General features: G+C 46.7%; 6 protein-coding genes and 1 non-coding gene across 8 annotated transcripts; 3 read left to right on the top strand and 4 right to left on the bottom strand.

The window, feature by feature from the left end:
• The first annotated feature begins 3,420 nt into the window (after positions 1 to 3,420).
• Positions 3,421 to 19,832, top strand: TMBIM1 (transmembrane BAX inhibitor motif containing 1). The gene is made up of 12 exons (XM_059928670.1): positions 3,421 to 3,527; positions 12,222 to 12,454; positions 13,674 to 13,774; positions 14,567 to 14,631; positions 14,826 to 14,879; positions 15,334 to 15,384; positions 15,913 to 15,952; positions 16,201 to 16,238; positions 16,416 to 16,503; positions 16,808 to 16,903; positions 17,940 to 17,993; positions 18,385 to 19,832. The coding sequence occupies exons 2-12, from the start codon at positions 12,262 to 12,264 to the stop codon at positions 18,529 to 18,531; spliced, it is 927 nt and encodes a 308-aa protein (XP_059784653.1). The 5' UTR covers positions 3,421 to 3,527; positions 12,222 to 12,261; the 3' UTR covers positions 18,532 to 19,832.
• Positions 19,833 to 20,555: 723 nt separating this feature from the next.
• LOC132369212 (probable hydrolase PNKD) lies at positions 20,556 to 23,035 on the bottom strand. The gene is made up of 3 exons (XM_059928673.1): positions 22,944 to 23,035; positions 22,015 to 22,183; positions 20,556 to 20,927 (listed from the first exon to the last, which is right to left on the bottom strand). The coding sequence occupies exons 1-3, from the start codon at positions 23,008 to 23,010 to the stop codon at positions 20,735 to 20,737; spliced, it is 429 nt and encodes a 142-aa protein (XP_059784656.1). The 5' UTR covers positions 23,011 to 23,035; the 3' UTR covers positions 20,556 to 20,734.
• A 349-nt stretch (positions 23,036 to 23,384) lies between these two features.
• On the top strand, positions 23,385 to 28,455 carry AAMP (angio associated migratory cell protein). 2 transcript variants are annotated; one of them, XM_059928669.1, is made up of 11 exons: positions 23,385 to 23,580; positions 24,064 to 24,216; positions 24,936 to 25,055; positions 25,565 to 25,704; positions 25,960 to 26,104; positions 26,385 to 26,468; positions 26,568 to 26,683; positions 26,845 to 26,948; positions 27,088 to 27,178; positions 27,372 to 27,526; positions 27,962 to 28,455. In XM_059928669.1, the coding sequence occupies exons 1-11, from the start codon at positions 23,460 to 23,462 to the stop codon at positions 28,035 to 28,037; spliced, it is 1,305 nt and encodes a 434-aa protein (XP_059784652.1). In that variant the 5' UTR covers positions 23,385 to 23,459; the 3' UTR covers positions 28,038 to 28,455. The 2 variants fall into 2 exon arrangements, with proteins under 2 accessions (XP_059784652.1, XP_059784651.1); XM_059928668.1 differs by having other exon boundaries at positions 24,061 to 24,216.
• A 247-nt stretch (positions 28,456 to 28,702) lies between these two features.
• On the bottom strand, positions 28,703 to 31,736 carry GPBAR1 (G protein-coupled bile acid receptor 1). The gene is made up of 2 exons (XM_059928667.1): positions 31,553 to 31,736; positions 28,703 to 29,881 (listed from the first exon to the last, which is right to left on the bottom strand). The coding sequence occupies exon 2, from the start codon at positions 29,834 to 29,836 to the stop codon at positions 28,847 to 28,849; it is 990 nt and encodes a 329-aa protein (XP_059784650.1). The 5' UTR covers positions 29,837 to 29,881; positions 31,553 to 31,736; the 3' UTR covers positions 28,703 to 28,846.
• Positions 31,737 to 36,890: 5,154 nt separating this feature from the next.
• Positions 36,891 to 67,207, bottom strand: ARPC2 (actin related protein 2/3 complex subunit 2). The gene is made up of 11 exons (XM_059928666.1): positions 67,102 to 67,207; positions 66,802 to 66,883; positions 58,636 to 58,670; positions 56,473 to 56,585; positions 52,779 to 52,824; positions 49,334 to 49,520; positions 48,591 to 48,684; positions 42,182 to 42,308; positions 40,539 to 40,639; positions 40,108 to 40,208; positions 36,891 to 37,351 (listed from the first exon to the last, which is right to left on the bottom strand). The coding sequence occupies exons 2-11, from the start codon at positions 66,873 to 66,875 to the stop codon at positions 37,327 to 37,329; spliced, it is 903 nt and encodes a 300-aa protein (XP_059784649.1). The 5' UTR covers positions 66,876 to 66,883; positions 67,102 to 67,207; the 3' UTR covers positions 36,891 to 37,326.
• Positions 63,840 to 63,976, bottom strand: LOC132369392 (small nucleolar RNA SNORA42/SNORA80 family). Its single transcript, XR_009504372.1, has one exon. It is a non-coding gene; the product is annotated as a small nucleolar RNA SNORA42/SNORA80 family (small nucleolar RNA).
• A 29,755-nt stretch (positions 67,208 to 96,962) lies between the features above and the next one.
• Positions 96,963 to 100,116, top strand: LOC132368693 (C-X-C chemokine receptor type 2). The gene is made up of 2 exons (XM_059927410.1): positions 96,963 to 96,978; positions 98,938 to 100,116. The coding sequence occupies exons 1-2, from the start codon at positions 96,963 to 96,965 to the stop codon at positions 100,026 to 100,028; spliced, it is 1,107 nt and encodes a 368-aa protein (XP_059783393.1). The 3' UTR covers positions 100,029 to 100,116.
• The last annotated feature ends 16,335 nt before the right edge of the window (positions 100,117 to 116,451 follow it).

Here is a 116,451-nt window from a genome sequence, read left to right as displayed (position 1 = left end):
CACTCCAGTCAAGTTTTCACACCCACTCCCTGGGGTCCATCTGGGCTCCAGGGAACCACTCCACCTTCTGTCATCAATCACTAAACTTAGGCTACTCCATCCCTAAAATAAACATCAGCCTGATGCCTTTCATCCCCCAGCCTTCCTGCGGCCACTGACTTGACTCTCCTCCCAGAGCAGGGTCACCAGAAAAATACATGACACCCACTTAAATCTGAACTTCAGATAAGAAACAAATAAATAGTGTAAGTATTTCCCAACATTGTATGGGGCAATGGGACATACTTATGCTAAAAGTGATTTGTTGTTTGTCTGAAGTTCAATTTAACTGATCGTCCTGCATCTTTCTTTGCTGAAGCTGGCAACTTTACCCCAGGGGTACCACCAAGCTTCCCCCGTCTTCCCAACCTCCCTCTAGATGGCTGTTGACAGTCTCTTGGCCCCCCGTTGCCCTAGGGTAAAATTTCAATTCCTGGACCCCTGCCTCTTTGCCCAGCCCTATTTCTTACCACTCTCGCCCCACTCCACCGGCCCCATCCAAAATTGCTGGGACAAGGGGCCCTAAGCTCCTTGCTTCAGATGCTGTTCTGTCTACCTGGAGAACCTGCTTCCCTGCCCCTGCACCAGCTAGGCTGATTCTTAAACATCCACCAACATGGAATCAGGTGTTACTGCCTCTCAAGAGTCTTTCTTTCTTTCTTTTTTTTTTTCCCCAGCCATTTGGTGCGGCTTGTGGGATCCTAGTTCCCCGACCAGGGATCGATCTGGGCCCCCTGCAGTGGAAGCCTGGAGTCCTAACCACTGGACCGCCAGGGAATTCCCCCTCAAGAGTCTTTCTTGAAACATCCCTCACTCCCACACCATGCTTCTTTTTCTGGGATCCCACAGAACCAAGTGAACACTCCTCTATCCCAGCACTGGTAAAATTGACAAAATTGTAATTATCTGGTCTTTTACTATCTCCCTTAGATTGTGAGTTTCTTGAGGTCAAGGGCTGTGTCCTTCAGTTTTGTCATCTCTAGAACCGGAAATTCCTGTCTGCTTGGCAGACAGTAGGGCCTTAATTAATAATCTGCTAAGGGTCCTGCAGATAAGGCCCTATCCCTTTTATCCAGGCATACAATGGGGTCCAGAGAAGGAGACATCACTATTGACTACCTATTGTGAATGGTCACCCTGGGCCTGGGGCTTCTGATGTTCTTTTAGGATTATAATTGTCAAGAGAAAAACATTGCTTGCCATTCCAGTTCTACAGGATCAAGCCATTGGTCACTGCAGTCACCCACCAACAGTGCACCCTGAGGGGAATTCCGGGTGGGGGAAAAAAAAAAAACAACAGGAGGCATTCTGTGCTTTGGATATAAGGGTCCTTAGATAGTTAAGATGCATATCTAAGAAAAAATTTTAATGACCCCAGATTCTTGCATCTTCCCATACATAGAACACTAAAATCATCAACTTGAGATATCTGTTCTTTGTGATCAGCAGTAACCTTTTTATGCTTGAATACATGTTTTTCCCAGCAAAAAAGATCCTGTATATTCCGGCTCCTCCTTAATCTCTTTGGAGCAGTTTCTCAGAGCTATCTGAGAGGCTATGGTCCTTAGTAAGGTCCCCGAATAAAACTTAACTCACAAGTTTTACGTTGTGTGTTTTTCTTTCATTCAACACAATCTTGATTCCATGATCAGAAAATGGGCTCAGGAGAAAGAACATGGAGCAAGGCTTGTGTTGGGCTTGTCTGTGTGCATCCCCACGGCCCACTTTCCCAGGGGGTGGATGTGATTGCTGGCTGGAAAATGAATCCGCTTGAAATCACTGTAGCAATTCTAGAAAGTGGAGCGTACTTTCTGGAGAAGGGGCCCAAGTGCAGGCAGCATGAAGGGATGTCAGGAGACGCGGCCAGATGCGGCAGGGCTTTGCAGTTCATGAGGGCTCTGTCCTGTGATCCAGGGGTAAACTGATATTGAGCAGAACTGTACTTGCCCCGGTGCGTTCTTGCTCCCTTTGGGAGGGGACTTCCTAAAGTGAGGTCTTTGACCCCAAACTGAACTTACACTGAAGGGTTGGGGTGGCTGGGGGAGTTAGCCCACCATAATGTCCACCAGTGCCCCTGAGTAACTCCTACTTAAGTTATATACAAACAAACATACACAGTGTGTGTGGAGGGGGCAATTTACACAACACCTTTATTTTAATTGGTCTCAATACAATCCAAGTGGTAACCTTGCTTACTATGCTTTCTAGTAGTAAACACACTGCTTTCACTTATGTTTAGTATGCAAATGAGCTTCCAGATGAGTCCACAGGTTCCTCCTTCCTAAGCCTTGCTCTGTGAAAGAGCAGGACTGGCCGCTGGAGATAATAATGTAAAGAAAAGTGCTTAGTGATGGGTTTGGAATCCCGAGGTTGTCCTGGTTGTCCAACCGCATTCATTTCAAGCTGTGTTTTGTCAAGTCACACCCCTCCCCATTCAAAAAGGAAAAGTGTCAACAGGCTGTGAACAACATTCAGTGCAGTGCAGATCTGCAGCTACTAGCACGAGATAAACACCTTAAACAAAGCTGTTCATCTACCGGTAGCCTTGGCGTAATGGAAAAAAACCATGGACTTTGGAACTATGTAAACTCCGGCAACGTTTCAAAACTTCCCAGAACCTATTTCCTTGCCTGTAAAACGGAATGACTAGTACATTCTACCGTTAGTGGCTGTGAGGGTTGAGACTACAGGTGCAAAGCCCCCAACACAATGTTGTGCACTGATTGTAGTGATCTACACCCCAGGATCTCTGACTCTAAAACACCTGCTTTCCTGGTTGAAGTAACTTCAGGCAGGCAATGTCTTAGTTCCCAGGGGCAGAGGTTCTAAGTTCCATCTATCTCTGCATTTGGACGTTTGAAGTTTAAAACTTGAAAAATACATTTGGCTTAAAAGCATAGAATTGTCAAGGATGTTCATCACTGATTTATGTTTCATAATGAGAAAAATGGGAAACAATTTAAATGTCCTTAAAAGTAGGAAACCGATTTAATAAATCAGCAATAGCTGTGTGATAGAATACTTTGTGGCTTTAAAATTATGCTTTTGAAGAATATTTAGTGACAAGAAAAATGTTCATGCAAAAATGTGAAGTAAAAATAAAAGCGACAAGCAAAACATCGTATAAAACAAGTAAAATACGTAGATATATATAGGCAAAGAAGCATCAAAAGCAAGCGCTTGCCGCTGGGAGTCGGGAGGAGTGGGAAGAAGTGATCTTTTCCTGTAGTTTTGAGTTTCCAACAATGATCACGTAATGCCTTAAAATCCGAAGACACTAGGAAGTCCTCAGGGACTTGGGAGGAGCGCGAACAGGGCAGACGCGGGCGGGACCGGGGAGGATGCGGGCGGGACCGGGGCGGACCCCAGCGCCCGGCTGGGGCCTGCGCGACGGGGCGGGGCGTGGAACACCAGTCCAGTCCAGGCCGGCGAGGGGGTACTCAACTTGCGACACCGGGAGGCCGGGGACGCACCGTCGGGAGCGGCAGGCAAGCCAGGGGCCCGGGGCCGGCGGGAGTGGGGGGCCGCGGGCCGGCGGGGACCCGGCCAGGGCTGGGGCGGCGCTGGGATGGGGTCGCAAACTTTCTTGGAGTGCGCAGCGGGCCAGAATGGGGCTCTGGCTCCCTCACCTTTGGAGTTTCTCTTTCCCTGTGCGCCCCGGGCGGGCGAGTGGCGCCTGTTTAGCCTTGGGAGCCGAGCCGCGAGTTGTGGGCACGATCGGGCCAGAGTCTGAGGGTGTCCTGTCCCCCGCTTCCTGGCGCGTATCTGTCGCTGGGCGTGTCCACAGTGCCAGCCCTAGGGTGGCCAGCTGTGCGTGGGATAAAGGCTGTCACGGCCTTAAGCTGGTGGGAGGGGGAGGGGAGGCGGCCCAGGGCCTGGCCTGGCCTCGGCTTGGCTCTGCACGCCCTGGTGGCAGCTTTGGTGTAGACAGGTGACTGAGTATTTGAGTGAGTTGGGGACCGGGTGGAAGCCATGAGCAGCCCCCATTCTTCGCGTGGGGAACCTGCCACCTCTGTCACCACGACTTTGCCTCAGTTCACCCCCTTCTAGCCACTGCCCTCAGACTGGATTCAGAAAGCTACCCGAAAGTATCAATACTATCCTCCACATGGCCCCTTCGGGTCGGAGTTAAAACCAAACAGGAAAATGGGAAAGGGGAAAACCGTGGAGACAGAGGACAGCGGGAGGGGCAGTGGAGGAAGGCTGCTGGGAGGCTCGGCCCTGATCTTGCGGGTTCTGCACCAGCTCTTGTCCGCTGGGGGTCACTATCCCTTCTGACCCCACGGTGGCCTCTGTGTGGTATCCAGGGGTTGGGGTTCCCCCTGAGGAACCTGGACATGGGATGAGGGGGGTAGGCCTGGGAACCAGGGTCAGAGGCAGATGTCATGGAAGGTCCCTCGGGTGTCCAGTTCTCTGGGGCTCTGAAATATTCATCTCACTGGTGAGCTTTGGTTTCAAAGCTGGCGCCTTTGGCTTGGCCGGTGGTGGCAGGAGGAGCCAAGTGCTTCCTTGGGGCTGCTTTGTCAGGGGCAAGGGGGCAGCCATACTTCCTCCTCACCTGCCTGCTCTCCCCACCTCTCCAGCCATGAGGACCCAGAGACCCAGCCATGAGGACCCCGAGACCCAGTTTCAAACTTAGAAAGTAGTGGTGGGACCACACAGGGTCAAGTGCCCTGACTTCCTGTCATCTTGTGCCGTGACCTCAGGGCCTCACCTGTAAAAACAGGCACCTCAGAGAGGTAATGACAGGGTACCCCTCAGGTGTGGGGAGAACCTCACTTCATGAGCTGGGGTAATAGCCACCTCAGCTCAGCCTCCTCCCAGGGGAATGGCTCAGCTGGAAGAGCACTTCCATCCCCCAAACTTGTCACCCTGTACCCTTCAGAAAGAGCAGAAGCCCCAGGCAAGGGACACACACTGGAAGGGCCAGAGTGGAAGCTCATACAGCAACTTGGGGAGAAGGTCTCTGCTAACAGTACGGTTAACCCTGATGTGGGCTTTCTGGAGTGTTCTGTTGGGAATGCTGTGGAGGAGATGGCCTTGACAGAATCTTCCAACCCTGATTCTGGGGATCTAGGCCAAAACCTGGGCCTTGTTTTAAAGTAGAAATGATGCCCAGAAGTCCACAGGCCACAGTGCCAGGTACCTAGAGGGTCAGGGAGGAGGATGAGAATGAGTCCTTATTCTCATATGTAACGATTGGTATTTTTTCCTATTACATGAAGGCGATGTTAGGGGATCGCAGCCTCCTGGCTCTGTGCTGGTTGGAGATGTCCCCCAGCCCTTGGCAGTGAGTCCCGTTTTGGAGATTATAGCGGCTCTGGGGACAGGGGAGAGGAAGGCCCCTCGCAGAGGATCCGGGCATTGAGCTGGCTCTGAGAGTGAGGGGGCATGCCTGGTACTGAATGTGACTATTCTGAGGGGCTGGGGGTGAGGACAGGGGTTTTATGATATGAGGAGTTAGGACATGAATCATTCTGAGGTCAATCTGTAAAACAAAGGTGGCCTGGCCAGCACGCCACAGGATGGTAAGTAGGTGTGCCCTGATAACAATGTTCCAGGCTTAAGGATGTTTGAAGGAACAAAGGTGAACACGTTTGCTCAGTGCAGAACTTCTCAGAGGCTTCCTATGCCATTGTGCCTTGTGAATTTCCAAAAGGGGATATGGGTTGTTTTTCAGACTTATCTGTTTCTGAGCTCATCCATTAACATCTCTTGGGGCAGTGCTCTTCAGAGCAGTCTGGGAAATGCCTGGCTGGATGAGTCTAGCTTTCCACTCTCTGGTTCGGGTAACTAATCCCTCTTCCTTTCCCCGATGTGGGCTGATTTGGGGGAAAAGGAGGCCAAAGGAGGTCATTTGCCTGGATCCCCACAACTAGTTAGTGACAGAGTTAGAACTTGAACCCAGATCTCTTGACTTCCTGCCTCGTACTCTTTCTCTTCTGCAGCGTGTCGCTGCTTCTCTGCAGGCTCTGTGGTGAGTGAGACCCAGGAGATGCTGGCCGCAGGGTCCAGAGGGCAGTCTGGGAGGAGAGGGAGTTATGGCTACCCCCAGGCCCAGGTCATGCCCTGTGCCTCTGCCTCTGTAGCCGTCGTCCAGACCAGTTTCACATCCGGCGGAGATTCTTTAGGAAGCAAGTCATTCCGCCCTGAAGCCTTCTGCTCTGGTCTGTTAGGCTGTTCGTTCAAAAGCAGAGACTCTTAGAGTCCGAATGGACTTTGATCTTTTGGTTCAGTGCACTTGCTTTACGGATGAGAAAACTTGAGCCCAGAGATGTGCGGTGGCCAGCCCTGACTCACACAGTGGAGTCAGGACCAGAGCCAGGACAAGAACTCAGCTCCCTGCCTCCTAACCCGGGGCTCTGGCAAAGATCGACTTTCTACGAGGGAAAAGGAATTGGTGTCAATGAGAAAGGTCTTCACTACCTCAGCTGGCCCCACGTGTTGGTATTGGCCTATTCACACAGGTGACTGGTGGGGGCTTCAGGGGCTTTTGCTCCAGGCAGGTGTAAAAGCAAAGGGCACTCTAAGTCAGACGTCAGATCCGGGTTCAGACCTATCTCTGCTGTTCGCCTGCTGTGGGACCTTGGGTCGGGTTTTCTCTGAATTTCAGTTTTCTCATTTGTAGGGTAGGGATAAGGATATGCCCCTCATAGGGCCCTTGTGAGGAGCAGACATCCTTGGTACCCAGTAGTAAATACACAGTACTTGCTGCTCTAAGTGGTTCTCTTCCTTCCCTGCCCACCGCAGGGAGGGGTTTGTCTCCCTTCTCTGCTGTGGGTTGTTAATTATCTGTCTGACTTTCCCCCTCCTCATCTTGAAGTTCAACTGAAAAGGTAGGAGAAGATGAAACACAAAGGAGATGGATGGGGCTGTGCTTCTGAAGCTGCATCCAGCCCTGGTTATTGCTGTCTGCTTTCCTTATCTGCACTCCCCAGCTGTTCTGACCACTGGCTTGGCTGGGGTCTCCGAGTTCACCTGCACTGATGACACTGCTTTGCTCCCCTGGAGAAGGGTGATGGGGGGACTCTAGTGCTTGGGTCTTCCCATGCCCTCCAGGGTGGCTTCCCCTTCCTGGGAGGCTGGAGCCACCTTCTCAGTTCCTGGTTGGAGAGAGGCTACCCTGGTTAGAGACCGGGGTGGGAGGGAAGTCATGGGTTGGCAGCCTTATCTGTTTCTGAGCAGGAGGGCACGGAGAACTGGGGGGATGGGGACTTGTTCTGGCTCTGTCTCAGCAATGCGTGCGCTGGCATCTGTTACTCTGAGTTCTCAGACAGTGGGCAGGGCTGGGAATGAAAGTTCCAAACCCATGACCAAGAGGGCCTGTCACGGGCTGGGCAGGAACTTTCTTGGCTCTGGGGTTTCCTGGTCTGTCAAATGACCAGATGATTTGTAAAGTTCATTCCAGCTCTGACGTTTCAGTTTTTAGATCCTCTCGGCGTCATCCTGTTGACCACAGAGGCCAGGCGGATGGAAGGATAAGTTGATTCTGGGCCTCTTGGTCTGTGTGCGTCAGGCCTGGTGGCGTGCCCAGCCAGTCCTGGTGGATCTTTTTACTCCTCTGCCCTCCTGGCTACGTGCTGGGTTAGGAGGGCGAAGTGTTGTCTTGGAGGGGAGTGAAGAGCTGGGGGAGTTGGGGTAGGTAGAGGAAAGGGGAGGGAAGGAGGCTGTCACAAGAGGCCAGGTCACAAGAGGCCAGGGCCTGCGCTGCTGTGCCGGCTGGGTGGGGTTTCCGGCTGGGTGGGGTTTCCTGAGATGCGCACTCTGAGCTATTCTTTCCATTCTGGCTCCGGGCACCCGTTCCTGGCAGGGAGGAGGGCAGGCTGCCTGGACCAGTCAGCTGCTCCTTTCCGCCCCTCCCTCCGACACACATACACATACACACGCACCCTCTTGCTGTAACCCCAGTAGCTCCAGCTTCCTCTCAGCAGATTCCAGAGCCTTAACCCTTCAGATGCCCCCCAGGGAGCCTGAACCTGGGCCCCAGCTGGCTGGGAGCATGCTGGCCACACTGAGATGGCGCCAGGGGAAGGAGATGGCTTCCCCGAGGTTGCCTCTGAAAACCTTGACAGCCAACAAGTCCTGTGTTTGAGCCCACCCACTTCCGATGGCTGGGCCTGCGGGTCATGTAGGAGAAAGGAGAGGTTCTGGCTCCTTCCTGATGAGACATGAGAATGGGGTCATGAGAATGGGGAGCGAGCTTAGATCTAACTTGACAAGGATGGGGTGGAGTCTGAATGTCTCCATGTCTTGATAATGTCTGAATGTCTTGATAAGCTGCATTGTGAGCAAGAATGTTGTAATGATTCAAGCTGCCAGCAATGGAACAGCCTTGCTTCCTGTTGTTGGAGCGTGTATGCCAACAACAGAAGCCGAATGCCTACTGTATTTTAGGAAAATTCAGGCTTCCGATGGGGAACCTTAAAGGTCCTTTTTGGCCCCTGGAGACTGTGAGCCCCTCCGGTAGCTACCAGCGGAACTCAGATGACCTGATTCCTGGTTTCCAGTCTCTGGGTATCGGTCATACTCACTTTGTATCTTCTCCCGCCTCTTTCCCCTCCTACCCTTTGGACTCCACGTTCTCCTGCGGTTCCCACCTTTAGTCACAGTCATGAAAGTAAATACTGACCACTCCTCCCTTTCCCTACTACCTAGTCACATGCCAGGCCCAAACCTCATCCCTAGCTGAGGCCTTAATGACGTGGAAGTGGCCAGCGCTCCATGTAGGTCGGGCCGTGGCCAGGGAGAGGGCTCAGAAGCTGCCCATGCTGGCAGCCCTGGGCCCGAGGTTCCTGCCCCTCTGCTCGGAGGGGAGTGTGACTGAGCTTAGTTACTCCCCTGACTGGCCTGAACACTCTCTCCATCTCCGGCGCACAGGTCTCTACACCAGAGAGCTGGGATGTAGTCCTGGCCCCGGGCCCCACTTTGTGGCCAGGGACAGGTCACTCTACCTCCTCCTGCACTGTGGCTGGCTGGCTGGTAAAGGGAGGGATCAGCTTGCCTTAGATGAGTGAGTTTCCTTTCAGTGCTGACCTTTAAGAATCTCCATCTCTGACCACTCTCTCTCCTCCTGGTGGTTGCACAGGGTTTGGGGACCATGGGGATGATGGAAGGGGCTGAATGGTTCAGTGTCCACTTGCTGTGTGAGCCTTCTTTTGTCAGTAGAGGGTCTGAGATGGGAAGCTTTGAGAAGTGATGTGAAGTTCGGATAGGCAGGGTGTCCAAATGAGGATGAGCGCAGAGACATTAAGAGCCCTGGAGTCGGTCTGGAGCTGACCGACTTCATCACACCCTAGCTAAGTAACCTTGGGCAAGTGACTTAATTCTTCTAAGCCTCTATTTCTTTATTGTAAAAAGGGATAACAACATATCCACCCTGTTGGGCTATCATAAGGATTTAATGAAATAATAACTAGAGATAGGCACTATTTTAAGTGCTCTACACTTAAAATATTTTCTCATTTAATTTTTATAACAACTCTGGTATAGTGTTAAACCCACTTTCCAGATGGAGAAACTGACGCAGAGTGAGGTAAATGGTCAGTGCCGGTCTCTGGTGAGCATGGGCTGGTGGCTAAGCCCCCAGAGAACCGGACTGTGAGCTTCTGTGTTCCCTGCAGAGAGGTCGGCTGGTGAATTCCTCTGAAACGAGAAGCGTCACAGGGAGGAGCGAGGGAGGGCAGAGGGCGTCTTCAAGAGTCAGCGGCCCACTGTGCTGGACCGGAACCCCAGAGTCCTGGTGGTCTATCCAAGCCCGGCCTCGTGCTCCCTGATTCACCCTCTGGTTTGGGGAGGGACCTGTTTGCCCAACTTGGCTTGGTGGGTGGTGCATCTGGCTGGCCAGGCAAAGGGCAGGCCTCGCGCGCGCGTAACTGGGTTTGTCAGATAAGTCCCAGTCCATTAGAGCTGGAAATGAGCTCAGAGATCATCTGGGTCACTCACCTCATTTCACAGAGGTGCACCCTGAGGAGCCAACAGGACCAGGTCATGGTGACATCACTGTCAAGTGGCCCAGCTGGGGCCTCCGACCACAGGGTCTTTCCTGCCAGTGTCTCGTGGGCCGTGTTTAGCCTGTTGTCGGCTGGGCCCAGGGCAGTAACGACAGATAACCCTACTCCACAGGTGGCCCACCCGTACTGCTTCCCGAAGACAGGACGCCTTCCTCCGGGTGGAGTTAAGGGGGGGTGGTATTTGGAGGGGGAGGGGGGAGGGTGCTATAGGGAGAAGGAGTCTCTTGCCTCAGGGCAGGAGAGTCCAGTTTCTCTCCCTTCCTTTTTAAAAAAAGTCTATTAAGGAGATGCAGGTATTATAACTGCTTATGAATGTTATCCTACCCTGACAAACCCAAAATATTTTCAAAAACACTTACTATCCCTGTTTCTTAAACTCACACCACTCAGTGTTGGGTCTCCCTGTTCTCCGCTCCCTGTTTCCTCAGGGCGCTCTACCCCACCATGCGGGGCCTTTGCCATGGCCTGCTTTCGAGGGTTTGCTGTGTCACACCCTCACTGTCAGGAAGGTTTTCTTATTTCTGACCTGACACATTCTTGCTGTTCTGGTCCATTCACTCTGGGAAGATGGAGAACAGCTTTCCTCAGAATAACTCATTGACTTGGCCTGTTATTCGAGCCCTCCTCCCCGCCCTTCCCTGCTACCTTCCCCTCTCTGTTTTAGAGAGAGAGAAGAGTTAAGACAGTCCTTTATCTGCTCCCTGCACTCTGCAGGGTGCCCTCAAAAGAGAAGCCAGTTCTCCCGCCCTTCTGGCAGAGCCTCTGGGATGTCTGCTGACCTTGATCTGGGCGTGCTTCCTCCCTGTGAGGTCCTGGAGTTCTTCCCTTGGGAGATGCTCTAGGGGCTGGTGGTGGCCCTGTGAAGGGGCCCAGATTCTGTCAGGGCTTAGGGCCGTTCCAGGGACCTCCTGCTTAGCTCTTCCCAAGCCTTCATCTCTGCCACCTCAGAGGAGAACACCACGCCCCAAGGCCATTTATTTGGCATAAGAGGGCCTAAAGAACACAGCATAATATAGAGGACACCTACCCAGGACCTTCAGCCTACCTGGGTTCTGGTTGTGCCATTAACTTGCTAGTTCTGTGATCTTGGGAGTCACTTCACTGTTCTGGGCCTGGATTCCCTTAGCGGAGCTGAGCATCTGGGGCTGTACAACTTTGGGGTCCCTTTGGGCTCTCTTTCTGGGGTTCCCTTCTCCTCACTCCTCAGCCCTCCCCTGGCTGTGGGGAAGGCAGGCTCAGAGAAGGCGCTGGCTGGATCTGGCGTGACGCCTCAGCGCTCTCTCCTATCCTGGCCACCAACCCGGGGGGCAAACAGGCAGGAATCACAGGGACACCAGGGACTTGGCCTTTGAAACGTGTGTCTCCCCCTCCCAGGGGGCTTCGGGGCCCTGCACTCCCTGGCACTCCACTCCCTGGCAAGGCCACGAAGAGAGTGGTGGCAGCCACAGGCTGTCGCATGCCTGACGCTCCTTGGCTGTTATCTGAAGGAACCAGAAAGTCCTGTCTCTGGCCTGCTCCTCTGTGCAGCCTCCCAACCCCCAGTGGCCATCCCCGTGCACCCACTTGCTCAGGCCTCTCAGGTGGCCCCTGACTCAGCCTGCCACCGTTGGCTCTCCGCCTCCAGGCCTGGCAGCTCCAGCCCTGGGGCTAGCTTGTTGTCTTCCACGTCGGGCCTTGGCTCCTCCCCGGCGCTGCCTTTCAGGCCTGGGGCTCCTGCCAGCTGCTGTGGGTGCTGGGCTGACCCCTTCAGTGGGTCCCAGCTGGCCCTGTGACTCACCCGTGGCTTTGCTGGGGCCATCGGGCTTCTTCCCTGGTCACTGGAAGGCCTTCTTAAGTGAGCACACGGGTGGGGGCGGGGTGGTTCTCAGGCCTGCTGCTCTCATACCACTGATGCCCAGTGACTGCTTCGGGCTCCTGCACTAAATCCCCATCTCCTGCTTTCCTATGGCAGGAAGCTACACAGAAAGGGCTGGTGTGAAGGCAGAGGGGCAGGGGCTGAGCTGGCGGGGTGGATGGTACTGGGGGATGGGGACAGTGGCCTGTGGGCAGGGAATGATGCGCTGTGATGGGGAGAGAAAGTATGAGGCTTTCCTCTCCACAGAGGCAGGCTGGATTGGGGCTGAGTGAGCGGGGCCCGGGCACTCATGACTGCTTTTCTCGTCTTTCTTTCAGGTCCCAGCAGCTGGGGTCTCCCCTCAGCCCCTGAGCCACCATGTCCCACCCCAGTGCCCCCCCTCCATATGAGGACCGCAACCCCCTGTACCCTGACCCTCTGCCCCCGGGGGGCTACGGGCAGCCATCTGTCCTGCCTGGCGGGTACCCTGCTTACCCACAGCCTGGCTACGGTCACCCTGCTGGCTACCCACAGCCTATGCCCCCCATCCACCCGACGCCCATGAACTATGGTGAGTCCCTGAAGGGCAGTGGGGGTGGGTGGGAGGAGGCAATACTCATGGCACGTGAGGCTACTTCCTTTCCTTCCTTCTCAACTTCCTTTATCCCTTTTTTCATCTTCTCTTTAGCTCTCTCCTTCCGTTTCCCCATCTTTGTTACCTCCCTGCTTTTTCCTTCAGCTCCTAGCCCCCTAGACCACCTACCAGCCCCTTTATTCAGAAGGGAGACTGGGTCCATAAGACACACACCAGAACTTACACATCAGATAAGAAAGTGGCTGGTGAAGTAATTAATTCCTTCAGAGCCGTGACCTGAGGAGGCCATTTCCGTTGCCCAGCGAGGCAGCTGCCACCCCACCCACACTCCTCACTTCCTTGGAAACTGCCTTTGCAACCCGAAGCAACTTTTGTTTTTGTTTTTGTTTTTTTAAATATTCTTGGTGCTGACAAATCCTTATCTCTTAAGGTAACATCTGATTTTTGCAAACATCCAGAAGTCGTTTGGATGTTTGATAAACATCATGGCTGGTAAATTTGGTCAGAAATGAGATGAGATTAGAATGTGGTGAGATCTTCCTGTGTGGCTCACATGCGGATTTTGAAAGCAGCTCCCAAGGAGGCATTCAAAGAATGTGTTGAGCCCCTGCAGCATCTCTGGAATCCTGGAGCGCAGCCAACTGTCATGTGGCCGTACTGTTCTGGTGTGAATATTGGTACATCAGTCACGTTTATGGTCATGCCTCGTCCTGTGCACATATACCCCTGATATTTCTGTTTTCCCCGAGTCCTAATGTTTGCCTGATGTAGATCAGTCTGCACACTCTGTTCTCCGTCCTCCACACACATGCGCTGTTTCTATCTTCCTTTTCCTCCTTCCACGCCGGAGCCCCTGCTCTGACTCCGCCAGCCCCTCTGCCCCACGCTTGCGTGGATTCCTCACGAGATCGTGCCCCCTTGATGGCAGTGACCACAGGTGTTCACACCCTTCAGTAAATGCATGCTGACAGAGTGATCACACCTAAGCCCCCTTTGGCCAGGGGTATGCTGCTCCCTGTGGTACCAGCTCTGGTCACGTGGAGGGTATCTAGAGGACCTGGCTGGGGAGTTCCTGAGTTGTAACACATGCCTTTTGGCTGGAGATACCTGAGACTGTGAGATAGTGCCATGGAGGCTTGGGGATTGAGGCCACACGTCCCAGGTCCCCAGTTGGTCATATGTGATCTGTCCCCAGGCCCAGGCCAGGGCTATGATGTGGAGGAGAGAGCCGTGAGTGACAACTTCGGATCTGGAGAGTGGAGTGACAGGAAAGTCCGACACGCCTTCATCCGAAAGGTGAGATATGGGTTGGGAGGCCGGTGAATCTGGGCCCCTGGGGCTGGGGGAACAGAGCGGGGGGACACTCCGTTTCCACACACATATGCTGCTGCCTTCCGGGTCTTCTGTAGCCCTGCACTCTCCTCAAAGGGGACCCCAGTTCCTCTAAACTGTGTTCGCCCGCCTTTTGTTCCTCTGTTCCTTGACCTTGTTTTGGGGGGCAGATTCAATCTGGGAAAATCTGGGCAGCCTCTGCTGAAGTGTTCTGCCCCCTGCAAGCTTCCTTCTCCTGTTAGACGGGAGCAACTTGAAGCCAGAACTGATTGCACTCGCTCGCAGCCCCTGCCCCCCCATCTTACGTGTGCCCAGCACCTGCTCAGGGTGGACAGATACCTGACCAATGTCAGGCTGAACTGCAGGTGCGGATGCTGTACCTGGGAGTGCGGTGAGGCAGGGGGCGGAGGCAGGGCAGTGAGTGCCAGTGGAGGCCAGGTGCTGGGCAGGGAGGGGGAGATGACAGGGAGCAGCGGGGGCTGGGGGTCAGCCCTGGGGGGTGCGTGTACAGTATCTGAGCCCTTACTGGGGGCAGCCTCTCTGCCAAGCTGCAGCTGGGGCAGGCTCCCAAGTGGAAGGGGAGTAAGTAGATCCTTCAGAATGAGGCAGGAGCCTCCTCCCTACCTCTGAAAGAGGGGCCAGGGCTAGGGTGGTAAGGTCTTTTGGGCTCCTTGGTCTCAGGGGCCGGCTGCTTCCTGGGGAGAGGCCGGGAGTGCAGTGTGGTGACCGTGCTCCCCATCACTGCCTGTGTTCCAGGTTTACTCCATCATCTCCATCCAGCTGCTCATCACGGTGGCCATCATCGCTATCTTCACCTTTGTGTGAGTCTCTAGGCCTCTCCGCACCGCTGGGAAGTAGCTCTGGGGTCCTGGGCTCTGGGTCACCTGCTGAGAGCGTGGCTTGGGGTGGGCCTTCAACTCTGGGATGTGGGCGATGAGAGAAGAGGGGGAAGGGCCTCGGCAGGGAGGCAGAAAAGCCGCGCTGTGACTCCTCTCTTGTCCCCCCTGCTCCACAGGAAGCCAGTCAGCGAGTTCGTGAAGGCAAACCTGGCCGTCTACTACGCGTCCTAGTGAGTCTGTGCTCCTCTCTGCACGGGGGCAAGTAGAGGAGGGGTGACAGTTGACCAGCTTTTCGGGGCAGGGATCAGATCCTTTTGGAGAGGGGCCCTCCCAGCTGTGCTGGGAAGTGTGGGTGTGTGCCACCAAGTGTAAGTGTCACGGAACTCCTGAGAGCCAGGGGTGGGGGACTGGTGGCAACGTGCATCCTGCAGAACAGTCCCCGTGTTCTGGCAGCCTCTCTGCGGTGGCTCCTGCAGCCTCCTCCCTGGCCAAACCCCCTGTTACAGATGTCCTCAGTGCCCCTGGCTGGGGTGATCTTCTCCTGCTGGGTAGCTTCCCCTCAGACTTCTAGATAGCTCTCTGGACCTCCAGCCTGCCGGCGTGCTGAGTGCCGCCAGGCTGGGCCGGGATGGGGCCAAGGGGCAGAGTGGGTCTGGAGACTACTTCCCTGTCTCTTCTCCCCAGTGCTGTGTTCCTGGTCACGTACCTGACCCTTGCCTGCTGCCAGGGACCCAGGTGAGTCCCAGAGACTTAGACAGTGGGAAGGGATGGGGGTGTGGGGCTGTTTTGCACAGAAAGGGGACTTCTTAGAGCAGCTAAGTGGAGACGTACCGGCAGTGATGATGATGATGACGGCGGCTATCGTTCGGCCGTGTGCAGAGTGCCTCGCGTGTGCGGGATCTATTTAGCTATCTAGCTCTTATTCTTACAGCTACCCTGCAAGATGTGTAGCACTTAAACTATTTAACAGATAGGAAGAACCCAAGGCTCAGAGAGGCTGAGGAACTTTCTCACAGTCACACAGGTAGTCAGAGAGCTGCAAACGAATCCAGGTCTTTGTGGCTCCACAGCCCAGGTCTGTCCTATTGTCCCTCTTGTCCCTGCATAGACACCTGAGCAGGTATCAAGGGCCGTGCCAGCCTCGCCTCCCCCAAGTCCAGGCCTAATTCTCCAGGCACATAAGCCAAGAATTTCCTTCTGCTAACAGAGCCTCTAAGACCTGGCCGGCCCCACACCACTTAACTATGGTTTCTTTCCCTTCAGACGCCGTTTCCCATGGAACATTATCCTGCTGACCCTCTTCGTGAGTCTAGAAAGGTCCAGGTTGTGGAGATGGTGAGGGAGGGCTGGTCCCAGGGAAGGGATGGAACGCCATGGTGGAAGATGTCCCTAGCTGTCTCCCCGACCTTACCCTGACCCCTGCCCTTGGTCTCCCCGGGCTTTCCTACTCAGTCACACGTATCGCCAGCTCTGGCAAACCCTCCTGGCCGTGCCTCCAGGGCCCCGGCTCTCTTCTTAAGTGTCTCACTCTGGTCTCTGTCCTTCCCTCAGACTCTTGCCATGGGCTACATGACCGGCACCATTTCCAGGTACGTTCAAGGACAGTTACTACACGGTGGTGTGTTTTACAGGGGAGCGTGGGGCATCTCTGGGCTGGCAGCCACCTGTATGGGTGGATTCTGGGCACGATGCTTCCAGAAGTAGTAGTTTTGGAGTCATTCGTGTGTGGCATGTGCCTCTGGCCTCTCTCAACTCCTTCCCTGCAGTGTGTATGACACCAAAGCCGTCATCATTGCAATGATCATCACTGCTGTGGTGTCCATTTCAGTCACCATCTTCTGCTTCCAGACCAAGGTGAGGGCACTGGAGGGCCCTTCCCTGGCCACCCCATCCCCCTGTTTTATACAGACCTGGCCTTCCGGGCTTGGCACTTGAGCGGGCCTGGAAGGGCCCACACCCCTATGCCAGGCATTTCCCTCAGAGACCTTAATCCCCTTCCCTTCACAACTACTGCTTCCTGTGTCTGTCCTTAGAATGTCACGGTCACTCCCATGGCCCCCAGGAGGCAGCACTGGGACTCCCTGGAGGAAGAGGGAGGGCCTGGCTGGCTGGGCCAGGTGGCCCGTCTGACACGTGCCTCCCCCTCTCTTCCTGGCAGGTGGACTTCACCTCATGCACAGGCCTCTTCTGTGTCCTGGGAATTGTGATGATGGTGACTGGCATTGTCACTGCCATCGTGCTGTCCTTCAAATATGTGAGTGTCCCAGGAGAGCTGGAGTCACTGAACCCAGTGCCCAGGGCAGACTTTCTGTATATCATGGTGTAGCAGGCCCCACAGAACCTCTCGACTGGCTAGCAAAGGCACCCACGCTGAAGTGCCATCCTCTGGATTGGGGTATCTTTGGAAATGGCAGTTCCTGGGAGCCATAGCACCTGAGGCCCTGGATAGCATCATGGGATTCCTATGGGAAGCAGTGGTTAAATCTGTCTGACAGCTGAGACCAGGTTCTCGGAGGCAGGTTGCCTGAGGAACCCAGAGGACCGAGAAGATGGGCTTGGGTGGAAGGGACCTTAGGGATCACTGTATCTAACTCTTCTTTTATTCCAGTCAGCGGGAGGGGCAGCGTGTGAGGCCCCTAGGCTGAGGGGAGCTTCATGGTGGGAAGGGGAGAACAGTGCTGGAAGGGGAAGCATGTGAATGGGAGGGCCGCCTGCCCACTTGACCATGGCTGGCCCTGCCCTTCTGTGGATAGGCCCCTGGAGGGCTGTTGAGAAGGGCTGCCCTGGGGGTGCTCCCTGACTCTGCTGTTTATCAGGGTGGCTGGGGGGCTTCCCTCCCAGCCCTCTCCTTTAGTCTGTTCCTCCCAGGCTGGGCTGCAGGAACACGGTCTACTGAAGGCTGACCATGACTAGGGTAAAGGCGATGGGGCTCTTCAAGCAGTGCATGCCTGGGTCTGCCCCTCCCAGAGCTAGAACTCAACCACTTTCTTTCTTCCAGAAGCATAGTGGACACCTCTGTGCCTTGACTAACTTTGGAGACTGGTTAGGCTAAAGGATGCTGTGATTGGTTTTATATGGCCATTGGACGATGGCCTCTGTTTTCTCTACCATATATGTTACTATTCTTAATTTCTCCCAGGATCTGGAAGGTAGAAGTAGTCCTTTCACATAGCTAGCTTCCTGGATCTTCGCACTTGGCCAGACATCCAGGGGGGAAGATGGTCCTGAGGGCCTGCCTCAGTCCAAGCTATGCTAAGATTTCTAATGCCATCCCTGTCCCTTCTCCCCAGATTTACTGGCTGCACATGGTCTATGCTGCTTTGGGGGCCATTTGTTTCACTTTGGTGAGTAAAGCCCTGCCCCCTCTAGGAAGGGGAGCTGAGGGGACGGAGGGGAGGAACCGGGAGGATGGTGAATGTAGGCTGCTTGGGAGGCAGGGAGTGGGGCCACAGCCGCCCTTCCCTTTCCCTACTGTCCAGAGGGTCCACTGATTTTCTGGGCATTCCCGCCATCTCTTGTTCACACCGCCTGCTATGAGAACAGTCAGTGGGCCGTATTATGGAGACGGTGTGTCTGTCTCCCTTTCTGGACTGTGAACTGCTTAATGGCAGAGACCACGTGTTCTGCTGTTCATTAACGTGTTCCCTAAGCACATCTAATGGCCCAGAGGCTCCCAGGACAGGTCTGCTGACCACTGAGCCCCTGGGTCCTCATGTGTGGCTTCCTGTCCTGCAGTTCCTGGCTTACGACACACAGCTGGTCCTGGGGAACCGGAGGTACACCATCAGCCCGGAGGACTACATCACTGGCGCCCTGCAGATCTACACAGACATTGTCTACATCTTCACCTTTGTGCTGCAGCTCCTGGGGGATCGCAATTAAGGAGCACCTCCCGTTCCGCCCTACCTTGGACTTTCCTTTCCCTAGAGGGCTGGGCCCTGTGACCTGGGTCTGGGCCTAGACCCCTTTCCTTCCCCTCAAGTAATATGCCCATTTTCCTTTCTGTCCGGGGATGGGTAGCCTCTCTGGCTGTGGATGTGTAGGTACTTGGTGGGGTTGGAGGAACTAGGGACTAACTCCTGCCCTTAGTGGACTTGGCAGGAACTGGGCCAAAGATGTGCATTCTCCCTCCGCCCACTATGGGGCACCAAATCCTTAACAGTTGGGGTTGGAGTGGGGAGGGATGAAAAGAGCCTATTTGATAGCTAAAATGGAATATGAGAGGTAGGAGGGACTTTCTGGTGATGGGGTTTCCTCTCCCACTTCTGCCACAGGCTTCTGGACTTGATAGCTGGAGCTGTTTCCTCTCTTAGCCCCCAGCAAAGCCAGAGAGCTTTGCCCCCTGCCTCCTGGACTCATAGGCATTATCCTGTACTTCTTCGGCAACCCTTGGCGCCTTCTGACTCAGGAAGGTAGAGGGGGTTTGTGCCCGTGGGTCTCCCCTGCTTCAACCTCTTCTTTCGATAGCACATATATACTGATCTTTTGGGTTAAGGGTGGGGAGGAAGAGGAGAGCGAGCAAAGTCAAGCGCAGAGGCCAATACAGAGCAGCATCTATCCGGGGCTTCCTCATGGCTTGTGGTGGTAGAGCACGCCCCTCTGCGGCCACCTGGTCCCCATTCTCCAAAGCTGCCTGGGGCCTCCCTGGTGCTTCTGAGATCTCTAGTCAGAGGGACCTCTTGCTTCCTGTGCTCAGGCTGCTCAGAGCAGAAAGTGAGGGACAAAGGTCAGGAGATGGGGTGGTGTGTAGGATCACCACTTCCTGGCCGTGTGGCCAGGAAGTAACCAGGCTGAAGAGAGACTGAGGTGTGGGCAGGGGAAATGCCTTGGGGTCCCCCACCCTGAGAGATACGAAAGCTTATTGTGTTACCCATGGTTCTTCCCTTCTGCTGACTCGGGGAGGGCTGAGAGGAAGGAGACGCCCCTCTTAATTTGTTAACTCACGCTTGGGGGATTTAAGACTTGGGCCCCGTCTCTCCAGCCAACTACCGCTTTCTTCATGACACCAAGTGCCTCAAGCTGGAATGGGGAAGGGGGACAAGGGTCACTCTATGGGCTGGGGTGGAGACCCAATCAGCCCAAGGGTATAATTAGGGCTTCTCTATTAAGTATTTGGCCCTAAATATATCCCACAAAAGGACATAACCAGAAATGTAATAAAGTTTAATGTTTAGAAGGTAAAACCCTGTTTGGCTCTGGTTTTCTTCACTTTAAGGTGTCGTCAGCTCTGGGAGAATCTGTCTGGCTCTGCCCAATGCATCCACATCCTAGCTTTGCATTCTGGCTTGGTATCTTCTACCTTTTCTACGATAACCAAATATACTTTGTCCCAGTGCTTCCTGGTGATGGATGGCTCAACCCTCAACCCCAGGTCTGGCAGGGGCTGCTCAGAGCCATCGCACATGACCTTTTCTGCATCATGGACCCTTTACAAAAGTGCACGAGGGCTGTGAATTCTCTTCCCCTCAAAACTGTATGTGTACACACGATTTCACATATGGGGCGTGGGGGTGGGGATGGACCACAATGTTCAGGTGTAGAACTCCTGCCTTAGAAATCACTAGTTCAATCCCTCTTAACGAACAAGGAAACTGAGGCCCAGAGAGGCTGAGTCATTTGGACTCAGCCAAGAGGATTAAGTGCTTTTTTAAACTCCACACCCTGAACGACTTCTTTGAGTCTCTTTATTATTTGTTTAGGCTGAGTGGAACCCCACCCTCCTGGCCAGCAGCTCTGAGGGCTTGGTCTCCAGGGCCTGAGCCTAGGCTTGTACTTAAGTCTCTGTGGTTTCCCCAACCATTCAGCCTGGAACACTGAGGCTTCTGTGAGAGGGAGCACACATGAGTAACCAACCCCACACTCTGCCCCTCCCATCCCAAGGGACTCACAAACCCAGTCCTGGTTCCTTTCCACTCAAACACTCAGTAACTTTATTTGCCTTTGGCTGGTTTCTCGGAAGGGGATGGGGCTGGCAGCAGCCTGGGCTTCATGCGCCCTCTGGTGGGCCTCAGAGGCAAAGACCAGAAAGGACTTGACAGTCTGGAGGCCACAATCAATACAGTCTAGGGGAGGGTTGCAGTGTTCCTCACCACTGCACCCTGGACCCAGCTTCAGGAGTTGGGGCATGATGGGAGGAGGCCCTGAACCTCTGGCTCTCATACTCGCCCGTGTTGGATGCCCGCATGTTCTGCCGAGCCTTCATCTGCTTCAAACGGTCCTTGTCCACTTCCCGCTTGGTGAGGATGAAGAGGAGGATACCACAGGGGAAGCCGATGGCCCTATGGGTGGGGAGATGTGCACGGGGTTTGGGGAGGGGCCAAGCCTGAGCCAGAGGAGCTGGGGAGAAGTTCATTCCAGCCTCATTAATTGCACGAACACTGCAATACCACTCGCATCTATTCAGCCTCTGTGCTGGCTGCTGGAGGGTCCCACTCGAATCAGATTCTGTCGCTGCCCTGCTCAAAACCCCGTAATAGCTCTCTACCACTTCTTGGCCAAGTTCAAACTCCTAGGCACGGCACAAAAGGGCCAGTGTGGTTGGGTCTCTGCCCACCTCGTCATTCCTTTCCCCTTTAGCCTGACACTCCTCAGCATGAGCCCTGCCATCTCCTGCTGTAGCAACTGTGCAAGATTTTCCAGACAGCCCATCCTCTTTCCCTCTCCAAGTGTTGGCAAAGATTCCCTCTGCCTAAACCACCCCATAACCCCTCCCCGACTCCCCTTCTTAATCTGAGTAACTGCTACGTGGGCGGCACTTCAGTGTGGGGAAAGGTCATGGAGTCACAAGACCTAGTGAGAATCCAGCTCTGAGCCTCAGTTCCCTCCTCTGTAAAATGGGGATGTCCTATTTATCTCAGAAAGACTAAAACATTACACGGTAAAGTACTGGCACACCTTAGGTGCTGGAAAAAATGTTAATTTTTCCCCTCTTTTTCTTTTAATATTGATCAATAATACGTATTAAGATCAGAGTTAGATTCAAATAACAATGCACTGAACACCTTGTAGGTGCTACTACTATACAACTAATATAATCTTGCGTGATCTCAATTAAAATCTCAACTGGGTCTTGCCCCAAGCTCCCAAAAGAGAGGATGAGGCCAGGGACCCAAATATGAATCAGATTAGTTCAGCTCACTCCACAGAAAACCCACTATCTCTCCAATTTCACATACTTTCCCAACTCCCTCCCCTGCCCCAGTCCTCTGAGATTCCAGTCCTCACGCCCAGCAATTCTGTCGCCCAGCAATTCTGTCTCCGCAACATTGGATTCAGCTCACCACCTGAAACTTGGAGAAGTTTCTGGGTCCCACCCTCCCCTGGTGCCACTCCCCACTGGTGGGCAAAGGGTTAGTTAAAACTCACCAGGCTAGTCCCACAGCTTTCATTGGGTTCTTGCCCCTCTTTCTGGGAATGTATTCCAGTTCAGGGGATAAGGGCTCAGGCTCCTCCTTGCACTCTGGGGAGCTGTGGCTTTGCAGTGCCCGGGTCCTGTTCTGGGAAGCCTTGTTAGCTGTGGCTCCTGAGAGAATCCCTGTGGATGGAGGCAAGGAAGGTAGGTAAGAGAAGGTGAGAAGAAAGCCCGGGGAAGGAATTGCTGAGATCTGAGGAAGGGGAGTGACTGCAGTTTGGAGTAACAAGTACCAGGGAAAGTCCAGAGGGAAATGGGAAAATCGCCATCGAGGTGGCACCTTTGAAAGCCACTTCCACGTCACTGCGGGCTCATCACCCTGGTGCCAGGAGAGCGAGCTTCGCTGTTCTTCATCTCATCAGACGACAGGATGTGAAGGACTGCAGTGGGGCTCACATTGAGACGTATTAAGGAAATCCGAGAAATGGTTTTCAAACTGCGGAATGTTAGCACTGGAAGGGAGCTTAAAGGTAGTCTATTCCATCCCCTCATTTTATAGAAGAGGAAACTGAAGCCCCAAGAGACGAACTGCTTCGCCCAAGGTCAAACTGCTAATTACCCGGGGCTAGAACCCAAGCCTCCAGAAGCCCAGGGCTCTTTCCTCTGCACTGCGGTGAGTGTGAAACACCTGGAGCACGGGACTCTAAAAGGCTTCCTTGGGGCTCCCTTTCGCTGCAAGACCCCAGAGGTGTCGTTTGACGGGAAGGCTGAGGGATGGACTGGGTGACCTCTAGAGAGCATCTTTTAGGTCCCAGACTCTTTAAGATCCTGCAGAGGGGTGCGGGCAGCAATCGACAGCCCTGACCTCCTGCTATCGCCGAGCGGGATGTGAAAAAAAGGGTGCCCCCTGCAGTCCGGCCCTCCCTGGGGTCCCTCTCCTTACCCCGGAGGACGCGGGCATTTCTCGCCCCCCGGCCCTTCAGCGCCGTAGCAGCTACCACCGCCGCCATTTTCAGATCCCACCCCCCTTCACCGCTCTCCCCGCCGGGAATTGTAGTTTGCGTAAGGGACCTCCCCCGCTCTTCCCGTCCAGCCTACAGACCAGAAACTACATCTCCCAGAAGCCCGCGGAGCAGACCCGGGAGAACTACTATTCCCAGGAGAGCCCCCGGAGGCGCGCACGCTCGCTTGTTGCCCTCCTGTTGGGGGCGGAGTCAGGTCGGGCCGAGTTGGGTTCTCCTCTCCACGCCCCGGCCCCGTCTCCCAACTCTGCCCTGTGATTGGTGGTTAAGCCAGCCCACCCCCTTCGCTATTGGTCGAGAGGCCGTCGCTCTCCCTGCCGGGGAGTCGCCTACGCCTACTTCCTCCCGAGAGGAGGGGCTCCAGTTCCGCGTCGTCGCGCAGGGCTGACTCTGGGAGGCGTTTGGGCCCAGAGCAGTGGGTTCGCCGCTTGCGCCGCATGGAGTCCGAATCGGAAAGCGGGGCCACCGCTGACACCCCTCCACTGGAGACCCTAAGCTTCCATGGTGATGAAGAGATTATCGAGGTGGTAGAACTGGATCCCGGTCCGCCGGACCCGGGTGAGAGCTGCCGATCCTCAGGCCACGGGACAGGAGGCGCTCACCCCTGGCCTTTGACCCCTGCTTCACCCCCTCCCCACCCCACCCCACCCCCACCCCACCACCCGCCACCCGCCACCCCACCGGTCATTCCTACGGACCTCCTTCGCCCTTCCCCTCTCCCCCAACCCTACACTTAGTTCTCAGGCCTGGCCGGGGTGGGGGTTCCTCTGACGCCTCCCCTGGCCCTTCCCCTCACACACCCCCTTCCCATCATTCCCTCGCTCCTCCCTTACCACACGGTCCCTTGCCAACCCCAGGTCCTCAGACCTCTCCTGTCCTTCGTCACACGCCCCCTCCTCCCTGCCGCCTCCCACTGACGCTTCACCCCTTCTGTCTGACCTCACCTTGCCCTCTTGCCACACGACCACCCCAGCCTCCCCGCACTTCCCATCCCTCTTACCGCCTGCTGAACCCCATCTTTTAACCCTCTCCCCAAAGCAGACGATCTGGCCCAGGAGATGGAAGATGTGGACTTTGAGGAAGAGGAAGAAGAAGAGGGCAATGAGGAGGGCTGGGTTCTGGAGCCCCAGGAAGGGGTGGTCGGCAGCATGGAGGGCCCAGACGATAGCGAGGTCACCTTTGCATTGCACTCGGGTAGGTCTCTGAGGAGATCCATCGTAAACTCAATCCAGGTGGGCATTTGAGCATCAGCCATCCGCTGTGTCGGGAGCATTATGAGGGACACAGCGGTGGGAAAATGCTGGCCTTGCCCTGGAGGAGCTCACAGGTAGGGGGGCAGTATGATGGAATGGAGGAGAGCTTGGCTCCTGGAGCAGTTGGGTTCAAATCCTATCCCAGCTACTCGTCTGTTTATGATCTTTATTAATGTCTGTGGGTTTTAGTTTACTTTTAAAAAGTTGTCGTTGGTAAAAGTTCCTTTATTGTAAATTACAGGTAATAGTACCTTTTGGAGCATGTTTTAGATAATCCTCTTAAATATTAGCTCTTAATAAGGAACCAGTAACATGACACTTTCCTCACTCAGACCCCAGACTGGTGGCATCCCATGCTGAGAACTGTAAGCGCTGCACGTGTACCTTGCTCTTGTCCAGGGCATCAGTGTGGGGTGGTGAAGGGAACAGCACCGAAGGGGGATCTCTCCTGGAGAAGGACTTAGAGTTCGGCAAGCTTGGGGAGGGATTTCTCCAACAACCTGATGCTTGAAACTTAGAAGAACTTGGATGCACCCTTCTTTTCCAGGAGGAAAGACGTGTTACTTTGGGTGGAAGGGGGTGGGCTTCCCAAAGGTCCCGAAGGACAGAACCCTAGGTGGGAGCCCCGTCTCCTTACTCATGGAGTATCTCTTGGGACAGCATCTGTGTTTTGTGTGAGCCTGGACCCCAAGACCAACACCTTGGCAGTGACAGGGGGCGAAGATGACAAAGCCTTTGTGTGGAGGCTCAGCGATGGGGAACTGCTCTTTGAGTGTGCAGGTGAGTGGGCCTGGGTGAGGTCCTGCCCCTTTTGAGGTCTTAGGGGGCTGGCCTGCAGTGGTTGTGCATCCAATAGCCATTTATTGACTCCCGTTTTGCCAGCTCTATACTTGGCCTGAGGGCTCCAAAGAATATCATGGTCTGTTGTGGGCATGGGAGAGGAAGGCACTGATTGGCTGAGGGAGTCAGGGAAAGGCCTGGGAGGAGGTGACACTAGTGAAGGAGAATTGGGGCAGGAAGGAGGCTGTGAGTATTTCAGACAGAGATGTGGAGTGGACAGAATGGGGAAGACATAGGCCTGGGTTGAGTGGGGGGCCAGCAGTGTCTCCCCTGGGGAGACATGGGGATGTTGGCTCCTGGAGCAGCTCTGAGTTTGGTTACCTGTTCTGCTGGGACCTATCCTTTTTTTTCCCAGCTGGTCCTTTCTGGGGGCCAGATACCTGGGTCCTGTGTCCCCAGCACCAGGTACCCTGATGTTCTTTTCTCTTTCTGCCCACTCTTTTTTGCAGGCCATAAAGACTCTGTGACTTGTGCTGGTTTCAGCCACGACTCTACCCTAGTGGCCACAGGGGACATGAGTGGCCTCTTAAAAGTGTGGCAGGTGGACACCAAGGAGGAGGTCTGGTCTTTTGAAGCAGGAGATCTGGAGGTGAGATCATCAGAGTGGGATTCAACTCTGAGGGCCGGGGGAGGGGTGAGACCTTGGGGGGGTCCGTGCCACCTTGAGCAGACCAAGCCAGCTCTGAGCCAGTACACTCCCAGAGTACAGCAAGAATGTATAGGCCCATTCCCTGGGATGTCCCTGCTGACTCAGAAGTGGGGAAAGCTTGGCAGAGCTCATGGGGCAGACTCCTAGGTGAGATGGGGTGAGGGGCCTCCCTGTTGAGCCTTTGTCTCTGCCCAGTGGATGGAGTGGCACTCTCGGGCACCTGTCCTACTGGCGGGCACGGCTGACGGCAACACCTGGATGTGGAAGGTCCCGAATGGTGACTGCAAGACCTTCCAGGGCCCCAACTGCCCAGCCACCTGTGGCCGAGTCCTCCCTGATGGTGAGAGCAGCTTTCCTGAGTGCAGAGAGGTGGGGACCAGAGTTACGCGTCTCCCTGGCTCCCTCCTGGGCCACCGCCAGCAAACTCTGAGGCCTGCTCTCGGGAGCACTGACCTCCCAGGCCCCAGAGCAGACAGCTCCCCCTTTCCACCCGGAACTGGGTCTTCCCTGGGGCACTGTGTGTTCCCTCACTTCCTTGCCCCCATCCCCTCCCTCCCCTGCTGATATGTCTGAGTGTGCTATCTGTTCTTCTCTCTTCATCTCCATTTCTGGCCCTTTAGGGAAGCGAGCTGTGGTCGGCTATGAAGATGGCACCATCCGGGTTTGGGACCTGAAGCAGGGAAACTCTATCCATGTACTAAAAGGTATCTGAGGTGGGGAAAGTGTTAACCTAGGCCTTTGTGGGGCAGGGGCTGAGACCTGGGACAGGATGAAATCTGACTTATTCCTCTACTTCATTCTAGGGACCGAGGGTCACCAAGGCCCTCTGACCTGTGTTGCCACCAACCAGGATGGCAGCCTGATCCTAACTGGCTCTGTGGACTGCCAGGCCAAGCTGGTCAGTGCCACCACCGGCAAGGTGAGTGGGACCTGGAGTCTGGCTCTGGGGCCCTCCACTTTCCGTGTCTCCTCCCCTTCCTCTCTTATTCTTCACCCAGCCTTCTTGCCCCACTGCCTTTCTTCTCTTAATAGAGGACCATGTTTCCAGGCTCTTCTCTGATCCTCTCCCCTGGCTCATAGGTGGTGGGCGTTTTCAGACCCGAGACCGTGGCCTCCCAGCCCAATCTGGGAGAAGGGGAGGAGAGCGAGTCCAACTCCGTGGAGTCCTTGGGCTTTTGCAGTGTGTGAGTGTGAGCGGGGTCTCAGCCTGACACAAGAGCAGGGGGCTTGGGGGAGGGGGCCTGGGCTGGGGGACCAGGGAGGACCAAAGGGCCCCAAGTCCAGGTCCCTCCACGAGCTGTCGTGATACTCTCCTCTGCCCAGGATGCCTCTGGCAGCTGTCGGCTACCTGGATGGGACCTTGGCCATCTATGACCTGTCTACGCAGACCCTCAGGCACCAGTGTCAGCACCAGGTACAGGCAGCCTGGAGCCATGGCCATGGCCATGAGAATCCCAGGTCTCTGGGAGCGTCTGCCCCATACCTGGCTCCTGTCTGGTCCTTCCCTATGGCCCATGGTCCCTCCCTCCTTCCTTGAGAGTTGGGAGCAGATGCCTGTCGGCTCTCCCGCCCCTGACCGCACCCGCTTCTGCCGTACCCTGCTGCAGTCGGGCATCGTGCAGCTGCTGTGGGAGGCGGGCACCGCCGTGGTTTACACTTGCAGCCTGGACGGCATTGTGCGCCTCTGGGATGCTCGGACCGGCCGCCTGCTTACTGACTACCGGGGCCACACGGCCGAGATCCTGGACTTTGCTCTCAGCAAGTGAGTGAATTGGGCAAGGGCTGGGGTCTCTGTGTATTTGGAAGGTGGGAATAGCACATGGGGGGGGTCACAGGGTCTTTAGGGTGCAGGGGGCGATGCCCAAGGGCAGCTGGGCCCCAAGGCCTGGGCCTGCCTGTGAGGCAGGAGTGCTGGCAGGCCTGCGGGAGTCGTCTTCTGTTGACGGTGCGGCCTCACATCTCATCCCCCGGGCGCAGGGGCTGGGACCCCTTCCCCCATGCGGGCAGCTCTCCTCTGATCCCCTTGCTGGTTGCTGGCTTCAGGCGTGTTCACTGGGTGTGGGTCGGCCCAGCGCCAGGCACTAGGGGTCTGGAGTTGAGGATGAGCTGGAGGAGGCCCCCAGAGGGCCCCTGGGTGGTGGGCCTGGGGTGGGCCTGAGGTCTTCCAGTCCCTCCCAGCTGGGTCTTCTGTCCACAGAGATGCCTCCCTGGTGGTGACCACGTCAGGAGACCACAAAGCAAAAGTATTTTGTGTCCAGAGGCCTGACCGCTAACGGCTGCAGCCTCTGCTTTGTGTCTGGTGTGGAGGGGGCACAGAGAGACCCCCATCAGCAGAGGCGGTAGGGTAGGAGGGAAGAGGAGGGGACGGGCCTCGGACTCACTTTCCAACCACTTCAGACTGACTTGCCCCCTCTCTGTCCCTTTCTTCTCTTAAGAGACCCACCTCTTGGGCCCCTCCTTCCCGCCCTGTTCCTCGTAGTCCTCGCCCAGACCTGGCAGGCCCTTCAGAGGGAGGTTCAGACCTCTTTCTCTTTCACTTCCTTTGCTGGTGTGAACCATGGGGGTATTTGTATGTGGGGAGTAGGTCTTTGAAGTTCCCGTTCTTTCCCTTCCCAAGTCTCTGGGGGTGGAAAGGAGGAAGAGATATTAGTTAACAGATTTTAAAAATGTAAATAAAATATACTTCCCAGAGACATGTCTGTGTGGATTTTGTGGTGGCCGGACATGAGGAGGAACCGGTGGGGGGCGTGTCAGGGTGAGGCTCCCTGCCACACCTGCTGGGTCTCAAGGTGCCTCAGCTCACCCCTCAGGCAGCAGCAGCCTCACCTACAGCTGCCTGCCTGTCTGGAACTGGAATCTCCCTGGATCCTCTAGGTTCTTTCTGCAGCTGCTCCCCTGTCCCTCCCTTGCTAAGATATGGAATGAGATAACCATAAGCTGGGAGCCAGGGGAGCTTTATTCAGTCAGGGTGGGGTCATATAGGGGCAGGGTCTCTGATCCAGAGGTGTGGGGGTAAGTGGAGATGGGCTTGGTGGCCAAGATGGATGGATGCTTCTAGTAGGAAGGAGCAGAGGCCCTTCCTCTAGTTCAAGTCGAGGTCCATGCTGCTTTGGTTGCTGGTGTGGTAGGCGGGGCTGGGTCCAGGACTGCCCTGGGGTCTTCCCCGCAGCACCTGGAGCCACCTCTGGGCGGCCGCCCTCCAGGGGGCCGTGTAGCGCTGATCACCCAGCCCCATGGCCACGGGCACGGCCGCCGCACTGGCGCTGCCCAGGGAGATGAGGGACAGCAGAGTTCCAGGCCCCAGCGGCGGGCGCTGCTCATAGGCCAGGACGGAGAGGAGCAGGGTGGCCACGTAGGGCCCCCAGCACAGCCCGAAGAGCAGCGTGGCTCCAGCCTGTGCCCTGGCCTGCCGCCAGGTGAGGGCGCGGGCCAGGGCCGAGGGCGCGCCGCGGCACACGGCCCGCTCCAGCCGGCGGATGTCCTGCAGCTGACGGCGGGCGGTGGCCAGCACGCGGACCGAGAGGAGGGCGGCAGCGCCCACAGCGGGCAGCAGGAGCCCATAGACTTCGAGGTAGAGGTAGGGGGCTGGGAAGACAGCCTGGGAGCTGCAGTTGGCCCCAGGGGCCCAGTGGTTCCAGCCCAGGGCAGGCAGGCTGGCAAAGAGCAGGGGGCCAGCCCAGGTGAGGAGCAGGGCCATCCGGGTGCTCCCGTGGGGCCGCAGAGGCCGCAGCACTGCCATGTAGCGCTCCCCGTGCACCAGCAGGAGGTTGGCAAGCAGGGAGAGGAAGGAGAAATTGGGAGCCAAGTAGAGGAAGAGGCAGGACCAGTAGCCCCGGCGGCTCTGGTTCCACAGGCCTGGCAGCGCGGGCAGCGCCAGCCCGGTGAGCAGCCCGGCCAGCAGCAGGCTCAGGAAGAAGCAGCCAGCGGGTGGGCTGCGCAGGCGGTGGTCCCTGGCGATGCCCAGGGCCAGGAACATGTTGGCAGTGACGATGAGGCTTGCCAGGGCCAGGTAGAGCCCCAGGGCCCCTGCGGGAATGGGGCTGGGCATCTCCCTGGTGCTGTTGGGTGTCATCTTGGGCCTGGGGACGGGGGAGGCCTGGAGCAGCAGCGGGCATGCCTAGATGGAAGATGGGGCGACGGGAGTTAGGGTGGGGCCGCAGGTCACTGTCCTCCCGGCAAGGCTGCACATTAATCCAGAGGTTGCAGACCAACAGACTGGGGGCCATATCCTGCTTGCTGATACACATTTTTCCCCCAATGAATTGCCAATTAAAATTTACATAAACATTCATATTTTTGGCTTAAAAAAAATCAGGTCCTGCCTGTAGGGTAGCAGCCAGCTGGAGTCGAGGGGCGGCTGCCTTCAGACAGCTCCCACAGTCCCCGCCCAGCCCTTCGCCCATTTCTGTTATCTGTCTGGTCCTCTCTGGGCAGCTGTGTTTATGCCTCTGTTTAGGCTGAAAAGTGGACCCACCCATCCCCAAAGCAGCTTGACCATCCCTGCCTCCACCAGGTGAGGCCTCTAACAAATTAGCTGAAAGGATAGGATAGGGTCTGGCTGGTTGTGTAGTGGTCCTCTGGCCAGTCAACAGGTGATGGCCTCCTTCGGGCTGGGGCCAGAGCCGGGACAAGGGACTTGGGGTGGGTGCTAAACGAAGGAGGGTGGTCCCTGTCTTCAGATGCTCGCAGGCTGGTCGGCACCCGAGCATTAAGAGGTGGTAGGTTGCTAAGGATTCGGGGTGGAGGTAGGGGCAGAAGTCACCCTGAGGCAGGGCTCACTGAGTTAGTGACGAGGCCAGGGCAATGGGTGGCAGCAAGGGGTTGCCCGGTCCCTTGCAGCTCCCCTCCATCCGCCTTGTCACCAGTTACACCTCAGTGAGCAGCCTCCGGGTAGGACTTCCAGCCCATAAACTTGACGCGTCCCTACCACTCTAGCAACAGGGCCTTTCCTGGGAACTGGAGGAGGGGAGGAGTTGCTGGGAGGGGGGGAGGGTTGGCAGTGAATGTGCAGATGCCAGCGGCAGAGGGCTGAAGCGAGCCCAGAGAGGGAGGAGGAGCCGCTGGGCAGGGCCTGGCCTCTCTGTGGCTCTGGCCTGTCCCAGTCCTCCCATGCCCTGTCCCCACTGCCACATCATAGGGATGGGGGACAGGGGAGGGGTCCTGGGCCCTGTGGGAACTCCTGCTTCTGTCAAGGGGAGCAGCCGCTGTTGCTAGGATTAAAGTCAAGAAGGAAAGGATTCCTACTTGCCCCCTCCCCTGGGTCAGAGGATCAGAGGGCCCCATGGCCACCCTGAGCGCAGGAGATGTTGTGCCTTCTATCCCCAGCTCCCCTCAGGTCCCCCAAGCTGCTGCACCCCTTTACCCTCAGCTTCTGTTTCTTCTTCCTCAACCTCCCCCAGTGCCGTCCGCTGGGAACATCTTTGCCTCTCCAGCGGGCCTCCAGTTTCTGTTCCCCTTCATCTCTGCACTGTCAACTTTATTAAACCCCAGGAGACCTCAGAGTCCGTTACTTCAAAACTGTACTCTGGAGTCATGGGCTGGAGCTCCCAGCTCTTCGCTGGAGTGAGTCTCCCACCCTACCTCCAACAGAGCAGCGAGAAAGGCAGGGTCAGACGCCAGGGCGACTTCCCAGCAGTCTTATGGGTATGCTGGTTGTGTGACCCGCACAACCCGGAGGCTCTGGTGGCTCGGGCTGGGTGCAATGGCCTCTTCAGGATCTGGGGCCGAGGTCTCCAGGTGTGGCCCCAGGGGCCGGGTGGGGAAGGGGGAGAGGGGGGTAGCTACTCACATGGCTGTGGGGGACAGGTGTTGCTCCCCCAGCCTGGGCTTTCCTCTGAGTGTCAGGGAGTTGCCGCAGCCAGCACTGCAGGGCTTCTGGCGATGTCTGGTGTCCTGACCAGTGAGGGCATGGTACCTCCACTGTGCGGGGACAGCAGGGCCCCGGCTCTCCACTGCCCTGGCTCTGCCCTCGCCTGGGTTCCTGGAGGGATGGAGCTGAGGCTGGCGGGGATCAGCCTGGCCCCGCCTCTGGGGGGTGGGACCTGGCACACCCTGAGCTGCAGTACTGGGAGGCCTTCCTCCCCTTTCTCCAGTGCCCCCTCCTTACCCTCCTGTACCAGTGGCCCCCTCTCCAGCCACTGGCCATAGCTTGCCACCAAGAAGGCAGGTCACCCAGCTTGGAGCCCTCTGGCCTGCTACTGCTTAGCTAATCTGAGAAATGCATTCCAGCTAGTGAACAATAATGATTTAGTCTACCTTCCCCACTTCCCAGCTCATATATTTACATTTTATGAGCCTTAAACCCCTGGAGTGGCCAGCCGACAGCGCGTTCACCTCTGTAATTCTGCCAGTCCGCATAGTGGTGTGTGTCTGATGGTGGTGGTGGTGGGGGGGATGTTTGGAATATGAGAATCTTCACTGCCCACCCTTCCTATCACCTGGTAGGGAATTTCAGCTTATAAAGCCAGGCTTGCCTTCCAGAATCTGGGGTCATTCCACACTTTTCTCAACTACTTTGTGAGTCACGTTCTGGGCTATGAGGCACAAATAGCTCTGGGGGTGTGACTTGGGGCAAGCTACCTCTGGGCCTCAATTTTCTCACCTGTAAAATGGAAACAAGGAAAACCACCTGTCAGTGTTGTTGTGGGGAATACCATGGGATAACATGTAACTGCATACATCCCAGTACCTGACACCTAACGGGGGAGGGTTCTCAACAAGTGATTCCCTTCTTCCCTCCTCCATGATGACTAAGAGGCATGAGCCAGTGCTGGAATCCGAAAGCCTGGGTTTAAATCTCAGAATCCTTTTTGGATCCTATCTTTTTGGCTGTGTAAACTTGAGTAAATTATTAAAGTTCTCTTACCTTAATTTCCTCATCTGCAAAATGGGGCTCATATTGTATTCACCTATTGTGAGACTATATGAGAAAATGTGTGGGGGACTTTGGCAGTCTAGTGGTTAAGACTCTGCGCTTCCACTGCAGGGGGCACAGGTTGGATCCCTCGCCGTTGGGATCCTGCATGCTGCGCGGTGCAGCCAAAAAAAGAAAAAAAAAAAGAAAATGTGTTGTAAGGACTTGGGTCAGTGCTTGGCACAGAAGCACTCAATGAAAGGGATTTCTGGCCTTCTCTGCACGTCCCTTCCCTCCAGCCACCTGTCCCCTCTGAGAATTCCATTGAGAAAGGCTGATAGAGAGCCTGTGAAAAGCAAGAGGGGAATGACACTTTCACTCCACAGGGAAACACAAGAAACTAGGCAGAGTGAGAGGAAGGGCAAGTTCAAGGCTAGGAAGTCCCAATTTCCAGCTTGTGTCAAGTGAGGCTTTGGGGTGAGGGAGACAAGCAGTTATACTCTCTTGAGGCCTGAATGGGAGGGAACAGGCTAAAACTGCAGCAAGAAAGCTGGAGTTTAGACATTAGGAAAAACCTCCTTGTAGACGGAGCAAGGGGTCTTCTGTGCTCTCTCGGGTAGACCTGGGCCTGAAAGGCTGGAGGCCTGAGAGGTCTAGCTCTGCCAACCCTGCACAGCAGTCAGGAGTCCTGGAGAGAAGGACCTCTGTTGGGACAAAAACTGGGAAGAGGAAAGCACCCAGCCTCAAACCCAGCCTCAAGGGAGCTGGTGCGTGGGAGGAGGATGCGTTCCAGTGGACGGCTCTCAGCCCCGTGGTATCTGGTGGTGCAGAAGTCAGAGGCTCTGGGAGAGTTCAGCCTGGGGCCTTGACAGAAGTGGGAGTGGGCCCCCTCCGATATTGGATTGCCAGGAATAAACAGACCTCCTTCTGTTCCCAGCCCTGGCCTCCTCCCTGCAGGATCCAGGATGTCTGTGTTTCTTCTTCGCTACTCTGTCTAAACAGTGTGTGTGGGATGACGTGTAAAGAACAAGTTCGGGAGCCGGAGCCGGGGAGCCTGTGTTCTGTCCTCAGCTCAGCCCTGTTTCCTCCTTATTGGATCATCTAGTTCCTCTCTGTTCCATCAGTCCCTGGGACTGACTTATCCCCAGCCTTCTCTCCTTCGCCCACAGGAGGGCTCTGGTGCAGGCAGTTTTCAGATGCTCCATCCAGCGGATCTGTGGGCCCTAGAGTTCCCCACCTCAGTCCCCGTTCTCCTCTCAGGTAGAGCCTGTATCATGGTGCCCAATCTGGACTGTGGTAGGAGATCCACCTGGGTCTCCTTCGTGCACCCCATTCTCCTGGAAGTTTGTCTGTCGACCCTGGGTGTCTGGCACTGGGTGGTGAGGGCTGGGGGTACTCACCGCCGGGGTGAACAGAGGCAAAGGGGCACTGGGTGGCTCCCCATAGGCTACAGCAGACGGGCCCTTGGGAGCCTCTGAAGGGCTCTGGGGACAGTCCTGTGACCAAGTCTGGCCAGGATCCAGGCTTCAGGAAGACTTTAAAGTCAGCTATATGGGCAGAGGAAACTCCGGTCCTTCCTGTCAGGCCTAAACGACAGATTCTTCGAGTCTCCCTCGGAGTCACACATATTGCAGTGCTTTTAGCAATCCCCAGAAGGGGGCAGCATTGCTTGAACTCAAAATAGCCCCCCGAGCCGACCCAGGCTTTGGTCTTAGGCCTCTGTAGCTGCTGGGACGAGGGTCCATCAGGCCTACTTCGAATGAGGCTGAAGGGATCTGAAATGGTAACTGTCAAGTATCAGCTCTGGGTTGAAGGGCTGACGCAGCAGCTGGCATTACTTCCTCTTCCTGGCTTCAACTTCATGTCCTCCGGTTCCACACCTCCACTTCCTGTTACAGTCTTATTTGCTTTTCCATCAAGCTCCTGGTTCTTAGCTTGCCCAGGTCGCACTTTATCCAGACTTGGAGATTCCCACCAACACCCTTCTCACCCCACGCTGCAGTTTGAGGGCCACCAAACAGTGAAAAATATCACTGTTTTTGGTGAGGACCTGAAAAACCCCAAGGCAGAATGACCTTGGTTTATGCTGGACTTGGCTTCTCAGCAGTCCTGCCACTCTGATCCTCTTAAGAGTACAAGAATGTAACTAAGATTTATTAGACGGTGTTATCAATGATAATTATAGGCATTATAAATGCCTACAACGTGATAGGCACTTATTTTCTGTTCTCTATTCCTTTTAAGAGCCCTGTGAAATAGGTGGTGCCATGTCCAACCAAAGATGAGGCCACTGGGGCTCAGATTAAGAAATTTACCCAGTCACATAGCTATTAAGTGGTGGAACATGGATTCAAACCCAGGTCTGTCTTAAACACTGTTTTCACCTCTCCAGCTTATATCCCAGCTCATCTATACCTCCCAGGTATGGACCTTTAGGGTAAGGCAGCAAATCAGCAGCAATTGAGACTAGATCTCATTTTTCGACGCCCACATCCTCTCAGCATGCTGACCCTCAGCTTGAGACCTCCCTCCTCCTACAATTCTATGGGCTTTGGCTGAAGTTACAGTGCACCTTTGTCCACAAAGGGGACGGAGGGTCCTTGAGAAAGAGTTAAGTGTGCCCTGGAAATAGATGAAGACAAAGGAGCAAGTCTGGAGAGGGGTTTTCACCAGTATGGGTTTTTATGCTGACAAAGTCTTGGACTTAAGACAATTCCTTAGGGTTTATTAAAAAATATTTAATGCCTCCTTTTCTCCTAACTCCATATTTTCTAAGCAACTTTGGTTTTGCCATTTACAGCACTTTTCAGAAATCTGATCCCCATTATTGGCAAAATACAGTGAGTTCCAACTTACTAAGGAGTTATGTTCTAAAGTCAGCAGGACAGCAAAAACAACTTCTGGCCAAAATTACCCTTGCAAACCCCTTCAATAGCTCCTGGGGTACAGAACACATCTATGTTACCGTCTCTCAATAGATCTAATTTAGCCCAGTTTTCCATCCACCAGAAGTAGGTGATGAGGCGCCACATCCCAGGAAAACACTGGGAAGACTCTATGCGGTGAACTCTCTCCACTGAAAGTCATGGTCAGCCCCACCAAGGGGACAGCACTCTCCGGGGCACATATTTGTTGAGGGGATGGGAACGTAACTGATCCTGAGTAAAACGAAGCCAGGATGACTAAATGACCTGTTGCTTTTAAATCTGACCATGACCCACAGTAAAAAGACATTTTTACAATCTAGTCAACACGTCTATAATTAAAATGTATTTCAAAATCAGTACTTACCCTTAATAGGAGTGATGCATTCTGATTAGTATATATATACTATTCTATTTTTTAAAAACGTTGATGAAGTCACACGTGAAAAAAAATGCACGGAAAACACAACACACACACACACACACACACACACAAATGAGTGTATGCAAAACTGGTGAAATCTGAGCAAGGCTGGGACTGTGTCAATGTCAACTTCCTGGCTGTGATATTGTACTACGGAATTTCTGTACTATTTCTTACAACTGCAGTGAATGTACAAGTATCTCACAATAGTTTAGGAAATAAAAATGTCAGGACATTTCGCAATTCATTAACAGTCTCAAACCAGTTTGAAACACACTGAACTTGATGGAGACAAGTTAAAAGGGGAAGCAAGAAGGTAGAAACCATTAGGGTCACCCTTAGACCATTTCAGGTGCCCCTAAAGTTCTTTTCTTTACCAAGCAAACTTTCTGAACCAATTGTATTTTAGGGATCAGTGGGGACAGCAGGCTACCTCGCTAGGCTCTGTCCTGTTTATTAGGTAAGCATCTCCCACAGTGAGTTTTGTGGAGTGCCAGGCTATTGGCTCTTGTGCGACAAAGAAACTGTGCCCAGTTGTTTGCATTAGACCCACAATGACCTGCAGAACCACACACACCATGAAACACGTTTGGGGAAACGTTATACATTATTCAAGATAAAAGACTTCACCAGAAAACACATTATAAAGTGCCTGTCACTGTCCTGCGAGCTTCTTGGCCACAGATGGACAGACTTAGTAACCAAGCTTTACAGTGAGCATATTTAAGTTTACTCAGAAATGCCAACTAAGAGCTTACCAGTGAGCCATTCTCTCCTCTACAGGGAGGCTGGGGGGTGGGGGGGGCTCCCAAACCTAAGCTTTTCCAGTGCAGGTTTGCAGGTTCAAGGGCAGTACTGGTGCGCCCTTCATCCCTCCTCCTCTCTTGTTTGGACTCACAGTCCAGAAACCCAGTGAATTCTCGTGTAAGATAGAAAGATTTTCTTTATTAATGACCCCAACCGTGTTTCTTTAGATACAGGAGTTCTGAACTCAAATACTTAGGAGAAAACAAGTTAAGATTGCATTATCCTGCAACTCATTACCAGTAACATACTGCAAAGCAAAACAGCTTGGAAAAGAGGGGGAGGGGAAAGGGAGTGAGGGAGGGAAGATTAAGAAAAGGAATTAAGTTGATCAAGTGGAATTCTTTTTTTTCCTTTTTTTTTAATTCTTGGGAACCATGAAGTCCTTGCAAGCACAGCTCGTTTTTGCAGATTATTTTCCAAACGTGTACAAAATGGAACCAAAACGGAGAATCCCTTAAGAACCTGAAGAGGTGCAACATTAAAAGCTACGATTATCCAGTAGCAAGTGTTCCAGCCTTCAGTTGCCAGTCGCTTCCTCTTCCTGTTCCCAAGAGTTAGCGGGATGAAAACGTCTTCCCCCTTCAAAAGCAGAGAGTAAGTGTGAAGGCTGGTTTCTGTTCACCTTTCCGTCCACCCCATGCTCTGGGCTAGGAATGGGGTCCCGGAAGAGACAGCAAACACGAGGTGGTAAGGTTCCTCAGGCAGAGGTATGTAGGAATTCCAGGCATGGGCTAAGGTCCAGCTTTCACAGAAATGTCTCATCAGCTCTTCCTCCCTATTGAATACCTCGGGGTACCAAGGTAATACCTGTGCTAATAAGCCCACGAGGACAGTAAATGTACCAAGTTAGACAGGACAATCACCTGCCCACAACTTCTGGGTGGCCTAGACCTATTTGCATTTCAGACTGGGCTCAACCCTCTTCTGAGTAAAGAATTTAGGGTCCTCCTACACAGTTTATACCTTTCCGGGCTAGCAGATAGCAGTTCCTTAAATCTTTCACCATGGGGGCAGGACGTTCAAAGAAGCAACCCTCCAAACTTCCACGGTTAAAGGTGCTTCGTGCTGTCATGTGGTGACTACACTCAGCCACAGAACACTTGCCTGACTTAAGGTTCCTGAGCTGGGGTGTCCTGTTCCACCCAGTTTTTCCCCAGAATAGCCAACTCTGGGAACAGGCTGGTTCCCAAAGATAGGGGGTGCGCATTTGGTAAAGCAGCCTGGAAGCTAGAGCTGAGAACTATGGGAAACTGAGGCAAAAATACAGGGGCTAAAACTTTCCTGCCCTGAACGTCTCATCCAACCCAAAATGAAACTAAAATATTTTGTTATCCATTCTCCAATAAAAAGCTCATGTGTATTCAATTCAGGCAGAGTTCTGTGGGGTGCTGATGGCTGGCTTCTGATCATAGCAGAACCTGCCTATTTTAGGGTATGCCACGAAGCTGGCATCTGTGGCTATGCCACAGTAGAAGGAATGATACTGCCATGACACGTGGACACCTCTCTCTAACCCGCCACGCGCCTTCATGCTGCTCTGGGTTCTGAAACCTCACACAGCAGGGCAGGGGTCCTGGCTTCTCCTGCCCACCCCTTGGGAACACGATCTGGTTTTCAGGGTGGATGCAGTTGTTTACCTCGCCCTTCTCCTTTCTGGGGCCCACCTCTGCCAAAGACGTCACAAGACAGAAAAAGGCAAAGCTGCTCCTCCCAAGTTCCAGGAAGGAGGTTTATGGACAATTTGCTCATTTCAAGGATTCATCTTTTCCCAGTCCCCCATCAAGACAGGGAATTGTCCCTGCCCTCTGTCCATTGCACTCGCTTTGCAATGACCCCCCAAGACCGCTGCTGGCTGTGTTAACAGGGCAGGGGAGAAGCCCTGCAGGGAGACACTGGGTGGTGGCCGCCTGGTGGGCCCTTCTCCTGAATGGACAGGCAGCTCATGATGCCCAGCCTTCCTGTTCGGTGGGCGACAGGCTGGCCAGGTCAGGCTGCCTTCTGCTGGCTCACCTCCTGGCCTCTACTGAACTGCCTGTCTCTTCACTGGGCCCTGAAAGTGGCACAAAATTGGCTGCCTCACACTCAAGGTCACCAAAGTGGTGTGGGTGAGAGAAGCAAGCAGGGAAAGGGGGACCTGTAAACTCCAGGACGGAGGCAAGGTTCTGCAGGGCAGTGAGAGCGTGCGTGCCCCAGGGCACACACCCTTCTGCCTCCCCACCTTGTGAGTTCTGCCTATTTTAGGGTATGCCACGAAGCTGGCATCTGTGGCTATGCCACAGTAGAAGGTATGATACTGCCATGACACGTGCACAGCTCTCTCTAAGCAGAGGATTGAGCTGTGGCCTGAACACTCCGCTGGCTCTGGGCAGTGGGCGGAGCTATTACAGAGAAAGGCCTTTGGTACCAATTTCCTAACAAGAGACAGGCAGCCTCTAAAGCCTAAAGAAGGCAGGGGTGACTGAACTTGTTCTGTATAAATGTCTGAGATTAAAAACCCTCTGTGCAGGCAACCAAGAGTCAGACACCTCTCTCATCCTGTTGAATGGCAGCAGAAACTAGCTTGGTAGAAGAGGCCAGGGGAAGGAGCTTGAACCCCTAGGCACACCATACCTACTGAAGGTTACCCCCAAGATTATGGGGTGTTGGCAAGTGCACTGGCTGTGAGGGTTGTGGGTAGGCTTAGTTCACCTCAAGATTTTTAATTCAGTGGGCACAAAAGACAGCAGATCAGCACTTATTACCCTATCTGGAGAACAGGACTGCCTAAACTTCACCAGAGGGGGACCCAAGATCTGGCACCTGGCACAGACCCAAATCCCCAGGCCTCAGACCATGCTGGCCTCCTGCATGCAGAGCTTCACACCATTTAGGGCTCTCATCATCTCCACCCCTGATAAAGGTAACTTCCTCTCCATGTAAAATTCCTGCCGCGAAGTGGACCAGGAAAAAGAACACTCAGGGGTGGTTCCAGGCCTATTTACTCAACTAAATGTCCTTAAGCAAATTACTTCATTTCTCCAAGAAGACCCTGAGAAGGACAAGACTGGCCCCTCAACTCAGGCCCAAAGAGAACACAGCTGATGTCAGTAAAAAGGTCCCTCTGTGTTTTATCCTAGCTGCCACTCTCCTCGCTCATAAAGATGTAGAAACAAGGAAACCCACTGAGAAGCGAAAACCTGTGTGTCCCATCTTTAGTCTGCTGGGCAGCTACAGGCCCAACCCTGTCTGCCTCACATGCAGCTACTGCCCAGACACCTGGGCCACCGACACCGCTACCTCCTTCTTGGTGAGCTTAGGAGAGGAAGGTGGTCCTTCTGCAGGACGGTGCGACTCACGTGATTGTTTTCATTTCTTTTTTCTCAGCATCTGGGCGTGCACGGTTCAGCACCTTGAGGAAGTCAGATGTTTTTGCCCGCATACGTGTGTGAATATAGGCCTGGAGGCAAACACAATGGGTACTGAAGCAGAGTCATCTTCTAGAAAGACAGCTTTGCTCTAATCAGCAGAAATTATCAGGAAGGTCTGGGAACATCCACCCTAGGGTTGACACAGGGCCATGCAAGGAAGCATATATTCACCTCTCTGCTATGGGGAAGGGTGAGTGAGAGATGGAGAAAGGCCATGATTTCTTGAAGCCTCGAGAACCACCTACAAGAGGTCATAGCAACAGCCTGGACTACAGAGACGACTTTCTATGGCATCAGCCCTGGCGGAGAGAATGACTCAGAGCGCAGGACACTGAGGCGCTGCAGCTGCTCTCACTCACCTTTGAGCACTTGATGTGGTAGTGCAGGTAGTCCCGGAACGTGTGGATCAGGTTGATGGTGTTGTCTCGAGCACTGGCGTTGGTGTGGCGAGGGAACAGCACTGGGCAGGGAGGGGGGGACAGGCAAGGCGTCAGGGTCTAATAACACCAATGCCAAAGGGCGGGAAGACCAGCAGCCTACAGTCAGCTCCATCTCTCCCTCCTTAAGGACCGTCCACTCATCTCATTATGCCTGGGCTTTGTCAGGGTTTCCTGCCAGTGAGTGCCAATGGAGGCGATCATGGTCGAAAACCAGAGCTCCTCAGGGAAAGGGCTTGGCCAGGGCATTCATTCCGGGTCTGGATTCTCTGGCTGTGCACTGTGAAATCTAGGCCGTCTGCCACACACCTACGAGCTCCTGCCTCTGCAGCTCAGCAGCCCCTTTGGAGGATGACACTGCTGGCTACCTGGGCGGACTGTGGGGCAATCAGGATTAGAGAACAAAGCCTGCCTGTCCTCGGTCCTTGGTGCTGAAGCAGAGTAAGTCTTCAGAGAAACTAGATCCACAGAGGGTCACGTAGTCTGTGGTGAAAACCAAACAGGAAGGGAGAAGGATCTGAGCGCCCTTGATGAGGATGGGCAGGAGGAGCTGCTTCGGCTGGGGGCTGAGAAAAGCCCCTCCTGCCGCCAACCCCCGGGAGCCCTGTGCAGGCAGGCACTCAGCCCTGCGCCTGGGCCGACCCGCACACCTCTCCTGCTGGCTCCTTGGAGTCCTCTCTACCTTCTGTAGCCACTCTACTCAGTGGTCTCACCATAAGCAAAATCCTCGAGTATAAAGGTTTGTTGAAATGAAAAGGAATGCCTCATAAGCAAGGGTGGGACCCCTGTGTCAGCTTGCCCTGAGAGAAAAGAGCACCAGGCCAGGAGATAACTACATTGCAGAGGTCCTGAGATGCTAACGACTGTAAGTTTACCATCAGTTTAGGTACCATAAAGAGATATGCTGCCAAATTAAACTGTGGCAGGCTGCGAATTGTGAGCTGTGTGCCAAACTCAGAGAGGAACATGAAAAAACAACGTATCTTAGATTTAATGAAGCCTGGTAAATCAACTCGCTCATCTTCGATAAACTGGTGCACCTTCAGCACTGAGGTGAATTAAAGAAAACTCCAGAAAGGGGGACATTTTAGTGGCATCTGGGGCAGTGGGTGAACAAGCTGCGATCCTAAACCGTCAGCTGTAACGATGAGCCAGCCCCCTCGGCTGAAGCAACTGTGAGACGGGAGCACGTGAATTTTTTCAGGGGGAAAGTGGAGTAAGTGAATCATGGCTGGCGCTCTGGTCTAATAAGCAAAAAACCAGGAAACGCCAAAGGACACAGTATTCCCACCCAGCTGCTTAGCAATGCTTATATGGCCCTAACTCCTCACACTTGATATCACAGGCTACCCTTTTTTCCTTAGGATTTAGGAAAAACGGAAAATGATTACTGTATAAAAATAGCACTCGACCTGTACTAGTGTCCCGTGGCACGCCTCCTACAGTCATGGCAGCGGCAACAGGAACGATCGATATGCCTGCTTTCGCTCCCACCCCCCTTAACCACTTCAACTGCAGTTATGAACCCACCAAGGTGCGCAAACGCAGCCACCCGCCCCGCTCACCGAAGGTAATGTAGCCGATGTTGTCGCCCACGGCGGCATCGGTGTCTTTCAGCTCCAGAGGAGGTTCCCTGTGGCTAAAGAGGACCTGTGGGGCTGTGTGGCTGGCTCTGCGTCCTTCTTTGAACTCCTGCCAGGAGGAAGCAAAAAGCAACCAGAAGAGAATCTGGTGTGAGATGAATGGCAACTTACGCTCCAGGGTGTGCCCTATGGGTGTGACCTCTGAGCCCTCTGACCAGCAGAGGCTAAAAATAAACTACACCTAATGTGAAATATTACAAGTGCTGGCTGCTATCAATGCACTTCAGATTCAGAGGAGAGATCACAAAGTACTTAACAAGTCTGATCTTCAATGAGTGTGGAAAAGCACTGTTAATCCTTTTGCCTTTCTCTTGTTTTGGAAGAACACAGGTGATAAAATTACTTCTGAGACTAAACAGACAACAAGTTGCAAAGCACTGGGAGAACCAGATTACATTCAGGATAATGACTACTGCTTGTTAGTCTCTTTTGATTTAATGTGAAAAGAGGTTACATTTTTCAGGAAATTAAAAAAATTTCTGGGCGAATGGAACCCAAGCTTTACCTTGATTAAGACTTCAAGTTGGGGACTTCCCTGATGGTGCAGTGGTTGAGAATCTGCCTGCCAATGCAGGGGACATGGGTTCAATCCCTGATCCAGGAAGATCCCACATGCCGCGGAGCAACTAAGCCCGTGAGCCGCAACTACTGAAGCCCGTGTGCTCTAGGGCCCGTGTGCCGCAACTACTGAGCCCGAGTGCTGCAACTACTGAAGCCCGGTGCCTAGAGCCCGTGTTCCGCAACAAGAGAACCCACCACAATGAGATGCCTGCGTACCGCAACGAAGAGTAGTCCCCACGCAGCCAAAAAAAAAAAAAAGACTTCGAGTTGAAGTCTTAACTTATTTAACCGTTGCACACAAAGCCCCTTATGAGCTGACCAATTTTTCATTCCTCCTCTCACCCCACCTCCACTTCTTCCAGTTTCACGAATAGTATGCTTTCTCTGGGGTCTGAGCCTTTGCACAAGTCTTGTTTCACTGAGGTAACTTAGACCCTGTTACTGTTTAGAATTCATCAATGAGAACTTTAGACCAAATTTAAGCCCTTCTTGGGAGAAGACAACTTTGTTAAAGAGGTTGAGCTGTCTTAGTGTTCACTGAGAAAAGGAGACTGTGTGACATGAGAATTGGAAGTCCGACTCTTGATTCTCGCTCTAGAATGGCCGTGGATGAAATCACCACCACCCTGCGTAAGAGCTCACCCTTGACAAAATGTATCCACCCTCACCAAACTACAGAAAAATGCCTAAGGAAGTAAAAACCAGGCCATTCCTTCCATGTTCTAATCTCCACATCTCAAGCTTTCCCAATCCATACATTCCTGTGTAAATAGACAAGTGATACAAGGCATCCCTGTCTCAACCCAGATCTGCAAGAACAGGACTAGATTTTCCAGCAATGCCAGTAAAACCGACGATCCAAATTCTCTGAGTAATGGCAGAAGGATGGAACCAAAGGCTTTCCAAGGTCTCTGAGTTTTATGAGTATACCGAAAGCATGTTATACAGCCATTTGGTCTGCAACGCTCTTCTACTGCTGCTCAGATATGATCTCTTCTATAACGCTATCTCCAATAACCTGGGGGTAGCTGGCTGCTCTCCCCTCGGGGTTCCCATTCTTTTCTACAAACCTCTACTGTGATACTTTACTATTCATTAATGCATCTGCCTTCCCCACCAGGTTGTAAGTTCCTCAAGCCAAGGATCCTGCTTTTATTCATCTCTGTATGTAGTCCTCTGCCCTTCAAAGAGGCTGTCTAGCACATGGCTTGCTGAATGAAAGAAAGCACCTCTACCCTAGCTGACTTCAGTGTCAGTGTCAGGACACTGTAAAGGAGCAGGGACTATGTTTCCATTTGCAGGTAGGAGAATACACACTGATCAGCAAGCCTTCAGTAAATGAGGAAGGATAACACCTGAGGGGGTCTAATGCCCAGTGTGGGATCTCGCCTGTTTCACCACCCTGCCTCCTGAGCTCACTGCGTGGCTTCTAAAGGTTGGTGGGAAATGAATTAACAGCACTGGGTTAGGTTAGCTCCCCTTTGAATTTTGTTCCCCAAAGGAAAAATACTTGGAGAGGGAGGGAAGGATCCAAGATCATTCAAAATGGAAATTCTTAAAGCAAAGCTTCTGAGATTGCCCTTCTCTAGAAAATACCTCTCATCCTGCGACTGGTTGGGAGGTTCTCTAACTTCTATCAGTTTTCCTCTTTAGCCTCGGGGTGGGGAAACAGAACAGATAATAACTGCCCGCCAGTATTTTCTTGTGTTTAGTAAGCTTCCTGAAGGCTCCAGTTCACTGGTACACGTGGCATTCACAACCAGCTGGAGTATTTGTAAGCCTGTGGTGACTTGGCAGTATTTCAACAGTTCTGTATACGGAAAGTGATACATTTCAAACATTGCAGACTTGGTTAACAATATACTTCTGATTTGGGGCTATCCTTTAGGCAATCTCATGTTTCTCCTTGGTTTTCTCTCTTACATAACACTTAAAAGCCAATCAACCCACCAACCAGCAGCTCTCTTTTCCTTAGTGTCCTTGTTACATATGTATCAGCTATACTACCTCGTTTTTCTCCCTCCAGCTGGGATGTCTTTTGAGCATCACAATACTATTTCTTTCCTCCATCAAAGCACAACTGACCACAGGAAGTTTAGAATAAACCCAAATATACACAGAAATTTAGTATATGATAAAGACAGCATCTTAAAATCAGTAGTGTAAACATGGGCTTTTAAATAATTGCTGCTGGGACCAGTGGGTAGCCACTTAGAAAAAAAGATGTATCCACCTTTCATACCATGTACCAAGAGAAACTCCACACAGGTAATAAGATTTATGTGTAAAATATGAAACTATAAAAACACCAGGAAAATAATACAGGTAAACTTCTTTATAACCTTGCAGTAGGGAAGGAGTTTCTAACTATGACTCAAAATCTGGAAGCCATAAGAGGTTGATCAATTTAACTACGTGAAAATAAAGTTCTGCATGGGGAAAAAACAAAACAAAACAACAACAAAAACAACCCACAAAGTCTAACGACTAACTGGAAAAAATATTTGCAATTCTCATCACAGAAAAAGGGCTAATCTCCCTAGTATATGAAGAAATTGAGAAGATCAATAACCCAACAGAAAAATGCGTAGGGGACATAAAGAGACATCTCACGGGAAAAAAAAAAATAGCTTTCAGCATAAAAAAAGATGTTTTGACCTTGTTCATAAGAAAAGTAGATAGCATTTTTAACCTGTCACATTGGCAGAAATCCAAAAGTTCAACAACACTTTGGGGAAATGGACATTCTCATGCACTGGTGGTGGGAGGGAAAATGGCACAACTTCTATGGAGAAGAGTTTGGCAATACCTTCCAAAATTACTCACTTTGAATCAGTGTTCCCAGTTCAGGAAAATATCCTATAGATATAACCCCACATGTATACAGGTAGCAAGGGGCCTCAAAAGGGGCATCTTCACAATTGCCTAAGAGGCAAATTGCTTCTGTCTTTGTCTCTGAACATGGAGGAACCAGTGGTTTCCACTTAACTTCTCTTAGTTACTTACTGAACTAACTTAAAGATCTAATAATATAAAAAAATCCTAGTTCACCATACTCCAATGTCCAAAAGGGTAACTATTGTTCCTATTGCTTTTCACGTAATAAGCGTTGAAATGAGGATGTCTACCAGATTTTCCCTGGTGCTCAGCTCATATGCCTACAAAGATAATGCCCCAAAGCCGAGCACTAGGAGATCCTTATGAGTGGGTAATGGATACTCCCTGTTTTTTTCCTTATGGCAGCAATAAGCATCCCTCCAAGTCTGCCTGCCAAATGACAAAAGCAGGGATTGTGTTCTGACCAGGTTGGAGGTGCATGCCAGAATGAGAAAACAAAGACCCACAGCAAGCGGACTAGTGACCACAAGGAACTTCAAGCAGCCTCCCCAGGTCACAACACTCTGTGCTGGGCATCCACTGTTCTCCCTTCTCCTAGAAATTTAAAACAGCTAGGCCCAGGACAATGATCAGATGATTTATTCTGGAGGGGAAAACCAGCAAAATAAGTCCAGGTTTCTACGGTCATTTCACATAAATTACCCCAGTCTTTGAGTTTGGAGAGGGAGGCAGGGCGGATGGCTTCCTGAGCATTGCCTTCTCACATGGTGCCAGGCCCGTCACTCACTGGAGAAACTGTCAGTGCAAAAATGCAGACTTTGGGGCTTCCCTGGTGGCGCAGTGGTTGAGAGTCCGCCTGCCAATGCAGGGGACACAGGTTCGAGCCTTGGTCCAGGAAGATCCCACATACCATGGGGCAACTAAGCCCGTGTGCCACAACTACTTAGCCTGCTCTCTAGAGCCCACGAGCCACAACTACTGAAGCCCGCGTGCCTAGAGCCTGTGCTCTGCAACAAGAGAAGCCACCGCAATGAGAAGCCCGTGCACCGCAACGAAGAGTAGCCCCCGCTCGCGGCAACTAGAGAAAAACCCACGCGCGGCAACGAAGGCCCAACGCAGCCAAAAATAAATAAAATTAAATAAATAAATTTATATAAAAAAAAAAATGCAGACTTTCTTTTTCCTTTTAGACAAGTGCCCTACCACATGTACTTTGAGGGAGAGCTTAAGTTCACATGCAAAAAAGAATACACAAAATTCTCCTAAGGAACAAATCTCCAGTACACTCTCCAAGATAAGATCTGTTTAAAGTATAAAAATAAGTTAAGATGCCGTCTGGAATAAAATGGAACAAGACTGGTAAAAAAACAGCCAAATCTAAATATATAGTTCATAGCTTTTAAAATTAGCTTGTCAGTCTGGATTTAGCCCAATTTCTGAGCTACTGTGTTTAATTCCTCTGTCAATTCTGCATAGAAACACATGAAATGCCTGCCTGAGGCTTACATTTAGGACCCAAGATATACATTTCTATATATTTATGTACATACACACACACTTTCGTAAGTTTGAGTACTCTCAAATGCTGTGTCAACATTCCAATTTTTCTGCACAGGGACTACAAAATTAGTTCTGATTAATTAGCTTAAACACGAAAAGCCACTACATGGGCTTCCCTGGTGGCACAGTGGTTAAGAATCCACCTGCCAATGCAGGGGACGTGGGTTCAATCCCTGGTCTGGGAAGATCCCACATGCCGCAGAGCAACTAAACCCGTGCGCCACAACTACTGAGCCTGTGCTCCAGAGCCTGCGAGCCACAACTACTGAAGCCCGCACGCCTAGAGCCCATGCTCTGCAACAAGAGAAGCCACCGCAATGAGAAGCCCGCGCACGGCAACAAAGAGTAGCCCCCGCTCGCCGCAACTAGAGAAAGACCGCGCACAGCAACAAAGACCCAACACAGCCAAAAATAAATAAAATAAATAAATTTATAAAAACAAAAAAAAAAACAAAAAGCCACTACAGATGGATCAAATTGAGAATATCCCTTTTGAAGATTTCCCTAGTCACTTAGAATGGCTACACATAAAGTATTCTCACTATATTAAGCACAACTGTCTTTCAACTCAACCTGGCAAAAGAGATTCTGTCCCAGAATTCTTAAATCTCATCACCCTGCTAAGGAACAGAATGAACGTAAAAAGTTTTTTGAAATTTAACCACTGTACTAGATTTTGAATGCTGAGCCATCTCAGAAGAAACCAGCCAGGATACCACTCACCAATGAGCTCTCACATCCTAAAGCCAGCAACTGGTTAGCAGACCGCATGACAAAGCCACAACGGGTGTATTGTGTCAGACCTGAGTCCAACCACACCAGAAATCCAATTACAAAATGTCCTGCTAAACCCCATTATTCTTCTAGTAGATGAGCTTCTTCTGAGGGAGGCACTCCCTCCATGGGGACCTCGGTCAAACTCAGACCCCGTCTCTTCACTGTCAGTTCAACAAGTCTACCCTATTAATGCATTACCTACTACTTAAGAATTTTCTCTAGCTTCCATTCTGAAAAGACTTTATTTGGGACTAAGCCAAGCCAGTAGACCCTGCTAGAAACTTGAGGAAACATAAGAGGGCAGGAAATGTGACCAAGCTTTAAATCAAAGACCCCACGGCAGGAAGGATGCTTAATATTCAGTCATTTTGTTAGTATGTTTAATACTCAATTCACCCTCTAGTCCAGTCCTGCAAAAGGGCTAAACCCACTAAGAAAAAAAATTCAGTGAGTTTGATGGGGGCTGTTTAATTAAATCTTCAACAAGTTCCAGCATCAAATGAGCTGCCAGTTCTTTTCTATGCTCATGGTGTGCTTTGATAACAAGGTGTAAGTCACCAGGCCATGGTTCCGCCCCAAGATGTCTGCTCCATACCTGCATGAACACCTTTCCAATGACCACATCGTCGTCATCCTTAAACACTGTGCTGAAGACTACTGTGACTCTGTCCTTTTTAGACTCAACATACCTGAGGGAAACAAAACCCATGAGAGTGAGTACGGAACCAGAACAGGGTTTTGTCAAGAACTTGCTCTACAAGTGAAGTAGGAGGGTAAAGTCACGAATCTGCTAATTCATAAAACAAGGTGTGCCAGTGAGACTAAGTATTTATGGCCAACAAAGTCAGTATAATAAACACATGCCCTATGTGAGGCAAGAGATGAAAATCACCCAAAGTGGATGTTATTAACTTGTCTATATGCTACGACATGGAATCTAGAGTTAGTGATTCTCAGAATTCCACTTTAAAGAATGTATTTCTTTATATACTGTGAGGCTCATAGCATGCAGATGACCCAAGAGTTGCAACAACACAGAACCTACAGTCACCCTCTGCCTCCCGATTATCCAGCTATACTACTGAAGGGGACTCAAAACGGTGGTGCCTTCAAGGAAAGCACTGGATTCTCTTTTCATCTTTTGCCAACTTTCAGTATCTGGAGACAAGGAGAAGTGGCCTTTCCCCCCCAACACTTACATCCTGGGTTAAAAAATTTTATGAGAAACACACTTCGGGGGATTCACACAATAGAGTTTAAGGTTTGACTTAGCCGAATGACTCTCAGTAAGCACGCGTGACAGCCACGCCAGGCTTCAGGACCAAATTCTATACTCACATGGTCTCATCATCCCTATAATGGATAACTGCCCTGTTCTCTCCTTCCTTGCCCTCTTCTTGGAATTGGAAATATTTCTCAAAGACAGAGGCAAAACAGTTTCGTTTCAACATGCCAGCCTGATGCACGATGGAATCCTTGGATGCCGGCAGATTTTCAAGGTCATATAGCAAAGAGACATTGTATCCTGGAGGGGAAAAAAAAAACACCCAACAATTATATTAAAAAAAACTTTACAGGTTCTAATGACATTTTATTTTGTCTCAATGTCTATACTTTTAACCCAGGTAGAAAGCTGTCCATTCCCATCTACTTCAAAGGGCAAATGAGATGAAATAAAAAATCTTAATTCTTGCAGAATTACTGTAAATATATATATAGCTAATTAACAGATACTATGCAAAAATTTGAATCAATATCAAAGATGACTGATTACAAATAAGGAATAGGAGGAAGTCATAATCCTGGAACTTTCATTAGAAATTTAATGTTCCAGACACAGCTGTGAAGGGGGCTGAAGATGCTATCAAGCTATAATATGAGTTACATATTTTTCTCTGAGGTTTAACATGCCAAGTGCCAACACAGCCAGCAGTTGGGTTGCTTTTTGATAATAAAATATGCCCGCTTACATGCCATCGCAAACCCTGAGGGTGGAGGTAGGGGAAAAACCTAAAAAGGAAAAAAAAAAGGGTACATATACCTCCCCAATAGATTTGTGTACCCTGTAAAATTGTCAAGGTGTTTTAAAATATTTGACTTCATTTGATCTCCATAAGAATTCTTTGGGGACTTCCCTGGTGGCGCAGTGGTTAAGAATCCGCCTGCCAATACAGGGGACATGGGTTTGAGTCCTGGTCCGGGAAGATCTCACATGCCGCAGAGCAACTAAGCCCGTGCGCCACAACTACTGAGCCTACGCTCTACAGCCCGCAAGCCACAACTACTGAGCCTGCATGTTGCAACTACTGAAGCCCGCGCGCCTAGAGCCCGTGCTCCACAAGAGAAGCCACCACAATGAGAAGCCCGCGCACTGCAACGAAGAGTAGCCCCCTCTCGCTGCAACTAGAGAAAGCCCGCATGCAGCAACGAAGACCCAACGCAGCCAAAAATAAAATAAATAAATAAATAAATAAAATTTAAAAAAAAAAAAAAAAAAAAGAATTCTTCGAAATAGGTAGGCCAGAATATGGTTATTCTCATTTCAGAGGGAAAAAGAGGTTCAAAGAAGCAAAGTGCCAGGCCAAATGCAGCATGATATAAAGGTGGAGGCAACTCTTTTTTGAGCTGAACAAAAACTGGGTCCAAATCCTGGCCTTGACACTTCTGGCCTTGGACAAATTGCCTAACTTCTACAATTCCTGCATCTGTTAAAAAAAGGGGTGGTGAGTTGGGGGAGGCTGCTGGGAGAATTAAAAGAACACACAGTATTTAAAGTGCCTGGAACATAGCAGGTCATCAATAAATAGGGCAGAACAGGGACTGAAATCTGAGTGTACTGACCACTACACTATTCTGCCTCCTTTATAGCGTGTCCAGTACAAATTCCAACAAGGCTGGGATGCTTTATTTTATAATCCAGTGATTAATACCTGCACAAAAGCCTATAGATGATTCTGCAAGAGTATCTGTACATCACCGAGGATCATTTCATATTCTAGACAACTGATGGGAATAATTTTGCCAGAACTGTATAGATTTTACATTTCCAAGTATCTTAGACCTTTATACTTTGTTACTATTTAATTTCTTCCCAAAAGCATTCCTGGGGTCTGTGTTTTTTGTTGGATCCATCCTCACTGAGAGCACTGGCTGGCTATCTAAATCTCTGTTCTAGACAGTGCTTAGCACATTTTTGGCACTCCAATATTAAATAATACCAATCACCATTCCATTTTGGATACCTGAAAACCAGATAAACAAATAGACCACAAGATTAGATTAAAAAAGAAAATATTTAAACTTGAGGTTTGCTTAGTTTTAAGAAGCCAAATAAAACAAACAAAATAAAACTATAACTGAAGCCAGACTTAAGTACGGCTTCTGACATGATGAACAGAACATACTGAAAATGAAGAAAAGTAAAAATCTAGTATGCCCTGCTGAGTTTTCCAAACTTGCCTAGATAAATCCATAGAAAAAGAGGAAGAGACATGCTACCTTCACATGTTTTTATACTTTGCACTTGTCTGAACACAAGGTCTGCAATTTGGTAGTGTGTGCTTTAGCACAGGAAGTGGAAGAAAAGGCCCAGAGACAGAAACATAAGCTCTCCGAGTTATACTCCGCTTGTTCTGATAGATTTTAGGATCTGAGCGGTGACAAGCAAGTCCGAGAGTTCCTTTATGCTTTTTCTGCTCTAGTTCTTTTTTTTCTTTCTTTCTGAAATTCCTTGATTCCTCTTAAAGCCTACAGTGTTATTTATCTTTTGGCTTTTATTTCTGAGATACATTTGTACCATCAATTTGGGGATTAACACATTTCAGTATTCTTTAGGAGTGCAAAGCTCTCATCCATAAATACTCCTAGTAGCAAGTTACATTCCAAAGGCGCTTTTTCTTTATTAGATATTTTGTTTCCAAAGCAGCATATAAGGGTCACAGGAAGGTATTCTAATGGGAATGGTGAGGTGGTGTCATGTTGTTGTTGTTTTTAAAGTAACTTGTTAAAAGAGACAGACACACCTTCCTTTTTAGAAGGATTTGTTAGTCAAGGTACCACAGTCATAGGATTTGAGTTAACAAATATTATGTTCAAACAGTCTTACAACTTGGTCCTGACTATGGGGGCCTGGCTAGGCACCTCAGAATTTGAAACTACCACTCAATCATAGGGATAAAAATACTGTTTATTTTTTTCTACTTTAAACTTCCTTTAAAGCTGTGTAACATAGCTGTTCTAATCAAGGATAGCCATGGTGCTTTCCAATACCTCTGGCCATGAAGGAGGCAGAGATCACTGATCAGAAGAACAGATAAAAGGGGCTGAAATTTTTGTTACTTGAAAATGTGAGAATAGTTGTGAATATCGCTTTTCCTTCTCCAAATGTACAGTGTACAGACAAAGGTGTTACTAGGGGCTAGGAGGGAGACTCAATGTTTGCTTAGTCTTCTCAAAAGGCATTTTAATCACCATGGGCAAACAAAGGTGGCCCTCTGGCTGAAACATTAAGGGAGAGTCATTAGGCCTTATCCAGTAAATGTTAAAAATGGCATATATCAATTCTCTGTGTGACTACAACAATAATGTGTACCATTACTGGACAATGCAAAGCCCCTTGAAAGCTATTTTTACGGAGAGAGTTGAAGTGGGAACTGAACTCAAGCAAAAATATTTGTAAGATGAATTAACATTTAAACGAAATCCTTTGGCTAAAAAAAGCATAGCACAAAAAAGGACAGGTCTCTTTCTATGTCATTCCACAGCTGCTCACATTACTACGTACCTGATTCTGGATTTACCAAAAAACTCCCGTACACTCTCTTTAATAACTAGAAAACACAAAAACAAATAGGTTAATTCAAAGTCCCTGATAATTTCATTATTTTCAAAGCACTGTGCTGGCTAAGCTTTTCCTAAGCCAGCGTTCTTCCTAACTTTCAAATGGCGAATGAGAAACTGGATACAGAGGGGGAAGCAGATTTATCTGAGTTACCAAGCAAATCACTCACACAACTGCAATTAACTCCAAAAGGTTGGTCTAGGATCTGTGTTTCAATCAAGGTTCACCCTTTACTCTTTTAGGACTCAGTCACACCCGTTACATGACAAGATAAAACCAGAACTGTCGGGAACTGATTCCAGTTAGCTTGCTTATCTTGTATGCTTTAAAATTACTTAGCTCACCATCATCTTTTTTTAAAAGACAAAAAGCAATGGATAACTGAATCTTAGCCAGTTATTTATGCTGGTGGGTCCACAGAAGCTTGTACTCTCTAAATGTCTTTTTCTCAAAACCAATCCTTACAGCTGGCTACTTTCCAGCTTTTTGGAGTAAATGATAAAACAAGAGCCCCTTTCACACCTTCTTATTTTTTCTCTGCCAGTATGACTGCTCTCCCTGGTAGAAACTGCTCCTAGGCTGACATGGTTTAAGAAACAAACTTTTTATTCGGGAAGCAACAGTTCTGACTTAAATGTTATATGGGACACATTAAGCGGTAGAAAGGCAGTTATTTGAAGAGAGAAAATAAATAAATATTAAAGTCACTAGAATTTAATAACCTCTCAGTATTTAGTAGTCTTTATACGTTTAAGAGGCAAAACACAGACAAGGCTTATTACTAAGTCTCATTAAAACCTTACACTTAGGAAGGAAAGGTGTCATCACTATTTTTATAGGAAGGTAGAACTGAGGCCAATATATTAACCCTCAGTAGTATAACAGGCTGTGGGGTTTTGTCTCTAGGCATCCAATTTCTAACTCTATGCCACCACAAACACACTAATGATCCTCTTGCATTTTCTGGGATACCAAAAAAAGAGGTACTGAATCTAAGACAAGTTACCAAGTTAAAAATGAACAAGAGTACAAACTTGTTTTAATTGTAAGAGTGGCATGTGTGTTTTAAAGGATCCCACTAGCCAGTGAAAAGCACTGCGAACACAGGCAGTGCTAGAGTGGAGGTCCATGTGAGCAGGGCCTCTGTCTCGTTCACTCCTGTGGTCTCACTGCCCATCTCCCACATCCGGGGACTCATAATAGATCTGAGCAAATGTCGATGCTTTTCTTCTAATCTTATTTTCAATGTACTCGCTAGGTTATTTAAAGCAAACACAACAAACAAACCAACAAACCAGGAGCAAACCATTTATTTCATGTCCCATTTAAAAAAATTATAACATAGTAGGTTCTTTCCCCCCATTCTTAAATATTCTTTAGTATTCCACATATCAACCATTATCCTATAGCTGGAAGAAATTCTCAACGTGCAAAACTTGGATAATAGGGTGGACCTCACCGCATGAATCAGTGACCACACTTTTTGTATAAAGGTAAAAGATAAATAATGCCACTTGTAGTTCCTATTTGGTGACCATACAGCCACTGTAAGGTATCTCTTTTACAGAAGAGGAACTAAAGGGAGAGGTTCAAGGTCATAGAGTCTGTTGACCTTCAGTTGTCCCATATACCACTTCTCCCTAACTGTCTGGGGGAAAAAAAAGTAACACACATATCCTATTAACAATTTTAACTAGCTACAATTCTGTACTGTGTGTACTTGGAGGAAGGGAAAATCAGATGTGGGAGAAACCACAGCACCTAAGATTTAGTTTAATTCCAAGTTACCAAGTTAATACTCTGAGATCTAAGAGGTCTTTAGAGCCAAAATTACACCACATTCAACTCCTCTGCTCCCTCCTCCTGGCAAAACCAGCCAGCGCTTCCCTGCTGACTTCACTTGAACTTTTAACCATGATTCACTTTTCAATTTGTGCCCGCTCTTCCAACCAGCCACCAGAAGATCAGACCTTCCCACCCCAGCGGCTGAGGCTTTCTGCTTTGAAAAAGGGCCTGTGACAAAGTAACAAGCTTCCTGTGGTTATCCCAGGCTGGTCACTGTTTAACCAACCCAGGGAGCCATCTACTGTGCACTCTGCCCCAACACTGCGAATGTTACGTACTCCACCCACTTGAGTGGGTGGGGCTGTTTCTTTGACCCTTGTGGTACCTACGAGAATAGCAATGTGTTCTGGAGTTCTACTATAAGGAAAGCACAGACTGGAAAGGAGATTTAAGAAATCTAGCTTAACACTTTCTCTCCCTCCCAAGGATTGTTCTCATTGCACCTAGATCTTTAAAGAGAGAGGACTATCTAGGGAGAATGATCACACAATTTTTTAGTTGTTTGTTCAAACGTTCAACAGTTCTTTCCAGGTAGTTGTCTTCTACTTCATGTAATGCATGGCCAGCTTAATGCCATTTGTTTCCCCTTGCTCTTCATATGGTAAAGAGTCAGCCGGTATCACTTACATAATTAATAATCTTTCAAATGCTTTAAAAGACTAGGTCTTTCTCCTGAAGCTCTTCCTTTTCAGGTAAAATAACCCTGAATACAAATTCTCTAAACCATCCTTCTTCCCTTGAATTTATGAGGCAAATCAGAAAAGGTTTTAGCTCTACCCTTGAACTTACAGGGCAAACCAATCACATATGAAGAAGTAAGGGAAGTGACTGTGTATGGCTCTTGGTATTCTTCATGGTTAACATCAATTTTAGTTTTTATTATTAAGATTTTGATTATACTCTTTTGCAAACAGCCTTTTTCATTACATAAATTTTAAATAAGTCAAAAGCTACTACTCTTAATCAGAAAGAAAATATATCTCATTTCATTCACCAGACCGTATCTTCATTCACCAGATTAAGGAGAACCTACTTTGTTAGAACTAAAAGATATTTGAAAACTGATTCAGGAACTGAGTCATACTTCCTGCTTTGAGACCCAACCACAACGTGCACACACTGGTGTAATAGCATTTTCTTTCTTCCATAAATGGCTCTCCCCAGAGCAAACATAGTTCAACAGGAACCAAGCCCACTGAAAGAAGCCAGTGAATAAAGCATGGCCATCAAGAGTTTCATAACGCACGGACACCCTTTCTTATTTCCCCTAAGGTAGTCATAAAGAAGAGCAGATACTTAAAGAGGCCAGGTTTAAAGAGCATTAAACTAAAAAATTTAAAGGGCAGATTTGTGCCTAAATTTCCAAAATGAGAAATTAAGATTGTAAACTTGAAACAGCTCAGAGGTTATACACCTGCTTCACAATGTAACAGAAATAGAACAGAACCCATCTCAGTCTTGTGATAGCTATTTTTGTATTGGTCAAGGAAAAGCATTCTTTGCTACATTTTTTGAGAACTAAAGCTGTTGTTGTTTTCATTGGTTAGAGAACATCTTTATTTCTTCAGAGTAAAAAGCAGGCAAGCAAAGAACCAAAACTCTTTCTGGGAAACACCCTTCTTTACGACTATGGGAAACAGAGTCAAGAGCCCCTGGTTAGGTGAGCAAGCCATCCAGAGTGGCCCGTGCCAGTAGGGATGACTCAGTGCCGTGGATCTTCTAGGAATGGCAAGCTACCAAGAAAAGGTGAGGAGGAAACAAGAGTCCCAAGGAAAAGTGATGTGGAACCTACCTCATCAGCACCATGTGCCTGAAGTTCCTTGTAGAATTTCAAAGAAATACTGACCATTACTTTTGTTTTGTCTCCATTAGGATTTGAAATATGATAGAGGACTCCATCAAAATCTGCAAGGAAAAGCAAATAAGGTTGCTTAACTTGGGAATAGGGAATAATATCTCAAAGTACCTGCCTACATGTTGCAGGCCACAAGGAAGTCTCCCTTACAAGTAGGCATAAAAGTAAAACTGCATTTATTTTAAATCCATGTGGAAAGTTACCAGAAACACTGAGATAGAATTACAGAGTACTTACCTCTTTGCTCTTTTCTAAAATTACAAAGCTATTTTTACTTTAATCACAGCTTGGTGCTGAAAGGATTTTTAAAAAAAATCTTTATTGTGATATATTTTAAACATGTATAAAATATAATGTATAACAAACCCCTATTCTCATCATGGCTTCAACAATTATCAACATATGGCCAATCTTGTTTCACTTAGACACACCCCTTCCCAATGATTTATTCTGAAGCAAATCGCACACGTCACTTCACCCGTAAATATTTCAGAATACATCTCTAAAAGATAAAGAAGACAGTTGAAAAAAAAAAAAATAACCCTAATTCCACTGTCATGCCTAAATTTAAAAAAACAATTTATTAATATCAAATATCCAGTCAAGCACTGAAATATTGCCTCAAGAATTTAAAAAAAAAAATTGTTGTCTTACTTATGTAAAATGTTCAAAGAAGAGAATGAATAATATTAAGCCATTCTTGATTAGGCCTGATAGCTTAGCTGACTTTTTTTTTTTTTTTGTCTTTTAGCCTATTACCTTTTTTAAAATTTGGACCAAGCTGTTAGTCTCCAAAAACTGAGTGACAGTGGTGATGTTAGTGAGGTTGTTTCAATATAGAATCCCTGTGCACAGATAATCATCATAGTACCAAGTTGAAGGAATCAAAAGGAGCCACATTTAAGTAAGTCTAATTTGAATGTCAGAATGTGTTGTGTTGGGACGTTGTGGCCAACTCTGCCACGCATGTTCTGTTGATCCTGTCAATAAAGACTTCAGCTTCAAAAAAAAAAAATTGTTGTCTTATTTGAATTAGGATCCAAATAAGCCCATACACTGCATTTGGTTATCCCTTAAGTTTCTGTACTCGACAGGCCTCCCCTCTCTTGTAGTTTTTTTTTTTTTTGAATTTTATAGCTACTTTATTTATTTATTTATTATTTTTATTTTTGGCTGTGTTGGGTCTTTGGTTCGTGCGAGGGCTTTCTCTAGTTGCGGCAAGCGGGGGCCACTCTTCATCGCGGTGCGGAGACCGCTCTTCATCGCGGAGACCGCTCTTCATCGCGGAGACCGCTCTTCATCGCGGTGCGCGGGCCTTTCACTATCGCGGCCCCTCCCGTCGCGGGGCACAGGCTCCAGACGCGCAGGCTCAGTAGTTGTGGCTCACGGGCCCAGCTGCTCCGTGGCATGTGGGATCTTCCCAGACCAGGGCTCGAACCCGTGTCCCCTGCATTAACAGGCAGATTCTCAACCACTGCGCCACCAGGGAAGCCCTCTCTTGTAGTTCTTGAAACCAGGTGCTGAGTGTAATTACTTTAGGGAGATCTGGCATTGCTAGTTAGTATGAGGGGAAGGGGATGGTGCCTGGCCTCCAAGTCACAGCACTTCAGAGCTGCAAAAAGTGTTCCAAGATCATCTAGCCAAGTACCCTCATTTCTACAGAGCATGACTGTCCAACTCCTCAAAGTTCACACAGCAAGTTAGTATCAATACCTAATTCTTTCTAGGAAAAGAAAGCAGTAACATCTCTCTTTGACTTGTGCAACAGGTCTCTAGCACTTTTGTGATTCCCCACTCCTCTAGTGCTAGGCAAACTAAGATGATGGTTAAAGATAATAACATAATATTTCCAAATTTAAAAAACCTTAGTTTGTACCACAAAATTAAACCCAAACTTCTAAGATATCAGCAGGCTTTATATAGCTCACTAAATCCATGGAATAATCATCTAAAATAAAGACCACACACACACACACACACACACACACACACACAAAGACAATCAAGATAGTAGCCCTAAAAAGCTTGTTTTAGGAAGAATTTTATTTTCTGTTTTTTATATTGTGCCTTCTTCTTAGTAGGTGAGATAAAGGCACTTACCTGCAAATGTTACTTCTACAGCTTCTGGTTTGTTTCTGCAAAACAAAACAAGTCCTTTAGTTAAGATAACTATATTGCTGGGACTTCCCTGGTGGTCCAGTGGTTAAGACGCTGCACTTCCAATGCAGGGGGCACGAGTTCAATCCCTGGTCGGGGAACTAAGATTCTGCGTGGTGCATGGTGCAGCCAAAAAACAATATAACTATATTGCTGCTTGCCTTCAAGGGGACTTGCAAAAGGCTCCTGAGCTTTACTTAAGATCGAACCATCCTGTAAAAATCTTATACTTATCATTGATCCAGGTACACAATTCATTTTCTCATGCATCTAAACCTCTGGAGTTATTTAGGGTGGAGGACTGAAAAAAGGAAGCAGGACAGATAAAGCTTTTGTTTTGCAGCTGGAATCTCTGCTGTGGTTGTGCTCACCTTCAATTCTCAAGTCCTTAAGACCATGATAGACACGTTTGTATATGTGACCCACAAAATGCCCTCTTTTGGTCAATCCCTCCCCCACGGGACATACTCAGTGGAGGTAGCGCACTCAGCAGGAAAACCGCTAAACAGAGCACAGAATGGTTTAAATTTACTTAAGTGAAAGGATGATTTCAGGCCATAAACGATACAGTTCTATTCCATTTCAAAGACAATCTGTTAGTCTTCCTACACATCTTTCCCTCTCCCTTATATGACCGAAGTACTCACCACTCTCCTTAGTGAAGCCCTCTTTGGTTCCACCCTAGTTGTTTTGGTTTTGTTTTTAAATTCCAGTGTGTACTTCCATAAAGTGTAGCACAAAATAACACTGCGAAATCACTGAGAACAGTTAAGACACCTGTTTTCCAACTTTAGCCTTTTCTTCAGGACCATGTTTTCAGACAAATTAACACTACATGCCTTCATTTTCTTGCCTACTCATCTATGAAATGGGAGAGCACAAATGATCCTACCTACCTCTCACAACTGCTAAAGATAAAACAAGAGAACAGACACAGAAGAACTTATCCTGGAAGGCAAAGACAGTCTAACACCTTCTGGGCGATTCCCAGATGAGCCTGGAACATGGGCTTCTATTTGATAAATGCTGCTGAGTTATTACCTAGAAAGCATGACATATATCCTAGCTATAAACAATAACGGTCAATTAACCTCCAGTGAAAAGCTACTTTACATGCTTTCCTCACTTCTCCTCAAAGCCCAATGGTAGGAAACGAATGAAGACTCTACAGTTTTATCAGCTAACACCCTAAAACTCAAATGATTCCACTTTGTTTTATGGGCCAGCAGACAAGATATACACATTTTCATATTTATTCTTGCCTAGCTTGCTCAAGACCTCACGATCAAGTGCGCATCTCTTTTACTATCTCCGCTCCCTCACCTGTGAAAGGAACAAAGACTGAGTTACCCTCCAGAGTTGCTGGGAAATAATGGAATAGATAACGTGGTTTATGACTGTTGAAAAGCTGCAGCAGAGCTAAACAATGCCTTTCAAGGAAACTGGCCTCTCCTAAGCATATGTTAGCCCTGTTGTAAAATCAGCCTATACAAATCACATACAAAGTTCCACTCTGTTTCTTCAAAGCCATCCATATGTGACTTAGAAAAAGTATTTTGGGTGTCTGAGAATCAAAGCATCAAGTGGGTTTACGGACAAGCAGTGAGTTCGGAATATGATGAAAGAACTCTATAAAAATTTAAGTTGTTTCTGATCTTTCATTTGAAACTGTAGCCTGGAGACTAAGGCAATGAATGGCCAACCACCATTTTTCACTTCTAGAAAACAGGAGCCAAGGAAGAAGTAGACACGTTAATCTACGGCCCACTTGCGTGAAATATTAAGAGGCTGCACAACGGGAGGAAGCACTGAAGCACATTTTCCAGAGGAAGGCTGTCTGTGCCAAAGAGGCAGGGTGGAGGCTTATAAAAGGCCACGTTGTATCACTTAGTAGGCGGCTGGTTTTTTTTTTTTCTTAACCTTTAGGCTTTAATTCAGCCAAGGAAGGACTGAGTTCCTCACTTTCTCACTTCATCAACAGACCGAGAAAAATCAAGTATAGATAAAAAACCTTAGGGTTCCAACATTTTGAGTCTGAAATTCTGCATTTCTCTAGGCCGTAAAGTTCCCTGAGCATAGCTCCCCACTGGGAGAAGTCTCTAAGATCTATACTACGTGGTTTGCTGCCTGACTTGGGAATATTTGTCAAATCATTGCCATTAATATTTTAGCTTACTATTTATGGCTGCATAAAGGTTGTAGAGGAGAGAGACAGGCTGCTGAGGAGAGCACTGGGCCAAAGGAGTCCTCCTGAGGCGTCAGCTGGGAGTCAGAGGTCTGAGAACTCTGTGCCCCAACACGGAGACCGCACGGAGCGGGAAATACACCACGACAGGGCCGAGACTCAATTCCAAGACCAGGTGTTTCTTATTTACTTTTGTGGTTTAAAATCATGGAGCTAGAGGGGAATAAGATTGGTCTGGGAGAAAGTGTATCATTCAATAGGCCAAAAGGGTAAATCGTTAAGTTATTTTCTGTTCGACTGTCTGCTAAAGTTTCAGATGCTGGGGGTGAGTTTAATCACAGAAAAAGCGTGTCTTTCAGAGTTGACTCTTCACCTCAAGTTCTGTCCCTTACTGGCTATGTAACCACAGGCAATGTTACTCAAATGTCTGCAAGCCTAAAATTCCTTTTCTAGAAAACGGAGATTAAAAGCATCTACCACACAAGGTTGTTGTGAAGACTAACCGAGATGCTATGGGGACAGCAAAGTTTCCCAATCAGCGTCTTGTGACTAGGTTATAGATATGCTGAGATAATGATCCCCACAGCCCTTAGGGCAGCCCAGAGGCAGGATCTCTAGGGTAGACCATTTACCCAGATGTGCCACAGATATGGTCATGTTCTGTGTGTGACAAACCAGGAATCACCGGGGAAGGGTGCCTGTACAATGCTTAATACATACGTCTACTCCCTCTCCAACTCCCAAGAGCCCCAGTTTTGTCAACTGTATTATTGGAACTGCTGTCTGTCACCCAGGCACACTCTGAAATGGAACAAAACCACGTTAAAGCTTAAGTAAAGTGCCTGGTTCATAGAAAGTGATCAATGAATTAGTTTTTCTTCTAGGTAGAATCAGAGGAGATCAGACTTCAGAGTCATGGTTGAGAGAGGTTTTGGGATTGTGGTAACTCCCAGTATCAGGAATTGGTCAGCACAACAAGGAGAAACAGAACCATATTACTGTCAGACTGTCGTAATGTCTGGAATCCTAGACTAAAGCTCCCTGGATAAGCCCTCAGGGTTACTGACTGGACAGTACAAGACACTAAAACATATTCAATTCATTCAGATGGGTTTCAAGAGTCATTCTTAAAATCCTTTAGAAAAAAATTTCCTTTTATCCCTTTTCTAAGGAAGCTTCTAGAATGTCACTAATCAGTCAATAAAGAACTCCTGGCAACTGTTATTATCCAATCCTCTTTTCTCACTAAGGGTTCTGGAGTTTTTACTCCCGAATGCATCCAGTTCCCCGTTGTTTATGTCCCTCTTCTAGTTATCCCTTCCATAAGCTGAATTAGAGGAATTATTGAGTTCTGCTCATCATCTCACCATAAAGTTTTTGATTACTCTCTTTTAAGTCCTCTCTAAGGCTCCCATCCTCCTTTTTGAGCAAAGCCTAGAAAAATGGATCATGCTAGGTAAGAGGTGGGTGGTCCTACTCTCTGTTAAGCCACGTCTCAAAATAAGGAGAACAAAGAGGGCCTAAAAGCTGATTCACACAGTGTCAGAAAAGTGATAAACTGCTAAAGAAACTAAGAACCATTCTATCTGGCTTCATCCATTGCTTCAAGAAAACACTTATTAAGCTGACTATACACACAGCGAGAATGCTGGGAAAACAAAGATGACGAAACCATAGGCCCTGCCCCTAAGGAGTCACAGGTTTGGTACACATGTAAGGAGTGCAGCTCTGGGGCTTTATGCCCAAAGTGGTCCCAAGGCAGCCAGAGGGTGGGCAGCAGTGTGTAACTACAGTGACCTGTAAAAAGACCAACTAGATCGTCTCAGCAAGTCAGCCACTACATCCAATTTCTTCTAAATGCTTAAACAATGTCCTAATTCCAAATCACTTCAAACCAGTATGTCTCTCTGAGGACATATGCAGCATATTTGGGAATGAGAACAAGGTATCAGCAAGATTTAATTTATTCCTTTCTCAAATTTCTCCTCCCACAGTCCTCGCCCACCCCAACTGGCACAGCCTGCTTACTGAGCTTCACTCCCCCTCACAGAACCACAGCTCCCCACAATATGCACAGCTGTGGCAAGGAGCCAGCATGCACTTAAAATCAACAGCAATTTGCATCTGACAGCATTTCCTCAATTTTGGACTCTAGCTAAGTCGACAAGCCTAGCTTCTGAGGCTGTAAAGGCTCTTGGTGTGTATATACTAAAAAAAGAATTAAATTAATTTGCCAGATTACTTCTGCTTTAATTGGGGGCCTGGGTAAGACTTCCTAAATGATTAAAAAAAACAAAAACAAAATGCTGTTGACAAGACCTGCACATGAGGAGGCTAAGAATTGGGAAGACAATTTACCAATAACTATCATTCTGTGAGGATACAGAAATCATTCCAATAAGCCACCTTCCCAGGAGGGTGGTTAGGAGAAAAAAAAAAGGTAAATCGTTTGGAATGAATCTTAGGCTTTGTCGGAACTGCCTCCAAATTAAAAGGGTGTCGTGACCAAATGTATTCTTTTTTTTCCTTTTTTAGGTTATTTATTTTTGGCTGTGTTGGGTCTTCGTTGCTGCACATGGGGTTTCTCTAATTGTGGTGAGCCGGGGCTACTCTTTGTTGCGGTGTGCGGGCTTCTCACTGCGGTGGCTTCTCTTGCTGCGGAGCACAGGCTCTAGGCATGCGGGCTTCAGTAGTTGTGGCACGCAGGCTCAGTAGTTGTGGTGCACGGGCTTAGTTGCTCCGCGGCATGTGGGATCTTCCCGGACCAGGGCTCGAACCCGCGTCCCCTGCATTGGCAGGCGGATTCTTAACCACTGTGCCACCAGGAAGTCCCCAAATGTATTCTTAAACAATTTAGATGACAGAACTGCTTTATTCGAAGGAAATTTAGACTTTTAGTAGGATGTCACAGGCAAGAAGACCCAGCAGGATGATATGAGAGGCATCACTCTTTTCTGTTTCATACTGTACAACACCCTTCAGTGCTCACAGCCCACAGGTAAGGAGGCTGGGCAATGGTTCGAGGCTGCAATTTACTCTGGCATGGGTACACTATGAGAGGCCCATAGAGAAGGACCCGCCATAAATCCATTACCATGCTCTGAGACGCACTTAAAGTAAGATCAACTTCAAAAGGAAAATTACTCTAACTGTATTCTGAAGTATATACGACAGAACTATTTTTAAGACTATCTCATGCTTATGTTCTTAGTAGCTGGAACAGTGCTGCATTTCCAATTGCAGACTTTCTGCAATAATGGAAATGTTCTACATCTCTGCTACCCAAATACCGCTGCTCCTAGCCACATGTGGCAACTCAGCCCTAGAACTGTGGCTAGTGTGAGAAGCTTAATTTTAATTCACTTTAATTAATTTTTATTTAAACTTAACTAGTCACATGTAGTTACTGGCTATCCTTATTGGACATTGTGAAGATGGAAGATTCACTCTGGGGAAGGCTGCTCAGAACCTGATTTCCCCAACTGGTTTGTTGAGAAGTGTAAAGCAGGGTGGAGCTGACCTCTCCCAGCAGGTTCCCACAAGGGCCAAGCCTTTCAAACCTCCAGGGTTTCTCCTCAGCACTACTGCCTTTCTTTAATCTTTCTCTGATCTCCACCCCAACACGTGTCACCCCTTTGGTCCTCTGTAACTTTGCCAATACTCTCAGAAAGGTCCCCCTTTCCTGTTCCTGCCTGGTGCTGAGCACTGGGAGAACCCTACAAACGTTTATGATTATCACACTAGTTACCCTTCTCTGGAAGTTCTGGCTAGGCATGCACCTTGATAAATTCTTAACTACTTTACTGCTGCCTCACCTTAGTGGTATGCCTGGAAATTCACACTCCGTCTAGAAACAGGCTTCTGCTAGGTGTTACATTTGCAATCCCAGGAAAGCCCTACCTCCTCGGCTGAATATCATAGTCTCTTTTCAAAGATTTTCAAAGTGCTTTACAGCAGAATATGTTTTGAGCCCACTTACTTAAAGACACACCTCAAAGGGAAGATGGGCCAGAATAAAAGCCAAAACTTGCTGCCCTGCCCCAATAGTCAACATTGCTACAACATATACTTTGTAAAAAAAAAGTCCCAGAAGTTCTAACTTATGCCTTCCAGACTTGAATGCCTACTTTACTCCCACTGAAATGGTTAGTAGCTCTTTTTAAGAGTAATGTTCTAAAAGCAGAAGAGTCGAAGCTCTGAGTAACAGGCTACATTTCAGAATCACAAGTTATTAACAAACAAGTAGTTGTGAAGGTACTCCTGCAGTACAAGGCATGCTCCTACTTGAAATGCACAGGCATTTATCTTGTAGATCAGCTTATAACCACCCAGGTCTCATTTTTTGCTAGTCTAAACTTGAGAATTCACTTGAGATCAGCTGTGAAAATGCAGAAGTTAATTTAACTTCCTCCTATGTGCTACACTGCTCAAAAAAGTACATAGCAATCACCCAAAATAAGCCACTAAGCTGATTCGTTTGAACATTTAAAATGCAAAGCAACTGGTAAGTGAGGCTTAAGACACGAAGCAAGTTGGCCTAAAATATAAGCAACTGCAGTCCCTGGCAGGAAACAGCAGCTACTGCTCACTGTATGTGTTACCTCAAGAAACGCTGTGCTTTGTTTTACAGATAAAATCTGTGGCCTTATAAAAGAGATAGGAGACAATATATTCAATAAGCAGTGGGTTATAAGTTTTTTTTTTAATGCCTCCAAGCCACAAGTTCATTATGTCCACTTAGAATTTCCCTTCCACCAATCCTCTTCCATCTGTGGCTCTCCAAGCACATACTCTCTTGTTATTAGTTCCCAGTTCACCAGAAACGGTTTGCACTTATTTCCTCAACTGTGTAAGCAAGATGTGAAGCCCCATTCTCACAGATGGGGAAATGAGGCAAAGGGACTGGTCACAGGCCACCAAAAATTAGAAGCTAAAACCAACTCCTTGGTTTAAATATTATATTAGAAAAGCAAAGCAGCTTTGGGGGAAGAGGTTGTCTTCTACTGATTCTTGTGTTTGACAGAGAAGGGTGCCTTTGAAACATGTCCTAAAGCCCACTTTTAAAAAAGCCAATGGTTAAAAACAGGTTTCATCTAAGAACTTTATAGACTCTGGAGGCTTTTAACTGTGTATCTAGGCCAGAATTACTGCAGAAAAAATCACAGACCAGGGGTATGGTATAAGAATTTAAAAGATAAACAACCAGATAGAGGACAGCGGGTGGGGAAAGGATTATTAGAACCTCAGACGAGCGATAAGGAAGGGTTGTGGATGTGGGGGACCACTAACTTTGCTTGAGAAATGTAACAAAATGGCCAGTGTCTCTCACAGCTGGGCTCAAGGAAGGTAAGCTAGAGAGATCATCGGGTTTTCCGGCTGCAAGGCTGGGCCTGCCTTCAGTCTTCCCTCCCGCTCCCTTAGACGAGAGTGGGGGGTGGGAAGCGAGAAGACTGGTGGTGATCTGGGCCTGCAGCTTCTTTCCTCCTCCAGTCCTGGGAATTCCTGAAAACTCCTTCCAACCCAATCCCAAATGGGCTCTCTCCGGGTTCTGAACAATGACGGGGAATACAGAGGGAAGTGGTCCCCTGCTCGCTCCAGAGGGCAATGGGATCCTCCAGCGAGAGTTCTGGCCCAAGCTACCCTCACGTCCCACAGGTCTCCTGCACTTTGGCACGCGCACTCCTGTCCACTCACTGCTTCCGCATCCCTCCTCTGAGCCTCTCCCCACGCATCTCTGCCCCTCACCCCACCGCGCCCAATCACCGCCCACGTCTACACCGCCTGGGCAGTCCCCACACCCTGCCAGGTCTCCCACCTCCCTCCTCCATGTCTGGGGGGCTGAACGATTAGCAGGGGTCAACTCTGCCTCCCCCGCCACCCACCAGCCCCCGGCCCCCGGCCCCCGGCCCCCGGCGCGCGCTCACCCGGCGGCCGCGTTCTCGAACTTGAGCGCGAGCGTCTCCTCGATGATGCGGTTGTTCACCTCCAGCAGGATCATGGCGGCGGCTGCCCCGGGCAGGGGAAGGAGAAACAAGGGCGGGTGAGGGTGGGTAAGGGAGGAAAGGACGGAGGGAGCGGCCCTGCTGCCCCTGAGGAGGGGAGCTGGGTGGGGTAGGAGGTTAGGGGAGAAGGGGAAAGGGATCGGGGTGGGGGTAAGGGAACACGCGCGCGCTGACCCGCGCACGCACTGACTGTGGAGACACCTACCCACCCACCCGACCGACCTGGCCCCCGAAGCCTGAACCCGCCTGCCGAGCCGCCGCCGCCGCCGCTGCAGCCTCACCGACAAGCCCGGTCCCCGCCCAGCCCCCGGCTCTAGCCGGCCACTTCCGCTCTCACACCCACTTCCGCTCGCCGCCCGGACGCGCGGCCCCGCGGCGCCATTTCCGCTCCGACCCCTCGTGCACGCGCACGCAGGTGCGCCGGGCGGGGGCGGAGGCCGCACATGCGCATGTGCGGTGCCGCGAGTTCCAGCTCCACTCTCCCATAGACCGCTGCAACTGGTTGTGGCTAGTGTGTTTCTCAGCCTGCTGTCCTTCCCCGAGGCCTGCCTCACTGTCCGGCGCCTCCCTCCCGCACCCCCCAAAGGTTTACTTCCACTCTTCCCGTCTTGTAATTTCAGAGACCCTACAAGAAGCTCGCCCTTGTTATCTCCCAGCCGGCTTCTTTGCTCTCAGCTTGTTTGCTGTCAGTGTGACCCTTCCTCATGCCACACTAATGGCTGTCCGGCGGCACCATCGTGCATTCATTTCTTCCACAGATGTTTAGTGGGCTCCTGCTCTGCGCTGGGGATACAGTGGCGCGTGAAACAGATGAGGTCCCCCCCTCGTGGAGCTCATAGTCTGGTAAAGGAAACGGACTACGAACTCAATTTATGTAACTACAGAGTGTTAGAAGGGCAAGGAAGGAAAGGAATGAGAAGTCACCGAAGTGAATCAGCCTACCTGGTTCCCTGTCATGCCTCCATTTCTGTGCCTGGAGCTGCCTCCAAGGTGCCCCGAACATGATTTTCTCTGCCTCTGAAACCCTTACCTTCCAGTACCTCTGCCAGAGACATACTTGTTTTACTCAACTGCATGTGGGAAATGAACTCATTTTTGTGCTACGTCTTTACCTTCTGCCTGTGTGCCTTGTTTTGTTATTTTTCCTTCTCCAGGGAGAATCTGACAAATTTGAGTTCTTTTTACATGTATTGATTTATTTTATGCTAAGTGCTCCCAGGAAAGCGGGGGATGGGGAATGCAGAAAATGAGCAAAAAACTAGCTCTTGTTATCGAGGCCCAGAGAGCCCTTCAAAACGGATTTCTTTATTTACCGGCCATGGATAAACTTCGAGACGTTGCGGATACCCCCAAATTATATGCTAACGTTTTAACGTTGTTCATTGAACGAAAATAATGCGGATACGTAGTTTAAAACATATATACATATACTAGAAGGCTTGTAATGAAAAAAGCAGTTCTCTGGCCTACTCTTTAGAGGCAATAGCCTCAACTCCTTTAGATATTCATCCAGATTAGATCCATATATCTAAATAAATGTGTGTAGTACTAATTCTTGATTTGTTAATTTTAAGGGTTATTTGTTGACTTCCTGCCGTGATAGATAAGAACATGAATGACTCTATCACTTTTGTTCTCCACCTCCACATTTATGTAACTATTTTTAGTTAAACCAATAATCAGCATTTAAATTATGTTTGCGAATATTGTTTACTAATGAGCCAATAAAGGTAGTACAACCATGCCTTCTAGCTTATAGGGCCCTCCATTTTTCTTAGAGTTAATTATTGCCTTTTTTTCCTCACTTGTCAATTTTCTATATTATCTACAGTTGGCTGCCCCCACCTCTGCAAGTGCTCCAGGACTCTGTCCAAAAGTCTAGCAATATTTTCCATATACTCAGATGCGTAAGTTCCATTTTTTTCTCTAGAGTCTTTGTCCCAGAGCCTCCTTCCTCTTGTTTCAATCTGGACTGACTGATCTCTAGACTTGCTGTACAGTTGTCATTCTGGGATTTTCCTTCGTTGCTGTCATGGGCTGGTTTTGCCCATTTCATGGATCCCATGCCTTCTTCTTTCTTAGTTTACTTCTTTTGCTAAAGCACCTCCTTTAGTAACCTTGTAAGGAAGAGAGATAAGGGATATGTTGTTGGGATCTTTGCATATTTTAAAATGTCTTAATTTTATTCTAATACTTGATTTGTAGTTGAATTTATAGTTGGGCTGGTTATTGAATTCAAGTTTGAAAATGATTTTCCATCATAATTTTGAGGGTATTATTCATTTTCTTTTACCTTCCAGGGTTGCTATTGTAAAAAGTCTGATTCCTGTTCATATTCCTGATGCTTTGTATGTTATATATCTCTGGAAGCATTAGGATTTTCTCTTTAGGCTATTGGTTGGAAATTTTATAATGATGTGCTTTGCTGTGACTCTTAATTTTTTTGTACTGAGCACTCATTCAGAGTGGAAACTCATGTACTTCCGTTTTGGAGGAAATTTTCTTTGATTATTTACTTGATAATTTCTTCTCCTCCACTTTTTTTTGTTCTCTTTCTGGAATGCCTATTATTTATAAGTTAGATTTCTGGATTGATCCTTTCATTTTTTTCTTCTATTTTTTGTTTCTTTGGGTTTGTTTGTTTTATTTTTATTTTTAATTGTGGTAAATGTACATAACAAAATTTCTCATCTTAACCATTTTTAAGTGTACAGTTCAGTAGTGTTAAGTTTATTGACATTGTAATGCAACCAATCTCAAAAACTCTTTTCATCTTGCAAAACTGAAACTCTTGTTTTGTTTGTTTTTTTGTTCTATTTTTCTGTGATATTCCCTTGTCATTATCTTCAACCATTTTAAGTTTCAGTTTTCTTATTTTTAATTCCCAAGACCTTTTTTCCCCAACTCCCCTTCCCATATTATTCTATCCTTGTTTTATTGACAGGAATATCTTCTATCTTTCTGAGGATATTACATGTTTTGTGGACAGGAATATCTTTCTGAGGATACTATAGTGTGTTTGTTTTTAGTTTTTCTCTAAAAACTAAACTAAACTGCTCTTTGCTCTGTTTCTTTCTTTTCTTTTCTTTCTTTTTTTTTTTGTCTCTCTCATTTATGTTAATGGCCATCCTCAAAAGTCTGGTTACTTTAGCAGCCTGTTCGTATTTAGGGATGAGACTCCAAAAGGCTGAGTGGAATCTGAAGTGTGTGGGCAAGATGAGTTGACAAGCACCTTACTACTTAAAAGGGACTAGCAGCATTGGCTTCCTCTGGAAGCTTTTTGGAAATACAGAATCTCAGGTCCCACCATAAACTACAGATTTAGAATCTGCACCTTAGCAAGATCCCTAGGTAATTCAAATGCATATTACGTTGTGAGAAGCACTGGATTAATGGACTTCACTCTAAGGTGCACTGATGATGTGCCAGATTTCATAGAGGGCCCACAAATGTCAATATTGGGAGGTCTTTTCTCCAGAGAAGGATCCTCTAGTTGCTTGGGGCTTATAAACTTGGCTATGAGTGTTCCCAGAGTCTTAAGAATGCTTTTAAGGTTCCAGCCCACTTCCACTTAATCCCATTATAATCCCTGTGCCTCCCCACTGCCTTCCACTGGGCTTGAGTGTATAGAAAATGAATCTCTGTTGGAGGAGATGGAGGAAGGGGTGGAAATGGGATGGGTCAGGTGGGAAATGGGATAATCACCTGGCTGCTTGGGGACCTAGAATGCTCTTTATACAGATTTTCAACCAATCTTCCCATTTTCTTCATCTTGCTTTTGGTTTTTTTAAACTTCTGACTGATTGAACAAATATCTTTGTCCCACCACCCAGTTTCCTTGAATCTTAACATTTTATAATTAAACTTGCTTCAGAGCTTTTTTAAAAAAAAATACAGTTGAAACTTCCTGTGAACCCCACCCAATTCTATTCCTTTTTCTCCTTCCTCCCCCTCCTCCTCAAAGGTAACCATCACCTTGCATTTGGTGTTTATCCTTCCCACGCATGTTTTTACACTTTTACTACATATGCATGTATCCATAAACAATGTGTAGCAAATTTGCATGATTTTAAGCTTTTTGTTAATAAGTATCATACTGTATATCTCCTTTTGAAACTTGTTTCTTTTAGTCAGCAATATGTTTTTGAGATTTACCCGTCATTACATGAACCTATTTTAACTGTGATGTAGCATTCTAATGTACGATTATATGTTATGATTACCAAGGTATTTATCCATTCTCCTGTTGAAGGACACTAAAGTTCTTTCCAGTATTTTTTCTATTACAAGCAATGCTGTTTGGAACATTCTTGTACACATTTCCTGTGTACAGGTGTGAAAGTTTCTTTAGAGTATATCCCTAGGATTGTAACTGTTGAGATGTGGATTATGGACACCTTTAACTTTTCCAGATGTTGCCAAATTGCTCTCCAAAATAGTTGTACCAATTTATACTTCCACTTGCAATGTATGAAGGTTCTCATTGCTCCTTGTCCTTACTAGCACTTGGCATTGTCAGACTTTAAGTGGATGGATATTAAAAAACATCTGATTGTTTTTAAAATAAGAATTAGCCAGGTAGATAAAGAGGGGTAGAGCTGGAGGGGGGAAGTGCCAAGAGATGGACAGCTGGAAACACAGTAATAGCTAATGTTCAGGTGGAAGATTTATTCTGTGCTAGGTGCTGTTTTAAGAACTTTACGTGTATCCCTTTGAATTCCTGTGACAACTCTAAGAAGTAGGAACTACTATTAATTCATTTTATAGATGATGAAACTGAGATGCTAATAGGCTAAAGAATGTATCCAAAGTAATATATGTGGCTGGTCATTGAACTGGGATTTACACTCCAGATGTCATGTTTTGACGTGCAATATTGATATCCAACAGGATAGTTGACATGACATGCAATACAGGTATCCAGTACTGAACTGGATAGTTCTGCATTTTAGTTTCAAGTATGATAAAATCAAAGTATAAAAAACTGGACCTGACACTTCATTTAAATAAAGACAACAGCTTCTTGATTGAACCTTCATCCTGCTGAACCCTGATGGCCAAATTAGGGAAAGCGACTGTTCTAAAACAGCCTGAAATTTGCTGCTTTCAGTCTTAAAGACAGAGGCTGGAGGTCATTTTGGGGTTGGGTGGCTGGAATAAATTGAAACTTGATTTTTATCCATTTAGGATGTCAATTGTAATCCCCAGGGTAACCACTAAGATAATAGCTAAAAAAATGTATAGAAAAGGAAATGAAGAAGGGATCAAAACTGTACACTAGAAAAATCAATCAAAAGTAGGGTGTATTCAAGGAAATAAAGAAAAAAATGTAAGATATAAAGAAAACAAATAGCACAATGGTAGAAGTAAGTCCTTTATTATCAGTAATCATTTAAAATGTAAACAGATAAAGTCAATTTATTAAAAGATGGAGATTGGCAGAATGTATAAAAATCTGTGATCCAGCTATATGCTGCTTACAAGAAACTTTAGAAGCAAAGACACAAATAGGTTGAAATGATTGGAAAAATATATTCTATGCAAATAGTAACTACAAGAGAGCTGGGGTGGCTATACTAGCATCAGACAAAGTAGATTTTAAGTTAAAAGTTGTTACAAGAGACAGAAGAATGCTGTATATTGATAAAAGGATCAATTTATTGAGAAGATACAATAATTATAAACATATACACCCAAAATGTAAGAATCAAATACTGACAGAATTAAAGAGAGAAATAGATAATTCTACAATAACAGTTGGAGTTGGCCTTCAATATCTCACTTTAAACAATGGCTTGAATATCTAGACAGAAGATCAATAAGGAAATAGAGGACTTGAAGAACATTATAAATCAAGTAAACCAAACATACATGTACAGAACATCCCATCCAACAACAGCAGAAATACATTCTCCTCAAGTGTACATGGAACATTCTCCAGGATAGACCATATGTTAGGCCATAAAAAAATCTCAATGAATTTTATTTTTTATTTTTTATTTTTTTTAATTTATTTTTATTTATTTATTTATTTTTTTGGCTGCATTTGGTCTTCTTTGCTGTGCGCCGGCTTTCTCTAGTTGCAGTGAGCGTGGACTACTCTTCGTTGCGGTGCGCGGGCTTCCCATTGTGGTGGCTTCTTCTGTTGCGGAGCACAGGCTCTAGGCGCGAGGGCTTCAGTAGTTGTGGCACGTGGGCTCAGTAGTTGTGGCTCGCAGGCTCTAGAGTGCAGGCTCAGTAGTTGTGGCACACGGGCTTAGTTGCTCTGCGGCATGTGGGATCTTCCTGGACCAGGGCTTGAACCCGTGTCCCCTGCATTGGCAGGCGGATTCTTAACCACTGTACCACCAGGGAAGTCCCTCAATGAATTTTAAAAGATCAAAATCATACAAAATATTTTCTTCAACGACTGGAGAATGAAACTAGGAATCAGTAACAGAAGAAAACTGAAAAATTCACAAGTGCATGGAAATTGAGCAACACACTCTTTAACAACCAGTACATTAAAGAAGAAATTACTAGGGAAATTAGAAAATACTTTGACATGAATGAAAATGAAAACATAATATACCAAAACTTATGGGATGCAGTGAAAGCAGTGCTCAGAGGGATATTTACAGATCAACACCCTAACTTTATACCTTAAGAAACTACGAAAAGAAGAGCAAACTAAACCCAAAGCTAGCAAAGGAGGGAAATGATAAAGTTTAGAGCATATATAAATTAAATGGAGAATAGAAAAACAATAGAGAGAACCAATAAAACCAAAAGAAAAGTTTTTTTAAAAAAGATCCAGCAAAATTGACAAACTTTTAGCTCAACTAAGAGAAAAAAAGAGAAGATGCAAGTAACTAAAATCAAATAAAAATGAAGATCTAACAGAAATTAAAAAGATTATAAGAGAATATTATAAACAATTGTATGCCAACAAATTAGATAATGTGGATGAAATGAACAAATTTTTTTAGAAATGCACAAATTACCAAAACTCACTCAGGAAGAAATAGCAAATACCAACAGACTTCTAACAAGTAAAGATATTGAATCAGTAATCAAAAACCTCACAAGAAAGAAATGTCCCGGACCAGGTGGCTTCACTAGTGAATTCTGATAAACATGTAAAGAATAATTAATACTCTATTCAAACTCTTCCAAGAAACAGAAGAGGAAGGAAAACCTCCTAACACATTCTGAGGCCAGCATTACCTTGATACCAAAGCTAGACAAAGATACCACAAGAAAAGCAAATTACAGACCAGTATCTTTTATGAGTATAGATACAAAAATCTTCAACAAAATGCTAGCAAGCCAAACCCAAGAGCACGTTAAAAGGATTGTATACCACAACCAAGTGGAATTTATGCCAAGAATGCAGAGTGGTTTAACATAAGAAAATCAATCAATGCGATACAGAACATTAAGAGAATGAAGGAAAAGAATAAAGAACATCTCAATAGATGCAGGAAAGGCATTTGACAAAATACAGCACCTTTTAATGATAAAAATACTCAGGAAGCTAGGAACAAAAGGGAATTTCCTTAACACAATAATGGACATTTATGAAAAAACCCACAACTAACATCATACACAGTTATGAAAGACTAAAAGCTTTCCCCCTCAGATCAGGAACAAGACAAAGATATCTGCTTTCACCATTGCTATTTAGCATTGTACCGGAAGTCCTAGCAGAGCAGTTGGGCAATAAAAATAAAGAAAAGACATCCACACTGGAACACAAGAATTAAACTATCCTATTTGTGCTTTGGTTTTGTTTTGTTTTTGGCTGCACTGTGCAGCATGTGGGATCTTAGTTCCCAGACCAGGGATTAAACCTGTGCTCCCTGCAGTGGAAGTGCAAAGTCCCAGCCACTGGACCACCAGGGAATTCCCTAAACTATCTCTATTTGTGGATGACATGATTCTATATAAAGAAGATCCCATAGAATACACACACACACACACACCAGCTAGAGCTAATAAATGAATTCAGCAAAATTTTAGGAAACAATATCAACACACAGAAATCAGTTGCATTTCTATACACCAGCAATAAACAATCTGAAAAGGAAATTAAGAAAACTTTATTTCCAATAGCATCTAAAAGAATAAATTACCCGGGAATAAGAATAGCCAAGGAGGTGAAAGATTTGTACACTAAAAACTACAGAACGTTCCTAAAAGAAATTAAGACCTGAATCAGTGGAAAGACATCCCATGTTAATGAATTGAAACACCTAATATTGTTAAGCTGGCAATATTCTCCAAAGCAACCTACAGATTCAATGCAATCCCTAACAAAATTCCAGTAACCTTTTTGCATAAATGGAGAAGCTGATCTTCAAATTTATAGGGAACTGCAAGGGCCTCTAAATAGCCAAAAAAATGTTTTTAAAAAAGCAAAACAAAATCGGAGACTCACACTTCCTGGTTTCAAAACTTACTACAAAGTGGGACTTCCCTGGTGGTACACTGGTTAAGACTCCATGCTTCCACCACAGGGGGCACGGGTTTGATCCCTGGTTGCGGAACTAAGATTCCACATGCTGTGCAGCATGGTCAAAAAAAAAAAAAAAAAAAAAAAAAAAAAGAAAAGAAAAGAAAAAAACTTACTACAAAGCTACAGCAATCAAAACAGTGTGGCACTGACATAAAGGCAGACATATATAGACCAATGGAATAGAATTGAGGGTTCAGCAATAAACCCAACATCTATGGCCAACTGACTTTTGACAAGGGTGCCAAGGCCATTCAATGGGGGAAAGAAGAGTCTCTCTTTAACAAATTGTACTGGGACAACTGGATAACCTCATGCAAAAGAAGGAAGTTGTACCCTTACCTCACTCCTTATACAAAAATTAAACTGGATCAACAACCTAAATATAAATGCCAAACCTATTAAACTATTAGAAGAAAACACAGGGGTAGAATCTTTATGACCTCAGATTTGTCAGTGGATTCTTAGACTTGACACTAAAAGCAGAAGCAACAGAAGGAAAAAATAAATTGTTCTTCATCAAAATGAAAAACTTGTGATAGACACATACAAGCTGTACCTCTAAACCTGAGGTGAGTCAGCCAAGAGCTCTCATTAGGTATAGTCAGCTGAAAGTCTAAATATGAATAATGCTATTGGTTTTGCTATTTACAGAGAATTAGAGATTTATTTAAATTTTAAGTGGTTTCATGTGCCTCCCAAGAAGTTATCTGCTTTAGAAAAATCACATGTATTGAGCCTCTCATTTTGGCATAAAAAGAGAGACACACCACTTTTATTAATAGATAATTTCTCCCATTTCTGCTGAATAAATGTTGAATTGAAGGAACACCAAAGCATTTGCTTGCCTGGGATGCTTTCATGTCTTGGCCCTGTTCTAATAGGAGGGGCAAATGTGACGGGAGATCAGGAGGCTACTCTGTTTGTCTGGGTAGGAGATGATGACAGTTTGCTCTGGGTGGAGTAGTGGAGATGGAGAGAATTGGATGTTCTTGAGAGTTATTTCAGTGAAGGAATCAAAAAGTTCTGGTGATAGATTGAATAGGTGCTGCCTTAATTATCTATACTGAGTAACACGTTATCAGAAACTTAGAGACCTAAAATAACATCCATTTACTAGCTCACAGTTTCTATAGGTCAGAAGTCCAGGCATAGCTTGACTGGGTCCTCTGCTCAGGATCTCACCAGACTTCAATCCAAGTGCTGACTGGGGCTGTGAATCAGAGATTCAACTAGGAAAAGATCCACTTCCAAGCTCCCCCAGATTGTTGGCAGAATTCATCTCTTTGCAGCTGTAGCACTGAGCTCCCCATTTTCTTTCTGGCTGTCAGAGGGCCCCCCACACTTCCTTGACAAATATGACAGCTTAATTCTTTAAAGCCAACAAGGATGTCTCTCTCACCTCAGCCTGCAGGATGGAGTCTTATAATAATGGAAGTCCTATAATTATGGGAGTGACATCCTGTCACCCTCGCAATATAAGACAACTGAACAAGAGGCTGACGTTCATCACCTTGGCCATATTCTACTGACTAGAAACATGTCACAGGTTCTGCCTTAAGGAGAAGGGATTATACAAAGGCATAACTCAGTGGAGGGGGGTTATCACTTTAGAGTGTGTCCCCCATGGGTAGGATAAGGGAAAGCAAAGTGTCAGCTCTAATATTCAGATTTCTGCCTTGAGCAGGTGGGTGGAAATTGTGCCATTTATTGAGATGAGAGCATGGGGGAGCATGTTGGTTGAGGGCAGATCTTGGGCTCAGTTGTTGACCTGTCAAGTTAAGATGCTCAAGGGCATGAAGGATGCCTATTCTGTTCTTCACTCTTTATCCAGTACCTAGTGTAGTTCCTGCCATATAGTAGGTGCTCAGTAGAATGAATGAATGGATGAACGAATGAGTCTGTGAGACATCCAAGTGGAGATAGTGATAAGCCAATATCTCTTGGAGGTCACTGGTGTTTGTACAATGATTAACACACTGCCTTGGATGAGACTGCCTAGGAAAGAGGGTAGAGGGAGGAGGACAAGGGTCTCAGGACTGAGTGCTGGGACCCCCAGTACTGAGAGGTCAGGCTGGAGAGGAAACACTGCCAAAGGATACCAAGAAAGGATGGGCACAAGAGTGTGGTGTCAAAGGCTCCTGAGAAGCCAAGACAGTACTGAGAGGTGTCCATGGGGAGAACTGGTTTTGGCGGAGTGGTGGAGCTAAGGAGTGGACAGGAGGTAAGGAAAGGGAGGGCAAGCCAACAATTCTTTCTAGAAGTCTGGCTGTAGGGGAGGAGAGATTGAATGATAACTGGAGAGAGATGAGTCATCCACTATAGAGATCAGCCAGGTTCTGATGTTGAAGGAGGGCAGCTCAAGGCAGGTGCTGGGGCTAGACCAGCTCTCTTGGTCAGAGTGGTAGAGAACACCTTCTCTGCTGATCTCATGGTCTTGCTTTTTTTTTTTTTTTTTTTAATAAATTTATTTATTTATTTATTGGCTGTGTTGGGTCTTCCTTGCTGCGTGTGGGCTTTTCTCTAGTTGCAGCAAGCAGGGGCTACTCTTTGTTGCGGTGCGTGGGCTTCTCACCGCGGTGGCTTCTCTTGTTGCAGAGCACGGACTCTAGGCGCACAAGCTTCAGTAGCTGCGGCACGTGGGCTCAGTAGTTGTGGCTCACGCGCTTTGTTGCTCTGCGGCATGTGGGATCTTCCCGGACCAGGGCTCGAACTCGTGTCCCCTGCATTGGCAGGCGGATTCTTAACCACTGCGCCACCAAGGAAGCCCCTGGTCTTGCTTTTATACTGCTTTCTCTATCGTGTTTTTTATTGTAGTCAAGCTAACACAATTCTTTAAGAATGTTAAGGATGGAAAATACACTCAAGAGGTCTCTTTCCTCCCCCCTTTTTTCCTCCTCTTCCCTCCTTTTGTCCTCCTCCCAAATCATTCTGTCTAGAATGTATTTCCTTCCCTTCCTCCCTCCCTCCCTCCCTTCCCCCCTTCCTTTCTTCCTCCCTTCCTTCCTCCCTTCCTTCCTTCCTTCCATTAGTATGGAAGAGACTTGAGCAGTTTTCATTGAGGACTAGTAGGTTGCAAAAGAGAAGAAGTTGAAGGTAAAGCAAAGATGGTAATTAATAGTGTGAGGCTTCTGAGAGAATGGTGGGGAGACGGACTGTAGGGCACAAACTGGCTTTGTGGTGACCGAGGGACGCAACTCCTCTGTGGCACAAACAAGGAGGAAGGCGTGCGGTGGGCCCAGTGAGAGTATTGGTTTGGTGTCAGGAAGTAGAGGGAGGTTTCCAGGGCTTAGGTCCAAGTGTCTTTTGTGGCCACCCGCATCCGTGAGACACCACTTTTCCTATAATAAACTTAATATTTGTTGAATAAAAGAATATGTGCGGAAATCCTTTAAAGGACAGCATAAATAGCATTTGTCTTCCTTGATTTTTCAAAATGAAATACTGATTGACTTTAGTTATCCTACAAATAATACATGCTCCTTATAAAAAATGTAAATAATATAGAAAATTTCCCTTGAAATTCTCCCCCACAGAGATAACAACTGTAAATGGTGAGCACCTACTTTGCCAGTGGGTTATATATTAAACAAAAGAGGATCACCTTATACGTGGAATTGGGTGAGCTGTTTTTCTCACTTTAACACTGTATCCTTTGTGTCAATACATAAAGACTGTCCTTATCTTTCATAACACCTGCTTGGTATCCACCTCTGAGTCTCATACATTTATTTAACAAAAACCCTTTGATAATCATGTAGGTTGTTGCTAATTTTTCAATACAGCTTTGCACACCTGCACCATTATTTTATTAAAATAAATTTAGAGGAGGGCAGCACATATGCACATTTCAAATTTTGATACCCATCTCCAAATTGCCCTCCAAAGGACTGTGCCAATTTAAGCTTCCATCAACAGGATGTCAGGTCGCCTGTTTCCACACACTCTTGCCAACAACAGGCTATTAGAAATCTTTTTAATCCTGTCCATCTAAGTGAAAAATGAATCTCATTTTAATTTGCTTGGATGTAATTATTAGTGAGGTTTGACATCTTGAATATGAATTTTGGCCATTAACAAGCCTTCTTTTATGGAGTGCTTCTTTGTGCCTTTTACTTCTTTTCTATTTGGCTTGCAATTTTCTTATTTATTTCTAAATAATCCATAGTTTAATAATACTACTCTTTCTCCAGCATGTTGCAAACATTTTTTTCCATTTTGTTATTTGCCTTTTAGCTATGCTGTTGATTTGCCTTGCTATATAGAGATTTTTCATTTTCACATCAATTTTCTCAATTTTTTAAAAAAATGTTTTTTGCCACTGGCATAGTACTAAGAAAGCTGATTGTCACATCAAAATTATTGAAAAATTCTTCTGTTTTCTCTATTAGTTTGTAGTTTATCATTTTTTAGGTAAAATTTTATCTGTTTCTGCTTATTTTTAATTACAAGAGCAATATATGATTACATCCTAGTCACTTCCTTAGAAGCGATCACTGCTATTTGATTAAGGTCTGTGCTTTCAAACTCTTATATGTTCAGATGATGATACACACACATATTCAACATAAATGGCATCATTCTATATGTGTTATTTATAATTTGCTTTTTCATTGAACAGTGTTTAAATATTTCCTTGTCAGTACCTATGGATTGATTTCTTTTTTTTCTAACTGCTGAATGATAGTTTATTGTATGAATGTACCATAAATTGTGGTTTTAAAAAAATATTTGTCTGCAATTCATCTGAATTTGTGTGTGTGTGTGTGTTGTGTAGAGTGAGAGATATAATTTAATTTTTCCCAATAATTTTCCAACTATCTTAATACCATGTGTTGAATAACCCATCTTTCCTCTACTGACTCGAAATGTTACTTTATAGTTGAGTGAACACTAGATTGACAATGTTGGGAGATGGGCATAGCAAAGTGCTCAGGAGAATATGAAGGCCTTCCTCTTCTGCTGTACCAGCTGTACTAGCTGGCCTGGCATTCCTGTTTCTCCCCTGGCCATGTAGCTTGCTCTGAACAGACATAAAGGGCTGACCAATATTCCCTAGTTGTTTTATACCCATGTACAGAGAAATCTTAGCTTTGAAATGGGGCCATTTCTCCTTCTTCTCCTTCACCATCATCATCATCATCATCATCATCCTGTATAAGGTTGTGGTAGACCTGCCAACTATTTCCATCTCCCATGAGTTACTTGAGGTGTGTGTGGCTTTATGCACCATGTGACTCAGGGGAAGACCCTCATCTATAACATTCCCTCCTGGAAATCTGGAACAGGAATATCTAGTAATGTGGCTTTGCTTTCGCAAAGTGCTCCACTGGTAAAAACGAGATGATTTGGGGTGGTACATGGTGAATTTGTTTTAATTTAATTTAAATTTAAAAATTATTATTCTTTTTTACTTACATTGTAAAGGATACAAATGAACAGCCAGACGAACAAGCAAGGTCTAGAAGTGTCCCGAGAGCAGGATCTTCCCTGTGGAGATGGGGTGTACCACCCTCGTGGCAGGTGAATGTACTCAGCAATCCAGAAACTGTTTTAATTTTAATCGTTACATTTATTTATTTATTTTATTCTAACGGGTATTTAAAAAAATGACACACACGGGAGCACAAGGCTTAAAATAGGTATTTAATTTAACACAAGTGAATCAGTGTAAAGAACACTGTATTTGAGTGGACATGGCAAAATGCTACAGAAGGTTTGAGGATGATTGAAGTTTGGAAAATCCCAAATTAGATGGCAGTATTATCAGTCAAGAGTGCTCTCAGGGGAATTCCCTGGTGGTCCAGTGGTTAGGACTCTGGGCTTTCACTGCCGAGGGTAAGGTTCAGTCCTTGGTTGGGGAACTAAGATCCCACAAGCCGTGCGGTGGCCAAAAAAAAAAGGAGTGCCCTCAGATGCAAGTAACAAAAACCTAACTCATAGTGGCTTAAAAGCATGGGGGTGAGGTTTTTAAAAAGAAGTTGGTTTTTGTCCTTGGTTTCTGGGTTTTGTTATTTTACACATAATTTCCACTTGTTGGACAATGTTGGTTCAGGGGCTCAAAGATGTCTGAGGGTGAAAGACCTCTCTGTGATTCTTTTGGCCTTTTCCTCATGGTCCCATGATGGCTGCTGCTGCTCTGGCTATCACAACCAAAAGGAAGAGGTGGCACAAAGCAGTGTCTTTGCCTTTTGTCAGGAAAAGCAAGAGCTTTCCCAGAGTTCCCAGCAGTCTTCTCCTTAAGCCTCATTTGCCAGAACCATATACATGGCCACTGCTAGGTGTAAAGGAGGCTGGGAAAGTGGACCATAGATGGTTGCAATTGGCTTAGACCATCCTCGTCAAACTGAGGTCCTCTTAGTGAGGAAGGAAGGGGAACGGGTGGTGGGTAGACAACTGCAGTGTCTGCCATGTGGGGATGTGTGGACCTGCAGAGAGAAGCAGAGATGGGACACCATCTGCCCCAAAGAGATGCTACAGTGGAAGTAATGTCAGGCTCTCGGCTCCAATCCCTAAATGACCAACTGTACTTCATTTCCTGTTCTTGAGGTTGGCAAGATTGCCTGTTGTATGGGACTGAGTGAACTGATGAGGATGAGTATAATTTTCGTGACTTTCTGTTTGAATTAAAAAAAAAAAATCCCACAAGGACTCAGAGGCAAAGAATATACAAATCAATTTTCACTGCAAAGTAAAGGAGCTGTTACAGTGGAGGATTACTGGACTGAATGTCAATATTATGACATAGTATGAGTGTGTTTCATGTTTGGTAATTGCAATCATTGTTGCTTTTGTTGTGGTCATCCATGTACAATGCTTGGTGTCAGTCAATTTATCTCTTGTAAAAATAAAATACAGTGTGTGTGTGTGAAAAAAAAAAAAAAAGATTGCCTGTTGTATCGTTTCCATAAACCATCCTTTGACTTGAGCTAGTGAGAGTGAGTTTTTATTCATTGTAGCCCCAAGCAGTTTTTTTTTTTTTTTTACTGAAGTATAGTTAATTTACAATGTTGTGTTAGTTTCAAGTGTACAGCAAACTGACTCAGTTTCATATAGATATATATATTTTTTCTTTTCTATTATAGGTTATCACAAGATATTGAATATAGTTCCCCGTGCTCCAAGCAGAGTTTTTGACATGTATTAAAGTGTGTTTTCTCATTTGTTCTTTACAGCAGTTACTAGAATCCTTATTTTACACAAGAGGAAAAAGAAGCTCTGAGGTTAACTTGCTCAACTTCATGTGACTTTAACTTAGGTTTTCTGACAACTAATATAGTCTTTATGCCATCTCTGTATTTTTTAGAGGACCATCTTTAAAGGGGAAGTGTTTATTTCTTAACTAGCATCAAGAGGACAAAGGAATAAATACACGAGAGAGGGAGTTTCCTTGGGGGCTGGTCAATGTCACCCATCAGCTCTGTCCCTGTCTTAAATCAAAAGGCAGAAGGCAGCCTGACTCTGTCACGCATCTGGGTTTCGGAGACCTAGGGAATGTTTAGTTTTCTGCTTGTCTATTTCCAAACTTTATGCATGTAATTTATTGTCCTGATTACAATTTAACGTGGTTAGAGGATGTGAGACATCCAAGTTACAGATCTGTGTGAGAAGCACAAGAGAAATCAAGTGCATTTGGGAGCTGTGGTTTTCCTCCCTTCTCACACCAGAGTCGCTCCGTGGGTGACCTCAACCAGCCATGATTTTAACCACCACCAAGACAGTGCTGACTCTCAAGATCTTGATTCATCCTGGTCCAGCGGAAATCATTACCTCCTCTCCCTAAACTTGACGTTTTTCTTGCATGCCCTATCTTGGCAAATGGTAGAGCCATCTACACAGTCATGCCAGGACGTCATCTCCCCCACATGCAAACCCTTGCCACATTATGTAGATTCTTTCCTCTAAATCACGCTGTAATACGCCCCCTCTTTCCTTCCCCGAATGCTTCAGTTCAGCCCTTCATTCCCTTTCAGAGGATGGTGGCTGCCATCTCCTGGATTTGGTGTTTTCCAAGTTCGTTGGAAAACCTGGGGTGCTTGCTAATCATCTAGATTCCCAGGCCCTTCTCCTAGACTCTGAGTCAATAGGCCTGGGGTAGGGCCCTGGAATCTGTATGCTTAACAAGCATCCCAGGCAATTTTTCCAAGCAATGGGCAGCACTGGTACCTCACTGGTCTCCCTGCCTCAGGTCTCTCCCTTGTCAATCTAGCCTTGCTCTGCTGCAGAAGTATCTTCCTAAAATGTACCAGAGGCTTTTTTTGTGCTGCACAAAACTCAGACTCTGTAACTTTATAAACAGGGTGTGATTTAGTCAATGTACCAGAGGCTTTTTTTGTGCTGCACAAAACTCAGACTCTGTAACTTTATAAACAGGGTGTGATTTAGTCACTACCTCCCTCTCCAGTCTCATTTCCTGCCTTCCCTGGACTTTAATAATACAAACTGTTCATCAGATTTGAGGATCCCATTGCTTTTTCACTGCTCAATGCCTTTGCCTATGTTGTTCTTTCTGCCTGGACAGTCCACCTTCCCCGGGTCTACCTGGAAAACTCCTATCCGTCCTGCAAGATCCAACTCAAGTGTTCCCTCTTCCCTGAAGCTTTCCTTGCCCCCTTTGGAGCTTGAGCATATGTTTATTATTGCAGCTGCCTCACTGAAGTCTCTGTGGCAGAGTCTCTGCTTAGCCCACAGGTACAGGTAGTATTTGTAGTTGTTGCAGGTGCTCGTTAAACAACTACTGAATAGATAGCTTTTTCTCTGTGAGAGGAAATTTAGTGAAAGCAAATAGGGCAATTTCCAGGAAAATAGTATTCCCACTCTTTCCCCTGTGAGTCTAAACTCTATAGAGTTTCTTACTGTGAAAAGCAGTCCTTATTCTATCTGTTTACATTTGCAAATTCAATACATTAAACTGTGTAATAACAGTCAACATTTACCCGGTGCCCATTGTGTGTGAGAAACTTTGCATTCACCACTTCACTTATCCTACAGATGAAAAAACTGAGGCTCAGAGGTGAATTAATTTGCCCAGGATCACAAAACTGGTAAGTGCTGGGATTGGTACAATGCTATTCTGCCTCTTCCAGAGATTTATGTAATAACCACTAGGATATGCCATATGTGTTTAGGATAAAACATCCCTGTATTGAGGGGTGCAGGTAATGTAAGTGAGTGAAGCAGTGTGGGCATGAGGCAATAAGGAGGGGTGTGGAGTGTGGCAAACTGGAGGGTGTACACTCTGCTTCAAGGAGTTAGCCAAGACTTAATGCCAGCTGATCTGCCTCCCCAGCATTTTTGTGAAAAATTTCTAACATGTAGCAAAGCTGAAAGAATTTTACAGTGTATGCCTATCTACCTAGTACCTAGATTCTACTATGAACATTTTACTTGCTTTATCTCATCTCTATCCATTTATTCATTAATCAATTTTATTTTTTCTAATGTAAATATTTCAAAGTAAATTGCACGCACGTCTCCCTAAGTACACCAGTATGTACATTAACTAGAGATCAATATTTGTTTTTAGTTTTTAGATATAAAATTTATGTACAGTGAAATGCACAGACGTTCAGTGTATATTCACTAAGTTTTGACAAATACGTGCTCCTGTCATCTAAATTTCCATTGAGAAATATCCCCCAATCTAGAAAACATCACCATCATTCCCAAAATAGCCTCACGTTCCTCCTAAGTTTGTCTCTGCTTCCATCCCCGTAAGGTAACAACTGTTTTGATTATTTTTCTTTCATAGATTAGTTTTGCCTGTTCTAGAACTTTATAAAAGCAGAATCATACAGTATATACTCTTTTGTGTAAGACTTCTTTCACTCAGCATAAAGTTTTAAAGATACATCCTTGTTGTTGAGTGTATCAGCAGCTCTTTCCTTTCTGTTGCTGAGAAGTATTCCATTGTATTTGACTTATGAACATACCACAGTTTGTTTATCCATCTTCCTATGCATGGACACCTGGGCTGTTTCTAGTTTTTGGCTATTATGAATAAAGCTATTAATATTTTTGCACAAATATGTTTGTGGACATGTATTTTCACTTCTCTGGGTATATTCTTAGGAGTGGAATTGCTGGGTCATAGAGAAGGAGTATGTTTAGTTTTATAAAAAAACTGCCAGACCTTTTGCCAAAGTGGTTGCACCATTTTACATTCTCATCAACAATGTATGAGAATTCCAGTTGCTCCACATCCTCACCAGCACTTGATATTATCATTTAAACATTTTTTTGAGTCATTCTGGTGATTGCATAATGGTATTTCCATTGTGGTTATAATCTGCATTTCCCTGATGACCAATGATGTTGAACACTTTTCATGTATATATCAGTCATTTGTATATTGTCTTTTGTGAAGTATCTGTTCCAATCTTTTGCCCATTTTGGGGGGAGTTGTTTGTGTTTTATTATTTTTGGAATTCTTTGTATATCCTTGATGCCAGTCACATGCATGTTTTACAATTATTTTCTCCCAGCTTGTGGCTTGTTTAATACTTTTTACAATGGTGTCTTTTTTGATGAACATAAATTTAAAATTTTGACAAAGTCTAATTCACCAAAAAAAATTTAAAGGTTATTGCTTTCTTTGATTTGTAAAAAATAGTTTGCTTACGCCCAAGTCATGATATTCATCCACATTTTTCTCTAAAAGCTTTGCAGTTTTAGCTTTTACATCTAGACCTAGGATTCATCTCAACATAATATTTGTGTATAATGTAAGGGTCAAAGTTCACACTTTTCCATATCTAGTTATTCCACCACCATTTTATGGATGAAATTTTCCTTTCCCCATTTGATTGCTTTGACACTTTTGTTGAAAATCAAGTGATGGTGTGAGTGTGGTTCTACTTCTAGGATCTCCTTTATGTACCAACTTTAGCTGATTTTTGCCATGGGCTCAGTATTGTCCCATCTTTCAAATTTTAGAAGAGAGGATAGAAATCCAGATTTCTTTTAATGTGAAAAAGTTTAAATTTTAATAGGTTGAAAATCAATTCTAATTTAAATGAACAAACAAAGAAACCAAACCTGTGTAGCCAAGGAAACTCATCTGCAGGCTGATCGGGTCTATGGCATGGGGACTAGGAGAGGTTATTTCAGCAGGAAGCTGGTTATACTATGTATGTTCAAGTATAAATCAAGGGCCTTATTTTGTTTTTTCTTTGAGGTTGAAGAATATATTTTGAATAAATCAAGGAAGTATAAGTTTGTGCGACTATTATTTCACTAAGATAATTAGTTATCTATTATTATAATGTTTAAATATAGAAATATGTTATTACGGAATTTGTATATCAACATACTCATTTAATTTTCTGAAAAATTTCCTTCAAATATATTTAAAAAGTTTTTTTTAAAAAATTGAAGTATAGTTGATTTAAGGGCCTTATTTTAAGGGAAAGAAAGTGGGAATGTTGCCAGGGAAAGTAAGTGGGTTTCAATAGTCCAGGAGAGTCCATGAGAATTCAATGCCAGGGCGAGTTTAAAACCCAGAGCCTGAAACAACAAGGTCCTACTGTATAGCACAGAGAACCATATTCAGTATCCTATGATAAACCATAATGGAAAAGAATATTAAAAAAAAGAATGTATATATATGTATAACTGAGTCAGTTGCTGTACAGCAGAAATTAACAGAACATTGTAAATCAACTATACTTCAATTAAAAAAAAAGCCCCAGGACCTGAGGTTTCTTTGTGCCTAGGAGAGTGGGGAAGGACAGCAGCGGAGCTATTTGGAATTGCATCTAGCAACAATACAGAGAGAGGGCCTAGTGGGAGACAAGAGAGTCCAGGACGCCCTGGATTGCAATGGAGGGGACAGTGTAAGCAGCTAGACAGACCAGTGACAGGAGAGGGACAAGGACCAAGAGAGTCCAGGGTGAGCTGACTTGGAGTTAAGGGTCTGGAGTGATGGGAACTAAGAGAAGTGACAGGCCTCTAGGCCCGGGCCCAGGAAGATGCTTCCTGGAGTTGGCTGAGGCCTCTTCAGCTCACTGGGTGGAAGGTGAGACAGCAGCCAGAAGACATACAAGTGCGGATGCCAGAGCTTCAAGGATAGCTCCCAGCAGCACGACATACTTCCCACCCGCATGGTTAAGTTACTTGGCTTTTAACATGTTAAGATTATATTTCACACTTAGAACAGGGAACCATGCCACATGTTTCAAAAATAAAAAAAAATTAAAAGCTATTGATGAAAAGTCTTCTTCCACCTGCCTCCATCTGTCCAGTTCCCATCTCCAACCCCTCCCCCCCCCAGGTAAACATTTGTGCTGTTTATTTGTATTGCAACCAAGGATGCTACTTTGGCTGCCCCGTCTGTCAGACAAAATGTTGATTATGCTGATTGAGCCACACAGAGTAGAGCTTAGTGCAGCTGGCGGCATGTAAGAGAACATGAGCAAGTCGGCATTAAAGACAGAAGTTTGTTAGAACTTGCTAGAACCTTGTCTCATGAATATGTAAGAGAGTGCTATCAGGGAAGGAGATCATTCTCAAACTGGGACATGGTGGTTGTTATGGAGTGAATGTTTGTGTCCCATCAAAATTCTTTTTTTTGGGAAGAAAATCCAAGATCGCTGTAACGGAGATCAATCACTTCCCATGATTACATTTTAGTAGAATTAGAAAAAAGTAACAAAAGTTGGAGTGTAAACCAGGAGGTCTTTCCCTAGACAATGAATCTGCCAGAGCCATCAAAATTCATGTGTTGAAGTCCTAACCTCCAATGTGATGGTATTTTGTGGTGCTGGTGGGGTCTTTGGGACGCAACTAGGTTTAGATGAAGTCATGAGGGTGAGGGCTCCCCTCCCCCCTAAGTGATGGGATTAGTCTCCTTATAAGAGGAGGAAGAGGCAAGAGCTCTTTCTATCTCTGCACAGAAGGCAGCGGTCTGCAAGCCAGGAAGAGAGCTCTCACCAAGAACCCTACCAGGACTTTCAGTCTCCAAAACTGAGAAATAAATATCTGTTGTTTAAGCCACTGAGTCCACAGTATTTTGTGATGGCAGCCCCAGCTGACTAAGACAATTTTGGAATTTTGGAGAACCAAAAAGTGAGCTATAAGAAAGCTGTGAAAAGATTTTCAGTTCTCTGAAATAATACCTTTTAATTGCTTTGCCAAGTGTGTCCAAACGTGCTGTGTTTAAAAGCGTGGGTTCACACAAAGAGGCTGAGAACCGCTGGTCTGGAGGAAGGGTCTGTGGAGGAAGGGGGATGGCCACAGGGACAGCTATTCATGAAGCCTGTGACAAGTTTGTGAGATACGACCAAACAGGTGGTAAACTTCAACTGCTCGCCTCAAGCCGCGCTCGCGCTCTGGCAATTGCTAAACTCTCATCTGGGAGGACGTTAAGGGGGGAATGAATGTAGAATGAATGTATGCGAAAAGGTTTGCAGACCTTAAAAGGTGGTGTTAGGTTCTAGACACTGGCTGCCTAATCCAACTTCTAGCGGGTAGAGGGTATTTCCACGTGGATTATTTCACTGCCCGCCCCGCCCCGCCCCTCGCCTGCCTGCCGGCCCCCTCCCCGTGTTTGGTTTGAATTGAAGGTAATGCTGCCCTCTTCTGGATTGATCTTGCAACTACAGTCCCTGGCCACCAGGAGTAGATTCTTTTTTTTCTCACTCTTGCTAGATCTCAGGTGCTGTCAGCATCGCTTGGGGTCTCATGCTGTCCAAAGCCATGGTGGGGTCTACTTTCCCTCCAGGGTAATTTCCCAGAGGCCAGATGTGAGATAAACAGAAGGCAAGCCACTCGTGGGTCTCCCAGTGTCTAGAAATATAATCCATCTTTCTTTCCTTTTCTTTCGTCAACAACTTTTTATGGCACCCTAATTGCCAAGCTGTCTCATAGGCACTTGGGATACAGTGATAAAAATAGATAAGGATCACTGCCCCTGTGAAGCTTATGTTCTAGAGAGGAGACAGACAACAAACAATAGAGTCTATAGTAAACAAGTAGATTATATAGTATATTAGAAAGTGGTAAGTGCTGTGGGGGAGAAACGTGTAAAATAAAGCAGGGTTAGGGACACCCAGCAATGGTGATGCAACTGTAAATAGGTGGACAGGCTGGGCCCCAGTGAGAAGGTAGCATCTGAGCAAAAACTTGGAGGAGGCGAGGGAATTACCTGCAGGAGCATCTACAGAAGAGCATTACCAGAAGCGTGAACTGCGGAGGCAATGCCCTAAGGCAGGAGCAAAGCCAGCAGGCCAGTGTGGCCGGAGCAGAGCTCTAAGGGACAAAAGAGGATACGATTAGAGAGTATTATGGACTGAATTGTGTCCCTTCCCCCCAAATTCATATGTTGAAGCCCTAACTTCCACTACATCAAAATGGGACCTTATTAAGAATCCGCCTGCCAATGCAGGGGACACAGGTTCGAGCCCTGGTCCGGGAAGATCCCACAAGCCGCGGAGCAACTAAGCCCGTGCACCACAACTACTGAAGCCTGTGCGCCACACTACTGAAGCCCGTGCGCCTAGAGCCCGTGCTCGGCAACAAGAGAAGTCACCGCAGTGAGAAGCCCGCGCACCGCAACGAAGGGTAGCTCCAGCTCACCGCAACTAGAGAGAGCCCGTGCGCAGCAACAAAGACCCAACATAGCCAAAAATTAAAAAATAAAATAAATAAAATTTAAATTTAAAAAAAAGGGACCTTATTTGGAAATAGGGTCCTTGCAGATTAACTAATTAAGATGAGGTCATCAGAGGGGGCCCTAATCCAACATAATTGTTGTCCTATAAAAAGGGGAAATTTGGACACAAACACATGCACACAAGAACACCATGTGAAGATGAAGACAGAGACTGTAGTGATGTTTCCACAATCAAGGAATGCCAGAGGTTGTTAGCAAACCACCAGAAGCTAGGCGAGAGGCCTGGAACAGATTCTCCCTCGCAGCCCTTGGAAGGAACCAACCCTACTGACACCCTGGTCTTGGGCTTCCAGCTTCCAGAACTGTGAGAAAATACTTTTCTGTTGTTTAAGCCACCGGGTTTGTGGCCCAGAGTGCAGGGGGTGGAGGAGTGATGGAGAAAGCCTTAAAGGCTATTTAATGACTTTCACTTTTATCAAATTCACTTTTTTTCATGATTAAGTGGGCTATGTCACCCCCAATGCAAGCATTACTCAATGTTAGAAAACCATTAATATAATTCACACGCTAATATATCTAAGAAGAAAAAAAAAAAAACCATATGACTATCTTGATAGGCCTTTGACAAAATTCAGTACCTATTTCTGATTTAAAAAATAAAGCTCTGGGACTTCCCTGGTGGTGCAGTGGTTAAGAATCTGCCTGCCAATGCAGGGGACATGGGTTCAAGCCCTGGTCCGGGAAGATCCCACACGCCACGGAGCAACTAAGCCCGTGCGCCACAACTACTGAGCCCTCATGCCACAACTCCTGAAGCCCACGCGCCTAGAGCCTGTGCTCCACAACAAGAGAAGCCACCACAATAAGCCCGCGCACCGCAACAAAGAGTAGCCCCCGCTCGCCGCAACTAGAGAAAAGCCCGCGGCAGCAATGAAGACCCAATGCAGCCAAAAAAATAATAAAAATTAAAAAAAAAAGTCAATAAAACAAAATAAGTAACAACGTTAATAGCAAGTATTAACTAAACTCCAGAGTTTACCTGGATTTTTCTAGATTTTCCATTATCTCCTCTTTCTGTACCAAGATCCAATCCAGGGTTCCCCATGGCATTCAGTTGGCATGGCTCCCCAATCTCCTTGGTCGGTGATGGTTTTGCTTAGTCTTTCCTTGCTTTTCATGACCTTGACAGAGTTGAGGAGTGCTGGCCAGGTATTGTGTAGAATACGCCCCAATCTGGGCATGTCTGATGTTTTCCTCATGATTAGACGGGGTGATGGGTTTTTGGAGAGACTACCACAGAGGTGAGGTGCCCTTCACTTCCCATCGTCTCGAGGGTACGTGAGACCCACACAGCACCCCTGGTGGCATCAGCCTTCCTCACTTGGTGAATGAAGGTAGTGTTTGTCTGGTTTCTCCACTGTGCAGTTACTTAAAATGCACTTAAAAAAATGAAAGCAGTAAAATTCATCCTTTGGAGACATTGGAGGGTAGTAAGAAGGCATGACACGATCTGACTTAAAACATAAACAGATTACTCTGGCTGGTGTGATGAGAACAGATTGTAGGAGAGAAGGGGCAGACACAGGGGAGACTGGGAGGTCACCTTAGCGATTTAGGTGAGAAGGGATGGTGGCAGGGGCCAGGGCAATAGCAGTAGAGGAGATGAGAAAATAGGCGTTGGAATTTATTTTGGTAGAGTTAGCAGAATTTTCTGGTAGATTGAATGTTGGGTGTAAGAGATAAAGATGTGTCAATGATGAGTCCACGAATTCTGGCCTGAGCTGTTGGAAGGATGGAGTTGCCATCACCTGAACTCAGGTAAAAAGTCCAGTCTGCCATTTATCTCTTCTCCACTCCTTCAATATTTCACCCACCTAAGAAATATTTATTTGGTGTCTGGGCTGGTTGCATAATTTGCAGGACCCAATGCAAAATGATAATGCAGGGCCGCTTGTTCAAAAAGCAGGAAAAAGCTTGTTTCTTTCTTCCATGGTCTTTCTCTCAAGGGGACAGACTGGGGAATTCCTCAGTGGTCCAGTGGTTAGGACTCCACGCTTCCACTGCAGGGGGTCCGGGTTTGATCCCTGGTCAGGGAACTAAGATCCCACAAGCTACATGGTATGCCCCCCTCCAAAGAAAAGGAGGACAGAGTGTTTTTTATTTTCTATCTAATGTTGCACTCCCTGAGGCTCGGGGTATTTGGGGGTGGGGGGAGTGGGAGGCTGAGCCCCTTGTCCCAGGGAGGCAACAAGAGGTGGGACTGCACTAGAGCTGAGCTCTAAGTCCCTGTGCGTGTTCCATTGCCTCATCAGACCTCAATTACGAAACACAAATTTCAAGATAAAATCATAATTTTATCTGGCCACAGAGCATTACACCCCAAGCGCAGGGCTCTTCCGAGCATGGGGCCCTGTACTACTGCACAATCACAGGCCCACTCCCTGTTTGGCATCTACAAGTATGTGTCACACACTTTGCTGGGCACTACGGTTGCAAAATAGAATCCTTTACAGAGGGGCAAAGAGGAAAGGAAGAGATGCTTTATTAATCACTGCTCTGTGTCAGAGTCTTGCCTATTCCCGGTTTGGTGGGAGAAAGAGTCCTAGAAATGAGTGTATTCAGTCTGAAAAGTACAATAGTAGAGAACGGGGTGGGTGGTACTGGGCCCCGAGGTGAAGGCGACTGTAGCGGACTGAAGGGTTGAGGAGTTAGGAGGAAGCTCAGAGTCTTGGACATCTGATCACCAGCCTAGCTGGACAGGCAAATCTGAGGGAGGAGAAGGAACGTGACCATCAGAGTGTTATTTATTTACTTTTGAATGAAAATGGCTGAATACATTTTTTTTTTCCTGATTGCAAAATTAATGCTCATTTTAGAAATTGGGCCACATCAAAGGATATACGCAAGAAAGCAAATATCCGTAATCCCAACACCCAAAGATAACCACTGTTGACATTTCGACTCTCTCTTATTTTCTGCCTGTGCACATACATAAATATATTTATTACAAAATGTTATCATCCTGTACATTCTGCTTCTATTATAGATACCTTTGCACAGCATTAATAGTAGCTATACATTATTGTGTTTAATAGAAACATAGTGTTCCATTTTACAGATCTACTATAATTTGTAAAAAAAAGTTTTTTGAAGGGTATTGAAATATTACCAAATTTTATTATTATAAACAACTCCGAGATAAACTTTATCCTCCCTCTTCCTCCCTGTTCCTACTTCTTTCCTTTTTTCCTTCCCTCATGTAAGTGGGATTGCAGGGTCAGAGGGTTTGCATTGTTTAGTGAGTCTGATACGTATTCACCCAACAGGACTGTATATAGACAGTTACAAGTCATGGAACATTTATTATCTGCTGGATACTATACTAAGCACTTTAATTTACTCAACGATCCTCATACCAACCCTATGAGCTGGCTCCTGCTTTTAGTCTCATTTTACAGAGGAGAAGACTGAGGCACAGAGTGGGTATCTAGCTTCCCAATGCACACAGCTGGCCAGGGACAGAGCTGGGATTTGCACCGAGGTGATTTGGTTCTAGAGCCTGTGATCTTACCCCATTTCATCATCACATAGCTCCATGAGGCAAGTATCCCCATTAAAAAATTTTTTTTTATTTATCTGGTTGGTTGCACCGGGTCTTAGTTGCAGCATGTGGGATCTAGTTTCCTGACCAGGGGTCGAACTTGGGCCCCCTCATTGGGAGCGCGGAGTCTTATTCACTGTGCCACCAGGGAAGTCCCAAGTATCCCCATTTTTATGGGTAAGGATATTTTGATGCATGTTAAGAAGTCCAAGGTCAAAAACTGTTAAAGGAAAGCCGATGTTTGAATCATGGTCTGTCTGCCTCCAAAGCAGGGGTTTCTCGATCCCTCGTGAGGATTTCTGAGTTCATTCAGGAGAGTGTCCTCAGCTGGGGTCTCACCTGCTCACTCTCCAAGGTTCCTCTCTGGCTTCCACCAGAGGCTGGCAACCAGGGCTGGGGGGTCTGTAGACCCAGGACACACCCCTGTCAAGTCCTGCCGTTACCTGACTGTCTGCCTGGACCCAGTGACACACTGACATTCCCTCCCCTCTCCTCTCATCCTAGATCACTGTTGGGTTCCAGAACTCTCTCAGTTGGGCACAGTTTTGGTTGCGTGTACCAGACAACTCCATTTGAACTGGGCTTAACAACAAAGACAATTTACTGGCTCATGTAACTGAAAAGTACACAGAGAAGAAGACCTCTGGGTACGGTATGTTCAGGGCCCTGGCTCAGTTTTTCTGTGATTCTCTCTGTTCTGTCCTCCTCCAAGTGTTAGTTTTTGTCTCTGGGCTGGTTTGCCATTTATGGTAGCAAAATGATTTGCAGCAGCAACAAGACTACATACTTGCTTTTCCACAGTCATTAAACAACCATCCTGAACTTGGCTCTGAGTGGGATCATCTTAGGTCACATACTTGCCCTTGAACCTGTCACTATGGCAACGGGGACCATCACCGGGGAGAGGGGTGAACCTTCTCCTCCACCTCCCTTGCCTCTACTTTGGTCCCCAGGTCCAAGTGGATTCTTCTGCAGGGATGAGAAGAGATGCTGATGCTGGCATCAAAGCTGACAAAGGGACAAAATAGATATCCTTACAGCTATATTGTGCTGTTCACATGGTCTTGCATACAAGCTGCCATTTCTAAAAGAGAATGGCAAGAACAGGCCCCTGCATTTTGTCAGAGGACTGGCATTTGGGCTGCACGTGTCACAACAATCTTTGTGGCACTGGATGTTCTGCACAGAATGGAAAAATGCTCTCCCATTAGGAACATTATAGATCCATTTAAGAGGGAGCCGTTATAAGTGGAAAGTGACGTATGGAAGATACGTTGGGTGGGCGAACTTGCCGGAACATTTTCAAGTGGGTAAAATTTTATTCCAAGCACATCTGTATGTGCCTTTCCCCCTCTTTCAGTGAAATGCTCTTTCCCACCATGAAGGGAAAGATTCTTTTCAACTCTTGTCCTCCAGATCGTCTTCCCACTGGAGACCTAAGTTACCACCATTGCCACCCCCATGCTCATCCAGAGGGGCTGCTTCCCTTTTACTCCTCGGGTTTGAGGGAGTACCAGACCCTTCCCTAGGACCCCAGTGATTAGTTGAAATAGACTGGAATGCGGAACCAACTTGATTGAGGGCCTGGGAAAGCAGAAGGGAATTATACACAAAGAGGAGCTTAAAACCAGGTATTAGATCAGGCTGCTGTCTCCCTGGTCTTTCTCAATGGGTCTCCTCCTTGCAAAGACTTCCCTGTCCAGTGACTGCTGCCCCCTCGTGGCAAATACTCTCTCAGCTTGCACTTGAGTGGGTATAGGCTTTGGCAGTACACAACTTGGGCAGTCTGTTTTCTCTTGTGTTCCCTATCTTCTGCTCCAGGAGCTACCTTTTCCCTAGATGATTAATAGGAGTAATGTCTGCTCCCTCGAGGGACTACCCCATCTTCAAGTTCTTTGTAGTTTAGGCATCAGATCACAATTGGTCAACACCTGTAAAAGCAAAGCATGGGTAACCCCAGGGCAATTGTCTCCTTACACTTCCTGCTATTACTTATAAAGGATAAGAGAACCCAGGAGGAGAGCATGACTTAGTTTAAGAAATATGCTTGCCTGTGGCAGAATTGTAGGTACCAGTGCCATGATAAATTCGGCATTGGTGGTAGGGGCCGGATTTATGCTTGCATAGATTAGCACCAACTCTAAACAGTAGAGGATGGTTTGGAAAGGGCAGGCAGACTAGCTCGGCTGTATGGAAGTGCAGCTTTCAGGCGCACCTTATATAGACTGTGTGGCTTCAAGTGATAGACACCCTGAATCATGGTGGGGATCCACGATGCATGAATCAAAGGAGACATGACTAATGTCGTTTATTCTACAACCATTGAGTGAGCACTTACTCTGTTTCCTGGCAGAAAATTGGAGAGGGTCTCTGGCAGCCCACGGTCTAGTGGGACAGGCTGACTTGTAAACACATCATTACAGAACAATAGGGTTCATGTTATAATGGAGAAGTGACTAAAGTACCAGAGGTAAAGCTAAGGGACAGACATTAGCTGCTGTGAGCAGCTGAGGCAGGTTTCCAGAGATGCCATCCATCATTACTGAAAGTGGGAAGAATGACATGACCCCCACTCCTCCATTCACCGACTGCCGCAGCTCCGATGGTCTCCCTGTGGTCCAGCCAGATTCCAGGAGTGGCCCCCAGCCTCAGGGCCATTCTAATCAACAGTCGTGAGTTGGCAGTGGTTGTACCAAGGAGCGACTGGCAGTGGAGGGGGTTTAGTTCTCCCTCCAAAGCTCCACCAACAAAGATTTTGCTTCAGCAAATGTTTCACAATTTTAAAAGATATTTGAAAACTGTTTAGGGTGTGATTTCATGGGCCAACAAGCTTTCTCCACCAAAGCTTCCCAAAGAAGTCTGGAGTTTAAGTAATAATTGTGTGCTTGCTGTCCAAACACAGGTCAAGTGCAATCTTCTACCTCCTTCCCACTGGGTTGCCCCCTAGTCCCCCCTAGTGGAGGACTCCTACAAGGCCCTCCTACTTTGAATTCATTCTGAAGTCTCTACCATGCAAAGTCAAGTCTTTTGCCCTTTATTCATGTCAGGCAAGGTGGAAGCTTGCCTGGAAATAAATGGAAGTAAATGCAAGAAAAGGAAGACAGTAAAACTAGTCATTTACAGAGTGGAGAATTCAGATAATGGACCCTGAACTCCATCTTCATGCCTGGTTCCCCTGCTTGGACGTGTGGACCCTGGGAGTCTCTGATGCCCTGTGATCGCTTGACTTAACCTGTTCTCCAAATATAGACATGGGCAGGGCTCAGGGAGGAGCTGGGCTGTGACGTGCCTTCCCTATTTCATTTTATTAATCAAGTTCTCTCTCAGTGTTAAGTCACTCTGGTCTCTGAATTCCAGGCTCTTACGGTTGGACACACATGGCCAGTGACTCAGGTAGGAAGCCACCTCTGTTTGCCAGGCCTTTCTTTGGGGCAGGGTGACTTGGTTTGACTGTATTTTAGAAAATGCATCCATTTTTCTGGGACCTGTGACTTCTGCTCAGTTGACTCCCTGCCTCCTCCCTTGCGACCGTGTATTCAACCCTGTCCTTATACATGTTGACAAGGAGGCCACAGCCTTCTCATCTCCTCCTTTCATACCTCTCCCTTTTACAGGCAAGAGGATGACTTTCCCCAATCTGATGTTTATTGCTTTGCCCTAAGACTTTGTCTTCTGTGGAAATGCAGTCCTGGCAGGGATATTAAAATGTGTGAATCGAAATGAACTCATAGAACTTCAGGCTTGGAAGCATCTCAGGGGTTATTTACTCTGCCTCCCTCAATTTGGATGAGAAAATGGAAATCTGTAGAGGTAAAAGGACCCATTCAAGGTCATGTAACTCATTAATGACAAAATCAGGATAGAGTGAGGACTGGATACCAGATATCCTTATTTCCAGTCTTGGTAACTTTTCATAGGTTTTCAGATTGTTCTCGGAAGAGCCCTGGGGGTTTTGTGGGAACCTCCATAGTGGCTGTCTGGATGGAGAGAGTGGCACACCCTCCCTCCCCAGTAGATGAGTTTTTATCTGTTTTACATATTGGGCTGCTGGTAAGATTTTGCTTCAGCAAATGTTTCACAATTTTAAAAGATATTTGAAAACTGTTGAACGATTCTGTGGATGTTTAGGGGGTGATTTCATGGACCAAGATGGGGGCTTCTCTGAAATGCTTACACTTCCTTTAGACAGAGGACCCAAACACTTATTGCTCCCTTAGAGAAAAGGCTTAAAATACACTTGTTTTTTTGGCTGCGCCGCACGACATGTGGGATCTTAGTTCCCCAACCAGGGATTGAAGTATGGAGTCTTAACCACTGGACCGCCAGGAAAGTCCCTTAAAATACACTTTAATGCAATCCATTGCTATCATTTTCTTCCCTCAGTAGATTTTAAGAAGGTTAAACAAGAATCAGGGAGGGAATTCCCTGGCAGTCCTGTGGTCAGGACTCAGCGCTTTCACTGTTGGGGTCTGGGTTCGATCCCTGGTCAGGGAACTGGGATCTCACAGGCTGCACGGCACGGAGGGGAGATAACATAGAAAGGGACGTCTGAGCAGATGAAGACATCTGAGGAAGGTTTTCCTCCTTCCATTTTGCCTGATTCTGGCCCTCCCGTGAATGTATAGGACCAAGCTGGTCCTCCCATCTGAATGCACAGACATGGCTGAGGATGGAGAAAGCCAAAGAGAGCGCAGAGGCAGTATTATAGGTAGAGTTGATGCCGTTGTAGGGCCGACCAACAGCAGAGGTTTTTCCCTGTAGTCTGTCTTATCCCACACTCAAGCCTCGGAGTTATGGAAAGTTGACAACACGTTGAAGCTGATCTCTAAAGCAGACCGAGATAGAGATGAAAGAAGGGATCTCCAGCTACCAAACTAGAAGAGAAGCAGAAGATATCCCAGTAACCATTATCACGTCCTTTTTAATTACTTACTTACTTACTTACTTAATTTATTGGCTGCATTGGGTCTTCATTGCTGCACGGGCTTTCTCTAGTTGTGGCTAGCTGGGGCTACTCTTTGTTGTGGTGTGCAAGCTTCTCATTGCGGTGGCTTCTCTTGTTGCAGAGCTCAGGCTCTAGATGTGTGGGCTTCAGTAGCTGTGGCATGTGGGATCGGTAGTTGTGGCATACGGGCTCTAGAGCGCAGACTCAGTAGCTGTGGGGTGTGGGCTTAGTTGCTCTGCAGCATGTGGGATCTACCTGGACCAGGGCTCAAGCTCGTGTCCCCTGCATTGGCTGGCGGATTCTTATCCACTGCACCACCAGGGAAGTCCCATTATCACATCCTTGATGAGAGTGACTTGAATCTGAGTTACTAAATCACCTTCCCTTCCTTCTAATCTTTCAACCAGATCAAACCATGACTATCATCCTGAATGATTTATTTAATTACACTGATTTGTGGCAGTTGTTTGAGGATGAGTTTGCAAATTTCACCGGCACGCCACCCACAGAAGAACATTATTATAGTCCCTGTAAGATGGACACTGAGACACTCAACAAGTATGCTGTGGTCATCATCTATGCCCTGGTCTTCCTGCTGAGCCTCCTGGGAAACTCCCTGGTGATGCTGGTCATCTTATACAGCCGGGTGGGCCGCTCTGTCACCGACGTCTACCTGCTGAACCTGGCCATGGCTGACCTGCTCTTCGCCCTGACCTTGCCTATCTGGGCCACCTCCAAGGCAAAGGGCTGGATCTTTGGCACACCCCTGTGCAAGGTGGTCTCACTCCTGAAGGAAGTCAACTTCTACAGTGGTATTCTACTGCTGGCCTGCATCAGCGTGGACCGCTACCTGGCCATTGTCCATGCCACACGCACGCTGACCCACAAACGGCACTGGGTCAAGTTCATATGTTTAGGCATCTGGGTCCTGTCCTTGATCCTGGCCCTACCCATCTTCGTCTTCCGTGAGGCTTATCAACCACCCTATTCCAGCCCAGTCTGCTACGAGGACATGGGTGCCAATACGACAAAATGGCGGATGGTGATGCGGGTCCTGCCCCAGACCTTTGGCTTCCTCCTGCCCCTGCTGGTCATGCTGATCTGCTACGGACTCACCCTGCGCACGCTCTTTGCGGCCCACATGGGGCAGAAGCACCGGGCCATGCGGGTCATCTTTGCTGTCGTGCTCGTCTTCCTGCTCTGCTGGCTGCCCTACAACCTGGTCCTGGTTGCAGACACCCTCATGAGGGTCCGGGTGATCGCAGAGACCTGTGAGCGCCGCAATGACATCGGCCGGGCCCTGGATGCCACCGAGATCCTGGGCTTCCTCCACAGCTGCCTCAATCCTCTCATCTACGTCTTCATTGGCCAGAAGTTTCGCCACGGACTCCTCAGAATCATGGCCATCCATGGCCTGGTCAGCAAGGAGTTCTTGGTCAAGGACGGCAGGCCTTCCTTTGTTGGCTCTTCTTCAGGGAACACTTCTACTACCCTCTGAGACCGCACGCAGGGCTCCTTCCTTCCCTTCAGCATCCGCCCCAAGCCGCATGTCCTCTGGCTGCTCACGACCTTGTGTCAAGGCAGCCCCCCATTGTGGTTACAGGAAGTTGCTGAGGCCACATCCTTACTAGGCCCCCAGCTATGGATTCAAAAGCCCTGGCCCCCATCTCTTACTGTAATTACCATGTCAACTGCTAGAGCTCGGCCCATCCTACCACTGAGACCACGGCACTCTGTCTTCTGGCAGACATTCTTTGAAGATATTCTTTTAAGTGATTACAAAAATTTCCCACCATTGGGAGGCATTAGTGTCAAACACCATTGGTTGCTTCCCCAACTCTCCCTTTCCTTGCCTGCTAATGAAGTCCACCTCCCTTGAGAGAGGCTGAAAATGACAGATACTCACTTTCTAAGACTCCCTTAAACTAGGAGTGGCCATATCATTTGGTTCTGATTAGTAAGACTCAAAGGCAATAGTGTGCTGGTAAACCACTTTCCTGGGAGAAAGTCTTAATGTTCTGTGGTGTAAATAAATGCTCTTACCATGGCCGATTTCAAGGGTGGTGGTGTTTAGCAACAAGCTCACAAAATCTAGATAATGTAATAATCTGCTTTCACAAACTGGCTTCAGTGCACTGTTGCTTAAGAGGAAGTCTACTGGGACCAGGGGACTCCTGGGATATATTCCTGATTTAAAAGACACACACACACATACATATCCTTGGTTCTTGCCTTTGAATACGGTTATAGGATATGATGTGTAGAGCTGAGCCAGTCACTTTGTGACAGTGAGGCAAAAAGTGTGCCCAACACACTTAGGCTGGTGGAGCCAAAGGATAAAAAGGACCTGAGAATAAAGAGCCCAGAATAAACCATAAATGGTCAAATGACTTTATTTATTTATTTAAAAATTTGTTTGGCTGCGTTTGGTCTTCGTTGCTGCGCGTGGGCTTTTCTTTAGTTGCGGCGAGCGGGGACTACTCTTCATTGTGGTGCGCGGGCTTCTCACTGCAGTGGCTTCACTCGTTGTGGAGCATGGGCTCTAGGCGCTCGGGTTTCAGTAGTTGTGGCACATGGGCTTGGTAGTTGTGACTCACGGACTCTAGAGTGCAGGCTCAGTAGTTGTGGTGCACAGGCTTAGTTGCTCCGTGGCATGTGGGATCTTCCCGGACCAGGGATCGAACCCGTGTCCCCTGCGCTGGGCAGGCGGATTCTTAACCACTGTGCCACCAGAGAAGTCCCTGGTCATATAACTTTAAACAAGGGTGCCAAGACTATTCAATGGGGGCTTCCCTGGTCAGGAATGTCAGGAATAAGGAGAGATCCAGAAATAGACTGAGTCTGGGGACTGGGTGAGTGAGATTCAGGGAGGTTGGGATGGGGTGAGTGAGATTCAGGGAGGTTGGAGTTGGGGTTGGGAGCAGGTATGGAGTAGGGCTTAGGAATGGGATGAAAGTGGGGGTGTGGGAGGGGTGTTAGAAATGAAGTGAATGTCAGGGATGGGTAAGTGGCTACAGTAGTGGCCACTACTATTTAGTCTGGTTAGTGGCTGCAGCGAAAGACATCACCAGTAGGGTCACCATCTTCTCTGGAGTATTGTCTAAGATGCTCTTCCAGGGGCCAGGATGGAGACACCTTTGCCTGTCCAGCTTGAGACTCTACAAGTAGGTTGGCAAGGAAGGAGTTAAGGGCTCAAGCCCTAAGAGATACATCTGATTCAGGAGAGAAGACAGAAGAATGTAGAAAGAATCCAGGGAGGAAGGCTGGGAACTGGGCCTGGAAACCTCCCTTTCCTCTCCCTCCTTCCCTTAATCCCCTCTCCATCTCTTCTACTGTGTGACTCAGTGCTCACCTTCCTTCATCCTCTGCTCCCCTAAAGACAACTCCATCAGGGGCTTCAGTAAGTAAATAAGGATCCGTATCGGGCCTGGGAAAATACAAATGACTAATACACATCTGAAAAGATGCTTGGCCTCACTAGTAACCTGTGAAGTGGGAATCAAACAGCAATAAATAACTTGGAAGTGTTTTAAACAGGTCAGGGATGTAGTCAGAACTCTCTTCAAACAAATGCAACATTGTTCAGTTAGATTTTTTAATGCAGTGTGTAATTCTCTGGGTATAGCTCAATGATTTGGATTTCAGATCTGTGAGAATGCCAAGATGTTGGTACTGAAGTAACACAGTATATGAAAATATCAGAAACTGGTGTTCCGATCACTAGATAGGGTAAGGATTAGACATCTGGTCAAGGTTAGGGAGATGGTTCACCTTGGGAAGGAGCTCCATGTCCAGGACGGGGCTGGGATCAGGGATGGGGTGCACCTTGGGAGAGGAGTGGGGGGTGGTCAGAGATGGGAGAGAGTCAGGGATGGAACTGGGGTTAGGGATAGGGTAAACATCAAGGATTATAGAGGGAACAGGGATTGGGATGTGACTGTATGTTTTGCACAATGTTTGCTGATTTTAAAATTATTTTAAAATTATTTTTTTATATTTTGGCTTCACCATGAGGTATGCAGGATCTTAGTTCCCCAACCAGGGATAGAAACCCACACCTCCTGCAGTGGAAGCGCTGAGTCTTAACCACTGGACCTCTAGGGAAGTCCCAATGCTTGCTGATTTTATTTTATTTTTTTTTATTTTTTAAAATAAATAAATTTATTTAGTTATTTATTTTTGGCTGTGTTGGGTCTTCATTTCTGTGCGAGGGCTTTCTCTAGTTGCAGTGCGCGGGCCTCTCACTATCGCGGCCTCTCTTGTTGCAGAGCACAGGCTCCAGACGCGCAGGCTCAGTAGTTGTGGCTCACGGGCCCAGTTGCTCCGCGGCATGTGGGATCCTCCCAGACCAGGGCTCGAACCCATGTCCCCTGCATTGGCAGGCGGATTCTCAACCACTGCACCACCAGGGAAGCCCGCTTGCTGATTTTAAATTTTGAAAATTTGTTTTGTGGGCTTGGTTAAAATGTTCCAGCCTCCAAGTAATAATGTTGAATTATACTATTTCCCCCTACACTGTTCCCCTTCTTACCAACCACAGCCTCCTCACCACCCCTTGCCTCCCTATCAAGTGGCCTATTCTTAGTGGTCCCAGCAAAAATATTAATTGATAATCTGTATTTTATTCCATAGGGGTTTAAGATTGCTCCTTTCCCAGCAACTTGCATTTTAATTAGGGTCTTCCAGTGGCTGAAAAGACGCATAGATGCAGATGAAATAAATCGACCGTCTCCTCTTTGGTCTAAGGGTCTTCCCAGAGATATATTCCAAGAGATAACCATGAACCAAGAAATAATGAAGAGTTCAGGCATAACTTGGAGATATTACAAGTTTGGTTCCAGACCACCACAATAAAGCGAATATAGAAATAAAGTGAGTCACCTGAATTTTTTATTTTTTGGTTTCCCAGTGCATATAAAAGTTATGTTTATACTGTAGTCTATCAAGTGTGCAATAGCATTATGTCTAAAAAATGTACATATCTTAATTAAAAATACTTTATTGCTAAAAAATGCTAACCATCATCTCAGCCTTCAGTGGGTCATAATCTTTTTGCAACAGTAACAACAAAGATCACTAGTGAGCAAATGTTGTTGGAAAAATGGTGCCAATAGACTTGCTCTGGGCAAGGGTTGCCACCAACCTTCAATTTGTGAAAAATGCAGTATCTGTGAAGAGCAAAAAAGTGAAGCACAGTGAAACGAGGAGGTATGCCTGTACAGCCTTTGCTAGTTCTATGCAGAGGTTGGAGAGGCCAAAGATCTCTGGGTGTGACCCAGAAAGCCACAAGTGGCTAACAGCTGAGCCCTCACCACGACTGTTTTTATCTATCCTGGTATTCTGTTTTTAAACTCAGGATTCTTCTTCCAAGCCTGAGGGTAGAAATGAATTAAAGAATTAAAAAAATAAAAATAAGCAGAATATGTTAATGCAAACTTTCTAAAATTAGTTTTTCTTTTTTATCAAAGTATTTCACCTACATTGTTTAAAAAAGTGAAATAGCTTTATAAAGCTTATAATGAAAACCAGAAGCAGCCCTCCTGCCCCACTTCTCCCAGGCAAAGGCAACAACTTTCTTTCTGTTTTTAAAATAAATTTATTTATTTATTTTTGGCTGCGTTGGGTCTTCGTTGCTGCTCGCGGGCTTTCTCTAGTTGCAGCGAGCGGGAGCTACTCTTTGTTGCGATGCGTGGGCTTCTCATTGCAGTGGCTTCTGTTGTTGTAGAGCATGGGCGCGTGGGCTTCAGTAGATGTGGCACGCGGGCTCAGTAGTTGTGTCTCGCGGGCTCTAGAGCACAGGCTCAGTAGTTATGGTGCATGATGGGCTTAGTTGCTCCACAGCACATGGGATCTTCCTGGACCAGGGATCGAACCTGTGTCCCCTGCATTGGCAGGCAGATTCTTAACCACTGCGCCACCAGGGAAGTCCAAAGGCAACAAATTTCAACTCGCATAGCTGTTTCATTCAATAGAGGTCTACATATTTCTAAATATCATGCTTATTCTGCTAGCTCTTGAGATTTTTTTCTGACTTTTAGATATCATCTATTGACTCTCAACCTTGGCTTATGAAGATTTAACACTCTCTCACACTCTCTCTTGCTTTTACTCCTGTCCAAGCAAACACAAATACTGCCTCTTCCTTTCTTCCAGGACATGGATAACACACTTTTTTGGTTAAATCAGCATTCAATGTTTTAGTTAAAATGACTATATAAAAAAACACTTCACAGTTGGGTGCAATGTTTATACTTCCTTTTTTTGTCCAAGTTTTGTTTTCCTTAGAATTAATGATAGGATTTTTCCATGTACTTTTCATTACATCACTCTCAAATGTCTCCCTCAGTACATTCACAGTCATCAGATAATCAAGGTAATAAACATCTGATAATCTATAATTTTATTTTCGTTCTTGGAGACCCCTTGCCTAGAGCCCTTTATACCCCTGTTCCAATCTGGGCAGGTTACTATGCCTGCTCTTTTTTTCTAAAAAGCTTTAACTACATTTCCAGATAAATTTTAGAATCTGATTGCTAATTTCTATAAAATGTCCTGCTGGGATTTTGATCTGCATTATGTTGAATCTATAGATCAATTTGGAAAAAGTTGACTCAATGATAACATTGAGTCTTCCAATCCATGAGCATGACACCTTTCTCCAATTATTAGGTCTTTTCTCGTTTGTCTTGGCAGTGTTTTGTAGTTTTCAGTACATAGATCTTGTACATATTTTGTTAGATTTATCTCTAAGTATTTTATGGTTGTTTAAATGCTATTATAAATGGTATTTAATTTTTTAAAAATTTCCAGTTTTTTCTTATTATAGAGAAATATAATTGAGTTATGTATATTGACCTTGTATTCTGGGACCTTGGTAAATTCACTTATTAGTTCTAGTAGTTTTATTTTTAAAGATTCTTTTGGATTTTGTGTGTACACCATCATGTCACTTGAGAATAAAGACAGTCATTTCTTCCTTTTATTTATGTCTTTTATTTACTTTTCTTGCCTTATTTCACTGGCTAGGTCCTCCAGTACAGTGCAGAATAGAACTTGTAAGAGTTTGCCCTGTTCCTAGTCTTAGGGTAAAGCATTCAGTCTTTCTCTATTAGACATCATGTTAGCTAAAGATTTTTCATGGAGACCCTTTATCAGGTTGAGGAAGTTCCTTTCATTAATGGGTGTTAAATCGTCCTCTTTCTTTAAGGGCATGGCCTCTGGAGCCAGACTACTGCTGCTTACATGCTTTGTGACTAAGGGCAGATCATTTAACCTCCCTCTACTACCTTGTAAAATGTGGATAATGATGATGTTCAGCTAATTCCTATGAGGATTAAATTAAATGACCACACACACACACACACACACCATTTAGAAGAATGCCTATTATACCATAGTTGCTATATAAATGTGAGCAATCATAATTTTGGTTTACTCCTTTATTTTGTTGTACTACTGGATTTTGCTGAGAAAAGATACATAGTGGATAACTTTTTAGAGATCCTGAATTTTCAGAAAAGCCTTTATTTTACTCTCACATGTGATTGGTATTCTGGCTGAGTGTTGAATTCGAGGATAGAATTCATTTTCCTTCAGGCTTTTCTTAATTTCATTTTGCAGGCTTTTCTTAATCTCTTCTAGCTTGTAGGGTTGCTGTTGACACTTATGATGTTATTCTATTCTTAATCTATTTTATGTGACCGAATTTTCTCTTAGAAACTTTTAGGATATTCTCTTTATCTTTTCAGTATTAGAATGCATGATGATGTGCCTTGCTGGGGGTTCTTTTCTCATTCATTTTGTTGGGCACCTGGTGAATGCTTTTAATCTGGAAACTCAGGTTCTGTGAAATTTTCTTGTATTATTTCTTTGATATTTTCCCTCTCATATTTCCCATTCTCTTTTTTTCCAGGATTCCTTTTATTTGACTGTTGAACCCCCAAGGTTGATTTTCTAATATTTTTTCAATTTTTCCTTTTTTTTAATCTTAATCTTTTCATTTTCCATGAAATTACCCTTAACTTTATTCCTCAGCTTTTTAATTGGAACTTAAAATTTCCACTATCATATTTTAAATTTCCAATAGGCTTTTTTTGTTCTCTAATGTTTCCTTTTATGGCACTTCTTTCTTGCCTTATGGATGTAATATTTCCTCTTATCTTTCTAAGGATATTATGGTTTTTGTGAAGATTTCTTTAGCTCTCTTACTGCCTCTGTGTTTTTCTTTTGGTCTGATAACTCAGTTACAACTTGACTTCTACTTTCTGACTTCCATTAAAAAAATCTCGTATCTTTTATTTTCCTTCACATTCTCTTTGTTCTTGTACCATGTGAGAGTATGCCTTAAAAAAATCCCTTCAGGGCTTCCCTGGTGGTGCAGTGGTTGAAAGTCTGCCTGCCGATGCAGGTGACACGGGTTTGAGCCCTGGTCTGGGAAGATCCCACATGCCACGGAGCAACTAGGCCCGTGTGCCACAACTACTGAGCCTGCGCGTCTGGAGCCTGTGCTCCACAACAGGAGAGGCCGCAACAGTGAGAGGCCCATGCACCACGATGAAGAGTGGCCCCCGCTTGCCGCAACTAGAGAAAGCCCTCGCACAGCAACGAAGACCCAACACAGCCAAAAATAAATAAATTAATAAATTAATTTAAAAAAAAAAACAAAAAAAATTCATTAAAAAAAAAAATCCCTTCAGTGTAATTTGTAGTGGATTTTTGAGAGGGAGTAGATATAAAAACATTTCTCCAGTCCTCCATTTTTGATATAATAAGTCCCCTGGATTTAAAAAACATACTTATTTTAAAGTCTCATCCAGATTGTCTTATTTTATCTTTAGTTCCTCAGGTGTGAATTCTCCTTTTTGTTATGTTGGCTGACTGTTGATTGTAGTTGTTATTAGTTCTTTGTAATATTCGATTATGAGCTCATCTATTGAAGAGCACTTTTTTTTCCCATGGGAGTCTTGCATGTGTCTGGGATTATGAAGAAATCTACACAGGGGCAGTGTCATGGCTGTCCTTGCTGGGGCCCTACTGGGTCATAGGGTTCATAGCATTTTTGGTAATTTTTGTTGTTATTTCTTGGTCCTAGGTTTCCACATCATTCCAAAGGGCATATTTGGATCCTCACCATTTTCTACTCAGGACTTGTAAGTCTGGATTGTTCCTCAGGTGACCCTCTTTCCCCCATGTCTAGGGCAGGCTGCTCACTTTGGGGTCATGTCTCATAGCTGGCAAATGTTTTTCTATCCCCAGGCAAGGGTGGGTCAGCTCTTCTTTGGTTCCTGGCTTTTTGCAGGGAATCCAGTTCCAGTTCCCTGCTGTACCAGGGTCTGTAGACCCACTGGTGTTATCATTCTCATCCTTGAGATGCACAACCATTTCTAGCATCCTCTGGGTTCCTGTGGCTTCAACTCCTCCTTCTTGATAAGTCTGTACATCTCTAAGTTCCCTTTTCATATCTGGCCTTTAGAGAACCCCCTTTGCCTTTTTTTTTTTTTTTTTAGATTTTTTGATGTGGATCATTTTTAAAGTCTTTATTGAATTTGTTCCAATATTGCTTCTGTTTTATGTTTTGGTTTTTTGGCCTCAAGACATGTGGGATCTTAGCTCCCCAACCAGGGATTGAACCCACACCCCCTGCATTGGAAGGCAAAATTTTAACTACTGGACCACCACGGAAGTCCCTCCCCCCTTGCCTTTGATCTCAGATATTTATTTAAAAAAATTAAAATATATGTTATCTAACATTTCAATGTGTGTGTGTGTGTGTGTGTGTACTGTTGCTTCCCATGCTCCTCAGAGCACTATCATAATAGGATATCAGTAAAAATTCGAATAGCACATAAAATCAATCAGTTTCTTCCCATTCATTATTTCCTTTCCTTAAAGATAAGTGTAGTTAAAACTTTCTCCCAGTGAATTTTAATGTCAGTCTGGAGGACACATTGACCAAATGTCTAGTTAACTCACAGCCTCTAAGTATATGCTGCATGCGCACCTGTGCATGTGTATGTATGTGTTGAAGGTGGATGACCCTGCAGTATCTCAGGATTATCACGCCTTTCTTTTAGCCAGGTTCAAATCAGCAGTGTGAAAGAAGTAAGATATAGAAGGTAAGTGGGGAGGTGCTTCTGGGGAAATCCAGTCACTTCCGACATGGGAAGAAATCAGATTGCCCAACAGAAACCTATGAGGCCACATCCGTACTTCTCTTGGTTCCCATGTTGTAAACAAGACTGTTTTTCTGAAAGAGCTGGCTTTGCTCCAACTTTGAGAGTGTTGAAGGTGGAGGGAGACTAAACAAGTAAGGCCTAAGGGCCACACAGCGCAGGGCTCCCCACTTTGCCAGCGTCCTTGTACACTCCCCTTAGCTGGGATCCTGATGATATTCTGCAGGCACTGTCCCCTGTGCCCATTCGCCAAGATGTTATAGAAAACATATGTTCATAAATAGGAATCAAATGGCCAGTTAACTGATTATGTATCAAATGCCTATTATGCACCCAACTTTGTGCCAGACCCTTAAAATAAGGACAGGTACTATAGAAATGAAACTTAGAGGACAAGGAAACTTGTGAATGGAGGATATGTGAGGAGTTCATGAAATTTCCTATAGTGTCAAGGTGATCAGGACAAAGAGATCTGTCTGGGGGTTCTAGTGAACCACAAGCTGAATCTGAAGATTTGGGAAAAAATGTTTCTAATTAAATAAAAGAAAGAAAAGAAAGACTTAGTAGTTGTGTGACCTAGAATATTCATTTAGACTTTCTGCTGGCACATAGGAGCTCAATAAATATTTGCTCTTTTAGGAGTAAAAACAAACAAAAAACAAACAAAAAACCTTTCTGAGCTCAGTTTCCTCTTCCATGAAATGAGGTTGAATTAGGTAAGCTCCTTTCTAGTTCTAAGACGAGATGCTCTATTGAAGAATCTATACATCTACAGATGTGAACTTGATATGAAACTTCTATCTTTGCTCAGAACATGAACCTTAGTAATTAGGTGCTTCATAGAAGATCACTTCTTAATGTGTGCTTTCTGGGCAGCTGCTGACCAGGGTTGACATGAAAATTTCTAGAGAGGCCTCCCTCCTTCCCCCTCTCTTTTCTTATTCCTCCTTTCCCCCGCAACTCACCCTCCAACACCTTCCTCCCTCAACTGTCAGCAAGTCATTCCTTTGCACTTGGCAGGCCCCTTGGAAAAACAGCAAATACCCCTGGTGAGGGGAATACATTTCTTTCAGTCATTAAGCCTAGAAAGATAATGGGTTTTTGAAATCATTCTCTTGCACAGAAGAGCCTCTCTTTCCGAGCTTTCAGGGTCATGAGCAAACTTGCACACTACAATCCAACACGTCAGCTTAGCTTCTTACTAACAGATGTGCCTACTGGTAACTGCAGACCTAGGCTCGGTGAAAAGCATTTTTTACATGAAATATTTCATTGAAAGCTTACCAAGACCTTACGGTAGGAATTATTATTATCCTGTCTTACGGATGAGGAAAATAAGACCCAAGGAGATTAAATACCTTGTCCAAGGTAACACAGCAGCAGATAAGTGGTAAATTGGAGTTTAAATCAAGGATTAACTGCTTGCAGAGTCTGGGTTCTCAACTGCTCATGATACGTGGAGAAGCACTGGGGTGGAGTGAGAGCCCCAGCGGGCTTTGAGTCAGGTTGGGTCTTAGTCTATCCTGAGTTGTATGATCTTGAGCAATCACTTAACTTCTCTGACCCCTGTTTCCTTGAAGGCTCAGTAGAATTAGAAGCTTGTCAAGGTTCAAGGTAATGGATGCCAGGTTCTTGGAATAGACTAGGGCCTTGAAAAATGGCAGACATTATTATCAGAGCAGAGAGTCTTGGAGAGTTGTGTCAGTTGAACAGGCAAGTAATCCCAAATCTAACTTTAAGGGCAGTGCTTCCTGCATGATGTCACAGGGTCAGGGGCTAATAGGAAAGATAGGATATACTGCTTTCAAAGACATCGGGCTGTTCTGAGATGAAAACACAGCTGGAAAGGGGACCAACGGTCTTCCTTCATGTTTTTCCAACATCCATTTTTTTCTTCTTCTCCCGGGTCATTGCCATTAACATACGAGCTCTCGTCTTATAATAACTCTTGTTGACCCCACAGCGCTATCAGCTACGGTCCTATTTCTCTGCTCCACTTTGCAGCTAAGCTCTGAGTCTCACTGCTCAAAGGGTGCTTTAAGCCTGTGAAGGGAGCTGAGGAACATTTAGCGGAGTCTCAGCTGGATCCTGACCTGGGCTGACTCTGGGGTTGGCATAAGTCTGGGCACAAATGAAAGGAATGAATGATCAAGGGCCCTTTAGGGAACGAGCTCATCCCTAGGGGACAAGAGTAAAACTCATGGGTCTGCAGAAAGCCATCACTCAGAACTGGGGGCAGTGGGAGTGGGTACTGCAGTTAAGACCAGCCCTGGCCTGTGGACTCTCGCCTGAATGTTAGGGAGGTGGGGCTGGAAGTGAACATGAGAAAAGCTGGGAGACTTTGGCAGTTCAAGCAACATACGTGGATAACCTGGCCTTGTTCCATTCCAGGTGGCTGAGCTGGATGATCTGCAGTCGTCTGAGGGTGAAGCCCAGCTTGGCAACAAGGCCCGGGAGCTTCAAGGGGGCAGGTGGGAAGAGGGTCCTGGAGAGCTTTCCTGAGGTGCTGAATCACTGCATTCTCACTGGATGTACACAGACAGGTGTAAACAAAGAAAGAGCTCAAAAAGAGAAAAGGAGTCAGATTTCTGTCCCATGAGGGGTGCAGAAGAGCATCATTGTTATTTCCCCACTCGCCACACACTTCCTCCTTCTTAAAGTTCTGTTTTCTCTGGGCTCCTGCTTTCCTCCTGCATCTTTGCCTTCTTTTCAGTCTTTTTGGAAGACCCCTTTCCTCTTTCAATCCTTTAAATGCTGATATTCTTCCCGATCTTCTTCCTCCTCCTTTTCTGCCCTTTCCCTATTGTCTGCTTTCCCTAAATGACATCATCTACTCCTGTGGCTTGAATGATCTGCTGTCTCTGTGAGAATGATCTCCAAAAATGTGGAGATTCTAGCCCATTTTCCCTGGGCTTCCAGAGCTGGATTCCAATGCACATTGACATGCCTCCTTGTACCCTCACCATAAATTCAAAGTTAAAGCCAGCGTCTTCCCTCCAAAACCTGCTTCCTTCAAGCCGTTGGTCCAAGTTATAGGTTGAAGAATCCTTTTGACTCCCTCCTTCTCACTACCCCACCCCTATCCAATTCATAGCCAAGTCCTGTTGTTTTGCCCTTAAAGATCTCTTAAACTCAAGCCCTGATCTCCACCCCCTCTGTCATTACTTTGCCCAGACACTCACCATTTCTTCTATAACCTCCTAACTGGACTCCTGCCTTGATCTTCAACCACGTTCGGTCTATTCATATACCACTCAGGGAGCAATCTGATTGCAGTGTTCATCTGCTTAAAGCTCCTGTTGCCTGTGGGATGAAGTTTCCACACTTTAGCACAGCACTCAAGGCCCTCTGCCGTTAGGCCTTGCCTGCTGGCCCAGGTCTCAATATGGCATACCCACATCTGGTATAGCCTTTGCTTTGGCCATACTGGATTCCTTAAATTTCCCTGACTACCTCATACTGGCTGCCTTAGTCTAGATTTCTTTGGTTGTAAGTAACAGAAATCTGCTTTAAAGAGGCAGAAGCCTAAAGGGAATTTAGTGACAGGATCCCAAGGGTATCTTGGGATCTTGATGGACTCCAAGGGTCATGAGATTCTAAGAGGGACCAGTACTAGGAGCAGGAAGGTGGTTCCTTACTTGGGCTCTCTCTTTTTGAGGGCCACACTTCTTTATCTCTACTTCATTTAGCAGGTCTATTTCACTCCTCTTTCTAGGTACACCAGCTTTCTCTGCTTCTGTCTGCCCACAGCTATCCATGAGCTTACATCACCCCAAATCAATTGAAAAGCTCAGGTAACATCCCAGTCTCCCATTTCCAGGAAAGCAACTCTGGTTAGCTCTGCTTTGGCCGGGGAGGTAGAACACACGTAGCTTGGAGAAGTGAGGCTTGGGTGAGAGACTCCTGTATGACCCATACAAAAGTCTCTAAACTGTAACACTGCTGAGCCTCTGCATATACCATTCCCCTTTACTGCATGTTCTTCCCTGCATCTCTAGTTGGCTAAATTCTATTCATCCCTCAAAAGGTAGGTCAAGATTTAGACCTTCCAGAAAGCCTCCCCAGGCTGAGTTATGAGTCCCTCCATGTGTTCCCATAAGACCACTGCATAACTTGTCTCTAACGCTTATCACATTTGGGTTGTGTTCATTGATTTCTGGTCTATCTCTCCACTACACCATGAGGTCACTGAACCTTTCCCCTCTTTCCCTCTAGATTTGGAGGAATAGCTAGGTCTAAAATGGGGATAGATTCAACTTTTAAATGAATGAGTGGAACAGCCCATTAGTCTCTATCCACCACATGCAGGTTTTTTGAGGGGCTGGATTCAGGCATAAGATGGGAAAAAAGAAAATACCACAGTTGGCTTATTCTGATGGCAGCATGTTCCTCACTGTTCAGCAGCGTTCCATGAATATCAGCCCTCGGGAAACTGCGTAATTTAGGCTTAGTTTTCTGCAAGTTTACAGGGTTGTGACTTCCTAGATGAAAACTGCCTAATTTCACTTAGGAGCTGACATAAATAAATGAATGGCTAAAAGCGGAACACATCAGATTTTAGAACACATTGGAAAAACATCACCACCTTTATATGACAGGCAAGTGGATGGTGGCTGTGTACATTTTGTATTAACACTATAGCTAGGAACTCATTTGAACGTTATATGAAAATTGCTATGCATAAAGTTTAGTCCAAATTACTACATCCATAAGTTGGAACAAAATTAAAGATTTAAGTAAGTATTAATAGCTAACTTTTTTTTTTTTTTTGGCCTCGCTGTGTGGCTTGTGGGATCCTAGTTCCCTGACCAGGGATCGAACCCACGGCCTCGGCAGTAAAAGCACCAAGTCCTAACCACTGGACCGCCAGGGAATTCCCTAATAGCTAACATTTATTGAAAGCTTACCATGGTCTATTACTGGGCTAAGTGCTTTATATGTAGTAACTAACTAATTTAATCACTAGACTACCCTATGGGGCTAGTTCTCGTTAATTATTTTTTAGCCCATTTTACAGAGGAGGAAACTGAGGCACAAGAGTTTAACTAGAGTTGGGATATGCATGCAGGGATTTGACCCCAGGGCCTACCCCCTCAAGCACTCTGCTAAACCACCTCAAGGTACGGTTTGGTACCTTTCTTCCAATACTTATCTGTTAATGATGGTTACTTAATTATGCCTTGTTTCACCATGCTTTAGTGGAGTTTTTCTTTTAAAACATCCTTTATGTTTATGCTTTTAGGTAAAAAAAAATCTCTCTGTGCCTTACAAAATCCATGTTTGGAATTTCAATTTCCCCCTTTTCTTACTAACACTGGTATAATAAAAAAATTTAACATTTTCTAACCTGCTGGATTAAAAAATGCATCTCAAAGATGAATTAGTTAAAGAGATCTGCTGTACAATATGGTGTCTATAATTAGCCATATGATATCGTGCACTTAAAATTTTGTTAAGAGAGTAGATCTCAAATATTGTGTTCTTATCACAAAAAGCAAGCAAGCAAACAAACAGACAAAAAACAAAACCAAAAACAACAAAAAAGCAAAAGCACAAAGGGACACAAGGAAATTTTCGGAGGTGATGGATATGTTTATTATCTTGATTATGGTGATGGTCATGGGTGTATTCATATGTCCAAACTCATCAAATTGTTTACATTAAACACCTGCAGCTTTTTTGGTATGTCAATTACATCTCAAAGAAGCTGTTAAAAAAATGTAAAAAACCCCCTCTCTGTGGGGCTGTTAAGACTTCGTGGCATTATCATGGACATATATACACTACCAAATGTAAAATAGATAGCTAGTGGGAAGCAGCCGCATAGCACAGGGAGATCAGCTCAGTGCTTTGTGACCACCTAGAGGGGTGGAATGGGGAGGGAGGGAGGGAGGGAGATGCAAGAGGGAAGAGATATGGGAACATATGTATATGTATAACTGATTCACTTTGTTATAAAGCAGAAACTAACACACCATTGTAAAGCAATTATACTTCAATAAAGATGTTTAAAAAAAAAAAAAACTCTTGCAAGAAGCTTTAATCACGTTAATGTTTACCACTAAATGAGCTCCAAACTTTTACCTGCTTCACGTGATAGTTGGGAATAAATGAATAAGTGACGGAGCAACTTTGGAACTACCCTCTGGGTCTCTCTCAAAACCAGGTCTTCTTTCTCCCTGAATCTTTATCTACACGTATGGAAGAAAAAGGTCATGGGCACAATGGCGAATCCTGCCATTTGTCCTGTGGGAATTAGGTTCTCCAGCGACTTGTGAGGAGGTGTCCCAGTATAGCAAAGAGGGGAATGAATGGGGAACCTGGAGACCTGGGTTCGGCACTGCTTCCATCACCTGTAGTTCAAGACCTTTGGCAAGTGTCCACCTGCTCTGGGCAACAAGTAGCTCACCTGTCAAAAGGGGAGGTCAGTCTATAAGTGAATCTTTTAGGCTCCCTTCCACCCAGACAGTCTAGATTTAGGTAAAGCAGTTCAAGGCCACCACTCACAGATGGGCAGGTTTGACACTGTACAACCATAGAGGGGTGCCATTTGCAGAGAGTACAATGTGACAAACACACTTATTACATGTATATGTCCTAAGCAGAATTAGTAGAATCTTCCCATAAACAGAGGGATTTTGTGCAACCTTGACCCTGGTCCCTGAGAGCTACTATGACACTGAGACCCTGGAAGCTTTCAGAAGCTCCCTGGGAGTCATGCTTATTCATTTTTGGCAGTTGACTTGGACACTTGGGCAAGGGAGTTAGGCAGGGGGCAGTAGAGGTGTCCAAGTGCCATAGCCAACTGTATAGTCTAGTGAAGTAAATCCCTTAGCATAATGCTGGACCTCCAAGCAAGTCCTCTAGAAATGCCAGCTGGTATTATTGCTGTAGTGGGAATAGAGAATAAACGTGGGACGGGACACCTTGTGGGAGTCAAGAGTTTGACCCAAACGCTGGGTCAGCTTGGCACAGAGCCAGCTTTGCTAGGAAACCGGTGCTGCTGTTTATGGCCAGGGGAATGTGTCTGACATCAGACTTTGCAAGGCTCTGTTGGGAAATCAGTGATGCATCTGTCTTCTCCGGGAAGGTGCCTTGTGCATGCTTCTGAAGCTGCTGGGGGAGGGGACTTAGGTTGGGGCAGTGATGTCTGCACCTCCCCGCATCCCCTCCCCACCACCACATCTGCCCCAACTTGGGCAGATGGAATGGTCAGGAGGAGGCTCCATGCAAGGCCACCTTGCTTTTGGCTAGAGGTCAGCTAAGGGGAGTTGGGGGGGTCTTAGAGAGCGGGTGTATGTGGAGAGAGAGAGGAAGTAGAATACGGACCTGCAAGGGAAAGAATCATCCTCACAGACAATTTTAACTCCAACAGGACATTTCTCATCTCTAGTTTGAAAAGCATTGCCACCATTGCTTCTGAGTCAATGGGTTTTAAACTTGAGTTTTTTTTTTATAACATTGACTTTTTGAAAATTTATTTTTTATTGAAGTATAGTTGATTTACAATGTTGTGTTAATTTCTGCTGTACAGCAAAGTGACTTAGTTTTACACATATATACATTTTTAAAATATTCTTTTCCTTTATGGTTTATCCCAGGATATTGAATATAATTCCCTGTGCTCTACAGTAGGACCTTGTGGTTCATCCATTCTATATGTAATAGTTTCCATCTACTAACCCCAAACTCCCAGTCCATCCCTTTCCCCATGCCCCCTCCCCCTTGGCAACCACAAGTCTGATCTCT

This window comes from Balaenoptera ricei, chromosome 7, assembly GCF_028023285.1.
Source record: "Balaenoptera ricei isolate mBalRic1 chromosome 7, mBalRic1.hap2, whole genome shotgun sequence".
Lineage (NCBI taxonomy): Eukaryota > Metazoa > Chordata > Mammalia > Artiodactyla > Balaenopteridae > Balaenoptera > Balaenoptera ricei.
This window is presented reverse-complemented; position numbering and strand designations above follow the sequence as displayed.

What these genes read in the sequence shown, in the direction of transcription:
- TMBIM1 (XM_059928670.1), top strand. Translation starts at nt 12,262, where the DNA reads ATGTCCCACCCCAGTGCCCCCCCTCCATATGAGGACCGCAACCCCCTG. An exon ending in GCCGTCTACTACGCGTCCTA is followed by an intron (nt 14,880 to 15,333) that starts GTGAGTCTGTGC and finishes TCTTCTCCCCAG; the next exon opens with TGCTGTGTTCCTGGTCACGT. An exon ending in TCGTGCTGTCCTTCAAATAT is followed by an intron (nt 16,904 to 17,939) that starts GTGAGTGTCCCA and finishes CCTTCTCCCCAG; the next exon opens with ATTTACTGGCTGCACATGGT.
- LOC132369212 (XM_059928673.1), bottom strand. Translation starts at nt 23,010, where the DNA reads ATGGCGGCGGTGGTAGCTGCTACGGCGCTGAAGGGCCGGGGGGCGAGA. An exon ending in AAATGCCCGCGTCCTCCGGG is followed by an intron (nt 22,184 to 22,943) that starts GTAAGGAGAGGG and finishes CTCCATCCACAG; the next exon opens with GGATTCTCTCAGGAGCCACA. An exon ending in AAAGCTGTGGGACTAGCCTG is followed by an intron (nt 20,928 to 22,014) that starts GTGAGTTTTAAC and finishes CCCCACCCATAG; the next exon opens with GGCCATCGGCTTCCCCTGTG.
- AAMP (XM_059928668.1), top strand. Translation starts at nt 23,460, where the DNA reads ATGGAGTCCGAATCGGAAAGCGGGGCCACCGCTGACACCCCTCCACTG. An exon ending in TGGCCGAGTCCTCCCTGATG is followed by an intron (nt 26,105 to 26,384) that starts GTGAGAGCAGCT and finishes CTGGCCCTTTAG; the next exon opens with GGAAGCGAGCTGTGGTCGGC. An exon ending in CTCTATCCATGTACTAAAAG is followed by an intron (nt 26,469 to 26,567) that starts GTATCTGAGGTG and finishes ACTTCATTCTAG; the next exon opens with GGACCGAGGGTCACCAAGGC.
- GPBAR1 (XM_059928667.1), bottom strand. Translation starts at nt 29,836, where the DNA reads ATGACACCCAACAGCACCAGGGAGATGCCCAGCCCCATTCCCGCAGGG.
- ARPC2 (XM_059928666.1), bottom strand. Translation starts at nt 66,875, where the DNA reads ATGATCCTGCTGGAGGTGAACAACCGCATCATCGAGGAGACGCTCGCG. An exon ending in TTGGAAAGGTGTTCATGCAG is followed by an intron (nt 42,309 to 48,590) that starts GTATGGAGCAGA and finishes TCCTCCTGGCAG; the next exon opens with GAGTTCAAAGAAGGACGCAG. An exon ending in AAAGAAATGAAAACAATCAC is followed by an intron (nt 37,352 to 40,107) that starts GTGAGTCGCACC and finishes CTGCTTTTGAAG; the next exon opens with GGGGAAGACGTTTTCATCCC.